This window comes from Rissa tridactyla, chromosome 2, assembly GCF_028500815.1.
Source record: "Rissa tridactyla isolate bRisTri1 chromosome 2, bRisTri1.patW.cur.20221130, whole genome shotgun sequence".
Lineage (NCBI taxonomy): Eukaryota > Metazoa > Chordata > Aves > Charadriiformes > Laridae > Rissa > Rissa tridactyla.
The window spans coordinates 122,300,757-122,422,652 of NC_071467.1; the positions used below are offsets into that span (position 1 = coordinate 122,300,757).

The following is a 121,896-nucleotide window of genomic DNA, read 5'->3' on the forward strand; positions in this document are numbered from 1 at the left end:
TCCTGCTGCTACTCAGACAACGGGGGAAAGGCTCTGACTTGTCTCAGTATTGTATTCAGCAAGAAATCTTCATATTATTCCTTTAAATCAAAACAGGCAGTGATACCCTCGACTAGTACGGTGCCTGTCAGAAGCATACGTTTCGTCTAAATGTGTCTCGGAGACACTTTATTTTTGCGTCGTAAAGAATACGCTGGCCCAATGTAAATGTCAGTGAGCTCGATGCATTTTGTGCAATGGAACAGACAGATCTAAAACAGTAGGAAGAGTCTGGCCTGGGTCCTAGGAACTGCTGAAGAGCAGTTGCTTTCCCACTTTTTTTAAATGCTCTGCGGTTGAGTCCCTCTGCCTACTAGTTTGAGTCTCCATCGACCTCGGAAGGGCAGTAACGTTGCACACACCTCTTTTTTCCCTGAGAGGGGAAGAAATTATTCTTCATGAAGTAGATGATCTTAGCAGGTTGTGGTGTGGAGTTTTGGTTTTGTTTTTGAACAAATATTTCCTTAGTCTGGATTTTAAACAGTTCCATACGTAGTAAGGAAAAGGTGATCGAGAGGTCCTTCTGGGGCAGATGTGTTGGTGGGAAGGAGTCTCCTCTGCGCAAACAGGGCAGTGTACAAACCGTGTGGTGTTCAGTTTTGTAACCCATAACACTTAGCAAGAGACAGTAAGGCATGTGGAAGAGGAGAAAAAAGCCAAAAAATCCTTTTGAATTTCCCCGTGATGAAACAAAGTCCCTCTATCAGGACATCTAAAAGCAATCCTGAGGTCCCCAGTGTTAATGATTAACATTGATTACAAGGTGATTTTTCCAACAGAGAATCAGCTTGCCAAAAAAGCATCTTGCTGTGCATATATAGCACGTACCAGCCTTTATTAAGGGACCAGCTGATTATTATTCTGCTACCGGCTTTTATTTTCTTCTTCTACTCCCTCTCTTGCAGGAAGGCTGCATACAGATACAGCAATCGATTGAGAGGAGATGTTCGTCCTTTACGAGATTAATTACAAACACAGGGATGCTGCGTCTGGCCCGCATGTATGATTGATCTTGTAGGAGGAAATGCAATAGGAAACGAATGCTTCCTTTTATCCAGTAAGCAAAGTTCAGAGATGTTTACATTCTGCTAGGTAAGCACAGCTGTCTAAAGACGAGGAGACGGATGGACTCTCCTGTCAGCACAAATTCACGCCGAGGTAACAGGCTACGCCGTCTCTGCGGACCTCTCTCCGGCCAGGAGGCTTTGGGGCCAGAATCGCTAATTTAGCAAACAGCTTAATTGTTCCCACATTTTAATTAGCAGGGGGGGAGATCCAGGCAGAGCCGATGCGCTCCGAGGGGCAGCGAGGGGAAGGTGTGGGTGGACGGCGGCTGGTGGGGCCGTGGGGCAAGGAGGAAGGCTCCTGGTGATGCCGAGCGTGGGGCGGCCATCGCAGGGCAGCTTTTCCGACATTGCAAGGGTACCTTCCTTAAAACCTGGCTGGCGTAAGGCGCGATCCGCATATTCGCTCTCAGTGGCACACGGCGTGTAGCGGTGGGAGCATCTGCAAAAAGTGCGGCGCTTAGCTGCCTTTGTTTCTATTTGTATATAAATATAATCTTTGCAAGCCCTGGATCTGGCTCGGGGTTCTTCTGGAAAGGTTCATTTTGTTCTTGGGCACAGGCTGGCACTTTGTATTTAGGCTGGGAAACGGTGTCGGAGGTGACGGCTCCAGTGCAGTGACTCAGCCTTCTTCCTCGCCGTGTTTTAAATAATGGATGTGCTGATGATGATACTTAACTCCTGCCAGAGCTGCTGAAATACACGGTGTCTTTAAAACACTGATGCAACACTGAATCTCTGCTCAGGCAGAGGAGGAGATCTCCACCTGGGATTGGACTTCTCAAAGGGAAAGAGAAATCAGAGGGAGGAGGAGGAGGAGAAGGGAGCCCAAGCCATAATATCTTGTAACGGTGTAAAAATGCCCTTCGCCAGAGGCAGTAAAGCAGTCAGCTCCGGCAGCGTGTTGAAGGAAAATCCTGAAATCGATGCTGCAGTCTGAGTTATGTTTATACAAGCGTATGCACTGCGCTGATGACGAGGGAGAGAAAGGGCTGTTCCTTGCGTTAAAATAATTAGTGTAATAAATACAGCCTGGCAGAGGAAGTAGGGATCCCTTTGTTCACATCTCACCAAGTCTTGCGGAGTTAAGCTCAGAATTTACTTACCCTTTTATTCTCTGCCTAGAGGTCTTGAGCAGATGCTCGGCTGATGCCAGAATTAACACGCGACGCTGGATCACGGCTGCCTTAGAGCCACATCGAAGATTTCGGGGGTCTTTCCTGTTTCCTTCTTTCTGTCCGTGCAAATCCTGGCTGATGCGGAACGTGGATCCGTTTGCTGTTTAGCAGTCAGTTTGTGAGGCTTGACAAAGGTTATTGCAATAATTGATGTTCCTCTTCTAATAATTAATGTTAATGAGTCCACTAAACAGTAAACAAGACAACAAAGAACTGTTAATGAGACAGTCTTTACTCATTTGTTTAATCTTTTAGGAAGATAATGGGCGATAAATATATCGCTATTCAGCCATCTTCAAGTCCTTAATGCGTGGAGAGTGTTTTAAAAAGAGATTTGAGCTGATTTTTTACACTTGCATTTAGTAAATTCATCTGACTGGGTAGGTGGGGCGCCTGAAAGAATTGGGAGACCTATATAATTAAGTGCCTTGACATTCTGCTTCTGAAGGACATTGGCGGATATCCAAATGCTATGTTCTGCTCTCAAACCATTTAATTGAAACCATACAAAGCGGGGGTTGCGGGGGGGGGAAGGGGAAAAGAGAGGGAGATCTTGGCAAAAACCTTATGTGCAGTTTTTCGCCATTGGATTGACCAGACAGGGCAACAAAGCTGATAAAACAGGATTAGCAAAATTGCATTGTTGGATATTATATGCTGTGTGACATGTACTACAGCAAAGGAATTTGGCAGGATTAACCTGCAGAGGATAAAGATGTACCAGACAAGGGGGCTGAATTAATAGACTGCTGTGACCAAAGCACGGAAATCTATTTGCGTGGGATATTACGGGCGGTGATAACCTTGCTCGGGGGGGGAGTTCCGCTTGCTGTCCCAAGTCCTGCGTTGACCCTGCGCCCGAATCCTGCTCGCCGCCTGGGAACTTGGTTTCTCGTTACATTTTCCTGTTTCTGAATATGAAAAAAATGCTAATTCCTAGGCAGGATTATCTGCACTATTGTGGGGTTTATTTTGTGTGTTGGTGGGTTTTTTCCCTCCAGACTGAGAAGTTTGTTTTCCTATTTATAGGAGATGAGATTCTTCTCCTAATGCACTAGTGTCATCCTAACGTAAATCTTTGGTTTTGTCGGTTTTCCTCAGGGTTTTTAGACCCAGCCGGCCGGGTGGCATGGGGAAATGCAGTTCCCGAGCTGCTGGTTCCTCAGCTGTTTAGGAGATTGTACACTTACAGGCGTAACCTAGCTGAAATCGTAAGAAAGATTTCAAACCACATAGCGTTAAAGCACACAAAAGCTATTGCCAGTAGATGACTGAATAAAATCACACCAAGTAAAAATGGGAGAATATTAAAATTTCAGCTCAGACATACTCTAAGACTATGTCAGACTATTTGACCAAGGGGGTAAAGAAGCAGAAAACCAACCTCTGTCTCTGGTACATTAAGGGGAGAGAAAGTAGATTAAGTGTTCGTTTCTCACTTGTACAACATATAATACCGGTTTTTACTTAAAAGGGCTTTTAAATCGGCTTCTTCCAGGGAGCAAGCAATGCATATACAGTAGCCTGCTTTTTTTAAGTAGTCTGATATACTTCAGCGCAGATTGCATGAAAGGTTTCAGAAAGATTTAAACAACCTTGAAAAAGGCTCATATAATTTGGGTTTGTTTTTTTTTTTCTTTTCCCACCCACAGCACTAGTGACAGACTTTAGTGTTCCCAGAGAACAGAGAACGTACAAAAAGGTATTTGGCGTGACTGTGCGTGTGTGACACAATGTGCTTCGTCAAGTGTGCTCGGTGCCACCGCGCGCGGTGAGAGATCTGCTCAGGGGAGACAACTTACCTTCATCCGGCATTACCAGCCACAGCACAAGTTCGGCTTCCAGGCTCTTCCTTTCAGGATTGAAGGCTGAATAATAGATATGTATAAAATATAAATATGTTGGGGTTTTTTTTTTCAACACATAAAAATTCCAGAAACTGCTCTTTAAATCAAAGCTCTGTTAGCACAATGGGACAGAGACTTTACAAGTGCGCACACATGCACAGGTGTCAAGAAATTTGGCTTCATTTCCTACAGGCACCAAATTGCATAACCTGTCTCTCTGGGGGTATCTTCCATTAGCGCATATGTTAATTGCTCTTCTGCCCAGGGACTAAATGTGACCACGTCTCCCCTCTCTGCCGGGACAAAACAGTGCATGGAATTTCCTTTGGATTAAATTTGGGGCAGGGACATGGGGACGATGCTCCCTTCGTCATCAGGGTCAGAAGTTTTGCCTCCACATCTAACCCATTTCAGGAGAACTGTTGAAGCCCAGCCCAGCCTGGAGGTCTGCTAAGTTTCCCATCGCTTGCGTTCTGTCCAGTTTGCTTTAGGACTCCTGCGGTGGGTCCTCATCCCAGGGATAGTCCCGAGCCGATTCACAGAAACTCTGCTTTCTTTCGGGTTTTGGTTGCTGAGGAAATTCTGTAATACACAGGATGAAGTTTATTATTTACTTATTTTTGGCATGTGCTTAGCCCAGTAAGGAGTTGTTGGTAACCCATTAAGAATGACCTGACTGTTTTGAGCAAACCCTTGTAGCACCCGTGCAGCATTTTGAGGGGAATCAGGGAGAAGCCTGTGTTCGTTTCCACATTTTTTTTGCCTGCTTGAAAAGCTGCGGGACTGCCTGGACCTGTGCTCTCCCCAGAGCCGTTCCTGTAGAGCTGTGGCCCTGCAACACTGAACTCTGGTGCTGCCCGAGGAACGCGCTGCCATGGCCGGCGTGCTCACCAGCCTCAGCCCCGCGCAGGCGAGGGAGGTTTCTTTTGCCCTTGAGCAATATGAAAGCCCCAGAATCTGTAACTCCCTGTTGTGTTTTTAAAAGAAGATCAGCTTTCCTGGTCGCCAGTGGGTTGTGTCCCTCAGCTTCTGCGAGCTCCTGAGGGATGGGGTCCTCGCAGGGGAATGAAGGGCTGCAGATGAGGACATTCGTGGGTCCCAGCACGACTCCTCTGGGGTGAGGGCACCTTCCGGAATGCCAACAGTCTGGGCAAATTCTGGGAACGGACCACATGCACGCTGGTGTCTCACCCACCATGGAGGAGCGGACAGGGTGCAGACGGGAGGGTTAAAATGGCAGCGTCGTGCTCGGGAAGCCACGAGGTCCCTGGGGCGCCGCTCTCCTTCTGACAACGTCCTGGGATCTGTGAAAAAGCAGCCTGTTTCTCCCGTGTCTCTGAGGGCTTGGCTGAGTTTCTAGGTTGCTTCCCCCACCTGCGAGCCTCCATCCCTCGTGAGATGAGCGCAGGAGATGAATAGGAGCGCAGCTGTACGCCTTACCGGCACCGTGCTGCAGCACCCACCTCCATGAAGCAGTAGGTCTTGAATGTAGCACCAATTTGCCGCTTATCGTTCTCTTTTTTTTTCGCTTGGAAACATACAACCTTCACGCTTTCATATTTTAAACAGGTAGGGGTATATTACCCATGGGATCAATAGATCTAACCCTATCACTTTGCTTTCCAGCATGTGGCGATGTGCAAGATGGACCCCGGAGGAGGGCAGAGCGTGGAGGACCCCGGCGGCCAGGAACCCAGGCGGGGGTGGCCACCTCAAGGTGCCGTGCAGCAGCTGGTGTTGTGAATCAGGCCGTCACCAGTCGGAGAACGGCTACTTCACAACACCAGGGTCGCACCACACCACGGTTCGACCGCCAGCCGGAGAGGAGCGGAGGAGGTTCCTGCAGGCAGGCAGGGGACGTGGAGCACCTCCTGGCTGCCTCCACCCGAGCCCAGACCTGCAAAGGTAATCAGGTGCTCAACTCCTATTTAGGCACCAGCCTCCCACTGAAGTCTGAAATAGAAGTTCGGCCCCTAAATATCTCTGTGGGTCTGGCCCCGAGACCCTGCCTTGCCGGTGCAGTGCAAAGCAGTGCTTCCGCAGGCACAGGGCAGTGCTTGCATGCCCCGGGAATGTTCAGGAATGGGTAACTTTTATTAAGCCGTGGAAAATATTTAAAAAAAAAAAAAAAGCCTCTGCATGCTCCATGTATGGTTATCCCTGTAGTTATCATGTCTGTGGGCCTTGCCTGACACATGTTCTCCATAAGAGATGCTGTATATACCAGGAAAGAAGCCAGACTCCTTGGAAACGATACTAAAACAGCCCTAGGTGCACTGTAATGAATGAAAAAGCACCAAAAATAAACAGCGTGGTCATCCAGAAGTGGTACAGCTTCTGTCCTTAAGATAGAGAAGACGTTTGATTTTGTATTGCTTAAGCAACCCCTCAGAAATTACTGGGTGTAGAGGGACAGCAAAGGACACTCAAACCCACCCTGTCTGCCGTGGCCCTGCAACACGCGCCATGTGTTTCAGGTCTGAAATGCAGGCTCTTCCCTGCCTCCTCCTTGTACCACAACACCAGCATCACGTTAGTTTGAGGGGAGCGGGTTAGAGCAGAGCGCTTTCCATCCGCAACTGGGTTGTGCTCATGGAGGTCAGCACAAAGCTGATTGCCCTATACAATCCCTTCAGTCGAACTGAAACGCGGTCCAGTTTTGATCTCTGCAAGCAGCCATCTGCTCGTGGACTCGGGATGGGGTTTTATTTGGTGGGTTTTCCCATCTCTGGTGGGTTTTCCCTTCCTCCCACCCCCCAAGACAGGCTTTGGTGTTGGCTGGCCGTTCTCTTGTATGACATCAAACACTGGATATATCTAAAGAAAAGTGGAGAAATGCAGAGAGCAAACAATTACAGTAACATAGAACTGCTTATTGATTTTTTGAAAGTTTCTAACTCATCTGATTGAAGCTGGCAGTAAAAACAACTTAAATCCCATCCTGGATGTGTGACTGCTGGCAGGGAGGTAGATGTAGGGGAGAGTCAGGACATACACGAGATCAGAAATAGCATGAGACAGCCTGGAAACGCACATGGAAGGAGACAAAGGTGGCTGCATTAGATGCATCTTAATCTTTCTGTTCAGATGGCCTTTCTACAGAAGTAACCCTAAATTCCCTTCATAGCAAAAAGTCCACAACTAACACCGTGAACAACATAAGGTGTGTATGGGAGGCTTACTGGTACGTTAGGAGAGGGCAATCTGTTGATGAAGGCTAGCATTGGCTTTATTTTTTTTTTTTTTGGTTGATTAGAGGAAAAGCAAGACGGTGTTTCTAATTCAGGTACTGTAGCAAGGAGGAGTATGAATTTATCAACTTGAGTTGCAAGAAGTCTATTTTATTAAACTCGTACTCTGCTAACACAGACCATGTGCTCTGTGTGGTAGTCTCATTGTTTACTATAACCCGATGCCTTTCATTCCAGGCTTTGTTTCATGGGGTAAAATACACAACTCTTTAGAAACAGGAGGCAGCAATGAAATAGTCCCAATCGCCCCTGCACACACTTCGATTTACACGAGCAGGTATTCATATATAGAACTAAACACCGTTTCATCTTCTATTGTGAGCCAGAAACCTGTTTGACCTATTCCGTTTCTGTCCGTAAATACACATAACATTTGAAATAGGTTAATGCTTAATATCCACTGGCGGGTGACCTGATAGACCATCTCCATGCTTCTCTAAGTATGAGATGTGGAGACGGGGCATTTTCAGTTCCCTTTGTTAAAGAATTTCTTGGGAAAGTCACATTTCAGAGGTACCTTTCGGGCATTTATTGTACTCCCTGTTTCTGACTTGAATCCATCACACCTTAAGCTCTTCTAAACCGATTTTCTAGCAAATCAATGCATGCCGTAGTGTAGCACTGCTGCTGAAAATCACACGCTCCTGCTTGTCATTAAGGAGCCTGGTCGTGTCATCTCGTGAGGGGGATCGCAGGCTGAATAGCCCGGCTCTCGGCTTCAGGTGATGGAAGCAATTTCTGTTTGCTCCCTTCAGCAGAGAGAAGTACTTGATGTTAGAATGTGCCGCAGTGAGAGGGGAAGGCACAAAATAAATAGTTCGGTATGGCTTTTATAAATTTGTGTGAGTGTTAAATAAGCGCCTACAGTTCGTGTTCATGTCAACCCCAGTTCTGGCTGCTGAGCTGGAAAAACGGGGGCCTGCTGGGTGTCTGGGGAGCCCCCCAAAATGAGAGACTTTTGCAGTCTTCGGGTACACCTGGAGAGCTTTCTGGTCCTTTCCACATCCTGTCTCCTATTTGCTTACTGTTACCAAAAGTGATATTTTGCCCCACAAAAATGCCCCATTAGAATTGTTGAAAAGCCTAAGTTTATAATCTTAATAAAACACTGTGCTCAGTGGTGGGGGGAAAAAAAAAGGGCAAAGTCTTATCAAAACCGAAATTCTGGGCTGTAATCTCTTGTGAGGGTTTTTTTTATTTTTAAAGGGCTGTTATTCTGAAAGTGCTTTTTATATTTAAGCAAATAATACTTAATTTCACCCTTTAATCCTTTAAAATTAACGCTTAAAAGCATAGCCAGCAGGTCAAGGGGGGTGATTCTGCCCCTCTACTCTGCTCCGGTGAAACCCCACCTGGAGTACTGCATCCAGCTTTGGAGTCCTCAGCACAAGAAGGACATGGACCTGTTGCAGTGAGTCCAGAGGAGGGCCACGAAGACAATCCAAGGGCAGGAGAACCTCCCCTGTGAAGACAGGCTGAGAGAGTTGGGATTGTTCAGCCTGGAGAAGAGAAGGCTCCGGGGAGACCTTATAGCGGCCTTCCAGTACCTAAAGGGGGCCTACAGGAAGGATGGGGAGGGACTCTTTATCAGGGAGTGTAGTGATAGGATAAGGGGTAATGGCTTTAAACTTAAAGAGGGTACATTTATATTAGGTATTAGGAAGAAATTCTTTCCTGTGAGGGTGGTGAGGCACTGGAACAGGTTGCCCAGGGAAGCTGTGGATGCCCCATCCCTGGAAGTGTCCAAGGCCAGGCTGGATGGGGCTTTGAGCAGCCTGGTCTAGTGGGAGGTGTCCCTGCCCATGGCAGGGGGGTTGGAACTGCATAATCTTTAAGGTCCCTTCCAACCCAAACCATTCTGTGTTTCTATGAAAATCTAAATGTGATGGGTTTTATTTTCTCAGCGCGCTCACTTAGTACTATGGCTGTTCTTCAATTACTTTGAATGGCTGTCTTTTTTCCTTCCTGGGCTCACCAGCAGTGCACGTAGCACTTCAGAGAGTAGCATCCTTGTAAATTTTGTTCTCTTTCCCCTGCATGCAGAAGCCAAGCTGACAGGCACAGTAGGGCTCATCATCTCTCACTTTCTGTGTTCGCATGCACGCTGCTTTGTTATTGTGGGGTTCCTCATGAAAAGTGCCATTAAGGGATTTCCTTTTCATCTCTTTAATTGGGCTTCCTCTTTTTCAAACAACTAATATGAAATTAAAATTATATTTCAGGCAGCATTGCAAAGCAAACAGTAGGTGGGACTGAAGTTTGGTACCCACAAACCTGAGTCAAGTTTTATTTCAGTTTTTATAAAAGCATCTCAATAGGAGGGAGAAAATATAGAAACAGTCTTGAGGCGTCTCTAACACAGTGAGAAAGAGGTGACACTAAGGAGGAAGAAAAGGGGCTTGTTCACAGCTACTGTTTTAAAAACCAAAGTAGGGTTTGGATAGGAAGGCTGATGAGAGTAAATAACCTGTGGCACTCCCATTGCCTTATTCTGTGCTCAGTACTTTGAAATCATTTCTGTGGGACTTGTGCTTTATCCAGTACAGGGCAAAAAGATGGCTGGTGGCAAAGAAAGCCACCAGGGCGATGCCGAAACCGCCGGCTGGAGAGCCAGCGCCGCTCGGCTGATGGCACCGAGAGGACATTATCTCGCTGTGGGCAAAGCAGCTCAGAAATGTATGTCTCGGGCAGCAGAGAGGTCGTGCTACTTCAGCGCTCCCCTTCCCTAGCCCTGCACGTGTTGCTGCAAGGCAATTGCTCGGCAGTGCGGCCTGCCTGGCGATGCCCAGCTCCGTCACCCTGTAATAAATGATTGACAGCAATTTTTACAGTCCACAAATGCAAGTATATATATTAGGTACTTATTGTTTAAAAAAGCAGAGTCCTCCCAGTATATAATCAGGCCTCAAACATACACATCAAAGGGGCGGGAACATCCCCACTGTGCAATGGAGTGGCACCACAAAGAGGATGAAAGTCACGAAGCTAGGCTAAATAACCGTGTCACTCAAAGGTTGATGTAAACAACAGAAGAGAGTATGCAGTCTCTGAAGATCACATAAACTACTCAGAATTTTTATAACCCATCCTCTAAGGAGATTCTCCCTGCTTAAAAGCCAAAGCAACGGAGACTTTGCTGTGTCATACTCCTTGTCTTTGTGTAGATGGGACATTCCAAAAATTACGGTGCTTCTTTGACAAACAGTTGCCTCTCTTCTTTAACAAGACTAACTACATGTGCCTCAATAAATGAGTTTTTACATTGCATTTGATTAGACCTAGTCCTCCAGCCATGCATTAGCAGGAAGGAGCTGCCTGCGCATGCAAGATCAGTGCATGCAGCTCTCACCGCCACAGAAAAAGATTTTTTTTTTGAAAAATATGTGCAAAATAGCACAGTCAGCAGCTCTCTGATGCCTGCTTCATGCCAGGAAAGCTCCTCTGCTCCCAGGGGGTCACGGGCACTGTGCCGGGTGCCAGGAGGGAGGCTGTATTGATACTTTGAGTAAGTGCCATCTCAGTGATTCAGCTAAAAATTCTGGTGGTTTGCGAAGAACAGCCCAATTCTGGAGAAGAACTCTTCGGCACATGTCAGAAACTCAACATCTGAATACATTGTCCCCTGTATGCCTTCAGTGAAGTGGTTATTAAGAGGACCAAACCTGTACTTCAGCTCCTTCCTTTGCGCGGGGGTCTCATGCCCTGAACTCTTTCCACCCTGGTGTCCTTGCCTCCTTGCCATTTGGGATGTGTAGCTGCAGTATTACACCATGTCCCCGAGCTCTCCGAAGAGCCTCCAGCTCCTCCTTGTGAGTAGCAGCCGTGGACTGAAGCAGCTGATAATGCTGCAAAATACATTCCATTTCCAAAGCTCCCTTGAATTTCATAGCCACAGAGATACACCAGAACTGGTGAAGGTCTGAGGAGGCAACGTTTTGTGCTGGTTTTACCTGGCTCTGCTGAGGCACATGTCCCCAGTGATGGGTTCCCACCCAGCTGCTCCCCTCCCCAGAGCCTTCCCTGATGGCTGAAGAGGAGTAGGTGCCCATCACCCTCAACTGATAAAGAGCAGGACAGGCTTCTGGAAAAGGCACTGCTCTCCCTGTACGCCTGACAGCCCTATTCCTTGCCGAATGGCAAAAGGCTCTAGGGCTGACAACCTGCAGGGGTTTTACATGACTATTTTTTTAGGATGCAAAAATACTAGTTTCCATAGTAACAGCCATGTGGGCCAGCACTTACCCCAACTCTGGAGATATGCTGCAGAAGACTCTTGGAGAATAAAAATCCCCGCGTGCCTCGGGAACTGCTGCACATCAGCAGGGTGTTTCCAGGGGAAGCACTCCTGCTCTCCACAATGTCTCTCTTTGCTACATTTCAATATATCTAGTTTATAATTTTACTGTTCCAAATAAACTTTTGTTGTTGTTCTACCTCAGGGACCTCCAGAGAGGTAACACAATGGCAGCATCTCCCACGTCAGCTGCAATCTGTGATAACTCTCTGGTGAGAAGCAGCAGCTCTTTTCCTCCAGGAATGGTTTTTGATCTCTTCCCACTTTCAGCTAGTCTAAACACAAAAGTATTGAATCGCTTTCTGGCAGCTGTGTTGCTGAAAAAGCCTTTCTAGTTTTATTACTTGAATTAAAAGCATACTGTCTGCAAGCCTTGAATCCAAAATGGCAATGTCTTTGCTGCTTAATGACCAGGTAAGGGAAGTGGAGCTGGTGACTGCTCCCAACAGCATGTGCCGAGGGAACAGCATCGCTCATCCTGTCGGGGGAGGGGGAAGCGTCTGCTATCAGGCAAAAGTAACCTAGAAATTCCCCCTGCCCCGGCATAGTGGTGGTGAGCGTGCAGGCAGGAGGGGGTGGCCCTGGTGTCGAGGTGAGAATAACTCCAGGGCCAGGGCAGCCAAAATGAGCTTTCCATGCCCTGGACTGCAACCGGCGGCTCGGTCACAGGCAACTTTGGGTGGAATTGCCTTGTTTTAACCCATGTGAAAGACAGCCCACCTAGTTGGGGGTTGGGGTTTTTTTTTGCCGTTGTAAACAAAGAAGTTATATTTGTGCTGGGGAAAAGGGAGATGTTTATCAAAACGTCTCCCTGTCCCTGCCAGGATGAGCGAGCAGATTTCCAATAGCCAAATACCATTAACACCGATGCCTCCAGCACGATGCAGCCGGGCTCCCTGCTCAGCCCCTGCCTCGGCTGCCCGTGTCCCAGGCACGTCACAAATTCAGGCACCTTCACCGGGGCCGCAGCTTCATTCACAGGAGCTGAAGACTTATTCCCTCAAAGCCAAGACCCAGAAAAATACCAGACTGCAAAATACAGATGTTCACAGTGACTGAAACACTCAGTGACCAAGAAAACCCTCACGTGAGCTTTCTTTTTTAATAAAGCAAACTGCACTGCCTTGTCATGTGAATTAATGTCCCCGCAGTGTGGCTTTGTGTATTTATTCCTTGCTGATGTTGCTTTTGATCACTACTAGATGAAAATGAAATCTTGGGTGCTTCGGGGCTGCTGTTAGGACAGATTCAATGAGATGAAAACACATTTCAGGAAATACCACTGAAGCCAGTTTTAATTTCCAGGGACACGCAGGGCTCCAATTCCCCGGAGATAGGAGGAATTGCAGTCGAAGACAGGCACACTGAAAACACACATCAAAAGTCTGTCCTTCCAACCCACCAAAGCAAATGTCATTCAGAGGCATTGCTCTTATCCCCCTCAGTCACAAAACTCTTCCCTTTGAGGGCAATATTTAGGGAATCCAAGTCCCTTTCTTCACAGGCTTTTTGAAGATGAAGTGGTCCCTGAGCACAGACCGCAGCCAGGGCTGTAGCACCCTGACATGCTCTCTCTGTGCCAGTCCCACAGCCTCTGTCCATCTGTCTGTCAGTCCATCAGTCTGCCCCATCAGTCCTGTCTACAGGTTACTCAAAACCCCACTTCGGTGACTGACTTTCTACCTGGCTTGTGGCCTCGCAGGCAGGTCCCCAGCTGAAGGCATCACCCCTTGCCTGGGGAGCACGGGGAGCTCACTGCCCCTCACTAAGGTCCTCTTCTCACTCTAATATGGGATAACCTCCTTTTTCTTCTTGAGGGTATACCCCCATGTCTCCTCCTGGGAGGTATACCTGACTGGGGAGGTGGCATGAACATCAGATAACATCCTGTTACTCAGAACTCATAATTACACAACCGGCCTGAGGCAATAGTGCCAGACCGAATGATTCCAGCTTGTGTAAATCACTGCTTTTCACAATCTGCTTGGTTCAAACCCAACATGAATGAGTTTAACCTACATCTGAAGAATCAGGACTCTTCTACTTTAAGCACATGATTGGAGTCCACCATGTCTCATAGTTAGATCTGGTCAGGAAAAAAAAATTGACTTTTCCTCATACATTCATAGAAGGAAAAATCCATATTTGGAAATAGCTTAATTGAAAAAGTCAGACACTGGTATTGAACATCACCCAGATTAACAGTGACAAACTCTGGGATTCTCTAAGAAGGAAAAAAAATCCAAACCACTTATAAATGAATTTTTTCCCTATAAAATTTAGGATTAAGTGAGGGAGAGCAAAACTTCTGCCCACACCAGCCTCCCCCCACAGCGCAGTGGCAAAGAAGGGTCTGGGTGCCTCGAGTGTGTCCTGCAGGGGTGCAGGGTGGGCAGGCACAGCTCTCCTGCTGCCACTCCTGCTCTGCCAAGGGGGCTTAAAAGGCCAAGAAATTTGGTCCCTTTCAGATTTTCTTTCAGCATTTCCCCAGCTTTCTCCATATATGCATCACACATAACACGGTGGGGCTTTCATACACTGCAGGGTTTTCTAAACACTCATAATAATAAAACATAATAATAAAAACCCCCAACCATAGCCATCTGGGTGTCTCACAGAAATGTATTTAAAGACCTCACAGTCTACAGCGTTTACAAAGAGGCTGACCAAGTCCCACCATCCCACTGCAAGGTGGAGAGGAGACCTCTGATGCTCTACAGCCCCAAACTGGCTCTCAGACGCCTTCATTGCCATTTTGGCCCAGTTTCGATCTTGATGTCTGCCCCTCTTCAAAGATTTCATGATTAGAGAAGTGAACAAATTAAGTCTACTGCCACATCAGCCCAAAAACTTCGTAGCAAGGAAACAGACCTTGGACCTGATGTTCTTAGCAGGACTGAGTGAAACCCTCCACCGTGCGTGAGGCTCACTGGGGACATATTTCTACGCACAGACCAGCATCAGTCATCTGCAGTATGAATATAGTAATGCAAATATACTGGTGAATGGATTCGGGAACTAAGGAATAAAAGAACTTGTACCTTTCTCCTATCCAAAACTGTAGGCTGGGAGGGGAGGAGACAGCTGAGAAGAGTCCCAATGCCTTTGGGAAGCGAAGTCATGTTCATTTTAATTACCCTGTGAGGGAGCACAGCAGCCTGGGTGAGTCTCCTACAGCAGAACAAATACCAACCCAGACGGGAGTTTCTGAAACTCTCCATCAAGTCTTCCCTCTTTCCCCAGATAACCCGAGCTCTCTTATATGGCCACGACACAGTAATTTCACCTTCATTTAGAGCAGAAGATACTGAAAAGGAAACTTGGGAGGGGGGGAAACCCTTCCAGATTGAAATCAAAACAAATCACTTTTTAGCATATTAATAAGGCTCTTGATTGAAAGTGTTCTAGCTGTTCACGGAGGAATATCAACAGTAGATGCTGCTAATTTAAGCCTGGCTAATTAAAAGCAAAAAGAAAAAAAATTGCTCCCCTAGAAACAGCGGCACGCAAGACGCACTCACCCAGCACATTTCATCAACCTCCGCCTATTATATCTGGGTTTAGGGAAACAATCCCATGGCTTTTTTTTCTCTCTTACTGGGTGGGGTTTTCCCACCGCGCGTTGCCTCCAGCACCCTGCCCCTCCGCAGGGCCAGCAGCAGTGGCCAGCGGGACCCACAGGGACATCTGTGGCCGCGACCAGTTTGGGGCTTTGGCAAGGCATCCCCAATGGCGTGGGGCATCAGAGGTGGCTGAGCTGGGACCGTCCCTGTGGCAGAGCCTGTAAGGATTGCCAGCTGTCAGAGTGCCATCGGGAACTTGTCAGGGGTGTGCTCTGACCCTTGCCCAGCTCAATGGCAAAAACATTACACCGTCACAGCCCCAGAACTGACCCCCAGAGAACCAAACCACATCTTGCCAGTTTGGCTACAAGGATAGTTCAGGATATTGTGGCAAAAACCTTGCTCAAGTAGGGAAAAATGGCATCCACTGCCATCCCCCCTGGCCACCAAGGCTGTCATCTCACCTCACCGCAGCAAGTAATCTGGTTGGGCACAATCCTGCTTCTCCCCACCCCTTACTGATTACAGACCAGTAATCTCATTTGACAACGGCACACGCAAACAATGCAAAAACTCAGGGAGAAAAAAATTATTGCAGGCAAAGTGTAGGAGGAAGGAGGGCCGTATCCTTGACTGCAGAGCGCTGGCGGTGTCCGGCGGGAGTCGGGAGAGTGGGTGGCAGCGAGATGCCGCTTCCCCCAAGCAGCAGTTTGAAAGCAGGGCTATTGTAGGAGAAGCTGCTGATGGGCTCTCAAAAAGCCACCCAGGGCTTTGCACTAACGGCTCGGAGGCGTAGGGCTCGGGCAGTGTGGCGGCTTATGTTCAGCAGCTCGAAAAGGGATGAGGGGAAAAGAGTGGGATCTGTGACCACGGGTTTTGCACAGGCTGAGGGGACCCGTCGTCGGGCAGTGCCCATCAGCAGATGCTCTGCAAGGCAGTAGCTGGTCAGACACGTTTTCTCACCATCCCTTCTTCTCCCTGCGCTGGGTCTGGGCTCTGCAGCCCGAGCAGGGAGGAGAAATGTCTCTGCAAGTCTGCTGTCAATCAGCACGTTCACACTGAAACGGGAAGAGGAGGTTTGTTCTCCTCCTATTTCTTTTTTATTTTATTTTATGGTTACTTATTGTGCCTCTTTGAATTTGCATCCCAAGGGCTTCTGTATGACAGAATGTAATAGTATTAGTCACCGTTTTACACATTAGGGAACATAATATTTAGCACTCATAACAATTTCCAGCTTCAAAGTGCCACACAAACATTAAAAATATACTGTATTTTTCCCTGTTTTTTTCAGCTTGTTCTTGCCTGAAGCTGTACAACTTCTCTTTGTGTTATCCTCACAAGAAATGGGGCTTGTCTGTCACCACCTCTGTCACCCCAGAGGATGCCAGTTTTCGGGCCTCTCACTCAGAGCAGCTCTGAACAAAAGGGAATTCCCCGGCTCCCCCTTTTCCCCGTCCCTCTGCAGCTCCCCTGCACCTACCGTATTCCTGGCTACTGAAGTCCAAGTCCAGCATTAGGCAGCAGCTGCAGTGGTCAATCAATCCTTCCTTCCGCAGCTTGTCCTGTTGCCTGGAGGATAAAAACTGCAAGATGTTAAATTTCTTTCTTCTTTTCCACTGATGCTTCTCTCATGCTGCCGTCCTCTGTACGGGGCTGGAGTTGTGTGTTGTAACCCACCTCACGGCCCACTGGTTTGCGTCGTGACAATGACCCAGGTGACTTGCAACAGGTACTGTTTGAACAGTGGAGGTCTGTAGAGCTCATGGAGGTGATGGCGAGGCTGCTCAGCGTCAGTCTGGGGATCAAAAAGGACCTTGTCTAGTAAATCGGGACCCTGAGTGGAATGCTGAATGCATCTAACAGAGAACTAATATCTATTGTGTTTATGTGGGAATATCTAATTTGTGATACATTCTCATAACTTTCACTTGTGTATTTGTTAGACCAGAAGAAATGCAATTTATATAATCACTGACATAACATTTTACATGCTATGTCATATATTATGACTTCTTGGTCCCATACAGCAGCATATGAAAAGTGGTTAAGAGTTTAAAATCTGTTCTCTTAGCACCAGTGATTTTTCCACCTGCAAGAGTCGTAAGCTTTTGCAAGATCTATGAAGTTCCTCCAAGTATCCTGCAAAAGAGGACTAAGATAAACGAGCTTGTCTGTTATTCAGTACGTGTCTGCATATATTACATTTCCAAAGGGCTTTGCACCTCTGCGGAAAAACATTTGGGATCCCCAAATCAAAAAAAACCTCTTAATATTATGTCTCAAGAAATATTTTTTGATCCTTTGCATAACACGTCTTAATCTTGCCTTCAATTTTACCATGTTTAGACAACTGAGAAAGGAGGATTAAAAGTACTGTCTCAGTTGGAGACATCAAACAGGATTTGTATTCATTCCCCAACTGTGATTTGTAGCGTGATGAATTCTCAAGAAATATCTTAGCTTGGCAAGCGTATTCCAGGAAAAAAAATGATTCAGGCTGGACAGGATGTCTCTTGGGTCATCTAGCCCATCGCCCAGTAGTCATGGCTATGCTATGACATCGGTTGCTTTGAAAGGTTTTTGGTGAAAGAAAAACAAAGAAAAGTCTGTCCTTGTATGTATGTCACACACGCTAGATCTGACAAACAGAAAATCCCAAATCTAAGAACAATGAAGCATACAAATATGCCAATTCAGGAGTCATAACAAGCCACAGTTTCCACAAATTGCATGCATTTTTCTTCCACCAGCCCCAGCCTTACACACCTCATGCATTTTAATGCACACTTGCAATGCAAATGAGTTTCTAATAACTCCTGTTTGTCAGCTGAACAAAACCCAAAAGTCTCTAACGATAAAAAGTTTCTCCAGATGCAACAGATGATCAGCCTCAGCCTCTGTGGACGCGTCGGTGCCTGAGTGTTGGGGAAGAGAGGGCTGGGACACTGGTCCTCCAGCACACTGCTTTGGTGGGAGGGGGGGAAAAACTCGCGACTGGGAGTTTGTTCTCTCAAATTAAATTCCCTGCCTATGTGCAATTGTCAGGTAAGAGTGAATTCTGTAGCCCATTTTCAGAAGGGAATAAAACGTGCTGCCTATCAAGCCACCACAGAAGCACACGTAGTATCTACGGTGCTCAACTGCAAGGCCGGTGACATCTCAGCTGTGCAGGAACCAGGGACCCTTATAAGCCCATGTTCCTGCCCTCGCCCTGGGGACCCAGCCCCTTCCCTCAGTCCTTACGGCAGGCAGCCAGTGGCCAGGTCCTTCCCACGGTATTTCGGCTGGTGTCTTTTGGCATGTCCTTAATTTTATGTTATGATGGGTGGGGGGAAAAAAGTCACGGCTTATATTTCTCTGAGTGCTTCCTACAGCCACTCATTTGCAACAGATGTAAGCACTGGTAGATTCAGTAAAACCTCTTGGCCACACGTGAAAAACTTCCCAGCCTGATCATGGAGGCACCGAGTTTCACACATCCATGTGCACATCCCTTCTCTTTTCCTGGTTCTCTGCAGGGGCAGAGCCCTCCGGAGTGTCATCGTAACCCTCCTGCAGTCTCTAGGGCTCAGCCACTGGCCAGAAGCTGCCTGTAACTTGCCCTGGTTAAGCTGGTACCCACTCTCAAACTCTTTTCTCCTGTCAGATTTAAGCAGCATCTTGTCAAATGAATATGTGTATTTGATCACCTGCAAGGGGAGAATAAGGGGCTAAGAAGGAAAAGACATCTCTAGGTTAGTTTTCACAGACTACCATGAAGTGCATGTCGGTGTGCACTGGTGTAACACATGGTGGGACCAGTCCAGGGTGCAAACCAGCTGTATTCCGGGTCTTCTGAACCTGCAAAGCTGGAAGCTCAGTTTTGCAAGATGATTGAACCTACCATCACAGGAGATAAAAATGGTGTGGCGCAAATTATGCCCTGTGTTCTCCCTGTTTAAATTGGTTTTTAGCACGCTTCCTATTACAGAGTTGCCTCCAGCCTAATCAGCCAGTGTCCTTTGGTCCAAGGCTGGAGGATATCTGGTGAAGTAAAGTCTCTGTGTGAGCATCATTTCTAAACTCCTCCCAAGCCCTGCTTTTTGCTCCAGGCACCCAGGAAGCTCCCAGGAGGTGACGCAATCACCTCGGCTCCAATTCATACCTTCTTCAGCAAAAGGCAAAAGAATTATACAGAGTATAGCCACATCCCATCGTTGTGAGACAACAGAGGATTTCTGTGGAGAGGACCGTTGGAGCTTTGATGTGCGGGAACAAGTCCATTCATATGTCGGCCATGAAAAGATCGGCTGTATGAACAGTCCTCGTCTTCGGTTACATCTACCAAGCCCGTGTGGTCCGGACTTGACCCAGGGAACCAGAGGCCCATCGCAAGGTCACAGATCTGAACAGTCTTACCAGCTGGGCTTGCACAGTCCCCTCCCAAACCAATCATGGAATCCATAAGATTTTGCAGGGCTAGGCATAACTTGCTGACATTTAGCTGTAGATCTTTAACATATTTATACATTTGCAACAGGTCAGAAGTGAAATAGGGCAGGCAGATAGACACTAAAACACAAATCTGAGACTTCTCCACTTTTGGGGCAGACATTTTCTAAAGACTTATCTGTATGTCTGCACCCACTTGGTACCTGGAATTCTCCATATTAATGTTTGTAAATGATGCTTTGAAGCGTTCCAGTTATTTTAGGGCAGAGAGGTTTCTCTGAAATGAAATGCAAGTCAGCTGTGATACACAGCTCTGCCTCTTCCTTCGCAGCTCCCTGCAGAATCTGGATGTCACACTGACAGGCAGCTGGTGAACTGCAGGCAGAAGTAGCAGCCAGATTTTAAGTAGCATAGGTTGCCAATCCCAGTACACAAAAAGTGGGTGCATGGAGGCACCTAGGATCTAATATGAGGTTAAATCGGTGTCCTAATCTTGCCCAGGCTCACAGCAGAAGCAGGTAATTCAAGCGTTATTGTCAAGAGGCTTTGCTGCACTGATAGAGCAGCTGGAAGGGGGCGAATCTTCCCCTGTGCTGGTTTCTCTGCACAACACAGCGTCAGGGTTGCCCAGGTTTGCACTGCACCTCTTAAAGAGATGGTAGAAACTGCTCAATTTCTGTTTCTCCGCCCAACCCACAAACCCAAAATAGACTCTGGATAAAGCCATGGCCTCGTGACCCCCTCTTGTGCAGAATGAATTAAAGCTATCGCTGAAGGTACCCCATTGGCAAAGCTAAATGGCTATACATACTGCGTTCGGACAATGCAAAGAACTGATAAAAGGCACTGAACAGCTTTAGAACTATTAGAAGATGTCACCTTCTTCTCCACCTGAAGAAGGAGGCATTCAACCAGAGCCTGTTCGTTCCCTGTGACCCAAAAACCAGACGCGGGGCCGCTGACTGAGCAAACCGAGCAAGAGAAGTAGGCAGCAAAGAGAATTTGGAGTGACTGAAGATCAGAACGGGTAGAGAGATCATAAAATAAATAACGAGATAAGGAGCCAGATGTGAAGCAGAGACGTCACGCAGAGCATCAAAATGAGCAATTGCCAGCGGGCAGCGTATCCATCACAAAGACATAGTACGTCGGAGGAATCTCACAGGTGACCAGGGGAGGCAGAAAAAAAAGCTCTGCGCTGCTTCAGGACCCACTCCATGTAGGGGACTGTCACTCCTCCATCAGAAAATAGGAGTATAGGTGAGCAAGAGCGGTCTCAGCCTTTTTCTGGAAGTCAGTTAATTTAATGCTGCTCACAGCATAACTGCAGCAAGAATGCAGAATTTCAAGTGTCAAGTAAGTAAATTTGTATTAAAGTAACTGCAATTATACACAGCCTGCACTCACTCCCATGGGAGGCTGTGGCAGGTCTGTGATGGACTTCACTTGAAGCAGAATTAGGATGATAATCGATACAAGCACAGCCATCATTTTGCATTTTCTTGTAGCTGCCAAAGCCTACGATAGTAAAAAGCAAAGGGCTTTTTAGATTACAGAGTAAAGGCCTGCAGAGATTTCAGCTACTCTCTGAATAATGGCATGTGATCAAGTCCTTTTGTGAACAAAAAAAAAAAGAGAATTTCCCGCTACGTGCATGTAATTCCAATGCTGTGATAAGTTATTTGTTTCACCGCTAGTTAGATCGCTGCACAGTGTTCAGTGGCACAGAAGGTTTGAGTCAATCAATGCATTTTTCATCTCTCATATAAATACTGGTTTCTGCCTTAACTGTGTTAGCGGCAAATGGATCTCTGGTCTAACAAAAGCAAAACTAATTTTAGTGCTGTGAATAACCCACTGTGCTCAAAAATTAACCACTTCCTTCAATTATACACACAACCAGGTAGCTGAAAAAGTCGTTAAATACATTATGAGTCTGATTTCTTTTTTTTTTTTTTTTAAAAAAAAAAAAGAGTAATAACGGAAAGAATAGCAGTTTGCCCATCCAAATGGCAGGGGGCCAGAGGAGTTTAATGGGAGGCAACCGGCCCTGTGGGTGGGTACTGAAGGTTGCTCCCTCAGTGCATCTGAAGTTGGTTGGGAAGAGAAAGGCCGGCTGACCGCCGCTACCACTGAAAAGCTGAGGGCTGTGAGACTGAAGGTGTGATTACACCCATGAGTGGCCAGTGCAATCCATGATTGGTCCTTCCCGTATAACCACAGCTTATTCTGCACTTTTTCCCTTAAGATCATGAGGAAAATCCTCATTTGGCTGCTGTGCCCAGCTAACCTAAAGAAGTAAGTTGTCTAAACAGAATTTATTTTCCAAGCAGATACCTTCACCTGCTTCAGGATGAGCCCAGACAATTCCCATGGACCGCACTCAAGGTGGACTCACTCACCATCTCCTCCAAAAGCCCAGCCACCTTGGAGCAAACTGATATCCCAAAAAGAAACAGACAGGACAGAGGGAAGTGCTAAGCACCTGCTGTTTTTCCTGGGACACTAATTTTCTATTGAAGAGACCTCTAGATTTCAGAGGGTACCTACAGAAGCGTAGTGCAAATGACTTGTAAGGAGGCAGAAGCTCCATTTTGCATCCCAAAAGCAGAAAGTCATACATCACTTTGCTCTCATTTGGGGACGGTGATGTGGGTCCCCAGAAAACTTCAGTGGTGATGACAGAAACACTCAGACAAAAGACAGACAAGAAGAAGAGGCAGCAGTCCCACAGAACAGCCAGACCAAAATGATGCAACCATTGCACGGGTCACTGCTAAAGGAGCTGGGGCCAAGCTTCCCCGGGTGTCTCTCAGGGTGTGCACTGCCAGCCCACCACCGCCTCCTTGAATTCCATCTCTGAGCAGGCTAGGGGAATGCCGGTGTTTTGGGAGGGAGCAATACCCAGGGCACGCTTTGGCTTTTGGTTGCTCTGGGAGGAGCTCAAACACCTAAAGGAGACTGAAATGGAGAAGAGGCTCTATCCACCGGCAGGGCACATGGACACCCAGCCCCAGCCAGGGTTAAAATCCATCTTGCACAGTGCTGGAATTAGAAAAAAACATACACAGGTGCACAAAGTCTCTCTTGTAGAGACTGGCCAGAGATGGTGAGACAGGGAGAGGACAGGTGAGAGATGGTAGGACAGTGGCAGAGAAAATCTTTACCTTAAGCTGCTACGTGGAAACTGTTCAAAAAGAAGAGAAGGAAGGTAATGATGATGACATGAGACCTTAGGCCAGGGAATTAGTAGATTTTTTACCTCTGCTGTTATGTTGAAGCTCATGGGAGCTGCCAACCTGCTCCCTGCTGCCCGTTGTACGAACACAGGTGAGAAATCAGGGAGTGGACCTTCATGGCTGCGGTTCATGAAGATAGGGAGTAGGAGACAGAAAAAGGGGGATCCAGCTCTCTGGTTTTTTACCGATCCCAAGGCAATCACCCTGCCATCTAATGAGCAAAATCCTTTCAGCAAGGAGTGGCAGGATTTCTGCGGCTTTTATAATCTGTGGGTTCCCTGTATAGTCTTGGAGAGATCTAGTCTCCTCTCTCCTAACCCCTTCCCTGCAAAATCTCCTTCTCCACTGGCTGCAGAGCAAACTGTGCCTCTTCCCCTTGCAGACCAAGTTAGAGGGGGTCCCTGTCCCCTTGGAGCCAGAGGGCAGAATGGGACACATTCTTCCCTTGCTCCTGCACCTTCTCAGATTTCTCCTGGGAAGAGGGAGATAGGCAGCAAGAGTTGTCCGCGCTCACTTTTTCTCTGAGCCTGTGAGGGTGCAACACTGGGATGCAGGGCTGAGACACTTGCAACTTGTCCTGGACTTTGTTCCTCTGCCAAGAAAATGCCAGAGCCTGGGAAGGTGCACTTTCCTCCCCTCCCCATCTGCTTTAACCTGCATGCAGTCAGGAGGAAGGATACATCTGAAAAATGGTTGTACAGTTCTCTTAGTAGCAAGTCCTGCCACTATTCAGCATGATCGCTGGGGTTAAAAGGATTTCAATTTTCAGCACTTTCCTCTGTGTACACTCTCTTTTGACAATGCAATGTCCTATTGCAGCTATTTTGCAAATCTTTTAGCTATCCGGGAGAGAGGTGTGACACGCAGATTTGGCTGTTGCCTCGTGCCCTCAGACCAGGCACGAGGATAAGGGGGGTCATAGCCGATCTCTGCCTTCCCCCGGTTGCCCTGGGGTGAGCCAGATTTAATGCCTGCAGTTTGTTTGATTCATTCACCACATTATCAGCGTAACCCAAGACAACACGGGTGACATTTGTTGTGAGCTGGCCCCTTTTTCATTAAGAATTGGCCTAAATCCACACACATTTAATGGTAATTGCTAGGCAGGCAGCACAGAGCAAATACCTTTTATTTCAAATCCAAGACAAGTCAGTGCTGGCTGATAGTTTGTTGGCGCTTTCCTACATTAATTAAGTACCTCTCATCTAATATTACACACGGTCTTTCTGAAAACCTCTAGTGAAAAGTCTATTTGTTAAAAGTGCCAGTTGAAGTCAAAACAACATCCAATATTGCAAATTAGGATTCCAGATTCCAGGATGAGATCTATTAGTCTTTCCCTGTTTAACTAATTAAAAACATGGAGGGACAGAGTTTGTTTTGTCATTCTTCTGTCCGCAGGACTCCTCACAGTAGCTAAGAAAAGAAAACAAAATTCCTTTCATTTATCTTAAGATATCGGCTGGCTTACCCATCTGTGAGCAAAGAATGTTTTTGCTTAGCTTGCTTAACTAAATGAATCTTGGTTCACTTGCTTGCAGCTGAAGACAAATTAGGCTGATTATATACGAAAGGGCATACAGTACATCTAGGAATTAAACTGTGACTGGGTATTTAGGATGAATGAAATGAATAGGCAGCAACAGCTTTGCGTTGCTCTGAACAATCAGCAGTCCCCTTCTCCCGCAATCTTTTTAAAGCACGTTCAAAATAATCCTCGATGTCATTCTTGTGTGGAAGTTGCTGGTTTGCAAGTATGGATTTTTAAAGAAACAAAAAAAAAAAATCCCCCCACAAACTTTTTTTCCCCTTTGGCATGGGAAGCATTGGCGAGCTCGGCAGCTCGCTGCGATGCTGCCTTCCGTGCCTCAGCTGAGGAATTCCTGCCACGCCACGCTGCCAGGCTGCTCCGTGTACAAATCACAGGGGTGAGCAATAACATCGCATCCTCCAGCACTTTCTTTCCCACATCTCTCTGACTCCATAGGACGCCGCAGAACGTATACCAAATCTGCTGCGAGCGCTTGACAGGTGGTATTTCACATTCGCCGCTTTCGGTGGTACAGGGAGTAGGCTGAAATACCGAGTTCTTCACGTGTCGATGGTTTTCGGTAATTAGCATATTTCAGCCCAAATCACAAACATCCTCCCTTGAAAAGAATGATAATTGCTGACAAAATCCGTGGCATGCAGTTTCATCAAATGCAAATTTGGGCTAATAAGACAGACAGTAGGCTGCACTAGGAGAATAAAATGCACCATAATTTTGGTAAAAAAGTAATTTTTGCTAACGTTTTGGGCATAATGATTTTTGAGAAGACATTTGTAATTTTAGTGTTGACGTGATAGAAGTGGGGATTTGAAATACACAGACAAAAAAAGTCTTATAGGACAGTTCTTGCAGCATAACATTGACATGAGCCCATCCCCTGTACAACAGCTTCTCGTATGGCCACAAAAGATCAATATGTCTCAAACAAACTGGAGCTTTAGGTGTCCAGACCCCCTTTGAAACACACGTCCTCATTTGTGCTATTCCAGATACTCGCTGAGATGCAGGAATTCCGGTTTTGTGCTCTCTCCCCTTAAGTATGGGTGCAAAACAGAGGTGGAAGACGGGTTGGTTGAGTCAACACAGGCTCAGGTTGGTGCTAGTTCCTTTGCAGTGCTGGTTTTGCAGCTTCATAACCCAAGCACGGGGTCAGGAAGATGTTTGCTCCTGTGATTTATGTCAATAGGGGAAAGAAAAGCAATTCCTCTAGCAACAGAAAACATACATTTCTTGAATAGTGGGTGTTGCCCATATACTGAAATCAGATGAAAACCGAAAGGCAAATATTTCTGCCAGGGCAGGACAAATCTCTCTTTTGAAAGCAACAGACAGTTTCTGGGAAAGGTGGTAGAGGCTTGAACCGGCCAGAACCCTGCCGGGGAAATTCCCAGGGAAGTATCTCCAAAGAAAGAATGACACTAAGGTGATTGGACCTTGTAGACCAAAAGCTTTTCTGTATTTCGGTTATCTTAAGGAGAGATGGTCTTGAGGGACACCTTGACTTGTATTTGCAACTACTCGTAACTCCTCATCCATTTGGTATTGCATGCAGATACACTGCTACCTCTCGGGTGCCCATGGGCGACTGAAAGACAGAAATACTGAAGTTGTTTTACCCACTATGAAACAAGGAGCCCAAGCCAAAGTGAAGACTGAACCCAGGTCCTCAGGGTCTCAGCTCACAATTTCAGCTAAAGCCACCTTTTCTTCCCGTTGCACGTTTCCAAAATCTAGTTGTTCTTTCCACCTGCACCTGCTTTCCTGCAGCTTGGTGGTCCTCTCTCCCTGCCAGCCCCTGCCTGTACTCCCGTGACGACCCTTCCCTCCCTGGCAAGTGGTGACTGAGTCGCTATGGGTGCAATGCCCAAAGCCTCCAACGCCTGGTGTGTTTTCTGCGCGCTGTTTTAGGAGCGTGGATAGTCATGGTGGGCTGGCTCTTCTGCCTTCTCTTTTCAGCCACTCTAACACACATTCAGGCTATGGAGAAGCAATAGAACACTTTCTAGACCCCAGGCGCAAGCTTTTTTCTCTTACTGAAAATACCCAAATGACTGCAGCAACTGCAGACCCAGCAGCTCTCTGTCAACGGAAATGTGATTCTCATCAGTAAGAAATCAGAACTAAAGTTTTCTCTCAAAGACTTTCTGACTGCAGAAACATGGGAAGCAAATATGACAAGTCAAATCCCCAGCCTGAGACAGCATAGTTGATACAAGGCAGGATACGTCTTTTGGTCTGTATTGGATGCTGTCTTATTAAAAGCTGACAGGTGTTCATGAATGTAAGGCAGCAGTTTCCTTTTATCTAATGTTTTTGTTTGTCCTTGATATGACAGGCTCCTGTTTTAGTATATAAACTTGCTTTTGATGTATTGATGCACCACGAATTTATCAATCATGAGGAAAGCAAGACAAACAATCATAATATTGGGGGGTTTTGTAAAACAATTGTTGAGCTTTCATGATATAAGCATCATAGTAAAATGATTAACTACCTACAGGAGTGCACATCCAGCTTTCTTTTGAAAAAACGCATTCCAAACACATACCCATATATTTTTAAAACAGCCATATAAATAGATACTCCGTCATATCCTAATTTACAAAACATACACTACTAGCAATCGGAGAGATAAACCCTTGTCTAACACTGAACAGCTTTGTCTCATCCCTTGCTACAGTTCTCCACCCTGTTGAAAACAATTTTGCATCTACTGCTGAATCCAGGCTCTGAAATCTGAAGACTGTTATATCACCATGCTGTGCAATCACCGAATGCCAGATTAAAATATACACAGGCACCATATTATTCCATTATCAGGAGAGCACAAATACATCTCCTTTCAGATATTATTTATACAGTTTTAGGAAGCTGCATTTCTTTCCAGAAAAGACTGTCTGAGAATTTCCCTCTTTATAATATAGTATTGTTACAGGTATCTAAAGGGAAAAAAACCACAAATGCAGCAATTTGTTTTATACATATTTTGTATAGAAGGATTAGCTTCTTAAAAATGAGGACGAAGTTACACTCGTCAGAGATGTGAACATTTTGTAAAATAACAGTGCTTTTCTTGGTGTCATGAAGGATGAAAATTAATTAAAATTTTACATTACTCCTGAAATACATTTAATGTAACAAAAAAAAAAGGAAACCCCCTTAGTAACGTTAATAGCTAGCTTGCTTTAACAGCCATCAATAACTGATCCTCACAATGACTTCATGTGGCACAGAAAGCCGCAGTATCCCCAGAAGTCTATACGCAGGGAAATTTTAAAAAGCAGTCACACAGCGAGAGATAAACCAGGATCAGAACAAAAGTAACCCCAGAAGCTCCATTCTTTTTAGCCCTAGCGGCGTGCCAGCCCTTCCCTCATCCGCAGCATCGACGTTTCCTCGTGGAGCCGTGTCGGCGAGAGCTCGGCAGCTCGGGGAGCAGGCACTCCGGGGGCTCACTGTGTGTCGGGAATTCCCTCCTCTTTTCCTCTGGCTGGGCTGCAGCCATGGCACAGGCAGTGCAGCTCGGGGAGCCGAGGAGGGAGATGCGCTGCAGGGGGACCAGGGAAGTGGGGAGCACCTGGGAATAAGCCTAGACACACTGGTCTTCTGCCTCCCAGGCGTCTGCAGGAGTTTCTGTGGGGAAAATCCGATTTACAGACAAGCCAGAGAGCATCCGTTTTCTGTAATGTGCGAAACCAGGCTACATGGCATACATGTGAAAATAAAGCTGCCTACACGCCATGGAATTGCAGTGTCGATTCAGCTGCATCATTTTCCGTTGCTGCTGTATGAAAAATAGCATTTAAAACCTGACATCAGCCCTTTTTTTAGACATAGGGAGCTTCCCCAGACAGATGACTGAACAAATGCCCAGACAAGAGGTGCAATGAGTATTTTTTGAGAATGCCCATGTCTAGAAAAGACCCCAGTGGCCACAATCTTTAAGCGATGCACAAAAGGCTCATTGTTAATAATCTAAGATTTCTCACACAGGGTCTTCCTCTCCACAGGAAAAACTGAGGGATTTACAAATGAAATGTATTTTTTAAAAAAGGTTAAAACCTGTGGAATTGCCATCACTGACTGTGCCAGACAAACAGCAGGGAAGGATGGCGTCACTAACCAGAAAGACTGGCTGCACCAGCTGCCTTCACCATCCCACCCAGTGTGTAACTGGGAGGCTTCCCCGGGGGAACCGCTCACGAAATCACCAGCAGGTTCCTCCTGCAACGCATGCAAGAAGAACAAAGCCAGAGCTTGGGCGTATTTTGGCTAAAATTTACCTGCATGATGTGCACTCAGACATGAGGAGACACCAAACCTCTCCTGAGCCCAGTGTTGGTGTGTCCCCAACAGTGAGCAGACATGACGCCGATGTGTGAGCCACGGCCGGCAGTTTGTACAAGCCCACCCCAAGGAACAGCGAGCCATCCCAGAATGAGTCAGTGCAAAACTTTTCCCAGGATAAAATCAGGTTGACTCCATTTTGGTTTCTTACTTTTCCTCAGTACTTTTTGGTTTTACGTACACTGACATTTCCCAGTTCTGAGTGAGGCTGGACAGAATGCCAGCTCTCTCCCACAGAAGCAGGAAAGCACAGACCCTGACCAAATTTGCAGACTCACTCCCTTCCCAAAGCATCTAAAATATTTGGTTGCTAATTCCAACCTACCCAGCGAGCCCTTCATCCAGGATTTCCTGGAAATGACCAAGCTCTTTAGGATACCTAGCAACCCTCTTTCCTGGGAGGTTCAAAAGGTAGGAAAATAAATGTGTCGAAGGTTTTTAAAGGACTCATTAAGGTGGCAGGAAACGGGAGCCAAAAATGGAGCCTGGACCTACCATCCTCTAATATTTTCCCTTTCATATTATCAAAAGATCAAGTTCTTAAGCCTGCAGAACTCCAATGGCTACGAAAACCTGAGCTCAAACATAAGCTGCTAATGAGAGGCATTTCCTAAAGCTGCTTTAGCAGGTGTTTCCCACTGAAACAGGGAGGGTCACGAATGTAAATCTCATTTGGAAAGTTTCTAACCCCGGGGATAATAGTCAGTGGTGCTGCCACTCTCGCTGCCATCTGCACTAGAAAGTGGCTCAGACTGAACTAGATAGCACTTGATCCCACTGAGTGAGCCCAATTGTTTGCATTCTTGCACAAATGTGTGAATGGCAGCCTTCCGGCGAAGCAAATGCTGGGTCTGCTCCCTTCAAAGGCTTTGCCAGTGATCCTTGCCCTGCTGGCTTCATCCTTAATTGGCCTACACGGTGGGGAGCAATTAAAAATAAATGGTAGCTTGCTGCGCTGCTGTAAGAGGAAGTTTTGCGACTCCAGGCATGAGCGCAGCTACCTCAGCCCCCTGCGTAGGGCACGCACGGAGAGTGGCAAGAGGGAAAGGGGAGAGACCTGGCTACTCTGAGGAAGCGCCAGGGGGAAAAAAAAATCACATTATAGGCTGTAATAAATCATCATTAGCCTTACGATTAAAGGTTTGATTCTCTGGGGCAGGAGCGCGCTTTCCCTGGTGTTTCCGCGGAGTGTGGGAATGGCATTTCCTAATACACCTATAGTCCAGAAATGGGGTTTTTCATACCGTCTTCGCACGATGGTACGCACACCCCCTTCCATACAGTCTCAACAGGGAGAGCAGAATGCCTTTTATCCACATGGAAAAATGAGGTTTCTTCAAATGAAACGTCTAATACCAGAAGTTGTAAAACTAGACTTTAATGAAAGACAACTAATCTTGAAGAAAAGCAACGTCCCATAACTGTGTCACCAAGCCCTCTGAAACTTTAATCATGGGGGGACGAATTTTGAACTGGCAATTAACTCACCATAATCATCTGTATCAAGCAATGGAGTTTCTCAGATAATTTCCTACTACTTATTAATGAAAGTTCACTACAAGGATGAACTGAAAATCCGAATCAATTATGGAATTAAAACCTGAATTAAAAATACCAACTTTCACTACACACATTTCCATGACATTCAGAAGTGCATTAGAGCACAAAAAAGGGGGAGCTGAGAGGTACTTGATTTTCCTTCGTTCCCTGAAGACATTTGATGTGGGAAGCATGCATCACTAGGAAATGGCAGGGTGGCACATCTCTTTTGCATCTTGCTGCTTTACTATAAAGCACCTCAATGCTTCCTGTATCAGAAATGTGTGGTACCTTCAGGGGTGTCTCTTCATTTCATGGTGGAATTAAAAGGGACGAAGTCTGCACTGGAAAACCTCCAAGACAACCTTTCCTGTTGTCTCTTTTTGTTGACACTAAATGGAGGCTAACAAAAGGCTTTAAACAGATGATATCCTAAACAATATGTCATGCAGTTTTTAAGAGCTCACCATCTCGGGAAAAAGCTACCACTCTTTTTAAGCAGATTCAGTGAGCATGGGATAGAGCTAGTGTACAGACACACACTTCTTCTTGCACTCACTTTTATGCTCAGTGTTTAGAATGAAAATGTAGATGTACTTCTAAAAATTATTTCTCCTGTAGCTAACGTGTGATGTTCTAATGTCTGCAACACATGTTGGGAGGGAGGGGGCTAGAAAAGTGTATTTGTTACGTTCCAGCCCAGTTCAACTTCTGTGATTACAGAGAGTGCCTCTCTCCCAAGAAATGACCTACAAGGAGCAGTAGAGAAAGATTTTTTGCAGTAGATTTCGTCCTCAGAGGGGAAACAGGTTATATAAATCTGATCTCTGCATAGAAATATCTTGTCTTGTGCTGCAAGGTAGCAAACCATCTGAATTGCACTGACAGCATATGATTTACTCAACTGCTGAACTAGGACATTTATGTGCAAGCACATACATTTGATATATTGTTTGTAGGCACCTCCAAAATTCACCTTCTCCAAAACCGCAAGATTTCAACAGCGGTAGGATGCTGTGGGGGCTGCAGAGACGCTTTGCATGTTCTCTCCATAGAGGGCTGGAGAAGATAATGTCGTCCGTAATTCTTCAACAAAGTAATGTTACTCATTTAAGGCACTTTCCTTTTCGTCCATTAATTTGCGATACAGTTTCTAAAAAAGAAAAAAGTTCGAAATGACGCAAATCTCTCTAAACCAGTTCTGATCAGAGAAACAGTGCAGGGCCAGTTGCTTAGTGATAATCACAAAGGCGGGGAAGAAAATACTGCAAGCCCTGCTATATCTGCACAGTCAACATGATGAAAAGGCCACGGCCTTGCAAGGGAAACAACACTGAGCTGCTTTGTTGTGTTGCTTGTGAAGATTTCTCATACGCTTATTCTACTTCATTACACTCAACGTTGGTAATCAGGTCTTTTGACTCCAGGGTTAAAAATTTCCCACTAAATAATGTTAAGAGTTCTAATATATTGCCACTATGACCTTTGTAATAAAGTCTTTAAAAATCAGGTGGTATTTCAAAGCACAAGGTAATCCACAGCATTTTGCATATACTTTGCATTCCTCTTTCATACTTACAAAACAGCACTTACGCACTATGTGTTTAGAAGAGGCACAAAACATGCCAATGATATGAAGGCTGCCCTAAAATTTTTGTCTGCTCAGAGATACTTAGACAAATTCTGTGGGAAGAAATTAATACTAAAAAATTGCTATTGCTAGGGCTTTATCAGCCATGAGGTGACTTTGTGGGGTCCCTTCCCCATTTCTCAGGAACCTTGATCCCCTCCCTATAAGTTACTCCATGGGCCACAGACAACTGCTCCTCCACAAGGCAGGAGGACATCAGCAAAATTGTTTCTGACTGCTGCCAGCGTCTTCCTGTTTGAGAAATGCAAGCCAGCGCTTAGTGAACACTCACATTTTTTAGTGTGAATTCCTGAGTACAGTGCTTGCGATTACAATAGCAAAAATGTGATTTTGTAAAACAAAAAACAATTGCAGTGTTGCTTAGCTAACTGCTAAGTGCTAAGCATACTTACAAATCACTCCAAAATAGCAGAGCCTGAGGTGATACAAAGATTTTTTTTCTTTTTTTACCAAAAAGCTCAATAATTCTTTTATTAAGTGTGGAAGAGAAGCATTGCCCTGGCCCATCCAAAAGGACTAATGAAATGAAGATACACATTATTTCTAGCCCCAGAAGTATGCTGTATATTTATACAAATTATGCAGTCCTTAAGACAATACAATACAAAGCCAATAGAGAAAATGAACTAAAGATTAATGCAAACATAACGAAACGCCACAAGGGGAAATTCAGATTGTGCAGCACCTATGCATGTATGTAAACAGACCACTTCCACATTGCACGACAGCAATTTCCAGTGTCCTGGGGATCCCTTTCCCTCAATAAATGTTGCATCTCAAATTGTGTATCACAAACTGCAGGACGAGGAGCAGTCGTGGGCTCATCCCTCGTTCATGGCCACCAGCGCAGCACCATCTGCTGGGAACACACACACTTTGGACAAATCTTTCCAGCACGAGCATTTGTCACCACTTCGTCTTCCTGAACACAAGATGCCCTGAAAATTTCCACCTCTTTGGTTCTTTGCCTTTCTTTTCAGCAAAGATGAAGTGATTGATCACTGCAAGTCAATCAGACTGTTACTTGAGCAATTGGCAGCTTGGAGGACTTGGCAAAAAGCACAGTACAGCCTGCAGAAAGTTTGGATTTTAAGGTCCTACCCAAGAAGACATTTTGATACGGTGGCCTCTAATCTCTGTGGGCTAACTACACAGGCAGGCAATTTCAAGACACTGGGACAGGCTAGTGATGCCAAAAGGAAGCTGGGAACCTGAGGCAGGGCCCCTTGGACTGCACAATGGTTTTAGGTGTTCAACCCTTCCAAAGAGACTGGTTTCAGACATTCAAAAGTGAGACGGAAAAGGCAAGGGTTAATTCATCAGAAGGTGGTGCTAGGTGAGAGATCTAAGCTAGTGAGCATAGCACTGACTGTGTTATTTTGCCAGTGTTAAATCTGTGGAAGAATTAGTCACATTTCCACAGTCAAAACTAAGCTTCATTATAAAGTAGGACATGAACATCTTCATTAGCTATGAAAAACACCATGCAGCCTCCCCACATTAACAGCAAGAGCCAGCTGGAAAATTTTGGCAGGCTTTTTTTTTTCTCTCAGAAATTTTTTACTGCTCAGAAAAACATCCATTGGAGGAGTCTGAACCTTTGATGTAAATCGGAAAGCTTTTACCTTCAAAGGGTACTCCAGGACAGAATTTCTGCACCCTCAGAAGGGCTGGTCAGGGGTATGGGCAACACACTGAGACAACCATACTGCTGCTGCTGCTGTGGGAAATACCTCGATTTGTCCTTCATCAGGGATCTCCTCACCCCATCCCGTTATGTGACACAGACAGGGCCAGAAGGACGTTACTGGAAAACATCCAAACTTTTTGCTTGAAAAATGCTCTATTCAGTGAGACTCCCAAGGCTTTTGTGGTTTTGGTGGGGTTTTTTTGGCAAAACCTTAATTCTTGGATGTCCTTTAAAAGCAAAACAAAACCTCCAAGAGCCAAGGATCTCTTAGTAAGATGTAGGTAAGGGTGAGTTGAACTAAATGATGTTATCTTAAGGGATAAACTTTACAATGAGTAAAAAACATAGGAAAGACCCCCAGGAACCCCTGACAGAGTTGTAGGCTTTCTTCAGGATCAGCTAACCAGTTGTGCATGCCGTAAGGTGGTTCAGGATGAAAAAATATGTCAGAGAGTTAGAGACCAGATGCACTTAGGAGAGCCAGTTCATCTAGTTTGTTAAAGAAACTCTTTTCCACTCTTATTGGTAATCCCAGTGGACTGAGTTAGCACAGGTAAATCTGCTTGTGCATTCAAACTTTCATCAAGAACTAACTTTTTATGCACTGAGAATATCATCATAGACTAACAGTCAAGAAAGGGACGTCCATTATGTTTTTCAAATAAACGCTTCCTATTCACAGTTATTAAGGTATCAAAATATTACTAGGGTTTCATCAGTATTTGTCTACAGCTTTGCAAATTCACTATGCCACTGTGTCATTTGCCCCACAATGGCATTTGCAAGCAGAGCAGCCATTCACTCCTGAAAAATCCAATCTACTACCCACAACCTATATTTCTCCTAAAACATTTTATGATTCTGGAAAACAATTTCTATCATGAGAATTTCATAAAATAGCAGGGAAAACTGAGCGCATATATCTATATAAATACCTAAGTGTAACAACCTCTGGCTCTTTAATTCAACATCGTTTAGTTTCCTCCTCATAAAAATGGTTTCATTTCACAAAAGGTACATTTTGACATAAAGATTACTATAGTTTGAATAATCTGAATGACATTCCTGATTAATTCTTTTCCCAACTACTTTTAGTAACAAAAAATGAACAGGAGGGAAGGTCACTGTGACCAACAGTGTTCTCCAAATCCAGCTGGAGACTGCTAGCAGTAGTTATTTACAGTTTTAGTAGACAAATCCACAAGCCCAAAATATTTTTCAAGTGCTAAATCAGTCAGTCAATATTTAAGGGCCATATATGATAAAATTCTTCGTTCAGTTGCCCCTGCAAACGTTATTGCTATTATCTCATGTGTACAGCGCACAGTGGCAAGTTGAGGGTACACCAGCTGGTGCCTCACTCTGTGAGTCAAAGACGCCCAGAATAATGGTCCCTGACCCAAAAGCCTGCAGTTTCAAAGCCAAGTCTCCCCAAAAGAGTGACATAAATGAGGGGTTATATGAGAGGCGATAATAAAAATGTATAGGTTGTGCGTTCTAGTGAATACTACTGCAGTGTATATAATTCCTTTTCAGAACAGTACCTCTGAATCTCCACCCGACTAATGAGGCGTGCTGTTTTAGTTTGCTTTTATTTCACATAGGCTATGTACTAATTCATATTAAATAGCTTGAAGACTTTCTGCATGGTGGAGCAGCAAGCAGAGGTGGGAAAAGAAATAGCAGCCTCCTCACAGAACAAGCCAGTATTTCTCTCTCTCCAAAGTCTCCTGCTTCTCCTTTTTCTTCTTCTCCCAAAAGGCAGAGGTTTGTACGTGCGTGAAGTCTGACCGTAGTGGCAGAGCACAAACTCCAGCTCATGGGGCCAGCACGTGCTGGTCGAGCAGGTCGGCTGTCACTCTGAAAGAGGACAACAGACACAAAACCCGAGGTGAGGGTTCAAGCGTGCCGCTTCTGGCATGGAGGGATTTGTTGTATGAATACTATTCTTCCTTCACACTGGGGTGTGCCCTTAGCATCTACTCGCACATCAAAGAGCAAGACATAGGTACCAGGGCTGGCCATAGATTCAAATGACCTTCGGGCCATCTTTAAATCCTTACATCGCTTTATTGAGAGAAAAACGTGGTCAAATGCCAGGAATGCTGGCAGCCATTCAAAATGGAGGCTCAGCTAAAACATCGGCTAAGGCTTCGAAGCCCGAGGCCAGCGCTGTGCAGAAGCCAGAGCAGAGCTTCCTTGCAGCCCCAGGCTAGTGCCGGAGGGCTGCGCCTGCCAGAAACACATGCTGGAGGGTCCTGCCTCATTTTTACATTTTAGCAACACTTGTGTTGGTTTTTGTCCTGCTACTAACACCCAGTTGAAACCAACTGAAATGACAGTCTCTGCCTATCATCCACTGCTCAGGACTGCTGGGGACAAAAGGTCACACCAGAGTGCGAGGGTGTTTTACTAAGAGATCAGGCAGTGACTTGCACGGGAACATTTCATTCCTATTTCTCTGGAGCTAAGCAATACCAAAAAAAAAAAACGCATTGCAGAGCTCTACATGACCCCATGTGTGGCCTCTTGGCAGTGCAGTACGTCCAGCAGCACCAACAAATTCCAAAGCGAATGTAAGGACTTGGCACAGTCTCTGAACTTCCTTCAATAACTTCCTTACAATAACTTCCTTCCCATCTTACTCCACAGAAAGATTTATTTAGGCAAAGAGAAGAGGAGGATGAGGGTGTCTGAAAACAGGTCCCTGAAAAAGCAGCATCAAAAATAAATGCTGTACATAGTGCCCAACTTTTTTAATGAGGCAGTGATTTTTTAATTTGTCTTTCTGTTTTAATAAATACAGCCCATAAAGTAAGGGAATATACTGTATTCACAGAAGTCTGTAACTACACCAAAGGAAAGATGTTAGTTAAAAATATGCAAACATGTATAACTTTGGTTACATCTTTTAATTTCCTCAATGGCCAGGAACAAGAAGATAACACCCTCCAGGAAGACCACAATATAGATTTATGTGACAAACCACCACCTGAAGATGAAATGTAAATGGTATGGAATGGTGGGGAGAAGACAAGGTACCAAGTGTACCTTGTGCCATGGGCAGAGGTTTCAGTTCAGCATTTGCCTAGCCCTGATCACCTGAATCCCTGAAGGCGTCACTCCTAGCTCACGTAAGGCAACTGACTGATTTCACTTGTCTCTTTTCAGACTGTCAAACGTGCAAAATGAATACAAATTATTACCTGGCTCTTTTCAAGGTTCCAAACAGAACAGGAAACTCAAACATAGGCTGCAAAGATAAATAACTATTTGCATATTTACAAGAGCAACCAATATACTTTTAATATAAATAAAGATATCATTTATTTACATTTCTTTATAGTTCTATTACACAACATAAACTATATATAAAAATGATTTTGCTGTAAAGGAAGAGAGTCATTTATTGGTACAGTCCTGAAAAGTCATTTGGTTGCGTCAGGTATGGAAACATATCAATCCACACATGGATTAATACCACTTTGCAGCCACTAGCCCATGTGCCCCAACTTTAGGGAAACCCTCAGGAACAACATTATTCCCATGGAAACTCTCTCTCCTCCAGCAGGTCTTCTCATAAGCAAGATGTTCCCTGGCAGCAAGTCCTGCCTGAAACCCCGTTCAAGAGATCTGTGAGCAGTAGGACAACAAGACCTCGTATCTGAAATTTCTCTTTTCTGTGGATTCTCCGATGCTTAACAAAGGGTGAGCCTTTTTTTCCATGGATGATTTCTCACCTGCTTTGATGTCTATATCTTCATGAAATATGTTGGAACTTAATAAGTCTGTGGTCTCTGTCCTACAACAGTCAAATTCAGACAAAATTCCCCTTATTCAGAGGCCAGGAAGGAATGACTGACATAAGCAGGCACACATACAGTGAGTGCAACACCATCATTGCAGCCAAGAAGGAAACAGACTGTCTTGCTCTTCTGACTCTGTTGAACAGTAACAACAACATTGCTATTAATTGAGAATTATCACTTATTGCCAGCCTTATTACAGGTGAGTTAGCTTTTGAAAGAGAGGCTCCTGAGGTGCAAGAAATGTACTTCTGTATAGATACAGTAACAGCGGAGAAGACCTACTCTTCTTGACTTCTGCACCCTACGCTGTGGGAATGTGTAACCTCACTTCTCACCTGATCATCACAACATGATTAATGCAAACCACTCCGATTCTCATGTTGAGCAACAGGCCAAATAAGCAGCGAAACTACAGTTTTAATTATCAATAGTAAAAGCCTTTAAAACATCCATGTACAGTCTCTGCTCAGAAAGTACTCATGAAACCAGCACTTGAGATGGCTCATTCAACCATCCTCAGCTGACTGGCCTGGGTACCAGGAATGTAATTACGCACTTCAGGATTCTACCAATGTAATAGTAATAGTAATGTTATTCAGAAAGCCTACAGGAGTCATGACTCATAACAGGGTTTCAGAGTTGTTGTGAGTATTCCATCATTAAAGGAGGTTTTCTTTATTTAGTGTCAAAGGAATTGCTCTAGAAAGTGGCAAGGCTGAAGGACAGCAAATAATTCCTCTTTTAACAGTGAATAGTCTAATTTCTTCAGCAATTACATATTTCTCTACACCTGACAGGTATAGGGACATTCTGATCATCTCTCTGCAGTCACAGAGTTGCTGTCTGGGGAACACCGATTCCAGAAATAACACTTTCCATAATTACTTACATGGTCAGTCTGACCCACCTGATTACAGCCAAGCAGAATAGTGGACACTCTTGCATTTAACACAGTATGGAACCTGGGCAATCACAAACTCATTAACAACCCTCTTGCTGATTAGAAAAATATTTATCTAGTGAAGAGATGTAAAAGAAATTATCTGCCCCCAAAATGCTGGTTAAGCAGCAGAGCATACAGGCAAGGATTATTTAGATTTTAAACTAACCTATCTTCTCATACGCAGAATACAAATAGCTGAGATACCACTTAGAGGTTATGACCCAGCCACTCAGCTCATCAAGGTCTGAAGACATGCAAGTGATGTCATCATTAACTGAAGAATTTATGCTGGATACAACTCCCTGCTGAATGGGTGCCTTGCTTTGACTTAGCATCAGTGAATTTTATCTCAAACCCTCACAACAGAACCTAGTATGTCCTTGTTTTATCTGAAGATAATATTTGTTGTTTTCAAATAGCATAATTAATTTCATACAAGGAAGTAAGCAGAAGTATGAAAGCAAAACTAGGTAAAACTCTGGTCTCCTCTCCCTTACCCTATGCAGCACTTGGTTGCATACATGAACCAATAATGTCAACTTTCATGCAACTTTTGGAGTATTGCATCCAGCTTTGGAGTCCTCAGCCTAAGAAGGACATGGACCTGTTGGAGTGAGTCCAGCGGAGGGCCACAAAGATGATCAGAGGGCTGGAGCACCTCTCCTATGAGGACAGGTTGAGAGAGTTGGGGCTGTTCAGCCTGGAGAAGAGAAGGCTGTGGGGAGACCTTACAGCGGCCTTCCAACATCTGAAGGGGGCCTACAAGAAAGCTGAAGAGGGACTTTTTACAAGTTTATTATGTTTCATCAACTGTAAAAGGTACTTTCATTGCTAGAGAGTAATATTGTCTCAAAGAAAAACAAGAGGTAAGCAGCAGCCATTTCCTAGATCTGCAGCTCTAAAAAACTCACATTCAAGTTCTGAAAACATACAGTAACTGCAAATACTTATTGGGGGATGTGGAGTCATCTGATCCTTATGGATGAATTACTCAAGGAAAAAGAGATATAGCAAGTTATTCCGAGGCTCCACACTTCGTGTGACAGCCACCTTGACGCTATTAAGCAGACAGAGATGTAAGCCTTAATGGATCACCGTAGTACAAGAAATTGAACCTAGGAGCCAGTCACTGTTCAATACCCAACAGCAAGATTAATTAGGATTCAGATTTGGATTCCAGTTTGCGATTGATCACTGTCACCATTCAAAGTTCAAGGCTCTCTTTACTTTTCCTAGGAGGACTGCTGAAGATGATCGTCCAGGTTTCTTCAGTCAGTCTGAACCACAGAGAAATTTCCCATTACTGTGTTTTGTCTTCACCTCTTCTTTCTTTTTTTAAGAGCAATTTTCTGAAGCGATTTGATATTTTTTTGGTCTGATTTCTGTCTAGCACTGTTTTTCCCCGTTTATCCATTTTATTACATTCTGTCTTGCCTTACCCCACCCCTACTGTTTCTAATCCTATGCCTTTTCTAGCTCTGATTTACTCATCTTTTATTTCCTCTTTTTCTTTCTTTTTTAATTTTCTCATTTAGAAATCACATTTCATAATCCTTTTTGGCACTGGGATAGAGGTGTCATATACTTGCTGGTGTGCAGATGCTTTCCTCAAAAGTCCAACATCTTTTTTATCCAACCACTAAAAGAAGCTGGTTCTAAAGGCAGATTTAGATGGTTACGCACTATCTAGTTAAAGCAAAGATATGCTTTATTTAGAGAATTTTAAAATAAATGAAGACTGAATGTGTAGTCTCATATTTGACTAGTTAATTCCTCTACTGCATCTGTATTTTCTGAATTTAAAATTTCAGGTTTTTTAAATTCAGTTTATTTCTTAAACTCCTAGCAGTGGAAGTTTTAAAAAGAGCCATAAATGAAAGGGAGTAAAACGAAACAGGAGTTCCCTCGTGGAAGCTTAAAACCAATTAGTGCCACTTTTTGTAAGGTTCAGATCAGATGTGATCACCTGGAAAGCTGGTCTTCCAGAATAAATGTCAAACAACGTGACTACCAAAAAAAAGGCAAATGGTATAGATGACTTTCAAGCTTTGCAAAGCTCAGTGTGAGAGGTCCTTATCCCTCCTATGACTATCCTTTGACAGAAACTGAAGGAGCACAAAATGTGCCAGAGGGAAACACTGATTCCACACAATCAATAATTTTGATTTTCATGCTGTCACAATTCAGTAATAAATTAGGAATCAGAGGATCTACCAAAAAATGCCAGATGGTTCATTATGAAATAGACCAGCTGTCCTTTTTCCTCCAATGTCTCATTTTAAACTGACAGAAAACAAAGTTACTTTAATCTACGCTGTAGAGCTCTATAATAAAAACAGCCACCAAAATAAAGGCTGAAATATCCAGCTACTCACTGGATTCACCTGGTCTACCATCACGATGTCATGGAGCATAATCACCCAGCTTCTTCACAAAACAGATCACCAAGGTACCTCTGCTCTCAACACCATACTGGCTGTGCATCAATTAATAGTTGTTGTATTGTTCCTATATTTATTTCTAATAATGTCAGCAGCACGCTCTTTGGTTTCCAAGCATGTCCAGTGGTTTCTAAGCATGTCCCCTGCCTAATAGAGTTCATAGTGTCAGGGTAGACACATAGACAAAGAGCTGTTTGTGTAAACTGGATCAACACCTACACAGTTGAGTTACCAGGGATATGAGTCGAATGTGTATGTTGTACCTCACACCTAACAAGGGCAGAAGCATGATTCTCATCAGATGTCATGTCAAAGGTGGGTCCTGTGTTAATGGGCTGGGAACGGAAAGCAAAGGCAGTTTTAGAGGGATATACATGAACGACTTGAGACAAAACTCCTCAGTTCAACAGCTTAGCAACACACCTGTTTCTAAAACACCCATGTATTTGAACAGGGGTTAAAGAAGTGATTTTAAAATCATACCTATGTTTACTGTCTTTGGGTGCTACCTTTGCAAAACCAATAGCTCAGAACTGTTAATAAATAAATCCTTGGGGTTATAAAAGGATACTTTCTTAGACATACTGGACTAAAACTCTTCCTTGTTTCATTTTAGTTGTATTACTTAAGGGATTAATTTGGTTGGTGCATTTTAAGAATGTAACAGACTACGCATATTCTTCAGAGCTCAGTCTCAGTTATTACAGCACAGTCAAGCTCTTTCCACTAAGGTTTGTTAGAGATAACAGATCTATCCCTCAGCTGAGAATAAAGATGTAAGCAGTGCAAAAATAAGTGGTCAAGGGGGACATTTTTCCCATTGCCTTGCAAAAAACCCAATTCATTTTCAAGTTAATTCTTTTCAGTTCCCTAGCTAAAAAAGAAGACTTAATTCCTGTTGCTAGGTGAGTGTATTAGCAAAGTCTAAAATACAGACCGGTAAAAAGCTTATAGGATTTGCTCACCTATGTTGCTGGTTTATGTGTTTAAAAATTTCAATCCTGCAAAAACTTTTGGAAGGTTACTCAAATGTATCATTGTTAGATCTGCAGACACAATTTCTCCACACTAGTAATGTAAATTACATTAGTCGGAGGGCTAAGTGTGCACACTTACTCCTCTAAGAGAAGAAAGAAATCATAATTTAATGGACTTTACAGAAAAGTAGTCACGCAAGTTCCTTTTTTCCTCTTGGAAATTGTCAGGCAATTAGACAGGCAAGATACAATTTTAAAATAAAGTTTAAGCATTTTCTAGTAGTATTACTAATTCATATGTTTTTAGAATGTGAAAATAACTCCTTTTTCCCCCTTAAGCTGTTTATATGACTTTTTGAAGTTATTTCCACTTTAATAACCTACAGTTTTAATAAACAATTGACACAGAATTTCTTTAAATAATGTCTGCGTATTAAAATTCTCTCTTCTTTCAAGCATTTGAAAAATATGGTCAAATTGATCCACTTTGCAAGACAATGTTTATACTACCTCTTTTTAGCAGTATTGTAAACTGAATGCAATCTGTTTTTTAACATAATCCACAGCTGCTTCAAAATGTCCTTTCTGAGGCTCTAGCCCTTTTTTCAAAGGACTTTCATGAAGAATGTCTTTAATTCATATTCTTTTCAAGTACATTTTTTATTCATTTCATAAAGATCTGGTCTGACTAGAGTTCTTATCATTGTAAATAACTGACTAAATACTCAAATCTTAAAAAATGATACTGGAGAGCAGCAAGATAATTCATACACCGTTCTTCCAGATTTCCTTTACTACTGCTTCTTGGCATATCTTTTTCTTTCTGGTCTTGCTATCACACTTAAAAGACAATGTTACACACTGGAGAAGGTTATATTTGAACTAGAGAAGGTTAAATTTTGCCAGAGCTGAACGTTTTATGTAATACTAGCCTTGCAGAACACTGATGATGATAAATGCTGTGCAGTTAACTTCCTTCTATTGGGTCCTTTCTGTCCCAAGGACCTGAAGCACAATACTGAGTGGGAGGAGAAATTGCCTAACAAATCCGTATTTTCTGCTTTGATTAGCTTTAGTTAGCCACTCGCTGACTTTTTTATTGTACTTAAGCACATACATGCAGCCTAAGATGATAAGCAAAAGAATGTTAACTGTTTCCCAGCCTGCCTGTTCTTTCCTCATCTATGAAGAGCTTTTGCCAAAAATCCAGTGTTCTCTGTCTTTATTTGGACAGCAATGTATTATCTCTACCGATAGATGGAGAAACAGAGATAAAGTGAGTAACATGAGCTGAAGTCACATAGTGAGCGAATGCCAGTTAGTAAAGTATGCCTTTACTCTTCAATTACTCTTTTACATCCACAGTACTGCACTTCTAGAAAGTAGTGACACAAAAAGCTTTACTTCTGTGCACGGGTCTCAAGCTAGGGTGCCTGAAATGTGAACAAGGCCAAGCACTAAGTCAGGGTGACATGAATTTGAATAAGGCACTTCATCCCTCAGAGACCACCCGTGAACAGAAAAGGACCATCTGTGGGACACAGTCATTTATCAGCCACGTGCTATTTTGTTGATTGCGTTGTTGGCATTGAAGTATCACCTTATGAAGCGTAATCACTTATGATTTTCATAGAAATTAAAGCTTTGTACAACATTGTTTTTGTAAGCTAACTTCTACGCGTCCGTGTTATCACGCAGTGAATGGTGCTGAAGCTTTTTGGTGTCCTCCATCCATGTTGAAACTATCACCGCACTTGAAGCCGAAACACCAACTCTGGCTGTTTTCTGAGTAGGTAGCCAAACTATTTGAGCTTTTTTTTCCCCTAATTCCAGTCTTGAGACTGGAATTTGAAACACAAAGTTTATGTAAGCTACATAAAGCTAAAGGTTATGAAAACAATCCTATCACCCCTCAGTTTTGGAGGGCCTATGAAGCACTGTGGACAAAGGAGGTAATGCTGCTTCACTGAGGTGGACGAAACACCTGAAGAAACTGGCAAGCTGGGCAGTCTGGGCTTTTTCCTACCTGACTCTCGGCTCTGGGAGAGCTGAATTTTTGCCGCAATTTGGGGCTTGGGCAGGTTTGGTGGTTCCACACAGGATCTGGGGATGCCTGGGGATGCCTCTCACCCTGCGGCTGCAGCCAGGTCTAGCGGCCTCTCACCCTGCAGCCACTGCGGCTCAGGGCTTTGGGCAACAAGGGAGCTGCACGAAGGCTCCTCAGCCGAAATTTGAGAAACCACGGCCTGGACCGAGCTCTGACAGACAAGAGGCCCAGCGTTTGCCACCCCTGTGCTCAAGAGAGCAGTGTCCGCAATGAAGGCAGCACCATTGACCCGGCAAGAAGACGAGCACAGGCGGATGGCTGCTCCGGCGACGTCTCCTCTCCCCCTGCCCGTGAGTGTCGGCCCGCCCGGCCGCGCAAAGTCCCCGGCTTCGTCCGGCCGCGGAGACTCCCTCACGCCACTGCCCTCCGCCGCCTCCCGCCCTGCGCCTGCGCCGCCCGCGCCGCCATTACCCTTCCACCCCCTTGCGGCGGGCGCCTGCCTCTCTCTTTGACAGCGGCGCGTTGCGGGCAGGCGGCGCTGACGGGGCTTAGACGAAGCGTCGAGGGACGGACGGACGGACGGACGGCTCGGTGGACGACGGACGGGGAGAGGGAGCGGGGCGCAGGGGTGGCTTGAGCGGCTGCTGTGGCGGCGCGGGAGGCAGCAGGCTGCCTGGCAGGGGCGGCCGCGGCCGCGGCCCCGTCCCCGTCCCGGAGGCGGGGGAGGCGCGGGGCTGCTTCCTCCTTCCCCCTCCGCCGTGAGGGGCTGCTCCGGGCTCGGGGCGGGGAGGGCGGTGTTGGGGCTGGCTGGTGGCCGTGGGCTTGCCCCAGGCGGCCTGGGCTTTCTGTCAGGCTGGACTCCCTGAGGCAACAGCCTGAGGGGGGTTGTGCTCCCCTCCTGGTCGGGCCTGTGCCCGCCTTGGGTGCTGTGCTAGCTGGAGTGCTGTCACCAGTGCACTGGTGAGTGGGGTTTGTGAATTTTGTTGCTGTCTCCAGGCTCCTGTGATGCCACATTTAAGGTCAGGCAAAGTGGTGACTGCCAGCGAGGTGGAGTCGGCTGACTGGATGGTCACCAGCCCAGGCTCTCTGGGTGCGGGGGTAGGACGTGAGCCAGAGGAGAAGCTGGTAGTCGAGCAGAGTTCTCACCTATCAGCAGAGAGAAAACCCGAGCAGCCCGTATCTTCCTGTTTGCAACCTGCTGTGCTCTCCAGCGTTTCCTGTGAGCAGTCTGCTCCTCATGTGCCCATGCAGGAGGAGCACGGCGAGAGTTGCCAGAAACTCCCAGGTAAAAAAACCAAGGGGATACAGCGCAGAAGGGCTGCCAGAAGCAAGAAGGGTGTAGCTCTGCCCATTTCAGACACTGCTGTATGTGAAGATTGGCAACCAGGGACCACGGCTCCAGCAATGTGGTGGGAAGACACTGGAAGGAGAGGGACAGGGCAAGGTCAACAGCTATTTTGCTCAGGAACTGCTTTGCAAAATAAATTCTTAGCAGGCCTTGAAAGGAGAGAGCATAGCTCAGAAGGACCAAATGTCTCAGGTTTCCAGGAGAGTTCAGGTGGCTCAGGAAAAAAAGGTAAATACTCTTTTATGGAAATAAAATTGCAAATCTCATCCTCAGATGAGGAAATGGAGAGCACAGAGAGACATGGTATTTCCTGTTTGCCAGAACCAGAGGTGCAGCAACCCAGAAAGGGCATGTGTAGTACTGAAATGAAAAGCACTGACTCCATGATGATACTGAAGATGCAGATGCAGAAACCAAAACTACAAGGTCCCAGAGAGAGGGGTAGATCCGCCTTGCTAGAACTGCATACGCAGTGTCCACTGTCCAAGGAAGGAGCCGTGCATCTGAGGAAGAGGGGCAGAAATGCACTGGTGTCACAGCAGCAGCAGGGTCTAAGTAGCCAAGAACAGCCGACAGCAAGAGGAAAGGTGTGCAATTGTTGCATGAAAGAAGAGCAGCAGAGCTCAAACCTTCAGAAAGGAGCACACAGCCTGGAGGAAAGTGGTAAGCACTTGTGCCCTGTTGTAGGGTGTAGCATGATAAGGGACTGGAGCTGTAGTAAGACCCCATTAGAAAGTGGAAAAAACAGGAGATCATTTTTCTTTTGCAGACGTGTCTGTGTGGGACAAAGTCATGGGGGCAGGAGGAGGCGGCCTGTCCTCTATCTCAAAGTGGGTGGCTACTAACTTATCTCAAAAAGCGTAGAGATAAAGAATTAGGGTCTGCTTTACAATGCTGTGAAACCAGTCTTAGAAGATTTTTAGAAAGAGGAAAAGCTTTTCTTGAAGGAGAAAAGCAGTTCTTTCGCACAAAGGAGAGGAGACCAGATAACCTTCTGGGCGGTGGAGGGAGGAAGGGGTATCAGCAGCAACAGGCCCCAAGTAAAATGATACTATTTTTTTCAGCCTAAAATACTGTCTGTTCATTTATGTGTAGGAGGTCACACACAAGCAGGAAAGGAGGCAGTAGTTTCAGCAAAGCCAAAATTAGTCAATTCTTCATTCATCCATATATTATCTGATTATTTTTGAATATGTATCATGCTGTCTTGTTTTAGTGCTTGCCTTTATAAGATGCTGGCGTTTTGTTTTCAGAACTTTTTGCTTTTTAGTTGTTATTCTCTGCAAAATCCTAAAAGGTGTGGAAACAAAAATTGTATTTTGGTGTTTTATGATTGTATTAAACCGGAACAATTTTGAAAAGGGATTTTTAAAAGTCTGATTTTTTTTCAGGACTATTGCCTAAAAGACATTCTTTTGACTTTGAAAGTGGGCACGTTCAAATGACAAATGTTTGCTACAGGTTATTAGTAATAAATATTTTATCTAGAAACCATATTCTGAAAAACGGAGGTATTCAAATTGCATCTTACTTACTTTGAAAACTAAGATCTAAAAAACCCAACACTCTACTAGTACATTCTTGAGTCCATTATCCAGATGTAATTTTCAGATGTACAGTTTTTTACGTAATCTGTATTTGCTCTTAAATAAAAAAATAGCATTTTATAAAAATGTAGGTCCTGTAGTTTTCCTAGATCATTTTGAACAGTCTTATGTATTTGGTTGGACTACATATCTGAAATAAATCACTATATGCTTATAAACAAGCTTTCCTATTGCAGAGAATCTGCTGTGTAAACAAAAGATTTTAAGGCTGAATGTCCAAACAGCACCTGCATTTTCTTGCTAGACTTGCTCCAATTTGGTTTCCACCTATGTTTTAAATAGACAACTTCCAATGTCTCTTTGACACCTTAAGGTCTGTTCATCTTTGCATTTTCTGAAAACAAAACATCATTTGTTACTGTAAGTCTGATTATACTGCTCAATTTAAAAAAAAAAAACAACTTTACAGAAATGTTTTAGTCTTCCACAGTGTCATGTTCTTTAGTAGCCTTGAATGTTTTTTGTTCTCTTTATAAAATACTGCAATATGGTAGTGTTTTTCCCCTTAACATATTCTTTAATGACAGTTCTTTGTTTTTAACCAGCAAAGGAAAAATGGAAAGCAGTTGAGCAAAACTCCAGTACACAGGCTGTGAAGAAGCGTAAGACAAATGGAAACATATCAGAAGATTCTAAGGAAAAGGAACTTCACCACTCTGAATCTGCTACGGTTGCTACATTAGCTGGGACTCAAAGCAAGAGCTTTCTATGCCATCCGGTAACAAAAAAGTCTGGTGTGCGGTATAAAAAAAGGAAACGTAGAATTGATCGGATCAAGTGCTTGCAAAGTTCTAGTGTGACTACAGCTGAAAAAATGAGAAATGTATCTGCAAAATGTGATGCTGAACATCACAGAAACGCCCTAAACCATTGTAATGGCTTGCTCTGTGAAACAGAAAAGAACCCATTTGTGAGATTAGAGGCCTGTAGTTACATCAATACATTTGTGAAGTCTTCAGCTAGTGGAACTACCAGCAGTTACAAATTAAGTGGATTCTTCCATGTAGCTCAGAATAAAAGAAAGTATGTTTTTCCTGATGGTACTGTAGAACAGTGTGGTATGAATTGCAGCACTGGTAGAATGCAAAATGAGAAATCACCCATAAAAGGTGGTTTCTTGTTCAATAAAGAAGAAAAAAATCAAAATGGAGAAGGGCGTTTTTCATGCTGTCAGAGTGAAAACAATATGTGTTTAAAGGGAAAAAAATGGAATATTGGTAGAAAGCGTAGAAAAAAGATGAAAATCACTGAGAAATCAGCAGGTCAGAAAATTTTCACAGACATGGCTAATGAACGCACTGAGTTTGAGTTACAAACAGAAGCGGCAGTTGCCATCTCAAGCTCCTTTGCAGTCTTGGGACTAAACCATAGAGAAGTTACTCTGTCAGCTTCATGTGATCATACATCAAATCTTCATATAGGAAAAAATACTCATGAAGGACAAAATATATCACTCTGGAGAAAGAGTAGTGCCAAATTACTTGCATTTGAAGATGGCCTTAAGAAGACATCTGAGCTCTCTGTAATAGCAAAAGGAGAAAATTCAAACAGTGTGGCACATCATTCTGCTGCCTCAGGTAGCCCAAGAGTGCTAGCTCAAGTCCATGATGTTTCTAATTTTCACAAAAGCAAGAGAGATGAAAAATTGAAGAAAGTTAATATGAAAATGCAGCAGTTTACCTGTCAGAGAACAGTACCTATGACTGGTAAAAATGTTTGGCCTTTTGAATCTTGTGCCAGGACTTCTGAATGGTTTCATAAAAATCATGGGTCCATCACAGAAGGAAAAAGACTTTTGAGGGCTGCCTTTGAGGAATCCTCTGATAAAAGCAGCGTTGAAGCTGTAGGAAACAGTGCTGTGACTGGGAATTTGAGACAGTTGGATTTGTGTATGTCATCAGCAGAAATTAACAAAGAATCTACATGTAAAATAATGGATCCAAATACTGAAAGTCTGGCTTCACCTGAAACACCAGAATCCTGTTCTGTGGATATTTATGAGACTTTGAGAATGAGCAATGAAAGTGTGGAATCACCGGTTAATACGGATAGAAGTGCCGTGGCTTTTAGCCGTGATGATACGCAAGAAGTTAAAGCAACCTTGAATTTTACAACAAAAAAAAAAGGTAAAAATGAAGGAGCTGTAACAGAAAGAAAACTGTCTGTGACAGTCCAGAATGGTACCTCTACAGGTAAAAAAAACAGAATAAACTTCAGCCGTAAAGTATCGGTAACAAAGCAGACATTTTCTGATTTAAAGCTGATGAAAGTATTAAACACTGGAAACGTGACAAAATTCAAAATTCCTTTATGCAGAAACAAACCTGAATCCAGGAAATTGGAATCTGTCCATTCATTTGAAAGAAAAACCTGTAGTCCGCTAGAGCGTCTTGACAGCACTAGGGTTTCAAAAAGGCAGAAAACAAGTGAAGAGACATCTTTGGTAAATTCTGAGCAGCAGCCTCTTTCTGTCATGAGTGAGGCTACATCTACAGCTTCCGTGAAGAAAAGAGTGGTTGAGATCAACAGTAAGGACCTTAAGCATGATATCCCTGAAAACCTTTCAAATGAGATACCTGCGCTCCCTGAACATTTTCCATTATATCCACATCTTTTCCTTGATGGACAGCTAGAGTCATCTGTACCTGATACCCATGGTACTGAATGCGTACTAAAATCTAATTTTCCTCATCAGTTTTGTAATGCAGTTGACCACCCTGTTGCACTAGAAATAGATGATGATAGCATATCAAGAGGGAATCTTTCACAACACAAAAGTCGAAATTTTCCAGATATTCTTGAAGCTTACAAAGAAGATGTTCTTGTAATTGATGTGATTCAGGATGATCCTGACCTTTTTGGAACTAGTAATGAAGAGGAGCTTGCACTCACAGACCCTGAAAATTGTCCTGTGAAGTCATCCTGTAATAGCATCTGCATTAAAGATGAAAATCAGGATATTAAGCCCGAGTATCCTGTTATCTCAGTAAATAGAGATTCAGTAGATGATAACTTTAGGTATGCATATCATTCTTTTTATTACATTAATCCTAAATACTTTGTTCTCATATCAGTATACTTTGGTTGTAGTGGTCAGGCTTCCTTACAGAATTTCAGTAATTTGTCTAAATTTGATTGAGGTATGACAGTATTCTGAATGCAAATAAATTTGTTCTTCGTAAGGACTAGGATAAACTCGAAGGAAAATACCATCCTAAAAAATCAGTTTAGCCCAAGTAGAGTAAAATATGAAAGTATAAACAAAGCTAATTAAGAATAATATTCTTAATAAATAATAATATTTTTTAATATCTGACGGTTTGAGATAGCAGATATCCCTTTGCGGGTAGTTTTTTAGTTGTAAAGTGGTATAATAGAAGTATTTTTAACTTTCTAGGGGTAGCTTATTCTTTTGCTGTATCTATTTGAGTAGATGGTTGTCTCTACAGTAGTATTCCATTCTGCCATTCTCCTTCCCTGCTTTTCTTTTATCCCTAGACGTGAATAGTTTTCAATCTGTAATTTGACTAAGACATTATAGATGTTTATGATCCTGCATCTTCATTCAGCAAGTTCCTCATGTAAATTGTTAGGCATTAATGTTTCTCTGGGTTTTGAGATGATAATAAAAGTCACTGAAGGGGAAAGGGAAGTTTAAAGTAGAAACAAACTTTTGTAAAAAGAGGTGGTAGACCTTCGTAGGATAGATTAACTTGTCAACTGTCTACTCTGTTTTTCCCCTGAGCTTTGATACTTGTATTTAATAAATGAGGCTTAAGATTAAATTTTTCATTTTACGAGGAAAAACATAAAGCTTGCATAGAAACAGTACAAGGTTTTCCTGTGAAGATTAGGGTTTTTTATTGGGAGAGGTGTTCTAATTTTCTTCCTCTGCTTTTTCTGGGTGGCTTTATGTTATCCTTATTTTAAGTAATTGTACCATCTTATAACTGCATTCATTTTTTTTTTTTAATCTTTGCTCTCCTTATCCTTTCCCCTCCATTAAATCCGTGTTCCAAAGAGGAAGGGAACCTTTTCTGAGGTGCTGGACAGTTTTTTCAGACACGAGAATATAAAACTTTCAGATGTTAATAGAATAAAACCTCTGCAAAAACAAGCCTCTGAAGAACGGGGCGAGTCTTTAGTAGGAGCATCCAACTTCTTAAGAAGCAGCTAGGCTGTATATGAGAATATTAAAGTAAGGCAAGAGACCTTACCACAGTTTTATCAGGTAGCTTATGATATCACCAGATAATACTAAGAATGGCCAGTTTATACTGTTGTTTTTTATTTTGTTAGTATTTACCAGCTACAACTGGGACTTCAACTTTGTTTGGCCAACCAAAAGAAGTGATTATGCTGGCAGAGTTGCACTCACATCACTACATATTTTTAAATAAAATGTTGTTTCTGTTAATGTCCTTTTTTTTTTTTCTCTTTAGAGATACTCTAGAGTATTGTGTATGTTTTCTTGTTTGGCTTCTTATTTTATCCATACTCAAGTTTTGCTTGGTTGGACTGTTAGTTTGTAATGCCACTTCAATCTGTCCACACAGAACAGCGAGTCAGAACTGCACTATTGTAAACAATCTCTTACTTGTATAAATATTAGTTTATATGTATGTTTTGTTTAATGTTTGGTTAATGTTCGCCATTACGCTCTAGATGAATGTAATCTAGGTGATTTTAGGTAGAAGAGCAATGCAAGCACTTAATGGCTGCACCTGGTAGTTGTTGCTGTATGTTTTGTTTAACTGTATCAATGCATAGCTTTTGTTATTATTTTCCTTCAGATTAATAAGAGCAGGCAGATGATGACGGAAAGAATCTGGATCTTTGCTAAAACTCTTTTAGTCCATGGGGATGGGCTTCAGTACATTACTTCCTGAGTACTGATCTTTTAGTCTGGCATTGTACACAGCAGTAGGAACCGTATTTCTGCTAGCAGCAAGTTATTCTGGAAGTATAGCTGGGTTGTTAAAAAGCTTTTCAAAGTTTGTTGAGTGTTACTTTTGAGTTTAATAGCATTTAAATTGTAATTGTAAAGGAAATGATTAGTGCCTTAATTTGTGGTGTTCTTCCAACCACAAAAATCTGAGATCTAGCAGCTTGTCAAAATGACAGTTGCTATAATGAAGTAATGCTTCTTATTCAACTTTTATTTTGAAACCAAAGCACTGAGACTGTGTGAAGGATGTACCAGGTTAATTCAGTAACTGACAAGTGTTCAGTGGCATCTATTTTGTTTGAGCTGTGAATTTAAACACAAAAACGTGTTTAGCCAATGCCACTTTTAATCTTTGACTGTTTGTGACCTTAAAATCTGGAGGGCTTTTCTGAGTTCTGAAAATTCAGGGATAATAATTTTTGGCTTCCAAATTTCAGATAATGAGAGCACATGTCCTTCAAAAGTAGAACACACTGCAACAGTGATTGAGGTCCAAAATTCAATAAGGCTTGTTTCTTGGGGGGTTTTTTGGTTTGTGGGTTTGGTTTGAGTTTTTTGGGTTTGGGTTTTTTTTTTTTAAGCAATCTTAACAAAGCACCCAACAACCAAGGAGGCACCTAACCTTGCTATACATCTCTCTGACTTAAAGTTTCCTAACTGCTGTAATTGTGCTTGTGCCTGTGCCCAGAACCTATGTCTCTTGAGTAAGCAGGACAAGCAGGTCCTGTCTCTTAATCCAGGAAGATTCAGAAAAGGCTCTGTGTTTCTGTCTTGAATGGTTTGATTCAGATGACCACGCTCTGACCTTTAGGATTTAGGACTGGTTATTCCTCTGGTGGTTGCATTTTAAGAAGAGAAGAGTGAGTGCTGGTCACTTCCAGGCATTAGTTGCCAGTCACAATGAAAGGATTCTGGGCCTGCAGCCGGAATGTGGTAGAGAAACTTAGTTTTCACATGTGCTTCTGTTTGCCATTTTCTATTGCCTACCCTTAAAGTGACTCCAAACAGTGCAGGTTTTTGAATCAATCAGCTGAGGTATTTTTTTTTTTCTCTGATGTAGTGAATCTAGACACTCAATTCTAAGTGGCATCCAGTATGTCTTTTCATCCCAACAGAACTAGTAGGTTCAGTGGATACCTTTGAAAACACATCAGCAGCTATTCTTGCTCTTTGGAGAATTCTGCATTTTATTGTTTTCCTTTTGAATAAAAAGCCTAGACTTGAATCAATTTTTCAATGCAAAACAGCAAACTGTTCAGCGTGGTTTGTGCAACTTGTGCTATAAAGGGAGATTTGCTTAAACTGAATCAGCAGCAGCATGCAAGAGCATCCCACATTCTGACATGGTCTAGTCTGTCTCCATTTCTGGATCTCTAAGATGTGTTGATTAGTTCTGGTTCTGTCAGCGTTCCTAGACTTGTCAGACTGGTGACTAAATGCCAAGTACTGTAATAAATGTGGTTTTCTGTATATGTTTTAGGCAGCTTCTTTACAAGAAGTTACATAAAGTGCTTCTGTAACTACACAATTAGCAGAATCTGGTAAAGATCTGAAAGTGGCTTTTGACCTGAACATGAAGATTTCAGTGTCTTGATGCCATTGAGTATTTTCAGTTTTAAGCAATGTTTATGAAGATGACAGCTTTCTGGAACTGTCTGCACTGCACTTTTACAAAAAAAGAAAGTAATTTGTTGTTGTAGGCAAAATCACTTAAATTTTACATTTCACATAAAATGTGGGGGAAAGAGGAAATAAGCCTACAGAGAGCCTGCCTCTAATAAAAAAATCCCTCTTGTCTCTGCAAACTTTCTGTAACTTATTAAACTCCGCTTCTTAATGTGTCTTGTGTATATACATAGATACCTGTACCTGAATGTTTGTATAGTTCCAAGTTACACATACTTGGGGGACTTTTCATTTCCACTAGGTTGTTGCAAATTCTCATTTTTCCACTTTACTAGACAGCTTGCTGTAATTATCCTTGGTATCATTCACCAGGTACGAGCTTCCAAGATCTGCGATAATGACGTTGTTGTTTTATATGTATTGTATATATAATATTTTAATATGTATTTTTACCTTCTGAGACTTTCTATGGAGAAATACTTGGTTTTTCCCTACTTACCTTTAAAATAGGTGAAGTAAATATCTTTCTATGAACAAACGTTTTTGTTACTCTTTGAGATTCATTGTTATACAAATTGCCTTGAATATAAAATTACTATAAATCACATTTTGTAGAAGCTGATGAATTGCCTCATTATCACAGTATTTCCATAATTTGCTAGACAGAGATTTCCTTTCTCAGTATTTTAGGCAAAGGTGAAAAGGGAAAATCAGCTTTTACTGACAAATTTTGAATCCCAAAATTTGAAATGACGTTTGAAATGTCTTGGTTTTACTTAACATATTTAGGTGTATATCTACAGGGATGAACGTAAGAAAGCCAAAAGAGAGAATTAAGAACAGTCTTAAAACAGCGAGCTGTATGTAAGGCTTCTGTCCATAGCTAAAAGCATTACTGAGAACTTTAATTTTATGTAACTGGTTAGATTAATTCTGCTTTTTTGCAAAATGGAAGTCTTAAATACAATTTCTGTTCAAAACAGACATGTTACCATGCAAGAATCTGCAGTGTCAAATGATACTGAAAATTCCTGTGATTGGGTGCTAAAAGGTAAGAGTCTTTGGACTTCTACTTCTACTTTACACATCAAATGAGAACTTGTCAGTTCAGTAGTATCTTTTTATTGTGAAAGCGATTTGTTTTCTAATGCATACGAAATGGATGTCTTTTGAAATGATACAAACCTGAGCCTTACAGAGAGCACCTACTTCTCTGTGGTACTTGTCTGTTCATAGCACTGGGGGATTTGGGGGTTTTGATTGGGGTTGGTTTTTTTTTTTGACATCTCTCTGATACTTCAGGCAAGGAATTCTGTTAGTTGATGAGATGATAGTGAGACAGTACTGCGATACTGCTTTGGAGTCTGACTCGTAATCTCGCTTGGTTGTTCTCTTGTGTTCATCAGCAGACAGAATTTTATAATAGGGTTTTTTTCGAGGTTGTACTTTTGGGTTTTGTGTATGCTATGCCCATTCCTCTGACAAATGGTTTTGCTTTTTAAGGATGCTTCTGTTTTTTTAGAGAAGGATACTTCTGACTTAGTGGTTTTTTCTTCCTGTTTTAAGCAGAACAGTCCAAATTGGCAGCATCTGAATGTGATTTGTTTTGTTTTCTACAGCTTGCATACAGACCTACTATGCGAAGTATGTCTGATGTGGAAGTTTCTCTTAGATAGGTTGGAGGAACAGGATTTTGACTTTGAACAGAAGCCCTTTACTGACACGCTGGCGAAGGCACAGAGTGCTAAGTCTGTTTTTTGAAGGTTCTTGGTGTTTCTCTTCCTGGTGTCTGGCACTCTGCCAGTATGTATTGATTTTGCTGCAGGCTGGAAAAGTGTCTGACACTACCTCGTCTGCTGTTTTCTTGTATTAGTGTATTATGTTCATGTAGAAAGAGTGAGTGATTTGGGAAGATGTAGCCTCCTGGAGAAAAAGGATTGAATAGTGACTGTTTGGGAGAGAGAAAGTTTCAGGCTCCAGTGATTAGAGGGCAAAATAAAAGGTAATGAGGGTTTAAGAGCTCAGACACCAAGAAGTAGACACAAGTTCCCTGAGGAGGAGTAGGGAAGAAGTACACAGTTAGGCCTCTGGTGATGTAAAGAGCCGGAGGGGCTGGTGCTATGGCATCTGCAGTACTGAGATGATTGAAAACAAACCTGGGAGCAAGTGAGTCCTGTAGTATTTAGTAATTTCTGCATTTTCTTAGACTGTTTGTTGGTTTACTTCATGTTCTAACGAATTTTGAGTCTGAAAGTCTTTGGGTCTTTTTGTCATGTTTAAAATAAAGAAAAAGGTTTAAGTAGGTCCTTCTTCCCACATGTGAGAAACTTAGGATCACATCACACTCTTAAATTAATATGCGTATGGTAACTTATGTTTGATGTATAACTTTTTAAAGACCCGTACAGAACAAAAGAAAGGTGCTTCGTTTTTGTGATTACTGTCAATTTATGTATTTATTTAGAAATATGTATTACTGCTTTGGTGTCTTGTGTTCTGTAGTGAGTTCATGGCTGCTTGTCTCAGTGGTTTCACAGTCTAAGGGCAACAAACACTACAGTTAACGTGTTCTGGATGACATCAATCCTCTTCATCTTTCAGGTGGAAATCTTAATGTAGATTGTCTTCACGCAGATGTGTCTTGTACTGATGATCATACAGCAACCAGTGACTAGAAGATAAAAGCCTTTCCAATAATAATCTGATTATTTCTTCCTGTATCTGGACAATGCAGTGCAGTTGAAATTCATTCATGTGATCTAATGAAATAGTGAATTTCTTTTCTGTATAGAGCTCTTCTATTGTACATAAACAGCTGCTTCAGAAAGCTGCAGTCAGGTGTTCTGTTCATTTCCTGTGGCATCTGCAAAAGGTGCTGAAATTTCCTGACACTAGATTCTCATTGAGTTTACTGGATTACAGGAATTTGGAGTTTCTCAGAGCTGTCTATATTTAGTTCAGGGCTGCATCATGTCATTACGATTAGCATATCCCCTTCTCCAGCAAAGACTAAGTCTTTATTTGCTTAGCAAATTACCATACATAACTTTGGCTGTGTTTTAATAACAAAGATTAACTGAATTTATCTCTAAAATATTGAATTCAATATTATATAAATAAACCTGTTGTACTGTTCTACAGGGGCTATTACAGAACATGCAGCTTGGATAGAATTTTAATTGCAGATTCAGTTTAATATTTATTTGAAATGGTTCATGCTTTAAAGGTGAAGTAATTTTACATATAAATTTCACATTTAGGAAGTTCTAGGAGTTCTTAAATGTCATTAGTATTAAGGCTTTGTAATATTTGGGAAATTAAAGCTTTGTTGCCTTGTAGCATGGAAAACACGTAAAGTAATGTGTTCATACGTTTTCAGCTACGGATATTAAAACTCACAACTCCTCCAGAGGAAGCAGTCCTTTGGGAGGTGTTACTGAGGACTTTCTTGAAGATGAGCAACTGAGAGAACTAGATGAACTTCTAAAGAGTTATGACGTGGAAAGAAAGGTACTGAGAAGCCATGCTTTCTGTCACTAAGTAGTTTAAGAAATGATAGTCCATGCAATTGGATAATTTTAATTACTAATGCTGTTTTATCGATAAAATTTTTAATTTCCTATAATGAAAAGAATATTAGCGTTTCATAGATTACTGTGCTATTGACAATGTAAGTTTTACTTGACAGAACATATTTAACATGTCACTAATAATTCATCTGCAAATTTGAAATGAAACAAGGTATTTTATGTCAGTTGTTACAGTAATTCTGTATTACTAACTGCATGAAAATTACTGTTCCAGTGAACACCTAAAATCACTACTGTGTATATGTGGCATTTTTACATAACATGCCTAGTTTTAAAAGTTGGTGTTAAATGCGTCTCACCACACAGTCTCAGAAGGATGGGGTGGTGTTGGAAAGCTGGGGAGCTGCAGAGCCATCTTACATCCAATGAGGATCATTCTGTGGCTCATTGCTTGGGCAGAAGGGCATTAACATTAACATACTGACTTCATGACAGTTCAGAGGGAACATTCAGCCATTGCCTTGCTCACTGACTTTTTCTGACCTTTCTGATCTCCCTGTCCTCCTTCCTCTAGATAATGTCTAGGTCTTTTAAGACTTGCTGAAGTTTTATACCATTTACTACTTTGATAATGGATTAGAATTTACATCTCACCACCACTCAGACATAGCTGCTGATAGCATTTACTGTTTTTCACTACTTCAAGAGTGGATAATGGTTTTAACTGGATAAGTTAAACTAAAATTCACATGGCTAAAAACTGGTAAGTAATTGATAAGATAATCAAACAGTAGGGAATCACTTTCCATGGCAAAATAATTATTTAAAAGCAGAATAGAAACATTCCCTTCAGCAAATGGGGTTGGGGCTGCTAACATCTGATTCACAAAGTGAACAGTGCCATTCTTGTTCCCTGACCTCTTAGAGAGGGTCTGTCAAATAGTATACGTTACTGGAGGTGTAGTACTTGTTGCGGTATTGCCAGGTCAGTCCCATTTGGGCTACTTCATAGTGTCCTAATGTTGGCTTTTCTGCGCTGTGTTGGACAACAGTAAATACGTACAGCTAATGTCACCCAAACCGCAAACTTAAGACACAAAATACATGCTACAGCCCTAAAACTATTCCTGTATGTGGTTGGAAAAGTAGCTGTGCCGACCTGGAGAGGGAGTGGAATGGCAGAACGCTTGTTGCAAGTATTCTACCATTTAGGGTGATACTTGGTGTTGGGGGTTTTTTTTGATGGCTTTTCCAACTAATAATGCCGTGAGAAGGACTAAAACTAACCATGGAGAAAACCCTAAAAATATTTGGGGAACTAGTCAAATGAAGTTTGGAAATCCGATGAGAGCATATCCACGTCTAATTCTTTGGCTATTGTGAATTTGTGATACAATGTGAAGTTCAAGTTACTTCATGAATAATGGACAAAACAAAGCCAGGATTCCATGACTTTATTCTACATCAGTCTCTCAGATTCTCACCTGTAAATATGGTAGGTGCTGTCTTTTTTTCTCCATATCTTTGGGATTTTTTTTACCTATACACCATGTTCTGCAGCTGAGCAACAGTCTTAGATTTCTCCTCAGCACAGCTTTATGTGTTCATTAAACGGTGGAATGTCTTTTGCGGGTGTCTACAAACCTGTCAGGTGCAGTTAAAATAGGGCAGTGGGCCTAAAAATTGCTGGGATTATCAGTGGGAGCAAAGAGAATTGAAGACAATCATGTCACTTTTTTTCCAATTAAAAATCACAATTTTAAAGATCACAGAGTATATTGGCAGTGTGTCCATTTAAAAAGATGGTGTAAGAGTAAACCTACAGTCCAAATTGCAGTTTTTACAGTCAAGACTATATGTCACACCCTCCAACCATCACTAACAGTTTTAAGTCTGTAGTGTAAAGCATAAAAGGCTTAGTAGTGCTTCGCTGTGTCTGAGAGTACGTTTTAAATATCTTCACAGTACAGGTTTGCAGATGGAGTGCCTGCTGTTAAACAAGAAAAAAAGGGTGAAGCTGAAAAAAGGTATATATACTGTGTCCTTCATGTAACCTGTGATGTTCCCCAGTTACTGTACAAATGAAATGTGATGTTTTTACCGAAACACCATCACCATTTTCAATTTTTCTGTGTTATTGTGACTATGTGATGAAGAAAATAAATACGTGAAATAATATAATTTCGCTGTGCAAAGTACAAGTATAGTCATAGCCTGACAGGACAATAGAGGTTATTTTGTCCTCTGGCTGGTGACAAAATATATCCACTTTATGCCAGTGTCTCACCTTGGCATCTCAGTGTGGGTATAGCATAAGATACATTTCCAGCCACAACAGCATTTACCAGAACTTAAAAAAAAAAAATAATAATCCATGAAACTTTAAGCTTTCTTTTATGCCTCTCAGGACTTTCTAAACCAATGAAAGAATTGAAAGATCTCATTCAAATTCAGGCTGACAAATATTTGAACAGCAGTAGAAAAAGTTGCTTAAAAACATGCCATGTGGAATTAAGCATGTGTTTTACTGTTCTGCTAGCTTCAAGCTGTGCTTACAGTGTTTATTGTACATATGACTTAAAATGTCAAATGAAGAAACTTACTTTCAACATCAGCCCAAAACAGAAGCAGAATAAAACTTTGTAGAAAAAGTATACTTAACTGATGAAATACTTAAGTAATTAGAAGAGAAACAACTGATATTTCAGAGTCATTTTCACAATAATCAAGAAACCTTAGCAGGCATAGAAGAGGGTATTGCTTTTTTCCAGTACTGGTCACAGTTCTGTGACAGACTTGAAGTGTACCAGAATTCTGTTAAACGGAGAATATTGCATCTTTTCATTAATCCACTAGAGAGCTCCAAGCTCCTCCTCCTGGTAAAATACCCATTTAAATTTATCTTCGTAGCATAAATAGTTCTTTATGCTATAGAATAAGTAGATTATGCTGTATAAAATGTTTGTGCAAGCGATACTGCATTACTTCCTTAGTTGAAATGCAGCACACTCTGTGATTAGAGAAGAGGCATTTATTCTTTCATTTGGAGTCAAACTATTTTCTCTAGTTTTACTCAAAAATATTACCATTGCAAAGTTTCATCAAGAAGAAAACACAGTTACTGTTCACAGAATCATGGAATTTTTCAGAGTTGGAAGGGACCTCTAGAGATCATCTAGTCCAACTCCCCTGCTAAAGCAGGATTGCCTAGAGTTCTAATTTAGCAAACTCCGCTTCTAGTGATGCTGTTATTTAAAAAAAATAAATTGATTGTAGAGCTATACAGTTTACAGTTCCTGGCAAAATGGTGTGTAATTTCATGTCTAGATTAAAAAAAAAGCTGAGATTGTTATCCTGAAGGTAAGCTACTATGAAAATCCTGTTGTGCCAGATCTGAGGCTGGCATCACAAGGAAGCATAAAAAAAATTTTACATGGTAACTTGAAAATTCAGAATAACTAGATCTTCAAATTTTTTTTCTCTGGAGACCAATACAATACATTGACTAGAATAAAAATAAATATTCATTTTGAAGAGTGTGGATTTATTAGAGAGAATTTATTCGTCTCTGCCATAGCATTTTTATTTCGAACTGTGTAAAAAGCAGCTTGCAATTTAGGAAAGATTTGAATTATCGTGGCTATGAGAAGTATTAAATAGCTAGAATGTGCCCCTCATAGGGGATAGCAAGTCTCTCTCTGTCTCCAAACAGCAAGCAGGCTGAAGTGCCCTTTGTACTGAACCTAGATTCTTAATTGAAGGGGGGAGGGAAGGAGGAGCTCATGAAAGGGGTTTATTTTTTTCTGTGGCTTTATTTACAAATAAGAAAGAGATCACTAAATATTTTGCTACTGATACTTGTAGCTTATTTTGGAAAACATCATAGTTTAGTAGTTTAATTACCTGCAATGTACATATTTGGAAGTAGTTAAAGGCAGAAGTGTCTTTAATTGGAGTTCCTTTGAAATCACCTAAATCTTCTGCCACGTAGAGTCGGTTACTAGGAAAGAAAACAGTTGGCTCTTCAAATGTAATTTCAAAAGCTTTGTGGATTACTTCTTTGGCAGATATTACATAAAAGACTACTGAAAAGTAGTTACTTCTTCAGAGGTGACAGAAATCATCTCAGTCTTCCTGTCAGCATAGTGGAACAAAAATAGAAGTGGTTCATGGCTGCTTTTTCTACTTATTTATTGAATTTCATATAGTTACACTTTAGAACAGAATAATCTCAGCTAAAATCATAATCACATTGGAACAGGCAATGAGAGTAACGAAAGTAAAGTTTTTGGGACTACTAACTATTTAAACTTACAGCAAGTTTTTAAGTGTTGTATAAGTTGTTAAAAAAATTCTTTTATACGCTTAATCCTCCTTTTTAGGTGTTTAGTATATGGGAGAGGCACCTGTTTAATTTGTTTAAACAACTTTTTGTTTTTTGATACTCAACAGTGACTCTAAATACAAAGATCTTGTGAACTGTGAATTGCTACCACGATTGCCATTGCATGCCCCAAAAGTAAATGTCCTTAGTGAAACTACAGTGACGAAACCCCGGACAAATGGTATCGTATGCTGTATTGGTGAACCCTTCAGAATTTATTTTTTGTGTGTGTTTTATTTACACAAAATCATAAGGAATTTCTTCAGTTCCTGAAGGCATTGGCTGGTATTTGTTTTAGTTTGCATACACAGAAGCAAAAATGCAAGCTCTCATATGATAGGTTAGCGAGGTTGATTGGGTTGGATTTTTTAGCAGAATCCTATTAGGTAGGGTCAAATAGCAATCATTCTAGCTTGGCATGTATGGTTTTCAGATTCTTTAATGGTACAGCAATGTCTGCATTCTTAGTATTTTGACGGATAGTGTTTGAGACATGTTATTGGTAAGTAACTTTTTTTTCTTTATTTGTGGTCAGAGAACATACATGACTGCAGATTTGCTTGTTATCTGTTGGCAAAACTTGGCTAAGGGATTTTCCCACCTTGCCAAAGGTCAGAACTTGTTCTTTATGCCAGTTCACATGTTTGTGAGGCATTCACTAGACTGGATCAAGGAAATGATCTAGATTTAATAAGCAGCACTTCATTTTGACCTGGTATATTTCACACCTGGGACAGGTACTTCTTAAGTGTCTCTGCCACCAGAGAAATCATAATGTAATGGAACTGTGGTCAAAGTTTCCTTCTCTTTTTTTCCGTACATAACAACTTCGACATTTAGCTGTACATAAATGCATTGTTTTATTTGGCATACAAGATAGAGAGAACCAGAAATCATAGAATCATAGAATCATTTAGGTTGGAAAAGACCCTTGGGATCATCAAGTCCAACCATCAACTCCACTCTACAAAGTTCTCCCCTACACCATATCCCTTAACACCGCATCTAAATGAGTCTTAAACACATTCAGGGATGGTGACTCCACCACCTCCCTGGGCAGCCTATTCCAGTGTCTGACCACTCTTTCTGTGAAGAATTTTTTCCTAATGTCCAGCCTAAACCTACCCTGCTGCAGCTTGAACCCATTCCCTCTTGTTCTATCGCTAATTACCTGTGAGAAGAGACCACCACCAACCTCTCTACAGTGTCCTTTCAAGTAGTTGTAGAGAGCGATGAGGTCTCCCCTCGGCCTCCTCTTCCTCAAACTAAACAGTCCCAGCTCCTTCAATCGCTCCTCATAAGATTTATTCTCCAGGCCCTTCACCAGCTTCGTTGCCCTCCTCTGCACTCGCTCCAGCACCTCGATATCTCTCTCGTATTGAGGTGCCCAGAACTGGACACAATACTCAAGGTGTGGCCTCAACAGTGCCGAGTACAGGGGGACAATCACCTCCCTACTTCTGCTGGTCACACTATTTCTAATACAAGCCAGGATGCCATTGGCTTTCTTGGCCACCTGGACACGCTGCTGGCTCATGTTCAGCCGCTTGTCCATTAGAACCCCCAGGTCCTTTTCTGCCAGGCAGCTCTCCAGCCACACTTCCCCAAGCCTGTAGCGATGCATGGGGTTGTTGTGGCCCAAGTGCAGGACCTGGCACTTGGCCTTGTTGAAGCACATTCCATTAGCATTGGCCCATCGATCCAATCTATCCGAGTCTCTCTGTAGAGCCTCCCTATCCTCATGCAGATCAACACTCCCGCTTAGCTTCCTGTCATCTGCAGACTTGCTGATGATACAAATCGATTACTTTTGGATAGACAGTGCATTACAACAGCTGTTTTGGGAATTAGTGTTTTCAGAATTACTGGTTAATATGGATGTTAATAAACATGGATCTCCTGAATTGAGAACAGTGGCAGAGGTTTTTACTTAGTTTCAAATTATATTGCCGGTCTTTATGGAGTAGAAAATTTGAACTTTTATGTTCCACTATTCATTTTTCAGAGGAAGAAATCTGTTATCAATAATAATTAAAGTTCTAAAACCAAGTTTCATGGTTAAGAAACCAGTAACTGACATTGGGCTTTAGCTTGATAATGCACTGCTTAAAACATAGGGTATGAAAGGTTTTATATTTTAATTCTGGAAAAATAGTTTAAATTTGTGGCTAGTGATGTGGGAATGCAGAGATTGCTGATAAAGTCGGGGGGGGCCCTCCTTTTAAAATTAAAAGTTTGGGTTATTTTTATTACATTTCTTTTCTGGTCTCTGTAAGTTAGATTAGAAACCTTGGATAAAGTAATGAAGTTTTTGATTTAAACGTGCTTACTCTTGAAGTTTGTGTAAAGTCTCAGTCTTAAGATAATTAAGAAAGCTGTAACTTAAATTACTGGCTTTAGATTGTATTAATCAAATTCTCATTAATCATTGCTGTGACTTGAAGGAACTATAAAGGAAAATAAGATAAACGAGAATGATTTCAGTATGATTCGTTTTATTACATGAACCATTTATTGCCCTCATTCTAATTTTTAGATTACAGATTTTCAGTAAAAAGTTCTTTACTGCCATTACAAAATCACGGAGATTTTGAGCCATGGAAGATGGAAAAAAATGCAATTGTGAGTTGTTAAATCCTTAATGATTACTGATCCTTTGGCGCTAATTTTGTTATGGTTATTCAAACAATTCTCCATATATATAGTCAGAAATTATCAATCTATGTATGTTTACATTTCTACTCCTATGAAGATATTACCACTGAATAAATACAATTTCTGAAAACAAAATCAGTAATGAGGGGACAGCTGTTCACAATGGAGCTTTGTTGATTTCTATTTCCAGCTTAAGCAAAATCAAATGATGTTTTTTGCTTTATTGTTTTTGTAAAACTGAAAAGCAGACAAGGTTTCACATATTTAAGACAGACTGCATTATCCATTATGCTGGGGACTAAAAAAGGGCAAAGGAAATTGACGCCCCAGAATTCTCAGACTGTTAACCCAGAACCATGCAGGAATTTGTCACCTTTCTTCCTCTTCTCTACTCATTGTCTGGCTCATTTATCAGTTCTCGCATTCTCTCTGTCCGTGGTCTTCAAGACAGATTTTTGTTGTGTTAGACATTAACACGACATGACAAGGGGTTGATCTGGTCTGCTTTGAAATGCTGCAAATATAGTATAGAGATGAGCGTTGTTTCAAAGGTTGAACTGTAGATCATGTAATTTTTGCTTATGTTTATAATTTGTGGGTATTTTGAAATTCACAAAAAAAGAGCATGTTTGCTTTCAAAAAATACTCTGTTAGGTTTTTTGTGTTTGTTTTTATTTTGTTTTGTTTTAGGCTTCTCATTCAGTCCAACGGATCCTCGAGACGATTGAATTGCCCCGTAAATATTGCAGATTTTATTTCATGACTTTGCGTGGGTGTGAAAGAGCAAAATGTTGGTTTTGGCATGTTCCTGAACAGGGAGATGAAAAGGTAAAGAGATTTATTGACGAAAGGAACAGATTGTAAACATGAACGCTTTTTAAATACAAAATGACCTCTCCTTTGTTCATTTATATATGGAAAGAGAATAAATTTCAGACTGATGGATCAAAAAAATGTCCAGAAATTCTTCCTCTCAAGGTCTTTTAAAATTCTTTTCTTAAAAAATGGTAGAATTTTGAACTAGTAGACTTTTTAAGAAAACAGACATCAGCAAAAGAGCAAGAATCAGGCTGCATAGAGTAGTAGTAGAATGGGGAGATTCTGACATTTCTATCCCAAGCAGCAGAGACCTGTAAGCAAACACAGACTTTGTATGTATTCTTAAATCAAAAGCCATCTATGGTGTATTACTTTCTGCAAGTTTTATGCAACAGGGGCATGTTTGGTTAAAGATGCTGTAATCTCCTTAAATGGAGTGACAATTCTCGTAATATTTGCAAGAAAAAATACATTTCCAGTGGTGGACGAAACAGATGTGTTTTCAAACCATTTAACACAGAAACTATGAGTCTGTAATACTTCTAAAAACTGTGCAAGGCAAGATAATTGTGCTGTCATGTAATACGATTTTGGAATTGGCTGTATGAAATCAAGACTTATGTGGTTCTTTAAATCACTTGGAAGTAAAAAAAACAAAAAACATTAAAACAACCAACCAAAGACAAATGCCTAAACTTGTCCTCATCAGGTCTTACAAGGTTTATTTCTTATCTACCATCTTATTGGTATGAGCACAATTTTATCATTGGTGTCACTAAGTAAGAAATTACAGAATCAAAATGTGAAAAATAACCTATGGTGAACCTGTTAGATGTAAATACTATTAAAAAAAAAAGGTAGCATCTAAAGGAGCTCATCCATCTCCTTGATATTTTGAATATACTGTGTCCAAACTTTTAAAATACATCAGTGTAATTGGGTTTTATTTTTCTTAATGTTTTCTCTTGTCCTTTTTATGTCTCAAAAAGAGCTGTGGGTTTTTTTCTAATGCTTTGTAACCCCTTTGAAAATCTGTATGACACCTTAAAAATACTAAGATTATTTGAGAGTAATTTTGCATGGGACGTTTTCCCTTTTCCTTAATTGTGAAATATCTTTGGCAGGCTATAATGAGTATCAGTAATTTTCAGCTAGTTTGTATGAATTAACATGGTTTGTAGTGCTTCATTATATAGAGACAAATTAAAGAATTAAATTATTTGCCTAAAACTATTAAAAATCCATTCCATTTGATTTTACTTGTGGTGCAGCACTCCAGCACACTTACTGTTCTGCCCATCAAACCTAGCCTAGCTTTCGTGGTAGTCTGGAAGTATACTTTGAGTTTTGTTTGTTTGTGTATTTATTTATTTTTTTAGAACTCTCCATTTAAAAATTATAATAGACCAAGCACCTCATGGTGGCACCAAAGTACATAAATGGAAGACAGGTAAAGCAGCAACAAAGTCATGTTGTCAAATATAGGGGAAATAAATCCCTTTAGGAACTGTTACGCAGACCGGTGGTGGTCCACTTGCTTAGTACTATGTTTTCGGTGATGATCGTTAGCCGAATTTTTGAAGATAAATACTTTTCCCCGTAATGGATATTCCTTCCTTTTCATTAAGTAACTGGCTGATGCTTTAAGGCATAACTTACTAGGATTTAACACTCTCCACGGTTTGTGGTTCATCACAGAACACAGAATTGATTTAATTCATAAAAACATCATATGTTTTGAAAATCACAATACTCTTGAGCTCAGCAAGTTCTACAAGTTACTGGGTTTTATTTCTTTTAAAAAGATGCCTTTAATTTCAAACAGTGAAATCTCTTTTGTATTAGGCAAAGTAAACAAAACAATTAAAGACTGTGTTATAAATACTCCCTAAAGTTTTTCAAGGGGGAAGGATCTTAACAATGTGTCTCAGTATCTGATGGAGGGGGGAGGCGTAAAGAAGATGAAGGAGGACTCTTCTCAGTGGTGCCCGGTGAAAGGACAAGAGACAGTGGGCATAAATTGAAATTACAGGACATTCAGTTTGTCTTGAATGACACTTCAGACTGTAGCACAGATAATAAATTGCACAGTTAGATAAGTGCTTTGAAAACATGTCTTTATGCAAACTGTATTTCTCTCTCTGATTTTATTTTAGTCTTGTGCACCTTACTCATTAAGTTTTTTGTACTTGTATCCACTAAAGAAGCGTTTACTTTTTGTGACTTCTTCCACTCTTTTTTTTTCCTTGATCTTATGAACCTCTAACTAGAAACAAACAAAATATAAAATAGGAAGATTTCTGTCTTCATTAATGTTGTCTTGCAACTTCAGGGCCTTGGGTGTATGCTTTTGTTGAGTTTTTTTGGGTTTTGTGGTTTTTTTAATCTGGCTTCCTAAAGAAATGAGACTTGAAGTTGCAGCGTCCTTGCACTGTCTTTAGCCACCTTTAAATAATTTTTGAACCTGTTGGTCAGTTTCAGCCACATTTTATATGGATGGCCATGGGATTCATAAACATTCAAGGATGACCCATGGTTCATAAACAGACTCTTGTAAAAAGGGTCCTGGTTTTGATCTCACTGAGCGAAGGGCTGCAGCATGGGGTCTTCCCCCTTATTAAACATCAGAGTGCACGCTAACTGGGAGATGCTGAAGGATTTTGTAAATTCTGGTGTTTGTTCTTCTGAATTTAAGCACTTCTATATTACTGTAGTAGAACTGTGTTTTACTGGGCATTTGGTTGCTTGTATAAAATACTCGTTGTTACATGTGTTTTTTTTAATTGTGTTAAATGAGTTGTGGAATCAACTGATAGGTGACAAAATAGTCTGATCTCTACAACCTTTTGAAAATGGGAATTGTCTCTTTCATGTACCTTCATTCAAAATCTATTATGGTTAACTCAAAATTTAGAGATTCTCACACTTTTACATGGTCTGTAGGTTCAGTTACACGTTTTAAAATTGAAACAACTAAATCAACTGAAGCCTCCTAGAAGCTTAAATGAGTAACACATTTAGTTTCCTTTATGAATGTAATGTAACGTGTCCCATGGTTAAATACTACTACAACTGGATTTTCCGAGCAATTTCACTAATACTTGGAACAGTCAGAGCTCCAGATGCAATCTTGGCTTTTTTTGGGAGTCAGTCCAAAGAAGGAGGAAAACAGATTCCAACAGAAAGCAAACTAATTTACATACTGTAAGCATGTGCTAAAGTTTGTTTTGGAAATGCCCTCAGCCACCTGGGATTGTAGATTTGGATTAAATGAGTTAACCCATTGCCAAGTGACACTGCATATAAATGATCAAAGATGCAGCATGATTTTCTGAAAGGTCTATCATAGACTATCATATCAACAACATTATGACACTGTTTCAAAATAACACCAATAAGCTTTATTTTTATTCATCAAACTTACATGTACAATTTTTGTGTTCTTTGATCTGAACAGGTTAATGGTTTAAAAAAAAGGAAGAGGTCTTGGCCAGAAGCCAGTATCTTCTCCTTTGATTGATTCATTTGCTGTGTAACAAAATCCATGAGTGTATCCTGTTTAATTTTGAAGTTGCATGTAAAAATAAACCCAACTCAATTCTGTAATAACATGACTACTAATTTAGGGCGTTTTCTGTCTCTTGATTTTTTTTCATTATTTCACAAAATAGTATTAAATATGACCCATTTACATTGTGTGCAGAAAGACTGTAAATGTTCCATAAGTGACAAAGGGTATCTGAAAGGGGTGGGTGGTTTTTTTCCTAACTTAGAATTCTAAGATTTAATCTCAGTAGTCTTTATTTCTTCATCTGCAGAGATGGAGCAAAGTGTGTAAGTATCACAAAGTTGACGGCTTAAGATGTTAAGATAAGAATGTTCCAACACCAAATAACGTATTAAAATACCTAGGTGTCGATTTTTATTTTTTTTTTAACCAAGTGGGTCTGGGGTGAAATGGTTCATTACATTGAGTTAGTTCTGAATTTTTTCTTCTATGTCATTATAAGTAATTCTTTGTGACAATCAGTGTTACCAACTTCATTTCTAGATTATTTTTTGACTTCTTAGTTGGTACATTCATGTAATTTTTATCGTCTTTTCACTTTCACCTTTTTGTTTCCCTTTTTCTGTTTGTTTACAGTCTGCCACTTTTACACTAGTTCTGAAGTAACTGTATTTTCAAATTCTTTTTTTCATTTGCTATGAGTATATGCACACATATGTGTGCAGTTGTGGCCCCAGCAGCTCCTTTACCAAACATTTCATCTACATTAATTTTCTGCTGTCCTAATGACAGTGCCTTTGCCTAGAGAGCCAGCTACCTTCTTATACCATTTATCAGTATGTATGGGTTAAATACAAGCAATGTAAAGCTTGTTTCCGTATGTTTTTGCGTAGTTCTTTTGTTTGGCATAAACTGAGGTAACATTTTATTATGGATTTTTTTTCCTCTTTTTCTAGATTTGCATGGCAATACTTAGGACATATATTAGTATCAAAGAATCAGGCCTTCTAAAACGTGCAGGTATGATATAGTAATAGCTTTTGATGTATCTTTGACACTTAGCTTATTTAAAGCAAATTAAATAGGCTGTCAGGAGAGAAATGGGTGCTACTTGAACAGTGAATAGGAAGTTCTGATTTCGAAGGAATACATCTAGTCCATGTGTTTTCATGTTCCAGTTTCCCAGTAAGGCTAGGTATTTAGATACACAGTTATCTCAGGAGGTTGTTATAAATCCTACTTTCACGGAAAATGAACTTAGCCTGAATGGAACTAGACTTGAGAGTAGAAATGAGTAACTGGGACAGGGGGGAGGTTTAACAGAACCAAAATTTTTTAGGGCACTTTTGAACACCCTGGCCAAACATCACAAATCCAAGAACATTAGAATTAAGATCTTGAAATGAAGTGCTGTTACAGCACCCAGACAGCTGTAGTTTAGTCCTTTCACATTACCATGTGTGCAGACAATTATGATTAACACATTTTAGGGACTGTAGTTGATTCGCATCCATCTGAGCTTTTGTGTTCAGTCAGAAAGAGCTCTGGACAGTCATTCCTTTTGTACCTGTCCTGAGCAGTCTGAAGTTTTTGAAAGCTTATTAGAGTGTAGCACAATGTGAGCGTGGGATCCAGTTGCACCATGTGTAGTAATGTTCCCATGCTGAAATACTGAGCATTGTATTGCAGATACAGTACGTGTCTGCCAAGGCTGGCACTGCAACAGATTGCAAGACAATCCACCGTCATATTGCTGCATTTCACTTTGTAGAGCTTCGTGTCTGGAAAGGCCTTGATGCGCTTACCAAATCTAACATGGTTTTGTTGATTTTTCTTGGGCTGCACCAAGTCAGCTAAACTTTCTTGAAACCTATAGGGCTTATGGTGTTCAGCTCAGAGACATGAGTCAGTCTGGATCTAGTAAGGTTAACACTGTATTCAAACTGGATCCTTTTACCCATTTTTCTCCATATCCCTGTCCCATAATATCCTGGATAATTAAGAGTTGTTACGCTGCATTTAAAATTTAAGGAAATAACTTGTCTAACTAGTTAGCATCAGTTACCCCAAAGTGAAATTAATATAATTGCTTTTTCAGTCCAAATATTTGTGAAATATTACAGAGAAGTTACTCCTGGTGTGGATTTTGCTTCTCAAGTGCTGAATGATCTTCTCATTTCTTTGCTCGAGAACTGTTTGTTGCAGGAAGTATTTCAGATATTGAATGTAACTGTACAAATCAATACACTGGTAGGTGACCTTGTAATATTTTTTTAAATCTTTGATCCATGGTTTCTTAGTTTTTTGAATGCTATGCCATTTGTAGTAATAAATTTGGTTTTACTGTGTTACTCAAATCTTGGGGGGGAAAAAAGGAGCAAATCAAAAGCTCCTATTGTAAAAACTCTTAAGCTTTCTAATTGAATAGAGTTGCAAAACTGATTGTGCTTTTCTGTCTAAATTAGCCAGCAGTAGATGTTCTTCTGAAAGTTTTTGAGCATGTGGCTTCTTTGAATAGAAGAGATGCTGTGCCTACGTTAATCAGTACCTTTTGTAAGGTATGAGTTTGATTGTACTACTGCTTACTTGTTGGAATTTCTGAAATTCCTTACCTGTTTTAAAACTCAAACATATCACTTTAATATTATTTCAGTAGTATTTTTTAAAAGTTTTATTGTGACTAGCTGAATTTGTGGTACGGGTTTCCGCTTATCCCTTGTTTTTTGACTGAGATTCCCTGTGACATGTTTTTCCCACTGTCATTTGCCACTTACCTCTGGAAATACGTAAGTGATCACAATTTTTTGTATGCTTACTTGTCTTCCCCCTGTTTGATATTACAGCTCACTGATGCTGGTTTGTTCCTTGAGTTTGAACATTTTGACTGTATTATTAAGTTCCTTCACCAATTGCAAGTTTCCAGTCAGGAAATAAATACTGTTTTGAACGTAAAATCCAGGTATGTCTTTAAGGAGCTATTTTGTAATTATATCTGTACAGTTCCTGCTTCAGGTTCCATTTCTATGAATTTATGTAAAAACTTCAAAAGGCAATTAGAAAATGCAAATTTAGTGTTTTGGATGAAAATACTATCATATCACGCGTAGTCGTATTTTAAAGTACTGTCAGTCAAAAGTACTGTGCTTCAAAGATCAAGGATTGTTAAGTTAAAACTTAGATTCTGACAGCAGTTATTATTAGTTTTTTATATAGTGATCATCATTGTACAATCTGTTCCCAGCTGTGCCACAAGTTTATATAACTATAATCAAATTAGAAACACTATGGTTTAATGTATCATTTAGTCCTGCATAAGCAAGCAGTACTTCTGCAATAAACAACCTTTCTAGGCAATAAGAGGATTAGTTATAATGTGAAGTAGTTTTCTAGTTTCATTTACTGTGCAACTGCGTAAATCCTTGTGCTAACACAACTGGGGAGGAGGCTCATTTTTTACGTACTGATGGATTATGCTGGGCAAAATGTGAAATCACAGCCCAGATCTGGTCCAAAACTGTTGATGTCTCTCCATCATTTGCACAAGACTGTGATCCTTTTTTTTTTTTTTTGTATCATCTGCATCATACGTGCACACACAAGTTGAGAAACTAAATTTGTGATTCATAAAGCAACCTTTGATTCTTAGAGGAAACCAAATATGCAGCATCTACTATGTGAAAACAAGCCATCGCTGTTTCAAGTGAAAGCACTGTAGAAATTATTTGCTGCTTTTCATACTTTTCCCATAGAGGACCTTTCAGCCACGGATCTCGGTGTTTTTCCAGTGCAACTTAACACACGTGTTGGAGGTAATTTTTATCACTTTTCACATCAGGAATCTGGTTCACAAAGGAATGACCCCTTCCAGGTTGCCTCAGTATATATGTGTTTTCAGCACAAACTGAGAAACGGTCTGTATCGATGAAGACACAGCAGCTGTGCTACAAGTGTTTGCTCATTCGTGTGTAGGTTATGTATCTACATGATAGCATCACACTGGATGGATACACCCATTGTTTCAGTGGCAGCATCAGAATAAAGTATTGTGAAGCTGAAAAGCACTTTCTCTCATATAATTAACTTTTTTTTTTCCACCTTTATGTCAGAAATACATACAGTACAGTTCTTCATTTACTTAATGGATTGCAAGTCTTACTCATACCTTTTCAGTTACATTTCTACTGAGACAAGGGAGTATTTTCTGAGAAAAAAGCTCTGCTCAATTATTTCCTTAATATGCGTACTGACTTCCCTTGGCATGATTGTAAACGTCTGTTTTCAGTATACGGTTTGCATAGTGTGTAGTCAATAGGATCAAAAATCACATCAGTTATTAGTTCATATATGATAATTTTTTGAACACCTTCTGCTAGTGCATAGTTTAGGCCAATAGGATGTGTTAAAATTAACTGTTAATATTTTTTTCTTATTGAAGATTTCAGGAAAGGCATTTTGAAAAGAACTGGCTTTTTGACTTCAACTTGGCAGTGGCTGAAATTCAGGTACAGTATGTGCATTCTTCCAAGCCTGTTGGAATACTTAAACCATGACTTCTTTTAAACCTACAAGAAATAGCAATTTCTATATCATTTAAAATTAGTGGCCTTTATTGTTAAGTATATTGAGATTATGATAAAATATTTCTATGCAAAGCCATATTGGGGAAAGATTAACTTGCAGGGTAAAACTGTCTTTGACTTTTCTGTGACATCAGTATTAATTTACATACTTGTAGCTTTTATCTTGGTTTTTCACCTAATTCAAAGATTTTATAATTTTAAGCAATTCTTTCCTATGCCTTACATGTGTTGTGCTCGCAATTGGTAGTGTACATCATTCCTCACCAAAAAATTATTTAGTAGATAGAATTCATCTAGTATAAAAAGGCACAATGGTAAAAGGCTGTAATTGGCAACAATAAGCAGGTATTTTAAAGAATAAGAAAATATTATAAACAATTCTTTAATCGGACACTTGCATCTTTCATATTCAAGGGTAGAGTACTTCTTATGCAGACTTATAATATAGTTTACATATTATCACACTTACTGCACACATCCTGAGACCAAAATTTAAGAAGGAAAGAACCAGGACTGATTTTTTTTACTCCTTTAACAGCAAAGTCATCAGTGATCTGGCAAGCAAAAGACTAATTCATATAGAAAATAACCATCAATTTGGCATGCATTGTGGAAAAAAAAAGATAGTAAAATACTGGATGAATGCCAGTTCTTAAATAGGATTAGTAAGTTATGAGCTTCCCCAATTGGGATCATGACATAAACCAAAAAAGAATTTTGATTTCTTGAGGGGAAAAAAGTGATCAGCAGTCCATGCAAGTTAGGCAATATGTAACTGTGCCATATCGAACATGGTGTTCTTGGCAGCAGCGTTTCATCTGCATCTTTTTTCTGCTTTAAGTCTATCCCAGCTGTATCTCGCGAATTTCAGTATATTTTCTGTTTGGTGTTCTGGAGGCAGGTTTGCTTACACTTATCTCTTGACTTCTTCACAGCATTGCAGGGAAAATAGTGATTGGACGAAGCTGGGAGCTTTGTATGTTAATGCGAGAACTGGATGTGAACATTTTAATGATCTTCAGAAATTGTCTGTATGTATTGCTGAAATACTAACCAGAGATTCTGAGACAGACAGACCAGGAGTTCCTTTTTGTGATTTTGCTGATGCAGGTAAAATAAAGATGCAATAAATGCTTTTTGTTCATTCCTATTCTTTGTAAAGGTTTTAAAAGGGGTAAAAAACCAAATTCATATACTGTTTTCTGAATATTAATTTTATATGCTACAGTATTCAGAATTTCTCGAGGTGCAAATACAATCAGTTAAAATGCTCAATAGAAGCCATTTTCTAGTGGAAGTAAAATCCACAGTGCTTCATTTAAAGTCAAAGTTCTGAAAGAAGAACATTTGAGCTTTGTGAAATCAAGAAGAAAAACCAAAATCGCTGTCTTTTATAAGAATGACCTATTCTCAGGACAAAGGCAAATGTATTAAGTATTGCCATATGAAGTGTCACAACTTTTAATAGCATAAATAAACTTTAGAGATGTAAATACAGCTATAGGTATATTTGTGTATTTCCAAACACATTGAACAGGGTTACATCATGTACTTTTTTATTTTAGTAATTTAGATTTTCAGAATTATTTCATTCTCTGAAGAACCAAGAGCTGGTTCAACAAAATACCTTCTACTTTTTTTTAATAGTTCTGGCAGGTTTTCTTACCCCTTTCCTCCCTATGCCTCTTCATTTACATATCTGTATCATTCTTCCTAATAAGTTTGCAGAAAGTTGATGCTCAGTGAAGTGTCAGTGGGATGTTAAAGCATTTTATAATGGATGACTTGCATCTTTTTCAACCTGTACTAACTACTAAAACACAATGAATATTTATTCAAGATATGTGACATGACCTTTCTGACCGCAGACTTTAATATTATAAAATAGCTACTGCAGCTTCCTGTTGTGACACAGACAGAAGATTTTGGTGGGGCTTGGAACTTAGTCTGTCTTCGCTAGAACAGTGGTCTCCAAACTTATAGGTACCTCTATCAGTAAAAAATATTTGAGCGTTCACCCCCGATTTATTTATTTACAAATTATGTACATGTACTACTGCACTAATACATTAAACACATTATAAAACATACACAAAAATAGAAATTAAAAAGATGAGATGAAGATGAAATAAACACTACTTTTAAAAATATTTTATTTTCTTTATTTTTATTTTTTAATGGTACAAAAAATATTTTCTTCCCACACCTGAACGGATTGTTGTGCTCACACCCCACTTTGGAGACCACTGCTCTACAATACCAACAGTGCTTCCAAAGTGGTCGTATAATATGGTTGGGAAAACTTGTAATTACTCAGTTCGGTAATTGCCATCATTTCATCATGGTGCCAGAAATTAAAAACTTACACTTTACAAATAATGACGTTACCAAATTATGATATAATGTGTCCAAGCATACTATGGATGAATTAGACCATGACATTATGAAATAGTGTCTGATTAAACTATAGTTATTTACCCTCCTTCTGGTGTTAAGACTCAGGACTTTGCTACTTTCAATGGCAAATATCTCAGAAACTACATTTAATATTTTCACAATGACCGTGTTTTTCAAGTGTGTAATTTCTTTAAAACTGCATTTACACTTAAAATAAATTTTTAAAAATACTTTTTTTTTTCCTTTCAGTAATAAAAAATTCACAACATAATGAAGCAGACAGAATTTTCATTGGAAGGATTGGGATAAGTGTAATGTATTCTTATCACAAAGTACTGCAGTGGATAAAGGTATACTGGACTATAGGAACCTGAGTGGAAGAAAAAGAATGAGTCATTTCTTTTCTAGTTTTTTAAATGTGTTTCTCTAGTTGAATGGCTGGATGTACCACCTGCCTCCCAACCATCTTAGTACTTCTTAATTGTCCAGTAGTTTTAATTGTCCATAGCAGTTTTCTATGGAGCCCATCATAACTTTGTCTTGCAACTGAGAAACTTGATTGTTTAGGTTCAACTTTTGATTTCTCTGAGCTAAGGATGAATCTGGATTAGGAGATAGGTCTTCCTGAGATTCTGGGGTGAGGTGCTGATGGGATTGTTTCCCAGAAATGTCACTTCCTTCTGTCTGGCAATACTGCTGTATTTCTGAGACCTCCCAACTCAAGCAATAATTACAGAAGTTTGAGTGGGCCCTTTCCTGCACCGATGCTTCTGAACCTGACCTCAAATGGAATGGATAAGGCCAGGAAGACAGAAGGGAAGCATAGCAAGGCTGCTACTGCACTTGGTGAACTGCTCATTCCCCAGAACATCACTAGAAATGCTTTTCTTCCAGTGAATCTAGAGTTCGAAGTTCTGTGAATCCTGCAAAGACTCAGACCTCACAAAGAAATGCCATTTATAATCCTTTCTTTGCTTTCAAATATTACAGAGCACCATGGTTAAGGGACTAGACCTTTCACTGGATGTTTTACACTGTTTAGGCCTCATGCAGTATTGATCATAAGTTCACTGCAGCAAGATTCATTTCAGTGTTAAATTTGCCTTTTTTCTTCCTGAAAGGAAGCGGTGTATACCAGCTAGATCCTCTACGTGACCACCAATACAAACCACCAGTGATTTTGGAGTGTATTTTGGTCAGTGATGACATTCTGAACTTCACCTTGTGTCAGTGTGCCGCCACCTCATTGATACACCCACTAAGCAAGAGCTGAAACCTATCTAGTTTGGAGTTTCATTTGTGTTGCTTGACCAGCAAGGCACAGCCAGACAGGACAAGTGCTGAATCCGGCCTATTCTTGCCTTGCTGGGGATGTTAATTTGATATCCCACCCTGACTCAATCATCATCTTTTTTTAGATTGGTCAGATCTTAATTATTTTTGAGACTGCTACCTTTCTTCCATCTTTGACTGAAAAGGCCAACCAAAAAGTTGTTAAGAGGAAGCTTCTGTAGGAAACCAGTCTAAATATCAACCTGGAATATGATGATAAAGTTGTTGGGTGTTATACTGTTGGCCAGATAGGCCCAACTTTTTGCAGCTTATTGTCCTGCTGGGTACAACTACCAGTGTTTTCTTTGGCTTATGCTGGAGTAATTATTTCAGTTTAACGATTATGCCTCTGCAAAATGAAAACTCCCTGTATAATCTTTTTAGAATTTTATAGGTTGTGTAGTGCTGAATGGAATCAAGAGTAAAAATACTAATATACTAACGTACATAAATACAAATGAATTACAAAGTATATTAAAAATACTGTCTAGGAACATTATAAAGAAAAAATAATGTTATAGGGAATAGTGTGCTGGGAACTGTTCAACAATGGGCTGGTGGTGGGGTTTTTTTGCCTACACAGTCAAAAAAAACTTATTATTCATTAGAAATTTTACTATACTTTTTTTTTTCCCCAGCTCAGTTTGGATAACTAAACCGGTACCTATACATCTATATCACCAAATTAAATCTGCTGTATTTTGTGTAAATATACTCTGTGTTCAGTGTTATCGCTCCTTTCTCTGACCTTTCCCCTTTCCCTTCTCCCTCTTATGCTAGGGAAGGAAGGTTTTGGATAAGTTGCATGAGAAGCAGATACATTTTACAGTCTTGAAAGGACTTATAGGCGCAGAGAGGTTAGCATCAAGATGTCAAATTGTTAATAAAGCTGCAGAAATCTTTCTTAAAACTGGAAGTTTGGATGGAGCGGTGTGGGTATTGAAAGGTAAGCTTGTCTTATAAAAAACTGAGATTTTATTTAAATTTGAACAGTCACCTTCTATGACAGATTTCAGATAAAAGTTATGATCTGGCCAATGTTATTAAATAATGTTAATAATATTGGGACAACAAAAATAAAATGCTGTCCATCTTACTGGTTAGCAGTCTTCTTGATATGTATAAGAAATATTATGACTAATACCATATTTTTTTTCAGAAAAGTTTTTAGTAGTCTGTTATCAAGACCAATCTACTCAAAAGCCTACCATAATAAGGGAGGGGTGCATCTTAGAAAGTGACCGTGCCCCATGTACCTTTCCTTTCAGCCAGGTGACGTTCAGCGTCAAAAAATTTTCAGGCTTCGGTCAAGGCGTAGTTTCTTTAGCCCTCACAATATCCACATTTAGTAAAATAGCTTTAGAACAGTACCATATTTCTGCAATTAAATAATGCATAATTACTGGCTTTTTGGAATTCTCATCTGCTGAAAAGAGAAGAAATTCAGAAGTATAAACAAGAATAGAAGGTGTTCTATAAAGTAATATTGAGGATCTAAAATTTGCTACTCAATTTTATATATATATATAGATATTTATGTATTTATGTACACACTTATATATATGCCACTCACAGTCCATTTACTACCATGATATTTAGTAAAAGGGGTTATTTACAATATGAAGGTTCAGAGAATCAATCTGAGAAGTATTGGTGATAAGGAACAAATTATTAATAACTAGAACTCCATTTTCTGTGAAATTCTGAAATTTGTTTTCTGCTACAGTTTACAGTATATTTTTAATGGCCAAAAGTCTCAGCGTCCAGCAGTTTCAGTTCATAGAAATAACACTGCACTGTTGCTTGCCACAGAGTCAGAGTGGACAACAAATGCACCATTGTGGCCCTGTGATAAAATGGACATCCTCAATCGACATAATCTGTTATGTACAGTAGTGGACAAATACTTGGGGAAGAGTTTATACAGGCAGGCATTTGAAGTTCTGCAGAACTTACCAGGTTTTCAAAATCATTCTGGTAAGTAAAGAAAAAGATACTGTATTAAGAGCTAAAAATTGAATAGATGATTCTGTACTGTTCTTTTTGTTTGTTTTCTGGCTAAAATTTGTTGAAGAAGATGGTTTAGACAAGCCCGTTTTTTTCCCCCCCAAAGAGTGTAGGCTCAGTTAAAGTATGTATTGTACTCTGCAGCTGTTGCCACATACATACATGCACGTACATGCACACAGTTTATACACATCTTCTTTTTTTCAATTGGTTCTTTTACACAGGGCAACAGGAAAGACCCGCTAAATTTTTAAGGATCATTCACAATCTATACAATAACTTAAAATAGGGGTATCATTGGTTGATTCATTTCATCTTCACTTCAGATGAATGCATTGGTGTTTTCTGTAACTGAACTAGCTAACCAAGGCTGCTTTTACGCACCATGTTAAGAACTGAGTGCTCTTTTGGACTCAACTTATCTGAAAAATTTTGGATGTGTATTTCAAGAGGAGATGGGTAGTTACTTAGGTTCTGCTGAGGAAACCTCAGTTGATTTCCCGTGTGTAGGTCTCACTCTTATTGCCAGTGTATGTTAGGAAAGCTTAGTTGGAAGACCATCTACTTAGAGAATCCTAAAAGTATCTGGTCCTCTGAGGCGTGAGGTGGATACAAGGCTGCTCAGTCCTGCCAAAAAGGGGACAGTTGGAGGGAAGTGGACAGTTCAGAGTACGAGTAGAAGCAGAACTCGAAGCACCACAGTGAATTCTGTTGGTGCAAATTTTAAGTCTGAGGCATCAGGTGAAGATTCTATTTACAGGCTTGGACAAATTAATGTATTTTTATCTGATCCTGTTGGTTTTGGCAGCAAATTATTACTTGGATCTTAACGGTTCTCTTTCACAACATGAATGAACTAACTGTATGAAAAGACTTCTGTTCCACTTTGCTGTTAGAAGCAAGAATCATAGAATCACAGAATGGTTCCCCTTGGAAGGGACCTACCTTAAAGATCATCTAGTTCCAACCCCCTGCCATGGGCAGGGACATCTCCCACTAGACCAGGCTGCTCAAAGCCCCATCCAGCCTGGCCTTGAACACTTCCAGGGATAGGGCACCCACAACTTCACTGGACAACCTGTTCCAGTGCCTCACCACTCTCACAGTAAAGAATTTCTTCCTGATATCTAATCTAAATCTCCTCTCTTTTAGTTTAAAACCGTTACCCCTTGTCCTATCACTACACTCCCTGATAAAGAGTCCCTCCCCATCTCTCCTGTAGGCCCCCTTTAGGTACTGGAATGCTGCTGTAAGGTCTCCCTGGAGCCTTCTCTTCTCCAGGCTGGATCACCCCAACTCTCTCAGCCTGTCTTCATAGCATAGGTGCAGGTAGCTGATAGCATAGAGTCCTGATTTAGGTACTGATTGAGAAGCGATCCTTCAATTAGATTTGCATTTGACTTAATTCAGTAGTTAATATTCTTCATTTTGTTTCAGATACTGTAGATGTTTCTCAGTACAGCTCCCTTTTTAACAACCTGATAAATGCCTGTTTTGAGAGCAAGAACCTCGGGGTGTCATCTTCTGCAATAGACTTCATGCTTTCAAAAAACATAGCAATTGATATTTTTCTACTTAGAGGATTAATCACAGCTTTGGGAAGAAGTTCTTTGTGGTCTAAAGCTAGGACCTATTACAAAAGTAAGTTGCTTCTTAAACAATATCGTTCCCTTATGTTCTTTAGATAACATATGCTCATAACAGCTCAGTATGTTGGGGAGAAATGGGTAACAGTTTAATTTGTAAAAAGAAAACGGTACTTTCTGTATCACTATCAGGAGTTTATTTGTAAACAAAATGTTTATTGGGAAATAGTGACGGCTGAAAATACGAATCAGTGCATACTACCTGTCATGAAATAGATGTAACAATAACATTAACTTTTCACATTCGATTTCAGAATTTTAAAAATGTGAACCTTTAAATGGTTAAAAAGTGCATAATCTTCACTTTTTTATCTAGGCAAATTAGATTTCTTTATACTTATGTTTAGAGCTGGTGGTAAAAGCGTTACTGTTTAAGATTTGAGAGGTCTGGCTAAGAAGTTTATCCTAACTAAAAGAGAATTTCTTTCAACTAAAAGCTAACAGTCTGTGATTATTTTCAACTCCCCACTTTTGAGCTAAGATAACACTGGGTGTGCCACTCTGATAGGGTCCACCTATCTCTCCATTTTGTCACATTATTTACTGTTTGATTCCATCGTAGTATTGTGGTGGTTAGCAGGCTACTTAAGGAGTCCGTCCTGGGAGGGATGGATGCTTGGCTTTGTTAACATCGAAATGATTGTTTTTCCTCACCTCTTTTTTTTTTTTTCCTCACCTCTTCTTTTTTTTTTTTTTTTTTTTTTTTCCCCCCTGAAATGCTATACTGGTTGGGTCTCTGGGATCACTTGGCAGAGGACAGGGAAGCAAAGGGGGAGATGCTGTTCAGAGGTCCTCTCACTGTGATCATAGTTAATAAAGCTTCTGTTTGACCTGTCGTTGTTACGTACTTGGAGGCTCCAGATTTCTGACAGAGCTTTTTAATCATCGCTGATAATATTCATTGATAAAAATAACATTTTACAACAGTGCGTACTATTTTCTGTGTACTCAAATCAGGCCATTTCACAGGTGAAATAATAAAATCCATTAAGAGGTTGGGAAGGGGGATGTCCACATTCTTAGCCACGTACTGAAGAAAACAGAACTGTGTTCAGTATCGGTAATCCTAATTAATTCCTTAAATTTCTGTATTTACTCTCAGGTGCTTTATCATTGGGTTGCTACCCACCACTGCAGGGAAATTTATATCACAAACTTTTGACGGTTCCATCTTACCTGTCTGAGGTTGAGATGCTGTTGGCCATTGAAATATTTCTTGTTTCAAATGCCAGTGATATTCAAAGTCCAATGGCTGCTAGTCAGACTCTTCAAATAATACTGAAAAGGTTTGTTGTCAGTTATGTACCATTTTGATTGTATTTATCCGTGTGATCGTGTAATTAATGAGAGATCTAATTTTCCATTGGCTGGGAAAGAGTGCTTGGTTTTAAACTTGTTTTTAATCCTTCTTTCTAAACTGGTTATAGAATAGTAGATGTTTGGCAGTTTTTTATTACTAGTTTTACATGTGAGCGGCAGAAAAGTAATTGTTCCGGAGTGATATTGGCCTGTGTTCTCTAACTGTGCCTACCACACTAAGGGTGTACTGTATTTTCACAACCAGGATAGCTTGATATCTTGGTATATGGATTCTTGTGTTGTGGTTAAGCAGTGGAGTAGAAGGGCACAGTCAAAATGTTACTCTGACATTTCTTGGCTGTGTTTTGGAAAGTGCATGTAGACATTTTACTTGGTTCTCTTTATAGGGGATATCTCAATATTAAATTTGCTAGATTTTTTTCCCCCTTCCTGTGAGACTTAATACCTTCAGATAAAAATGTGGGGGTTTGCTTTTTCCTTTTGTCCATAAACCACAAACCACTGGCACTAGATTATACCTATAATTAATTTTTCAAGACCCCATTTTCTTGCTCAGCATCAAAATGTGAAACTCCATAGAAAAGCTACATTTGTTAAGAAGGATGAACGGGGACATCTCAAACTCGAGTAGTCTGTCTTCCTTCCCCTCTACCTTTCCCAACGAGTACTTGGCTTAATTTTGTTCTTTTGATAAATGAGAAGTTTTTTATCTCTTGTTTTCACATGTATGCTATTGTACCTCTGCTTGTTTGCTTAAAGAGTAAATTCTGCTCTTGCAGAAACATCAGCATGTCACTGAGGCCCATCCTTATTCCAAAAGTGTTTACATGCCAAAAATCACTAATCCTTTTGGAGTCAATCACGTACACGAATTCTTGATATATCCAGTTCATAAAATGGTTTACAATCCTTTACTGAGTTTTCCAGTCTGGAGTCAAACATTTCTTCATGATATGTGCTATGAATGTTGCAGACCTACTTTGCACTGGCATTAAATCCTATTACTTTTCATTACTGTAAAGTATGTTAAAAATATACTTTTTCTAACTTTTTAATTCTTTGGAATAATCAGCTAAAATTTGTCTAGAAATTAACATAATCTATTACAAGTGAAGTGAACACAAGACATTATTTTAATGTTTTTGTAATCTTGTTGCCAGTATAAAGTGTCAGGCAAGTGACACGGGGCCTGTATGGTACCTAATTTTGCATTTGTGAAAATTCACTTGCAGAAGTGAAGATCAGACAGTTCAGAATAACAGGGACTATCAAGCGGCAGTGGAGAGACTGATCCTGGCTGCTCGTGTATCTGATCCAAAGCTTTTTCTTAAGCATATGACAATGAATGTTAACATGGAAGAAGTTTACAGCTTGGACCTTACATCTGCTCTAAAATGGCTTCAGGAGAATATGAAATGGGCTGGGAAGGTCTGGCTGTTTCAGTAGTCATTAAATAGTAAAGGTTTTTGGTTTGTAATGGTTAAAGCGATCATTGTTGAAAATAATACAAATTAATAAAGGCAGTTCCCACTGGGTTCAGGCTGCGCCTTACTGATTTACAGGAAGGCTTCAAACTCAAGTTGTGTTTTTAAATACTTATATTGATGATAATGCAGATAGTAGCACAGAAATAGTAATTTTTTTCCCTAACTATATATATTGTTACACTGACTTACATAGATGTTTTGTAATGGCATGATTAGATAATGAGGAAGGTGCAGCCTCAGAACCTACATTCTCCTTTTTTACGTAGAATCTAGCACTAACTGTTACTCTTCTCCCAGCAGGTGATAGTATATAAGTGCATTGATTGAGTGCATCTACTGTTCTTGAGTAAGACGTTTTCCACATTGCTTCACAGTCTGTAGAAGTAATACGTTTCCTTTTTGTCTTCCTCACAGTATCTTGTGAGGATATTGTCCCATCTGTGTGCCTCTTAGATCTTAATTTCCTTACTCCAAAAAAACAATAAAAAGCACTGAGGATAAAATAGCTTCAAAATCACTTGAGACATGCCTGATTTGGGATACCTTCCTTCACAGAACTGAGAGAGTTTATGCAAATTGCTCACGGCTGAAGGTTTAGTTGTGTCTTGTTAATAACTTGTATATGGCTTCACATTTGTATATATGCATATTTACACTGAAAAGGAAAACTTGCTTTCTCCCTTGATTGTGCTCTTAGAGGGAAATGGTTTTGTCCATTTTTTAGTTTCTGCCAACTGCAAGATGAGATGGAGGCATCTAGCAAGCTGTTTCTAGCCTTCCTGGTTCTTCAGGAATTCTTTTTTCCACCTGCAAATCCTGAATCAGATTCAGAGCATGAATTGCTTAAGTCACTCTTCATCTACTGATCTGCAGCCTGAATAAGAAGAAACAAACATTTCATATCGAAAAACTCTCGTGGCAAATCAGTGGGACTTCTGTCAATGTAGATACAGAACCTGAGCTCCCCCCCTTCACCAACATGCCAATAATAACAGCTCTTTTTGTCCTGCTCTCCATCCCCTTTAGGGTTTTTTGTGCTGAAAATTTCTGCTTTCTTGGGTATAGAAGTTCCTGGGTTTTTAAGGCTCTTCAATCATAAGTGAGATCAAGATGGTGACGTAAGCCCTCAATATTTGAAAAATCTTCCCTCCTTGGGCGCAGCGTGTGTCTCTTCCCCATTCCAGCAGCGTTCTTGCAGTTGTGCTTTGAGCCTCTGAATCATGAACGCCATCATGATCTTAGCGCTGGATGTTTGTGGAGGGTTTTGGAGGGGCGTTGGTGTTTTTTGGTTTGGGGGAATTGCCACGTTAGTCTTGAGGTCCATGCGATTAATCTGATCGACAGTTGTTAGATTCCTGACCCTCTTCAGGGTCAGGTCCTGACACTTTTCAATACCACTGCTCATCCACTCTGTCTAGGAGTTGCTGCTGGTAAGAGAGAGGTTTGAATCTGATGACCACCAAGATCACTGCCTTCCTCCTGTGTCACTTGCACAGAAAAATGCAAGGATAGAGGCTCTTGTGTTTTCACAGGGTATCATTCTTCTGTAGAGATCTCATCTGCTTTCCTTCTCAAAAACGGTAGATTCAGTACTAACAATCAGGTGGCATTTCTTTAAAAGCCTCTTGCCTCAAAATTTCTCCTAAAGAAGAGTTGGCACTAATTCAAACAGACTTTGAGTTCCACCACTTGGTATTCACCGAGATGGCTCTGCCATTCATAACGCTATCCACCTGGTCAAATCCAGTAGGATTCTGCTGCTTTTGTTTCCCAGTAGCTGAACGACTGGGTAAGAAGTGGTCAGGTTTCACATATGGGATCTAAACTGATGGTCTTCAAGCCACTCCAGCATTAGTGGCAAGAGCAATTTTGGAAGGTTTCAACACACTAAAACGGGCAGTGAGAAACTAAGTCATTTTTCGCTAATTACTTTTTGTAAGATCCTTTGTAGCTTAATCTTCCTTGGAATTAGACAGAGGCTATCTGAACGTCAGCTAAATCCCACATTTCTGCAAGCGGTACCAGATGTGGCTAATACTGTGTTTGAGAGACGCAGAAGGACAAAATTCTCTTAGTAATCTCTCTGGCTTCAAAGTGTGGGATGTTCTAGAGACAGCATTATTTTTTCCATTATAAGCAACCTTGAATTTTCACTTAGATCATCCCCAGAAAAAAAAATCCAAATGTTGCTTTATTTTTCAGACAGAGGTTAATCATTGACCTTCTAGCTTAACTTGGAACTGTATAAAATTTGTGCAATGTTTTGGCTCCATCTCCTGAGAATCATCTTCAGCTGATAGGATGAAATCTCAGTCATGTTTTAACTAGTGCATCTGGTGTTTCTGTCAATAGAGTGTTTCTCCCTATCACCATGATAAATCAGTAGGCAATTTAAAGAACTTTACTGTTAAAGTCCTGTATTTCAGAGTTTTGTACTGTCTGGGTCTACTTGAAATACCGTACAAATCTGGTCATTTTCATGGGTATCAAAATGGCAGAAAGGTTTCTTAAGCAACATTCTTGGTACCGTTTTGGTGACAGAAATTGCATGTGCCAAACAGGACAAAACTCCAATGTGGAATGGAAAAAAGCCTGGAAACATGAAAAAATGTTCCAATGAAAACTTTTAAAGTTAAGTACAACAGAGACAAGGCGGTTTTGTAGAGCCAGCCACTCGGTAGATAATATCCATATTTTTGCTTTTCCCGAGGTATAAGTTACTGTTTCTTAGTAGCTGAATGAACTTCTGTGTTTGAGATTAAGCAACTTGTTTGATACATTTAATTTTTCATATAGGAAATAAAATGTACGTTTACCTGTTTGCAGAGAGAGAGAGACAGAAGAATGTGCAAAAAAACCTTTCCTGTGCTGCACTCAGTAGCTAGATGTAGACAACACTGTGATCCTTCAGTATGTTGTTAGATACATGAGAAAAGTCCCTTTGTGAAAATCTTTCTCCAGTTTTCACTGATTACAAAGTATGCTCTTGGAAAGATTACTTTTGTTAGCTAGGGACAGTTTTCTTGTAACTAAAACAGAATAATGTTGTTTGTAAGGCTTAACCACTATTTTATTTCAAAGCATTGATAGTTTTGAGAGTTTCTTAACACACATCGGAGGCAGAGGTGAGAAGCTGGAAACAGAAGCTTGATAGTTCTACAATGTTTTATAAAGAGCAATTGCGGGGGGGATCATTTTGGAGGAGTTGTTAAGATGTTAATAAACGTTTTTTATTCTTTATATGAAGTATCCAAAATATCTGTGAGTCAGTACTGTCATTAAATTATTTCATTCCGTTCAGATCCCTGCGATTAATGTTCTTAGTTATGCATGAGGATAGGCAAATGGCAAAGTAGACGTGGAGTCTCTCGTAACTACTACAAGAATCTAGAGTATGATACGCTGCAGGAGGAGGTTAAGAATGTGTGAAATCAGTCAGACTATGCAGTTTTTCACCAGGTCATAGAACATAATGTAGCAAATGCTCATGAATAAATTGGGCTGAAACTCCCAGCTGTGGACATGGCCAGCTTCCAGTTTTAACTACAGCCTCCAGTGGAGGCTACAGGGAGGCCAATGGGCTGTGCTCAATTCACTGAAGAATCCTAATGGACGTTGGTGAGAGTTTCATGTGAGGAGAAAGAGTAAAATTAAATGTCACTGGTGTAGTAATCAAACTTTCAATTACCAAAATCTTAATGCCATACTCCTCAGCTTAGTAAAATATGGCCACATTAAGAGCAATTACTAGTTTACATTTTTGTCCTTCCACATTCTCCAGATGCATTTTGCATCTTTGTGGGGTTTGGGTTGGTTTTTTTTGCAAATCCCAGATCTGCATTTGTCAGTCGGACCCCTTCCGCATAACTCTTTTCTAAAATGCCTAGTATGGTGAGCAGTATCAAAAATTAATGCTGACATCATTGGCCTCAGAGCTGCTGTACCATTGTGTGTGATGGGACTGGAGAAACTGATGCCACTTTTTGACCCCCTGCAGACCGAGGAGCAGAACAGAAATAAAGAAGCGAGGAGAAAACGGCTCAGTTGCCGCTTGTAGCAACTTTACTGCGATGCTTAAAATTCTCTGTCTGGTCGGGGACAAGAGGTAGTCAAAATACAAACTTCTTCAGATGTTAATTTTATCTGGCATAAAACAAGCTTTCCATTCTGAAATGTCTGTGCCGCGCTTGCTGAGCCAGTGGGATGTATCCTGGGAAGGGATAGGGAATGACGAGACCAGATAGAGCCACGATGCTACTCCCATAAAATATTGTGGTGATATTCAGAAGCAGTTAAGTGTTGAGATCTTTAGCTAAAAAGAAGGAATTAATTCCTGTGCTCAGGGGGACGGGTTCCACTGGCTCTGTTTGAAAATGGGTGCCCTACACAGTGGAGCTGGTATCTGGGAGTGTCACCTGCTGATTACCTCTCCCAATTTATTTTATGCCTCAGCAAGTTAAAGGAAATCCCGGGTGAAATGAACAGCACACTTTTCTGTTGAATCAATTAAATTTATTTTCCCATCTGCATAATTATGCAACCAATTTGCTTACATAACTGATGGCTTCTATCAGGAGGCAAAAAACATGCTGCACATTATGGAAATTATGCAAATCCCCCACAGGTTGTGAGAGTGTTAACTTGATTTAAAGCTTCACTGAACTACAGATAGTTCCTAAACCTTGTCAGTCCTCTTTTTAACCTTTTCTGCCTAGAAATACGATAGATGGTATGCAAATAACTCCAATCCCTAACAGTTAATCTCCCTTTGTTCTGAAACTTGTCAGCAGGAGACATCTTTGCTCTGAGGTTGCATGTCTCTGCATCAGCTGCTTCTTGACACCAACTACCTTGGATGAAAAACAGATGTATAAATATATGTATACATCGAACATTAGTAATTGCAGGAAAATAGCTTTTGCTTTTCCCCCAGAGACTGCAGAGCTCTCGGTGGGTTCTTTGCCCATTTGGCATTCGTGTTCTGCAGAACGAAGGAAACGTGAAGCACACACGAGTACCTGGATAACCCCTTCCCTCCTCTTTGCAAAGGAGCAGCCGTTCCTTGTGTCAGGGATTTCCCTTCTATGTCCCCAAGTAACATCTGTGGACACATTCTGAGAAGCAGAGGCCACTGGAACAGAGAGGGACTGCTTCCTTGCATCTGATGTTACAGGCCTTGGATTCACAATACCACAGAATCATAGAATTGTCTAGGTTGGGAGGGACCTTTAAGATCACTGAGTCCAACCATTAACCTAACACTGCCAAAGCCACCACTAAACCATGTCCCTGAGCACCACGTCTGCTTGTCTTTTGAATACCTCCAGGGATGGTGATTCCACCACTTCCCTGGGCACCCTGTTCCGATGTTTGATAACCCTGTGGAGAAATTTTTCCCAATATCCAACCTAAAGCTCCCCTGGCGCAACTTGAGGCCATTTCCTCTTGTCCTATCACTTGTTACTTTGGAAGAGACCGACCCCCACCTCTCTACAACCCCCTTTCAGGTAGTTGTAGAGAGCAATAACGTCTCCCTGAGCCTCCTTTTCTTCAGGCTAAACCACCCCAGCTCCCTCAGTGGCTCCTCATAAGCCTTGTTCTCCAGACCCCTCACCAGCTTCACTGGCCTTCTCTGGACACGCTCCAGCACCTCAATATCTTTCTTGTAGTGAGGGGCCCAAAACTGGACGCAGTACTTGAGGTGCAGCCTCACCAGTGCCAAGTACAGGGGGATGATCACTTCCCTAGTCCTGCTGGCCACACTAGTCCTGATACAAGCCAGGATGCTACTGGCCTTCATGGCTACCTGGGCACACTGCTGGCTCATATTCACCCAGCTGTCAACCAATGCCCCCAGGTCCTTTTCCACCAGGCAGCTTCCAGCAGCTTCCAGCCACTCCTCCCCAATCCTGTAGCGCTGCATGAGGTTGTTGTGACCCAAGTGCAGGACCTGGCACTTGGCCTTGTTGAGCCTCAAACCACTGGCCTGGGCCCATCGATCCAGCCAGTCCAGGTCCCTCTGCAGGGCCACCCTACTACCCTCCAGCGGGTCTGCAGCCAAGGGCAGCAGCAACACCTAACACATGACATCACTGGCTATTACGTTTCTGTTTCGCCTAATCCTCCTTTCCCCGACGCGTGGCGCTTTGCCGAAGCGCCGGCAGGGCCCCCACACCCTCCCCTCGGGAGCCATTTTCGCCCCCACCTCATCTGCAGCCCTCGCCTGCCCTCGCGGACGCCCCCCCGCGCGCCCGCGCCTGCGCCTGCGCCGGGGGGGGGGGGGGGGGGCGGGCGCGCGGCCGCCACGTGAGCGCCGGGGTCGGGGCGGGCCGCGTGGAGGAGGTGGGGCAGGGAGCGCAGGCGCGGGCTGGCGCCGCTCCCCCCCCCCGCCCCCCACGGCGGGAATCCCCCCTCGCGCGCAGTGCTGCCCTGCCCCGCCCCCTCCTGTCGCCTCCGGGGCCGTCGGCGGGGGTGGCTGCGCTGGGCGATGGGGGCCGAGCCCCGGCGGGCGCTGTCCGGCCGCGGCGGTAAGCGGGACCGGGACGGGGGCCTCGGGCTCCTCCGCGGGGAGGGGGACACCGGGGTGGGGTCGGCTCGGCTCGGCCGTCGCCAGCTGGAGGACGGCGCGACGGCACCGGGGGTGGGGGGGCTGCGCTGAAACCGGGCCGGGCTCTGCTGTGTCCGCCTGGCTCGGCCCCTCCGCTCGCGGAGCGGCCGTGAGCCTCCTGGGGAAGGCGGGGCGGCGGGTCCGTCGGTGCCGCCGCTCTCCGGTGGCTCGGCCCTGAGGCACCTGCCCGGGCGCCGCGGAGGGCCCGGGGCTGCGCCGTTATTCCTGGCTTTCTTAACGGGGGAGGGGAGCGGGGAAGGCCTGTGACACACATCCCTGACGGTTGTGCCGATGGAAAGGCCGACGTCGTTACCGTTAGTGAATTTTAAACTGAATTCCGTCAGGGTTCTGCGCTTTAAACGGTTCAGACTGCCGGCGGGTGGGTCGCCGGCGCTCGGCGTCTCCCGGGAGGTGCGTCCGTCCCCTTTCGCCAGCGTTTATTTTCCCTCTCGCCCTGTTTAACTTTCGTGTTTTCTTCATGGTGCCGTCAGGGGCAGGTAAACAGCCGGAACGGGTAATCCCGGCTGGAGCGGCCAGGCGTTAGCGCCCCAACGTCGTCTTTCCAAAGGATTCTTTGCCAAATGCGATATAATTAACGCTTTTGGTTTGCGCTGGCAAGCATCTCTCTCAGGTGGGGTGAGGGGGGAAACTTACTCAAAACCAGAAGATTTTTATAACTAAGCAGTTAGTAGAGCACTTAAAACAAGAAACAATGATGCTTTTGTCTGGTTATATAAAGTGTCACCACAGATTAGTGAGATTCTTGGTTTTTTCCATCCTCTGTCCAAATCCCTTGAAGCTAAAATTACAGAGACAGAAAACTTGTTTTATTAGCAGAGAACTTGCTGACATATTTTAGTTTACGATTAGGACCGTTGTTAGGGACACGCAAAATGAAATAATTATTGTCTTGCCCACCTAGTTGAACATCAGAAGACAGAATTTATAAAGATTTTGGGGGTATTTTAGTTCTGCGTATTTTTTGTCTCGCCCCATTCGCCTCTAGTGAAATATTTGGTAAACGATTTATACTCTTAGTTAAGTATTAGTAAGATGAACTTCTAAAACTTCAGGTGTTTTGCAGAATAATCATAAGAACTGTCACGCTGTGTTGGAACAAGGATGGTATTTCTCTTGTAACTGCTCATCCCAGGTGCTTTAAAATGGCATGTTTAGTGGGAATATGTTACTTTGAAAAGTGCAAAGAAAAGTATGGGTTTTTTATTTAATAAAAAAAAGTGCATGAAAACACATGAGAAACCATTGCCAGTAGGGAGCTTCTCTCGTAATGCCTAATCATTAAGTATGTGTTTGCGCTCTGACACACTAAGTGGTTGATCTCCTGTTGGAAAACTCTCAATTACAGTTGCATAGTACAGAAGTTGCTGGTTAAAATTGCTGATTCATTTTTATGAATGCCAGCAAATTTTTGATAAAAGATTTACAGGCATTGTTGTATGACAGTGTCTTTCCCTTTGGTTTTACATTGTCCCTCCATAAAATAGTTGGCATGTAAATTTTAAAGTATTATCATTTGTTTGAAAGTTTTGGACTTAGCAGAGTAAAAATTTATGCAGAATTCCATAAGCTGTTATGTGTTGGTGCTTAAAAAAAGGCTTTATTTTTTGTTTCTATACTTCAAGACAAAAACTGAGCATCAGGAAGGGCGGGAAGCATTTTCAATAAATAACTTTTTAGGGTTTTTTTCTGAACTGGAGCATCTTTAAATATTTGGCTTCAAGTCAAAATCTGGCAACAACTCAGTATTTGTAAGACATGCTGTTAGTAGAGGAAACTGAAAACATTCTTACGAAAAGCTTTAGATTTTATGTGTGATTTCTCAATTTTATATTACTTTATATTGTGACGTTAAAAGTTATCGCCTAGCGTTTAGAGAATGCACTGATAAGTAACAGGGGGAAATACTCATGTCCGTTACTAAACAGGATTATTTTTTTTTTAAGTGAGCTCGTGGATGGCTAAAAGTTGGCTTGACCACTGAGTTGCTGAAATGTTTTGCTGCTTTAGAGCCGTGAGAAGGTATGGCGTGTTGCTGACCTAATTTACCTTTGCCATATGTTTAAGTGTTTGCTTATGATTTGCATATATGTAGAACTGGTTTTGTATTTTGTTTAATGCTTATTTCTTTGGCTTTCTCATCTTTACAGCTTGAAGCTTTCATCAGAGCATCCACAGTTGAAAATCCCCCAAAGCCATATGCCTATCCTCAAGTGAGACATTAAAAAGGCTCTCAATAAAACAAGGGCTTTAAAATAGCTCAATTATAAGAAAGTGGTAGTCTAAATCTGAATATGATATCCAATATATCACTGCATTATTGAGTTATTAAAGCTCAGTGTTTCAAAATGAGTGAACATATCTGTAATAATAAGCTTAATTTAACAAAACCTTTCAGTACCAGTGCTATAAACCAAAAAGTTAAACTTCAGAGACATGCAAAGAAAAAGTAAAAAGAAAGCTGAAGGGAATTATTTAATCAATAAATTAAATCAGTCCTAGAGTAAGATTGCATAATGTGTTCTTGTAGAGATTGTGTTTCATATCTTTCTTGAAGTGGAGACGGCTGTCCTCAAAGTTGTTATGACCTTGGTTTTAACAGGAAGCCTTTCTCTGCTCTTCAAATCTGAATGAAGCTCTTGGAACAATCCTTGCTCCTTGTGAGCGAAGCCATAATCATCTCTCTTGCATTTTTTCCTCTCTAAATTCATTTTAATTCATTTATTTTGTCACTTCACTTGGAGGATGCCTCAGAGTTCTGTCTTTCACCTTCAGTGAATGAATTCTTCCTTCTGTCACGCAGACTAATTTTGGCCCTTGAGCGTTTCTCTTTTAAGCAAGTTCAAAATAGACTTTTGGCTTTGGCTGGAATCCTGAGCCTTCCTACTAGCATGACAGTGTTGTTTAGATACAAAACAAGGGAAGTAAAGTTAACCATACTTTGCCATTTTTCTGGTAGAATACCAGATGGAAGTTTATGCTTAATAAACCTGGAAGTATGATTAATAGTTTCCAGGTATGTTGGAACTTTTTTTCCTAACTACTGGAAGCGGCATGCCACGTAGCTCGAGAGTGGATGTGGCAAATAGTGTATGAATAAGGTGAAGAGAGAACTGAGCTCCTTACTTCCTCCTAGCAGCTGGGTCTAGGAGAATGTGGGTTTCTTGCATGGCTCTCAGTCAAAACTGCTATCAGATAGGTAGCTGGTTAATTTACTTTTTTTTCCTTTGTTAGAAAGAATGTTTTTCCTTTTTACCATTTTGTGTCCGCTTGCTACCAAAAAAAAAAACATTTCTGCAGTTTTTTTTTCTCAGCAAGACAATTATTTGGGTGTTTCTGGATCCAGAATGGTAAAGCATATGACCAAGTGGACTTTTATCTAGTGTGCTTGGCTTCCTTTCTTGCCAGGTCAGGTAAAGGGTTTTTTTCCTGCATCGCTGAGCAACTCTGGCATGTTCTTGCCATTGAGAGCTTTTGCTCTCCATAAAAGCATGATATTGCTGTGGTAGTTCACCATCTCTTGCTCTTTTGAGTAGGATCCTGGGCTATAGTGATGACTAGTCTTAGAGTTTTTCTGAGATGCAGCCAGCAAGGAGGTAGGAGTGTTTGCCAGTAATTCATTTTATCTTTTTATCTAAATCTTCCATTTAATCTGCTCACATAAAAGTTGATTTTAGTCATAATGGTTTGAAATTTCAGCAGTCATCTTACATTACAGGTTTTTCCATTCCACTTTCCTACGAAAATTTCTCCTGTTTTTAGCAAGCTGACTTTTAAGATCCACTAATTAAATATTTGCCCACCTCTTAGGCAGAAAATAGTAGCTTTAACTGCTTTTACCTAATTGAAGAGCTGGAAAGGCTGACAGAAAAAAGGTAAAGTAAGGGTCATTGCATCTGCTTGACAACTCAACTGTTGTCATTTACTCTACCATTTGACAAAGTGAAAAATACTGCTTATTGTCTAAGCGGGAGTGTGGAGATTTTTTTTTTTTTTTAATTAATGAAAGCAGTCAGAAAATAGTCTCATATGTTTCTGTGTCCAGGACAATTATTTGGTCTAGGATGCTGAACAAATAGCTCTTTGTAAAACAGTCTTGCTTACTATTAATAATAAAGTTACTAGTTTTATGTGAATTGGAAGCAGCTTTTCCTCCAATCTGCCATATATAGTCCTGTTTAGGGCTTGCAGTTTGAACGTTACTGTGAGGAGTGAAACAGCATTGTATTGCTTAACAGAGCAGAATCCCCTACCCTTCTGAGTTGCAAACAAAAATGAGCATTAATCACACAGAAAATGGTTGGTCTGTTGAATTTGTTAGCCTGTGAAATCAGCTGAAGGAGAAATCTATTGTTAAATATTTACCAATTCACATTTTTTTGCTGCTTTTATATATACTGTCTCTTGGTAATTAGTCTGTGAACTTGAATATCAACTTTGAGCTGTGGCAAGAGCTTTTGGTGGTCTTTAATTCAGAACTTGTTTTTCCTTCCATTTCAGTCTTCTGTTACACAAGTGCGCTCGGTGCAGAACTGTTGTCTGATTTATGCATGATTGGAGGTATTCAATCTCTTGTACTTTCTGAACTTCCTAGAACTTTTTCAACTTTTCCTTCTGTTCTTAGCTGAGACAATCTTCTTTTCCCACCACTGAAATTTCTTTTAGTCCTTGTTTTCTTCTATTTCAGTGAAGATCAAAGGACAACAAAGTACAACCTTTTTACTTGATGTCTTGTATAAAAGAATATGTTTGGGAAAGTAGATTATTTTTAATGGACAAGTATGTGGACCTCAGAAAATAATGCAGAACAACTTCTGATTGAATTGTGATTGTTATTCCCGGGTAAAATTTAATATTCTTTTGGCACTGCTTGAAAAATACTGGGTTTTGCTTTTTAACTTGGAGGTTCAAAAGTATGTAAGGATTGGCTTTTAAGAGCAGCTTCAGCAATAGCTGCAAAAAATACCACTAAAGCCAGTCTTCATCATTCGAACTGTTTGACTGGGGAACTTCTATTTGAGCCTGCTTTGAGAAAGTAGAGGGAAAAGTTATTGTACTTACTTACATGTCTTTAATCAGCTGTTGGCATCCACCATCTCTCAAACCTGTTGGATTTGTTCTGTGAGTCCCAACAGGAAGAATTCAGAACTCAGACTTCTAATACCAGTTTTAAATGATTATACTGGAAACTGTGAATGTTTAGTCCATTCTATCACATTTAATGTAATTTATATCAGTTTGTCACTTGATTGGTTGCATAGTACATAAACATTTTATTACTTTACTAGGTTATGTCTTGAGAAGGTATTGGTACAATGCATTCTTCAGTCAAGAACTTTGTCAGGAGCTGATGCCATCAATGCTCTCAGACCTTTCTATTTTGCTGTGCATCCAGATTTCTTTGGCCAGCATCCCAAAGAGAGGGTAAGAATCTTTTAGTATGTTTTCTTTGTAAATGTGTCATATATCAAGGATGGAAACTTTCTAGTTTTCCTGCTGTCAGGGAAACAAAAGTAGTATTAGAATTGAATATGGTTGTTACCAGAGAACAGAAAGATGGACTTTATTTTTAATGAGGATAGATCCCTTAAACACCCATTATTTATTAGTCATATTTTCTGTTTAATTGTTATAAAGACAATACTGAATTCTTCAGTCTGATTTATAATACATGTTACTTGCACAGCATTTCAAAGTGATAAAGCATTGCATTTGAATCAATAGGTTCCTTTAAGCTTGAAAGCCTTAAAAGTGGTGTTTTGGAATGTACAAGTATGTACCTCATACACTTTATTCATGCCAGGTAATTATTCATTTATGCTGAGAATATGAACTGTATCATACTTGTTGAGAGCAGCTGGCAGTTTGTAGAAACTAATTCTGCATGTAAGATTAAAAACATTTAGATGAAAAGTGGCCAAATTCTTTATCTGTAATACTGGGGTTTTTCTTTTTTTTTTAAACAGGAAGTAAATGAAAACTCTCTGAAGAGATTAAATGGCTACTTGGAGAATCTACAGAAACCAGGATTTCGCTCCTTTAAGCCAACCCAGCTTACTTTTTATGTAAGAGAAAGAGAACCAAACTCTTCTAATGTTCAAGAATCCTTCAGTGCTTCAGGTGCTTTTATATCGTGCAGAATGTATCTTCCTGTATCTAAATTCTTTCAGACCATTACTTAGTCTTGTGCAGTTGTAATGACTTTTCAACTGAATAAAATCTTGTCAAACCATGAAAATATGTATTAGATCAGACAACTGGGTCCATCTCAAGTAATTGAACATCTTAAGCTGCAAAAAGCATTGAAAGAATAAGAAATTACAAAGTTGAGGTCAAGTTACAGTATGAGGAAGTAAAAAAACATAGGTTGTCGTTGTTGTGTTTAACTGGAACAGCTGGGTCCTTGTTTTCATTGCAGATTATGTGTAGTACACAGTGACAGGGTGCTTGTAGGATCAGTAGGAACTTACTCTGTAATCAGAAGTTTTACATATCCAAAGCTTCAACTTAGCACGTCATCTCTCAGCTTTGAAACTACAGAAAATATTGCCGAGTTTGGAATATTGGTTTTGATTAATTTTATTCTACATATTTGTTTCTGATGTACCAATGTGCCTTATCTAACAGATGGGTTTTGTGTTCTGTATCCTGCTAGTCAAAACACTTGAGAAAATTTTGAGGGACCCTAGTCTAGAAAACAAAATCATGCTGTGTTTCAGGAAAATAGTGGAGTTAAGTCCAGTCTCCTTAAAATAACAGTTAAACTGGCAGCTGTGTTCTGCTCTTGAGTCTAATACTTGCTTTCCAAGGGGACGGTTAGGCCCAATAGCTAAGTGATGGGACTTAATTTTAGCCAGTATGCAAGTGTAATATTTTATTCTGAAGCTTCTGTTCATAGCCTGTGGAGAGCTGTAGTAGTACTGTGCTTCTACAGTAAATGGTATCCAGAGCGATGATCAGTAATAATGTGAATTGTATAGAGCTGTTGGACAATATTGTGACTGCTAAAGCAAAAGCATCCTTTTTTGGGTTATGCTGCATCTGTAGCTAGGCTTCCAATTTATCCAATGATTCAGATAGTTAAAACAGCTCTATTTATATTTTTGGACACACAACAGTTTTAAGGTTAAACTGCACATGAATTTTGCATTGAGTATTGAAATAATAACATTTTCTAACTATGTATGCCTTGTTTGGGCTCTTGTAAGAGAGAAGTGTGAATGTATTTAAAATATTTCTAGTTAAATAATACTAATTTTGTGGGACTTGTATTTTATAGGGTTTCGAGCAGTCAGTTTTACATTACATACTAGGGATCTCCTGAGCACAGTATTAGATATTCTCAACTCCTGCAGTTTATCTACGGAGCATATTCAAAGTTTGAATGTGAACTCTCAGCCCCACAAGGAAGCAAAAAGCACGCTGAACAGACCTATCAAATGGGATAAGACTTATTATTCATTTACTGGATTCAAGGATCCTGAGGAGGAACTAGAACAAGCCCAGAGAGTGGAAACAACTTTAATGTACGTAAGGCTTTTATTTAACTGATATTTTGTAACCTAAATTGGTCTTACTCTAATGCTGAGGTTTTTAAAGGAATCAGTAAACATTCTGAACAATACAAAACTTTAATGTCCAACATGTAATTCTGTCAAACTTCTTATAATTAAAGAGAGTTCAGATGAGCTCCTGGGTTAACTGTAATGCCAGCTAAGCCAAGGCATTCTTGTCTCTGTGCCCAGCATTCATGTTTGGTCAATCTAGTTTTGGTTAATCTAGGTTTTCAGTTTTGTGGAATATTGGTGGCGATTCAGAAGGAGACAGTTTCCGCTTGCTCCAAATAGCTCCTTACCTCTTACAGGACTTCTGTAACACAAAACTATAAGGCTATTAACTTGATTGTTAATATTTCATTACCACATTCTGTTGGGGGTCAGGGAGATAATACATGAAAACTAAGGTTAGAAGGTTTTAATTTGCCAGATATCTTAGTGTTGTGCTTCTGATTAGTTGTTCAGCATACTGACCTTAATACTTAAATGGAACTAATTAAAAATACTGAACTTGCATTAAATGCAGCGTGTTGTATTTTAGGAGTTGGTTGTTTATAAATTCTGTATGTGCTCATTTTGGGGAAGGGTGAAAAATACTGCCTTGAAAAACATTTTGTAACACTAAGATTTAGGTGCCATTTGAAATAAATGCAGAACTGCAGTGGTAGTATCTTCAGAGCAAAGAATACCCCTCATCCTGCCTAGCACCTCACAAATAAAAATATTACAATATATGCTACTGTAGAATACCTAACTCGGATTCAACATACTACAGAATATTTTTACTGATTTTTACACATTTACGGGAAGCGCCACAAACAGTTACATATTAACAGTCTGGTTTTAATACTTAGCCATTTGGCACTAGGCCTCTCTTTTTGCTTCTGAGTTTGAATTTTTTTCACTTAGAATACAGTATGAGAATGCAAGTATTTGTTTGTAAAAATAAGAGCATGAAAAGAAGTTTATGCTAGGAACAAAGGCTAAGTCTCTTATAGTAGCTTTTTCCTAGAAATAGAATGATGTATTTATTGAAAGTTTTAGATGTACTTCATGAGTCATGTTTGCCCGGTTGTGATTATTGACAAAAGAACTGTAAAACCTTGACCTGTTTAATCTGTGTTCATCCCAGCTCTGTAAGAGTTATCTATCTTGACCCTTTAGTACCACCTCCCTTATTTGATGGTCTGTTATGATCTACTGTTGGGTATTTTTCCTCCTCTTCTTTCAGATCCTGGCTAGATGGTAATGAAGCAAGTGCAGTAAAAAAGCTGAAAAAGAGTTTGCCACTTAGAAAAGAACTAGAACGTTTAAAATTTGAACTCTCTCATCAACTCCAGCTGTCAGATATCAGGTAATAAATTAAATCAGTTGGACTTGCGTTAAGACAGTCATAAGTGTTGGGTAATACTGTCGATGAGCCTTAAAGGCTTATTCCAAAAGACCTATATTTCATATATGTAAAAGCATTATTGCACTGAATAAGATTTTTCCAGAAGAATTCTCCTGGGACAAAAGCTTCCTGTTACAATCTGATCAAAAAGACCTAGTATTTGTAACTAAAAGCATAGACTCCAGTTGAGGCAAACACTTAAGCACTTGAAATAGGACCTGTGTGTATGCATTAGTTCGAGTGTTTTGCTGGATAAAATTTCTCTTCCTGAATTCAAGTGAATGTCTACAAATCTGACTAGATTGGCAGTGAAATGCAACTTTGCGCATGGTACATACTGACATCCTGTGAAGTCTTAAGAAAAAATGTTATTCTTTCTAGCGTCTTGTTCCCCACACTCCAGAGGAGGAGGATATTTGTTTGCTCAAAAGGCCTGAGTACGGTTGGTGACCTTGATGCATCAGGATATTTTTCAGAAAATAATGTGTGATCTTTTTTTAAATTTTGCCCCTTTAAATGAGGATGTTCTCAAGCGGGATATTCAGAATGGGAAAATGGCAGTGAGGGTATTCAATAATGGAAAAATAAACTTGAGGGAATTATTTCAAGGGCTAGTCTGTTAAATTATTAAGGTTAAAAATCCTTTTAACCACGAATGAAAGATCTGGAGCTTCTGATACCATGCTTTTGTTCCTTTCCCCCTGTGAAAGATCCTAGCTTCCTTTAAGCTGAACCCAGTTTTTGTGAACACAATTTCTAATCCTCTGCAACTGTGCTGTGGTGGGTTTTTTATTTAAGTTACTGAAACAGTCTTCAGTATTAAATCCGTTGGTTCGGTTTTATTCATGGCTTATATTTAATTTTCTTATAGTTTGCACTTTTAAAATACACAAAAACTATTGTGCTCTTTGAGGAGTTACTAACCTTCCAAGAGTTGTATTACCATAATTCAGAAAAGAATGTGAGTGTCAGGAATCTGACAGTCTCAATAGGAAACTACTACTAGTGATCGTGCTGCCTAACGCTAGTGTTCAGAGATCAGCAAAATAACGGGATTGTTGGCTTTATTCCATGTATGTTTCAGACAGCTGAAGAGAAGGTAGGATCTATAAGCCACCTTTTTACATTCCTGCCTGGTGGCACTAAAAGCAAAGTGGTATTGCTAGGTACCAGTAAATAGTTATTAGAATTACTTGCGTTATAATAGATCAAATTGCCTCAGAAGTGCTGTGGCATGGTCCCATTATCAGCATCCCAGAGTGGCTTTTTGCTAGTTAGATTTCCCTAAATGAGATGATGTGTGTTGACCCCAGCCAGCAGCTAAGCACCCACACAGCTGCTCACTCTTATACACCCAGCGGAATGGGAGGAAGAGAATAATAAAAGGAAAAGCAAGAAGGCTCGTGGATTAAGGTAGAAGTTTAATAGGTGAAGTGAAGCCAAGCTGTGAATTCAAGCAGAGCAAAAGGAGGAATGCAGTCACTACTCTCTGTTAGCAGGCAGATGTTTAGCTGCTTCTGGAAAGGGGGACCTCAGCATGTGTAATGGTTGCTTGGGAAGACAAATGCCATAACCATGAAGGTCCCACTGTTCGTCATCCTTTCCCTGATCATTTATTCTGAGCATGATGTTGTGTGGTCTGGAATATCCCTTTGGTCAATTGGAGTCACCTGTCCTGGCTGTGTCCCACCCCAGCCTGCTTGCTGATGGGGGCAGAGTGGGGCGGGGGGAAAGAGAAAACCTGGATGTTGTGCCAGCACTGCACAACAGCCAAGAGACTGGTGTGTTATCAACACTGGTTTACTAAAGAATCCAAAACACAGGGGCGCTATGGAGAAAATTAACTCCATCCCAGACAGGCCAGTACAATAAGGGAATGGAAATTTCAGCCAGAAGTTTGTGAAAGAATGTAATTTTTCAATACACTGGGACAACTTTGCAATTTAAATGCTTTTTGAAATTTGATTAATAGTTTGTCTGATCTGTCTGTGACAAAAGAGATGTCAAAACTATGTATATTAAAGTCACCAACATAATACCTGGCTCCTGTATGGTTTAATATATATTTATATATATACATATATAAAAATTATTCCACTGTAAAATATGATTATGTATATATAGCAACTTACAATGGGAATCATAGCAATGTTTTGGACTATGAAAGGGGGGAAAAAAAGAAAGAGGCAATGTCTTTATATATAGCATTTGCTCCTCTGGACAAACATCAGGTAGTGTACAAACAGAAACTGTGCCACATGACTGAACCAAATAATGGGTTGTCTGTTGCTATTTACTTGCTAATTCCCTTCTTATTGGGGGAAAGATTTGCAAGTTCTATTCTGTCTACCAGGTTTGATATTAATTTTTCCTATATCTGGCTTTATTCCATTTTATTATTTATTACTTTTTATTTATTTATATCTGACTTCATCTGGGTTTTTTCCTTTTTTTGGCACTCACTTTAACACAGATTGCGAAATTTTATTTAGGCATTTATGTGTTAAAATAGCATATGACACGGACAGCTTTTCAGTAGGTCTTTGCTTTTGTTACTGATGAAGAAGTGTTATTTTGTTTTAGTTGTTGAATTGGGTTTTTTTATTTAGGTGGCAGAGAAGCTGGGGTATTGCTCACCGCTGTAGCCAACTACACAGTCTAGGTCGCTTAGTCCAGCAGAGACCTGAAGTATTAAAGCATGTTAAAGGTATTTCTGTTGCTTGTTTCATATATCCTAATATAGTATTGATTCAAAGATGAGCATGAGTCTTCTGTGACAAGGGAGCTCTAGTGCTTCTCAAGAATGCTTTTGATAACTGCAAAAAAAACCTGACGGGCTTACTGAAAAGCTGATGAGAACTTACATTTTAAGCTACTGAGTATTTTTTAAAGTGACCTTTCCTTACAGTGTATTTGCTACACTCAGCTTCTATTTTACTTCTTGATAAATGCAAACTGAGTGAGTTGAAGGCACTAGACTTAGTACTAACAATGAATGTAAAAAATCCAGACTAAATCTCTGAAAGGGGCAAAGGTAGCAATCAATTGTTACCCATGGTAAATACAAGACAAAAATGCTAGTAGCTCTCTAAAGAGCCCATATAAGGAGGGTTTAGTAGAATACCTTTAAAATCATATTGTCTTCTCTTATCATGCATTTTCTATAAAATACCTATATTGAAGTCTGTATCTTGTCAGGAAGAACTGTAACATTCTGTAAACCTGACCTACCATTCTTCTCATACAGCTGTTTGACCTGTGGCAGTAGCTATTTCCTCTGATTGTAACTCCACATTTTATGCCTGTCTGCAGATACTCAGTTTTGAGTTGCTTTCATTTGAGGGTTCACCTAATCCTTTGTCAAAAGACAGAGTGGGTAGGACAATAAGTAGTAGTTTTAAATTGTATCAGGTTTCAAATTAGTTTCTTTACCTAAGCATGCTGAGGATTTAAAGTACTAGAGAAGTCTGTTTTGTGAACCTGCTGTAGTCTCCATCTTTGAAGATCTTTAATAATATACTGGACAAATACCTGTCAGTAATTATACGGGTACAGTTGATCTTGCCTTGGGGTACAAGGATGGACTAGATGCCTTAAAGTCAGTGTTGCTCTTTCTTAAGGATTTTGGAAAACTGATTCTGAGAGCAGGAGCATCTATTTAAGCCTTGTCTTATAGATTAATAGATGTCACTGATGACTTATGTGTAAGCTTATTTTGATAAATAATTGTGCTTTTACCCTAAAGAATTCTTGAAAATCTTTGTACTTCACTTTAAATAAAAAAAAACAAACCCACACTGAGACTCTAAACTGATTTATCCTCTCAAAAAAATGAGCCTAGTATAATCCTTTTGTGTTGTCTCTGTTCTTTCTTTAAAAAAAAAAAAAGCAAACAAACAAAACCCCCCACACCTAATGCGAAGGTGTTTCTCATGGCTTGCATATTGCAGAGAGTTCTGAGAGAGTAGTGTTGAATGGCTGTGCTAATAGTTCTTTGACCAACCTTTACCTTCTTGATCCATACGTAGAGCATATATTTCCAATTGCATACATTATTTGTACAAATTCTTTGAATGTGCTGTCTGCTGAGATTTTCTCTTATTTAAAAAGTAATCTTTGTAAGAAAAGAATCCAGTTAACTAAAAATATATTAAGTTTAAACAGGGAGAAGGCGAATGCTAACTCAAGTTTGTATGAAAAAAATTCTTGAACTAGAGTTGTCAAGAATCACTCTCATATTTTGAGAATAACAAAAGTACCTACCCATGTGTGTTTGTGCTGCAGAAATGTGTTGCTTGTGACATGTTAGTGGCACATTTAAGCCTTAAATAGTTGTGGGAATAACTGCAATAACTCAAATTAGTAAAGAGCTTTGTTCAATCTTTAGGACGCACAGTGGTATTTACAGACCGTTCAGGTATGAGTGCAGCAGGCCACATAATGCTGGGGACCATGGATGTTCACCATCACTGGACCAAAGTAAGAAGATTTCAAAGTAAACGATAATGCCTCTTGTTATGACATCCTTTTTTCAACTATAACCAAAATATTAATGGGTGCAGATAACTGATGAGTAATTTAAAGCAAACACAAAGCTACTATGTATAACATAACTGTGTGCATCGCATTCTAAATTTAATCCTGTGATATACTGTTACTAACAACAATCTTTGTCAGATCTTTACTGCTGCTTTCACTAACAAATCAGTCCTACCCCTGAGCAGCTATAAAGAAAACTAATTTATTATGCAATGGTCTAGTCTGTGCAATGAGAACTGGGACAATATTTCATTATCCATCATGAGCTCATTCCCATGAAGAATTTAGGAGTTTTATTCAGTTGGTTTTTTTGTAAAAATGAGACTTAAAGGGAGTTGTGAAGTGATCGTTTCAGTCAATGGCTGCTAACCAACCCTGTCACTCCACTTTGTTCTTTTAGGCAGGTAATGTGGATGTTGCAGAAATTTCTTTAGTGGCTATGCGAATTCTGCTGCTTGCAGAAAGTTCAGAGCTGGCAAGCTTTCTAACATCGTAAGTGATAAAGTATTTATGCAAAGCCACAAATAAAATACATGGTCATATCAGCATGTCACTCAAGGAAATTTTCTTCAGTCTCAGTTGCTGAAATATTATTCATAGTTCTATCAAAAAATATTTCTTCGTAAAGGAGATAATTGGTGGAATTTCATAGTTGGGAATTTTCACCCAGCTAGACTATCAGAATATTCTATTTCTGTATTCCAATCAATTAATAATATGAAAATTTAGCACTCAGTCCGAAGCTTTCTTTGGTAGTTGTTTGAATTTTTGCCAGTATCTGTTTCACTGGGAGAAAACAAACTATGGTTTGTTAATGTGAATGATTTACAAAGAACTTAAACTGAGAAACTAAAATTTAATGCAAAACTTCCTACTCTGAGATTTGCAAGTGTTGGTAGTTGTTGGAGTAAAAGTGTTCTTCTGATTAATACTAAAAAACACTTCCTTCCTTGAAAAGAGAAATGCTTCCTCTTTTGGACTTTTGCTGAGGGTTTTTCTGAAGGAGTCATCTATCCGCGCAAAGTATTGTACAGATGGGACAACATGTAGAGTTGGCTGTGGTTATAGTATTTGCTTTGAAAGACAGAGGAGAGGTATGTGTTTGAATCTGAAATCAAGGGCTTTTTATTTTAAAATGCACTGAAGATCATGTTAAGTGATACACAGAAAAGTCAGTGAAAATCTTTGTGAGGTTGGTTAGTTGCTTGGTTTTTAGAGACCAGATTTTTTTTTTGTCCAATTCTAACTCATTTTAGAAAGCAGTCCTAAGTGCTCGTACTTCTATTACTAATTATTAGAAAAAGGAAGCCATAGTGTCCAAGTCAATCTGTAGAATGCTTGGTCAGAGGCACAGTATTTAGAGGATCTTTGCAGTTTTTCTCAGTAACAAATGGAGATGTCGAAGCAATGGATTTTATTGTGCCAAAAGCTGCTCTGATTCTACTACTGCCTTGGATTTCTGAAGAGATTATTCTGAAATCACTTGACTTGTTCCAGCAGCATTATTTTTTCTGTGGAGAAATATGTTCTAGTAATAACTGGGTAGATGGTAAGTAGTGACTATTACTACAGACTTTCCTTTTTCACTTATTGCCCTGTTCCAGCCTTCTCCCTGTCACACTTTCTGTGTCTCAGCTTCCAAGTCTGATCGCTTCTTAACTTCTTCTGGTATAGGTTTTGTAAGTTAGAAGTCTGGTACCGTCCTCCTTTCTCCTCTCCCTTCAGACTCAAGACGAGCTAAGTTATCACCAAACCCTTGGAAAGAAATAGTTCCAGCAACGGAGACACTTTTATTTTTTGAGAATTGGTATAAATTAGGCTGGCAAAACCACTTTTGATTGTATGTGGAATACCACTATAACTGTGGTGATAAACATTTTATTTAAGCCTCAGATCATTATATTTTTGGATCTGGGACTATTAATTTCTGTGTATAGAGAGATAAAGGACATCCATCAATCTTGTTATGACCTTTTGGTGCCTTTATAGTATAAATACTGAAAATATGTAAGAGCGTATTCCATTATATCTTGCCCAAAAATATATATACTTGATATTTCTGATTTTTTTTTATTCTTTGGTTATTTTTTCCCCTTGGGTTTCATGTTTGCATTGTTAAGTGTCTCTTCTTTTATAGTTTCTTGCTATTTCTTTAATTTCTTAAAATTAAGTTATATGCTTTGTAACATAGGAAATGTTTGTGTGTGTGCACAGATTTTTGAGAGACTGCCAAATTATTATAAACTTCAAAAAAGGCTGCTGTTCTTGGAAGATCGCATAAGCCAGCTTCTGGGAGGCATACAAGTAATATATATTGAAGAACTGCAACCCCTGTTGACTCTAGAAGAGTACTATGAGACCCTGGACAATTTCTATAATAAATTATGTGACAGTAGACTACCTTTTCATCCTCGCAGTCTGCGAGGCTTGCAAATGATTCTGGAAAGGTAGGTGTTTGTAGGAAAAGTTTCTTCCTTTTAGATCTTTTTCTCTCTTTTTTTTTTTGTTACTGTGATTATTGTTCTCACTAAGAAGAAAACTGGTATAATCAAAGTCACTAATATGTCCACATCTGTTTCTGAAGGTTTTAAGTGCCTTTTTATGGGGTAAGAAGAGTCATATTGAAGAAAATCTGCATGTTTCATTCAAGTTAAAATAAAAGTTCTGTCTTTATCTTACAATGTGGTGTGGGGTTAAATCAAACGTTTTATGCTGTCAGGTCAACGCTCAGCTGTGTATGATGGTGCTGCTGTTTATATTTTTTGAGTATTGTCAACAGAGTTGCTTTTGAAATGTAATTTTTAAAAAGCTTTGTGTGATGCTTCTGTGTTCTCATGAACCAAACTTGATTAATTTTTTATCAGTTACTCTGATTTTGTTTAATTGATACTCTTTTTATCTTCATTCTGAAAGTAATTCATATAAATACTTGCATAATAACAATAATGATACCTTGTTTTTTATTTCCATCATGTTTCATTAGTGACAGATACGCACCAAGCTTACATGAATTTGGACACTTTACGATCCCAACAGTCTGCGATCCAGCAACCCTTCAATGGTTTATTTTTGCCAAAGCACAGGAAGCAAGAGAGAATCTGAAAAGAAAGGAAGAGTAAGTGTTTGTGTGACTAAATACATTTATCTCATCAAAATCTTTGCATGTCATATATTTTATTTGGAGGAGGAGGAGAACTTTGGAAAATGTATTCATGATTTTTTTGGTGGAAAAAACTTCCATTTATGAAGTAGAATTTTACCTATCAGCTTTACTAAGTTAAAAATTTCATTGTTCGGTGAACATAAACAGTTGTACTTTATGCAGAAATAAAAGATATTTGCTTACAAGACAAAATTATGTAATTTTTTTTTTTTTACAATTACTTCCCCAAAGAAGAGGTGTGTTTTTGTTAAGGAAGAGACCTTTTCATTCAATAAGAAAAGCAACAAACTTCTATTAATATTACTAACATTATGACAGGAAAACAGTGAAATCTAAACTAAAAATAACTGGGACCGACTAGAGAATTACTCTTTCTGTTTTTTTGTCAGTTAGGTGAGGAAAAGATTAGTTAGCACCTAACAGGGGGAAGAAAAAAAATTGGGTTAGAATGATGAGAGAAATACCTCCTTGGTATTTTCACAGGTGTGAGTGAGGTGGGAGAGATGACAATAGTGAGTCATAGTACCATACTATTAGTCAATATTAGACAATATTAAGTCTGTGACTTGTAATATCCATCAGAACTGTCAATTTTGTCCTTGCCACCCTGTATGTAGTACGTGTCTTTGAGGATTAAGAGCATAAAGTAAAGATACTGGTTTTATTTTGAATAAAGTACTGTGATAGGTAACTGGGTGTTACTGTCCTTTTAGATGTTGTTACTACAAGTCTGTTTTTCTGCTTTGGAAAGCTTTTAATGATTTGTTGAAATATCACATTGTTGTGAGTGTATGCAGGGTGTATAGATCCAGATCTTTTTTTGTGAAGATTATTTTAGGCATGAGTCTTACTGAAGGCTTTATGGTTCTAGCTCTCTTAAGATCTGATTACTTGGGAGAATGTATTTTGGAGGTGGACTTCTGTAAAACGTGGAGGTTTGGAATTTTTCCATAACCCTAGTCCAGCTTTGAAGTTAAGTTACTTTTATCATACAATAACCGCTGAATAGCCCTCTATGTAGCTGTCCATATGTGACAGCTGGGAAAGTATTGTCTGTAGAGGTTGGGAGGGATGTTGTAGCAAATGCGTGCATTTGGTGAGCGATTTACCCAGATGCAAAAAGCCTCACTACCCCACATGATGAAGACACTAATCCAGAAAAATGTCGTCTTTAGACTAGCAGTGAAAGAATTGTGGGACTCCCCTCAGAGTATAAGCAGCTGTGTTGTAATAATGTAAGAGCCAAGCTAAATATCTCAGCTTTTCTGTTGTGTGTTGGATGATTGCTGGTTTGTATAAAATAGTAAACAGCAGCTATACTTGGTCATATTGAAGCTCTGTCCCTATCATCTGTTAGTTTACGGAAAGACTGTATGAATGGGGCAAAAAATGTGGTGAGTTTTTTTACAGTACACCTTCCCAGTTTCTGACTGACTGCACTTGAGAAAATACTTGAAGCTGGAAATAATTCTCTCATGTTAAGAGGGTTCAATAGATCTTCTTTTTTCCCTCTTAATTGTCTAATTTCAAGCCAATTTGCACTTTATGGCTCCAGAATATCCTGTGGCAGCAAATTGCACAGTTGAATTACATATAGTATGTGTATATGAAGGAGGGAAGAGGCATTCTTTGATTTATAGACCCACAGCCTGATGATTTAATTTGGCATTCTCTTGTTCTTGTGCTGTAGGAAATACAAAACAGTTATTCTGTATTTATCGCCTCTACTTATTTTTTTTGTGGATATGTCATATTTCCCCTTGTCTTTTTATTGAAGTTGAAAACTTCTACTTAATGCTTCCTTGAACAGAACCCATTCTGTACTTCCGATTTTCTGTAGCCTTAGATAAAGGAAAATATTTTGAAAAATACTGGATTTACTTTGCCCAAGCAGATGAATGTTTTACATACAGTAAATAGCATAGCGTAGCTGGAATTCTGTATGATCTGATGCACCAGAGAGTTCAAACACTGCTGCTCTAGAAAATGCTTTTATCTGTGTGGATAATGTCAGTCTTCTAGTAATGCAGGATTTAGTATGAATCTAGTTCTTCCCTTGCCTTTGTAAAGTAGCAGTTTTGTATTGTGGTAGAGGTGTGAACCTCCTTGTGGAAGTGACTAAAAATAAACCTGGAGTTCTGACTATGTGCAGCTATCTTTATATCTTTCAAGGGAGCCTGAGACTTCACAGAACAGGAAAGATTGGTGCTTGGGTATCAGAGATGGTGCGCAGGAGGGTGGTGCGGATACAGTCGGTAGAGAGGGTAGAAGATATGCTCCAGGGTAACTCACTGGCTCAGTTCAGCCCTGAGTGCGAAAGCTGGGCTCTTGTGGAGCCATCCGAGTGCCTCAGCAGAGCATAGTGCCATGCCAAGTACATGGAGATCCCAAACTGAGCTCTGGAGAGTGGTGTTGAGCCCCTTCAGTAGTGATTTTATGTGAGTCAAATAGTATCAGTAGCTGTGTCCGTGCTTAGCTTGGGCAGATTCACATCCCAGTGGCTCTGCAAACGGTGCTGCTGCTTTGTAGCTGCTCTCACAAAGTCCGGTTGGAGTTGTGGAGCATTCTTAGATCAAGGTCTGTGTCATGGGGCAGCGACAGTCCTGTTTCTATAACCAAGCTGGCTCTGGAAGAAATATATAGCAATGTTAATGTGGCACAGTGCCTGAGCTAGTAAGTCTTGCCTGAACCTGAACTGTCTGTATCAGATGAGCCACAGTTCCAGTGACTCTTAATTAATTCTGCATGTTAACTTTATTTCTGAGTAGCTTGAGTTTTCCATTTGGTGTCTTACCATTCTTTGGGGTGAATGGAAAAAGTCATCTGCGCGCTATGAATTCAATATTCTATATACTTCCTGCAATTAGTAAGTTATTAACACATTTCATATGCATCAGGTGGCCGTACCTGTCATCTGTTGTTTTTGATGACATGCAGAGTACTGGTTGTAGTTAAGAAGACAGAGTAGTTACTAACATGATTTTATTCTTAAGGCTTACACTTTTAAGGTTAAAGTACTTCCATCCCTTACATTAAAAATGGAGCTTCGTAGGACTTTTATTTTGGTTTTTTTTCCCCATTACCTGGTGAGCAAAAAAATGTCATGGTGCAGGCTTTCAAATGCGATTCTGTAGGCGTACTGTTGACCATGGTCATGGAAGCATGTTCAGTCTAACCTCTGAGTTAGACACGGGTACCAGCCTGCACAAAAATCTCAGCTGTACCATAGCTGTACATGAAGTGACACCTTTGTTTACATACATATAACCTACAAATATACTTATTTCAAGGGTTTCTTTAAGACATTAAGTTCTAATTTTTTTTCCACTGTGTGTTGTCTTCGTTTGCTAGGATGATGATTACAGAAAAAGAGCTAATCGATACTTCCACTGAAAAATTTTCTTTGGATCGGCTGTATAAGGAACCCAGTGTTTCCAGCGCACAGATGATAGATTGTTGTAAGCGACTGCTAGAAGAATCATTGCCATACCTACAAGGCATGCACCTTTGCATTTCGCATTTCTACTCTGTGCTGCAGGATGGAGACCTGTGTATACCTTGGAACTGGAAAAACTGAGGACATAACTGATAATCAGATGAATTGTTTATTTTCTGTAAGAGGCTATAAATATGAATGTTTTTAAGAGTAAATTATTTAAATCTGTATTTTGATATCAGTATTCAACCCGCAAGTTTTCTTCTAACTGCTGCTCAAAAAGGATTGGAGTCCTAGAAAATTTGCACAATGCGCAGTATTGCCGGTTCTGGGAAAGACACCTGTACATTCTCCATACTACTGTAGGAGTCCCAGTGTATGGTAGCAGTTGTGAACCTGCATTTTTGTAGTGAGTTATGAAAATAAATTAAATTACAAGTCTGCAAAAATGTGCATGTGTATTTTTAATATACATGAAATATTGCCAGATAGATCTTCTTAAATAGCATACTACTATGCTATTTAAGTTACATGTTATCTTAAGGGATTCACTGAATGCAGAAGTCGAGTATGTAAGTTATCTGGTGGCAATATTCGTATTTCATACTGCTACCTGTTACTGAATTATAAAAAAAAAAAAAAAGTAAAGGGAGAAAACATCAGAGTACTTCTACTTTGCAGAAGAAAGCGGTACATTAACTTGCACTCAACAGTAGTTTCATATGCTGGTCCAGTATTGTTGCCTTAGAATTTCAAAATATGCCAGTCGTACTGTCTGCATTTACTTTAAAGGAGATGTCATTCTCTCTTTGTTTTCCAGCACTTGCTCCATAAATACAGACAATCCTCTTTACTTACGCTATAACAGATTGCAAATCCTGTTCACAACACTTAAAACCTGAGTAGTTTTCATGTGACATCTAAGGAAAGGAAGCGTTGATTTGTGTGGGATTGTCTGCAGGAGTAAGTACTTCTCAGCAAAAGCAAAGAGTTTGCAGGAAGGCAAACACATGGATCTTTACTGGTACTTTATTCTTTTAGAAAAAACGAAATAAAGTGTGAATCTATGTCAACACTTTTTCATTTTAATACATGCCAAGATGCCTTTTGTATTTGGGTTACTACTTAGCAAAATATCCTTTGAGAAGAACGAACTGCTTCATGTTTCTGGATTCAAATTCACCTATAACAACTGGCAAAAAAAAAATGGTCAAGTGCTTACTTGCCTTGTATTTATATTTGTATTGAGCAGGGAAATTGTTGTGGTTCTGTGTTTTCCTTTGTTAAAAGGCTGGGTGTCAAGTTGTTTATTATGTTGACAAAACTTAAAACAAAACCCCCTGCTGTGGTCTCAAACATGTCTGTTTTAAAACATTGAGACAGAAGCTGTGACTTTCTCAGGCCTTTAATTCAGCTGAATTACTAGCAATTCCTGTATAAGTTCTGCACATCAGTTGATAGTTTCTTCTAAGTAGTTAACTTCCATCGCATGTGACTTCCCCTCACTCCATCTAGCATTGACCATATTGTCCGTGTCCCAGCTGTGCTAAGCATGTGAGCCAGTCCCGCGATATTCCCTGTAACAGCTCTTTGAAAGTAAGGTGTCTTCAGGAATAGGAAGTGTGTAGTAATTTCTTTTCTCTTGCTTGAATGGAATGACCCCTTACAGGTCTTCAGGCAAGAAGCAGCTGTCCGGTTTGACTGCAGAGGGGATGAAGAGTCTGAGGGAAGGTGAGTAGGCTCCATCAAGAGCCTGATGTAACTGCAAGGACGGCCACTAATGTCACAGAAAGCAGTGACTAGACCTAGGGGCCTTCTCTTTGCGGCATAGAGAAGACTGGAACTGGCTGAAGGAGAACTAAGCTGTGAAGAACCTTTATGAAATAGAGCGTGGGATGTTTCCACAAGTAAAAAGGGGCAGTGGGGACCCTGACCTGGAATGGGGGTGGGAGTAGGGAAGGGCAGGCAAGAGGGAACGGGACTGAGTTTAGATGTGGGAGCAGTGGAAATAGTTGCTGTTAGGCACTTCCAGTCTGGGATGGATCTGAAGCGTCTCACTGTTCCTTCTAATGGGGAGGTGGCCAAAATCCTCCGGAAACGTGTCAGCCCTCAAAGGGTGGCGTGGTGCCTGTTCTTGTGACAGTTACCTCCAGGCTGGGGTCTTGGTGCAATAAATCACATTTCCAGGCCTGCTGCTCTCCCGCCAGAAAGGTGATCAGCTCAGGTGCCATGTGGGGAGGTCCTTCCCTTCTCTGTTAAGTTTTGGGGTTTGTTTTCCTGAGTTCTGAAGGAAATGCGCGTCAAAATCTCAAACTGCTCAAAAGTTGAGCAATATAAAAACAAAGCATATAGTTCAGTAATTTAGCAAAGTAAAGTCTGGGTCTTAATAGAGTTGTTTTGCAGTTTACTTTCTGTAAATTGGTTTTACTGCAGAATGGTTGAGTTGACTTTACAAAAATACTGGCCTCCCAACATTTTTTAGCATATTTAGTGGAAAAATTAAATGGATAAACTTAACGTGCATGTTATAGGTATTTATTTTGACTAGTTTGACTTATTTTGAACAGTCCTGAAAGTAACAAGAGAATTGTCCATTTAGATAGCTGTGGATGGGTTAAATCTGTCAGAATTATATTTTGTTTTCCAACATTTTAATGAGGTAAGGGGAAAAAAAAATTCAGAACTCTGAAAGCCTTCTGAAAGCCTTTTACCACAGTGGAAGGGTGGAAATGGAGAAGAATTTTTAAATTTTGTCTGTTTTTAAACTGGGCAGCACACCTAAAATTCTGCTCAAGAGACTCTGTGCTATCAGCTCATTGTGGGGATAGATTTAAATTAATATTGACATCTAGCGTAGTTTTATTCAGTACAGAATTCCTGCTTGCTCTGTCGCCAAGAACCAAAAACATACTCAGTATGAAGTTCGAAAAAGTGTTCTCTTTAAAAATAAATCCTAATATTAAATTAGGTGGAGTGGGTGTCTTGCTGTTTTAATCATTAGTATGTGGCTTAGGTTTGAGTTCAAAAATTTGCAATAAACATTTGAAAGATAAGTAAAAATCTTCTACCAGTGATCAAAGCCTTGAAACGCGTGCCGGTCATCCGTCGTGAGTCAATAAACCGTGATGCCGAGATCGTGTCATTCAACCCCTGAGCATGGTTTAGTATTTTAGTGCAGCTGCCAGAAGGAAATCCAATGCTAGATTTGATGCTAGAATAAAAGAGATGGGGACTTAAGACAAAATTTATCGCCGTAAGGAGTTGTTTTGATGCTCTTTAATACTGCAGCCTCAAGATGCGTGCGTTGGCAAACAGCGATTTCCGTTTTGTCAGGTGTCGGCATGATGTTTTACAGTATCCATTCTGTATGAATTCCGGTGCCACGGGCTCCTGCCTGTGTTTTAACAGCTCGAGATGTGAGTTTTTTTCTTAGAGCTGTATATGAAAATTGTATGAAATTGTGTGAAATAACGCCCGTTTTCTCGCTGTACTTCTGGCTGTTAAGTGCTGTGATACGCTCTCAGGGAGGAATAGGCTTGCATTCATGTTTTGTAAGGCGTTCAAAATGTTCATAATGAAACTTAGAACAACTTAAAAAGGAACAAAATCTTCTACAAGGTTAGAGCTGATGTATCAAAGCATATCAAAACTTCATCAGAACATTTATTGGAGAACATAAATATAATCTAGTTTGTGTACATCATGGCTTTAAAAAAAAAGACTTTTTGAGGAAACAGTGAAATTTTAAAGCTCATTAAGTTAAATTTGTCATTCTGAGAATATAGCATTTGTCTGAACAGGGTTATCTCTGTGATTCCTTGGGCATACGCATGTACTGTATGTGCATAGTACATGTATCCAAAAATGAGACTTCCCTAATATTTCTTTATAATCTTAACAGCATATGGATTTGTAACAGAGCAGGTCATTTTCTTTAAAAAAAAAAAAAAAACCCAAAAACAAAAACCAAAAAAGTTATACAGCTGAGAAAGAAAACATAGCTGTAAATACAGTAAAAATGTTATTTTTAAATCAAACTTTTACTGTGAGATTAAAAGCAGGGATCTCAATTCTGTGCATGAAAAAAACATTTAGCTATCTCCCGGGAAGTCCCTGCTGAAACTACAGTATATACTGAAGTAGCAGAAAAATAATCTTGTTTTGCAGTTTGTCCTTTGCAGCTACATATTCCTTATGCGATTGCTTAAATGCTGAATAATTTAGTACTTCATTTTTGCTAAATCCTCTGATGGGGCGCTGTACGTCTAAGTAGCCAGACTGATTGATTATGATCTCAGTGATGTCTTTTTTTTTTTAAAAAAAAAAAGCTTTTGAAGGTATTTTATTTAGTAGAGCTGAAATTTAATATTTTCTCGACAGCTTTTACATTCTGAAAGTGTCTTTTTTTGCGGTCTTCTATTTCCATAGCTTTTGGCTATTGTGTGGCTCTGCATTTTAGCAAGGTTAAATATTTTTTGACCCTTTTGCATTTCCCAGCATGTTTGCCAAAAGAGCACAGGTTTAAATTGACCCCATCTATGCTGTGGCCTGTGCTAACCGCAGACACCCCAAACATGCCTTAAATTGAACTGCCAGCCCCCTTGTAAACTTCTCTTGGATTTTAACAGGGAATAAGATTTCGGAAAAGTGAAGAGTGGCCGAAGTTTGTGCCAAAGGTGGTGGCTGCAATGACGACATGAAATGACATTTAACATCGAGGTTAGATAAAAAGAGCAGGGTTATAATTTTCATCTTAATTTAGTTCCAACACCCCTACCTGGCTGCCCAGGGAGGACAAAAGGCAATCTGATGTAACTTAAGATAACAGCTTTAATTTCTTTTTGATTATTTCTCTTTAATCATCTGCTTTGTCACTTGATGTTTATATGTTGTAGGGGCAGAGTTGAGCAGTCAGCTAATGCCTGTGGTAGCCGTGCGCACCCTCTGTCTGTAACAGGATATTCTGGGACCATTTCCTAAAAGCAGCAATCGGATGAGAACCTGATGTCCTCCCTCCGGGCGGCTCTGTGATCTGGCGGCCACAGTCCAAGATCAAGGCGTTTCCTTGGTAGTGCTTTGTCCAACCCACACATTTCTTTTACCCATCGGTTTGTCGTGCTCCTGGGAACCTCTCGTTCTGGGTTGGTTTTCTTAATGGGATGTTTCAAGTTCATTAAGTCCGTGGGTCATAGTTGCAGACCGAGGTTTTGAATCGTGCTTGCATTATAATCCAAAAGCATGGGTAACTCCCGTTTGCAGCTTGCGCTGATTTCAGATGGTCTTCTGAGCTACAGCTGTAACTTCGACACAATCACACAATGCTCAAAAAAAAAAAAAAAAAAAACCAAACTAAGAGTAAATGCAAATACCTCAATTTCACACTTAATTAAAATTACTAGAAAATACTTAAGAAGGAGCACTGCAGCTAACTTTAATTACATTTCTCTCACTGATCTGCAGTCAAAGCAGTGTTGTGCAGAGTCCGTGTGATTTGGGGCTCACCCTGCTAGCAGGGGTCTGCGGAGGCGAGGTTGGCTCGGAGAAGCCGAGCTGCCAAGGGCCGGTTAATGCCGTCTTCATCAGAACTGCCTATGCAGCCCCGGGGGAGGGCAGCCTCTCTGGTGGGGTGGGTCTGAAGAAAGAAAAGAAAAAACACAAAAAAAACCCAAATCCAAACAAACAAAAAACTCTCCACAAAAACAAAAGTGAGGAACAGCCTTTCTGAAATCGCCACCTGGTTTTGTAACAGTGTTGAGAGCGTAACAGCGCGTGGTGTTGGGAGCCAATTCTGTGGTGCGGTTTTGCACATTTCAAATAAGGGGAGATTCCTGGAGGATGATGCTGCTGTCTTCAAAATGGACAATCCCTCTAGCCAGGTGATATTTAAACACAGGGCCGTTGGCGTATTGCATGATCGGATGCACATTCCTCTCTGTTTAATCTTTGAGCTTGCGAGACCTTTCTCCGAAGGTCACAAAGCATTAATCTAAATGTGACTAACCAGTTCACAAAGGTTTTGGCAACAGGGAATCTTGTCTCGGTCGGTATTTGTATGATGCCTGGAATAGCTGCGTCTCTTGCATTCTGTATTACCACCAAAAAATTCAAATTAATGAATCAGAATTTAAAAGCCTGTATGGTTGCAAATCTTTTTTCACTGCTCAGGTCTTTGCCGTCCCGGTATGACAGACTTTGGAAGGAAAAACAAGCTGTGCTGTAAATTGAGCGATGTTCATGCATTCTGGTTTTAGCCAGAAATGTGTGCTGAAGCTCCAGATTCTCTGTCTCGATTTTGAGATGATGAAAAGTGGGTGGGACAAAAGGCCCTGCAAGTCTGAACCCCTCCTGGCCAAGATCAGGACTTAAAAAAAAAAATATATATCTATATATATATATTGCTATTGTATGGTTCATTCCCTCTTCGCTGGGTATGGAAGCTATAACTGTAATCTGGCAAGAACCGCATTTAATCTACAATTAATGCTCTGGTCTAAAAGCAAGGAAAAGGAACAAGAAGGTTTAGGGTTGCTGCGGCTTGGCACTTGCGGGTTTTGCCCATCTCCTTCCTGATGCGGTTCGTCACGGCCAGTACTGAATGGCAGATCTTAAGAGCAGGTTCCAGCTGAGATTTGTAGGTAGAATTTAGTAGCATATCACTACCTGGTTGGCAGCCCTTTGAAAGCCACGGAGACCTTCCTGCTTTTGCAGGTACCTTCAGATGTCTTCAACAAGTCCTAACAGACCTTCTCAGCTCACAGGTGTCTCTTAGAATCCTTAAAACTTAATTATGTCTTAATTTCAAAAATCCCTTGTGAAAAGATACTCTCTCATCCAAGTATAAGGCTCTATAGTGAGTGTGGTATGTCTGCATGGCTGGTTGGCACTGGAAGTTTCTTTCGGAGAAAAGGACTCCTGTTCTGGCTTGGTACGTCTCGCAAATTTCTCTTTCATCATGTTTTTCTCGGTAGGTACAAGTGATAGACCAGTTTATGTCTGTGTTCAAAAGTGTTAAGAAGAGCGTGAAGGGATGGGGCGTGGAGCATGTCTATCTTCCTCTCCTCTCCATTTGTCATCTCAAGCACTAGTGCCGTTGGGCAAAGGCTTCCCCATCTTGAGTGGACATGGACCATTGGCTGTGGTGGTGACAAAGAGTTTGTCAAGCCACTACAACCCGGGGTTTCCAAAACTGCTTTCTGCTTCTGATGAACTAAAAGCTTCACTGGGTACAGGCTGTCACTCCGTATCTTAAACCCTCGTGCTCCATCATAGCGTTACAAAACGTACTCGATTCTACCTGCATTTTTGGGGGTTTTGTTTGGGTTTTGTTTTTGGGGGTTTTTTTTGGTGTATATATGGTTGGACTGAATGATCTCAAAGGTCCTTTCCAACCATGAAGATTCTATGATTCTAAATATAAACACGTGCCAGGATGCTGCTCATCCCGGTCAAGATTCTATAGAAATACGGAATTATTTGAGTCACGGGATATTTGGTAACTGCTTTGTTCTTTTCTGTTTTAAGGTTTGTGCTGTTTTGTTGTTCTTCATTGTTTATTCCAAAGATAAACCAGCCTTTCCTGGGCGCAGAGTTAGGTGAGACACTATTATGCAGCGATTAATGGAAGCCTAGGTGCAGTTAGCAATTACTGCAAATGGGTTGGATTTCCTAATGATTACTTTGTTCTGTATGCATTTATTTTGCCGACAACTTATTATACTGAATTCTTCTTGGATAATGAATTTGTGAAAACGTTTTCAGCGTCACCCTGAGGCGCTAGCAGAAATTGCCTCCTTGCTGACGACGCATGACAAGTAACTAAAATGGATGGGATGTTGCCTGTATCCTGCACACTTCAAAGGCCTGCACAATTCCTAGCTTTTTGGGGGGGAAAAAAACCAAAAGGTGACGTGTAAGTGAGGAGAATTTGAGCACTATTGTCATGGTGCATTGTTCAAGTCGTGGAATATGTCTTTAGGTTAGAGGCATGAACAAATTATATGCGAAAACCAAACTGGAGTAACTGGAAGCTCTCCTAGTGTTTCCCTTTCTGCTTTATTAGTCACGGTGAACCTCCTGCTTACCCGGGTTATAACCTTGGGATTATTCTTTCTACGATGAGAATAGAGTGAAATTTTGTGTCCCATAACTTTAACTGTAGCATACGTTATTAAAAATTAATTTAATGGTCCTCTAGGATCCAACTCTGGAGGTAGCAAACAAGTGTCTCGGTTATATATGGTCTTCAATTATTCATTAAGAGCTACGGGGATTTTCTAGAACATATCTCTAGCGAAGCTCAAAGCTGTTCTCCTAATGCCAGCTGCAAAGCTCTGCTACTTAGTTTAACAGAAACGGACAAGATTTCCCTGTTGGGTTTCTCTGTTTGAACTGTGTAATATTTTATCGCATTTAATAAAGTTTATTACAAACATGACTTGGTATAAGAAAAATCCTGGCGGTGAGGCTGAAGCATAATTTAATTTTGAATGGACATTTTGCCAACAAGAATTTTAATATATCACCGTGTGTCTGAGCATAATAAATAGTATAGCACACAAATTACACAGCATCATTACGGATAATTTTCTTGTACACTAGAGCCATTTTCTCGGCTCTTTGCACTCCCAGTTATGCTCCTTCTATCATAGAATCACAGAATGTGTTGGGTTGGAAGGGACCTTTAAAGGTCACCTAGTCCAACCCCCCTGCAGTAAGCAGGGACATCTTTAACTAGATCAGGTTGCTCAGAGCCTCGTCAAGCCTGGCCTTGAATGAATTCTATCTTCAATGTTATTCTGGTTTGGATTTTGCTGTTGTTGCCGGTTCTTTTTTTATAATGCAAACCCATTTTCCTCAAAGAAGCTGTTTAATGATGGAGCTGCCATGGCCACGTCCTCGCCCGGGGAAAGGGTCTCGTTCCACCTGGTGCATCAGATGCACAGTCACACAAATGCGTGCAGGCCGATGGGAAGAGTGTGTCTGGGAAAATGTCACCAGTTTGAGAGCCAAGAGTTGAATTCAGGGCAGTTATAACAGCGTAACTCCTTCTGTGGATACTTGTTCCAGTATTTCGTCTTTTTAGTTGTTGCGTTTCCTTAAGCACGTACTCCTAGCCATAAGTAAACTTTAAAAAGTATATTAACTGTTCCAGAAGTGAGTTCCCAGTGGAGAATTACACCAGAGTTACCATAAGTTAAATGTAAGCTTATAATGCTATCACTTTTGTGATGACAAGCCTTTGCTTGGCTTTGGTGAAGCTGTTTCTGATTTACACCGCAGCTCATGTGTTTTAAAAATATTTCCCCATTCCTAAAGGATCGCATTGGGGTTCAGTGTTTCTGTACTCCCTGGCGGATGCTTTGCATCCAGCAATCGCTGTTCAAACAATAGTGCCCCAAGTGTCCTGGATTTCTTTTTGTCGACTTTTAATTCCTCCTATGAAAAGGTCAAATGCATAGACTTTGTGGAAAAACTTCTTTTTTTTTTCCCCCAACCTTTTTCCTTTTTAACCTCTTATTTTGAAGGGTAGAGCTTGCTTTCTCCTGCAATTTTCCTGCCCTAACAGGAGGGCAGAGCCCAGGCATAGGTACGTAGGGAGAAGATAGCTCGGTTCCATTTTCAACGTAATTATAACTGAACTTCCAACAAAAGCAATGCGACTTTTCCCTCCCGATGTGAGAAGGCTCAGAAGAGAATACTGTACCGCAAACGTCACACTGGCGAACTCCCCCTGCGAAGGCAGGCACTGGTTTTTGAAACCTTGCCGGTCACTTGACTCCACTTTTTTGTCATGCAGAGATGGGGTTTTCCTACAGGATTCCTCATGGAGAAAGGTCCTGGCCACTCACATTCCTAGTGATGTGCTGCTTCCATGGCAGAAGAGCTTGCGATAACCAAACACGGAACCGAGCGCTTTCCCTTTGCGTCTGCTCTGGGTATTTCCTCACTGATACCTCCAAAACCAGCTTATCTGCTGCCCTGCTGGTACCTGCCAGCTGGTGCGAGTCCTTTCCCAGTGGCACGTGTGTGACCTGGAGGGTGAGGGACTGGTGGCATTGTGTTGCAGGCTTGAGGGGAGCTGCTCCACTGCTGTCTTCACCCATGCCAAGGCAGGAGGGCTGGGTGGATGGCAGGGTGCAGCCTCCCCCAGGAGCTGTGGGGGAACCTGAGCTGCTAGAGATGTGGTTCCTGATTAATTTGCTGGGAGAAGTTCTGGATATCTGGACCCATAGTTTCTTCGATAACCCAGATTCATATTTGACATTGGGATGATGCAAGATGACCCCCACCCCCACCTCCCGTGTGCATCTTTTCTCAAGGCCAGGCTTGATGAGGCTCTGACCAATCTGATCTGGTTGGAGATGTCCCTGCTTACTGCAGGGGGGTTGGACTAGATGGCCTTTAAAGGTCCCTTCCAACCCAACACATTCTATGATTTTCAAATTGGGAAGGAGTTTTTAATCTTCCTGGGCAGATTCTGTCCCTTCCACCCTTTAGGATAGGGGCACTTACCACCTCCTGGGATGGCCAATGTCCTGCTAATGATAATTCCTATACTTGCCTTTCTTGTGACCATTTTGAGACAAAACCATAATTTTTGACCAAAGGACTGCTTTTCCACACACACATTTTCCAGATTTACCCTTATATTCCAAATGTGCGTGAGTGTGTGTGTGTATTTGCTACTCGTACCTTCCGAAGGCATGCACGCAGCGTGCTGCTGTCACTCGAGGTGAGGGGAGCCGCTGGGTTAAGTGAACACCCAAGTGGGTCCCTGTACATACCCTCCCTGTGATTCATTTCCAGACCTTCTGTTTTTTTTAAATAGCTGTATCCTCTGCTAAACTTCCAGCAGACTGAAGGTGAGTAAAGGTGATCCGGCAGCTCGGAACAATTTGGCAGGCTCCAGCCCCAAGCTGGAGGGAAGAGCTGTGAGTACATAGGCTGTGCTGGGGACCGTGGGGACCCCCAGTCCTCCTTCCCTGGCACCACCTCCGTTCTTGCTGCAAGGGGAAGGTTTTGGTGATCCATCAGTGTGGTCCTTGTGGGAGGAGATTCATGCATATTATTGGATTTCCCAGTCTCCATTGTCTCTGCCACCTCTGGGAACAGCATGAACCAGCACCTGAAGGACCCATTGACATGCACAGAAAGATCATGAAAGCAAAGGCGTTGCTGGCGGTTCCTGAGCATCATTCAGGTCATGAGCTCTGTGGAGAAACAGCGCTTGGTCCTGTGATGTACATACAGTGGAGACCAGGTGAGGGTTAGAGTCCGTCTGCAGGACTTGTGGAGCCCTCAGCGAGAGGAGAGCATTTCAGCCATCCCTGCAGCAGTTCATTTGGGGGTCCCCTGCAGACAGCCTGGCTGTGAGGGGCAGTGCTGGTCACATTGGTCATCTGCAATGAGGATGCTACATCTGATGTTACATCTGCCAGCGCGGCCTGGGGACCTGCAGGGAGCAGGTATGTCCCGGTGGGGCAAGGGGTTGGCTTCTTGTAATGGAGATGCTTAGGTTTGGTGTGGGATAACTATGAGAATTGTAGTCATCCCGGTATGGAGGGGTCACACCTGGAAAGACCACACATTCCCCGCCAGCCTGAGGCTGCCCAGGCTCTGGGAATGGGGCTGCTTGTGGGGCAGAGCGGGCTGAGCAGGCTCCCCGCGTTTGCTCACACTTTATCTCCGTAGGTTTGCTTTATCTCCAGGCCTTACAGGTTGCTTTTCCTTCCCGAGTACGGGCAGTGATAGTCAGCAAGTGGCGTCCCTACGGGGCTACCAGATAAAAGGGCTTCAGGGGAAGGGTGCTGTAGCAGCAAAGCCGGCCGTAGAGACTCTGCCACGCTTCTCTGCTGCCCATCAGGGACCTCTCAGGATGGGCTGAATGCCCCACCTCTCCATCATCACCATGTGCTGCCCTCCTTAAACACTCACCGGGGCACAGCATCGTCTTCCCAGTGCCTTCGTGCGCTGCCACCGCCGCGTCCCCTGGGAGCACAGCCAGGCCCCTCATTGCTAGCCCCCTAAGTGGCAGTGCAGGACACGCTGTTTAGGGCTCCATTAGCTGGTAAAATTAATGATATCC

At 40.9% G+C, this 121,896-nt stretch overlaps 2 protein-coding genes across 3 annotated transcripts; both read left to right on the forward strand.

Annotated features, from left to right (window-relative positions):
* Window positions 1-44,910: 44,910 nt before the first annotated feature.
* On the forward strand, window positions 44,911-83,058 carry TOPAZ1 (testis and ovary specific TOPAZ 1). Its single transcript, XM_054191865.1, has 20 exons — window positions 44,911-45,916; window positions 47,406-49,878; window positions 54,418-54,485; window positions 56,814-56,944; window positions 58,930-58,991; window positions 61,417-61,529; window positions 63,885-63,970; window positions 64,694-64,831; window positions 69,287-69,350; window positions 70,429-70,580; window positions 70,796-70,888; window positions 71,174-71,289; window positions 72,766-72,832; window positions 73,846-74,020; window positions 75,557-75,657; window positions 77,420-77,585; window positions 78,452-78,616; window positions 80,084-80,287; window positions 81,395-81,578; window positions 82,845-83,058. The coding sequence occupies exons 1-20, from the start codon at window positions 44,911-44,913 to the stop codon at window positions 83,056-83,058; spliced, it is 5,778 nt and encodes a 1,925-aa protein (XP_054047840.1).
* Window positions 83,059-89,479: 6,421 nt separating this feature from the next.
* On the forward strand, window positions 89,480-113,191 carry TCAIM (T cell activation inhibitor, mitochondrial). Of its 2 annotated transcripts, XM_054192596.1 has the most exons (12): window positions 89,557-89,626; window positions 91,671-91,746; window positions 94,225-94,284; window positions 95,013-95,148; window positions 95,691-95,844; window positions 97,004-97,250; window positions 98,512-98,634; window positions 101,283-101,380; window positions 103,061-103,152; window positions 105,427-105,659; window positions 106,196-106,327; window positions 109,727-113,191. In XM_054192596.1, exons 3-12 carry the CDS (start codon window positions 94,271-94,273, stop codon window positions 109,950-109,952), a joined length of 1,455 nt encoding a protein of 484 aa, XP_054048571.1. In that variant the 5' UTR covers window positions 89,557-89,626; window positions 91,671-91,746; window positions 94,225-94,270; the 3' UTR covers window positions 109,953-113,191. The 2 variants fall into 2 exon arrangements, with proteins under 2 accessions (XP_054048570.1, XP_054048571.1); XM_054192595.1 differs by lacking the exon at window positions 94,225-94,284 and having other exon boundaries at window positions 89,480-89,626; window positions 109,727-113,179.
* Window positions 113,192-121,896: the final 8,705 nt, after the last annotated feature.

Excerpts from the sequence above, each read along its gene's own strand:
- TOPAZ1 (XM_054191865.1), top strand. The coding sequence starts at position 44,911 with ATGCCACATTTAAGGTCAGGCAAAGTGGTGACTGCCAGCGAGGTGGAG. Across the intron at positions 71,290-72,765 it reads GTTTTGAACGTAAAATCCAG|ATTTCAGGAAAGGCATTTTG; the intron begins GTATGTCTTTAA and ends TTCTTATTGAAG. Across the intron at positions 81,579-82,844 it reads CTTCAAATAATACTGAAAAG|AAGTGAAGATCAGACAGTTC; the intron begins GTTTGTTGTCAG and ends ATTCACTTGCAG.
- TCAIM (XM_054192595.1), top strand. The coding sequence starts at position 91,718 with ATGTTTTGCTGCTTTAGAGCCGTGAGAAG. Across the intron at positions 95,149-95,690 it reads GCCAGCATCCCAAAGAGAGG|GAAGTAAATGAAAACTCTCT; the intron begins GTAAGAATCTTT and ends TTTTTTAAACAG. Across the intron at positions 98,635-101,282 it reads CTCCAGCTGTCAGATATCAG|GTGGCAGAGAAGCTGGGGTA; the intron begins GTAATAAATTAA and ends TTTTTTATTTAG.